At 40.1% G+C, this 144,179-nt stretch overlaps 1 protein-coding gene across 1 annotated transcript; it reads right to left on the bottom strand.

Annotated features, from left to right (window-relative positions):
- Positions 1-16,486: 16,486 nt before the first annotated feature.
- On the bottom strand, positions 16,487-17,856 carry LOC127129799 (formin-like protein 14). The gene is made up of 2 exons (XM_051058924.1): positions 17,677-17,856; positions 16,487-17,416 (listed from the first exon to the last, which is right to left on the bottom strand). The coding sequence occupies exons 1-2, from the start codon at positions 17,854-17,856 to the stop codon at positions 16,487-16,489; spliced, it is 1,110 nt and encodes a 369-aa protein (XP_050914881.1).
- Positions 17,857-144,179: the final 126,323 nt, after the last annotated feature.

The raw sequence follows: 144,179 nt of genomic DNA, 5'->3' as shown, positions 1-144,179 counted from the left end.
AGATACTTGTAACAGAGGTGGAGGGCAACGGAACCTCCTTCCCATCTTCTAATGCAACCGCATTATATCGATAGGGAACAACCTTGTCTGAAGAGTATGGGACATGGCCAGCTAGCTTGATAATGAGAGTAGGAGAGGCCTTCTGCTTGCTGCCATCATATCTGACAACAACAGGCTCAGGTATTCTGAATACAGGTGATATAACATTAACTTCATCCTCATCACGATTTTGAAGTATCTCGATCACACCCTGATCCAGCATTTCTTGGATGTCTTTCCTGACTTGACGATATCCCATCTCATTGACAGTGCACACACGGCAGCTGTCATGGTCATGCTCATAATGACTGTATCCACATAATAGTCTATGCATCTCGACCAATGATTGTCTGATATGGTTGACATATCTGACCTTGTATTTACCAGGGCAACCCTGAACCATATTAACAACAGATTTCCCATGCTCGGGCAATGGGTTCTTCTTCACATTAGGACCTACGTCCTCGAAAAACAAGATACCGCTTCTAACAAGGTCTTGAACCTTGGTCTTGAGAGGGTAACAGTTCTACACATCATTTCCGGGAGCATCGGAATGATAAACACAATGAAGCTTGGGCTTGTACCACCACTGAGGATTGGTTGGTACAGCAGGTGGGTCACGAGAAGTAATCAATTTCCTTTCAATCAATGAAGGATATAGCTTTGCATAAGTCATTGGAATCAGATCAAAAGTGACCCTCTTCCTATCATAGCTAGTGTTGGTTTGATTGGTGTTTCGAGGTCGGTAGGCCTGCTGTTGCGGACGGTGTTGTTGCTGTTGATATTGTTGATGTTGTTGTTGCTGGTTCTGATGCTGATAATGTTGATTTTCCCTGAAAGCAGGTGCTATATGAGCCACCTGGTGTTGGTTACTGGCGGGACGCACAATCTTCCTCTTCATAGAGGGTCTTCTTTGTTTGACATGGGAGGACACAGCATGTGCCTCTCCATCTTTCTTCTTGGCAAACTCCCCATAACGTTTGGCAGAAGAGCCTTCTTCTCTGGTCAGGCGCCCTTCCCTGACCCCTTCTTCTAGTCGCATCCCCATGTTCACCGTCTCGGTGAAGTCAGAAGGAGCGCTAGCGATCATCCGCTCGTAGTAGAAAGAGCTTAAAGTCTTGAGAAAGATCTTCGTCATTTCCTTCTCTTCGAGCGGGGACACAATCTGTGCAGCCAATTCACGCCACCTCTGGGCGTACTCCTTAAATTTTTCTTTCTCCTTCTGGGACATGGCCCTCAGTTGGTCCCTATTGGGAGCCATATCAACGTTGTACTTGTACTGCTTGACGAAGGCTTCGCCAAGGTCGTTGAAGGAGCGAATACTCACACTATCCAAGCCCATGTACCATCTCAATGCGACACCGGACAAGCTGTCCTGGAAGTAGTGGATCAGGAGTTGATCCTTGTCGGTCTGAGTTGACATCTTGCGTGCGTACATCACAAGATGGTTGAGCGGGTAAGTGTTTCCTTTGTACTTTTCAAAGTCAGGCACTTTGAATTTGATATGAATCTTGACATTTGGCACGAGGCACAGCTCAGCAGCAGATTTGCCGAAGAGGTCCTTCCCTCTAAGAGTTTTAAGTTCCTTGCGCAGCTCAAGGAATTGATCATTCATAGCGTCCATTTTCTCGTACACATTTGGGCCCTCAGATGGCTCAGAGTGATAAATGGTGTCATCAACTCTCGGCAAAGTATACACGACTGGAGGTGGCACAGCGAGGACTTGGCTAGATGCCGGCAGAGAAGCAAATGTAGGGGCGAGACCCTCTAGAACAAAATTAGCGGGCATCCCCCAGGGAAACCCGGATGGCATAGCAGACGGAGCAAAGTGGGCACTGGAAGCAGGCATGGTAGAGGAAGCAACCTCTGAAATGACCATCCTCTAGGGAGGAGTTGAAGGCGTTGGAGAAGACTGGCTTTGGGAGGCAAAGAATGACTCCATCAGGGCAGTCAATCTTTCCACTTCCTCCTTGAGTTCTTTGTTTTCTTGCTCTAGGTGATCCATTAGCTTTGATGAGTTGGCTCTGGTGTAGTACCGGTGCGTCAGATTATCTTCAAAATAAATGAAGAGCACAGAGTTAGACCACTGATCAAGAAGCCCTGGACAAAACCTGCTTATGCACATGATGCATGCAATGCTTTGTGCATATGATTTTATTTTTAATCAGAGGAACTTTAGAGTTCTATTTGCAAATATTTGGAAAATATTAATCATTTAGACATATATGGAATAATCATATCAATAATATCTGGAAAAAAAATTACACCAAAGAAGTACAGTCTTGGTAACCAAATACAATATAAGAGAGAAGGAAAATGAACATCCTATGGAACCCTAGAAACAATCGTCCAAAGCTCTCGAGACTGGAAGATAAGTTGCACTAAGCCGCTTCATCTCTCTGTCATAGGCTGCCTCCATATCTGCCTTCTCCTTGGCGAGCCGATCATATTTCCTCTTCCAAAATCTGGATGGCTGAGGAAGAAGAGAAGTCATCACATCATCAGGCTCGTCGATAACCTGATGCTCCAGAAACTCTATCAACGCATCCTTATCTCTAAGCTGCTGAAGTAGCTCCTCTCGCTCACGGACCCAAGCACGCGAACGTTCTTCATCTCTTAACTCCTTTACTCCTTGGTTAGGGAGGGTTGAAAGCCCAACCATAACCATAGGTGTAGGTCTCGGGTAGTCATAGGGCATACGGTACTTAGAAGCTCTCTTCCTAACCCACAAGGTATAGGGTTCCAAAGCAATACAATTCTTCAGACCAAGCTCTTTCCTTCCATTCCTATGAATCTTGCGCCAAGCACAGACCATCCTGCCCTTCAATTTTTGGGGATCTTTACCCTCTTAAAAGAATACACCCTCTAACAAAATGTTATTAGGTTTATCCTTTAAGGGGAACCCAAGCTGGCGGCGTGCCAAAATAGGGTTGAAGTTAATCCCACCACATGTACCAAGAAGAGGTATATTGGAGAATTCACCACAAGAGTCAATAATATACACACCATCATATACACGATTATACCAAAAGATATCATCATTAGTGAGAGACATAAGTCTCGTAGACCACCATACACATCCTTTGTTCTCCTTGAAGGCGAGCGTCTGTGATAAGTGTGAAATAAACCACTTGTACAACAGAGGCAAACAACACACAATGGTACCACCATCCTTTGCATTCCTCATATGCAAAGAGAAATAAGTGTCACCCAACAAAGTAGGAACGGGATTAAGAGTAGAGAAAATCCTAATGGCGTTCACATCCACAAAATTGTCGATGTTGGGGAATCACACTAGCCCATAGATGAGAAGTACAAATATGGCCTCAAAGGCGTCCTCACTCATTGCCTTCCCAAACATAATAGCTTTAGCAATGAGGAAATCAGATGGGAGACCTTGAATTCCACCTTTGGTAGTCATATGAGCACCAATAATAGATTCATCTATGTGCAACAGATCAGCAATCTCTTGGGAAGAAGGAACTCTCTCCAAGCCACTGAACAACAATTGATCTAGGATAGGTATACCCACAAGATAGGCATACTCCTCAAGCGTAGACAAAAGTTGGAAATCCGGAAAAGTGAAGCAACGATACAAGGGATCATAGAACTGCACAAACACACTCATCAGACCTTCATCCACCTGAGTAGCAAGAATAGATAGAAGCTTCCCATGGCGAGCTTTGAACTCCTAGGGGTCTAATACATAGGATGTCAAACTCCTTAACTCTTTCAAGTCGGGTTGTCTGAAATTGTACTTCTTCGTATTCCTTCTTTGATTATCCATGTCTAAAAATTTGCAAATAGACCTCTTAAGTTCCTTGAAAATTTTCTCATTGTTGATGATATGGATGTGTATGAATGCATGAATGCATGGATGCAACAATCACACTCAAGGATCAAGCAAATCACACCACACAAATGTCACGGGATGGATCAAGTCATCCTTAATATCAATCATCCATTTTGGTGGATTATGGTTTACACCTTATCAACACCCAAGTTCCATTTATATTAAGGATATACGAGAACAGATCAATCGCGAATCAAGGGTTTGTTGCAAGTCACGAGCATGGAGTCTCAGTTAAGAACCATCCAAAGGGAGTGTACTATGGTTAAATCTGACAATCATGTTCTACAAGAGGTTCCCATAGTCATCATCCCATCTTTCGGATATTATCGGATAAACGACTACTCGTATTCCAAAAATATTCTCAAGAGAGACTCTTATGAGTGTAGTATCGCGTAACAATCGTATCAAATCTTACACCTGAACGACCTTTGCACTACGTCCTAAAAATAGGCCAAGATGGGCTAGGTAATCTAAGGTCCTTGGCTTCTAAGGCATATATTGGAAAGAGTAATACCTAACAACGACTACTCGTGTGACATTATTGATCCCAACATAACCTCCACCAAGTGAATGGGCTTGCAAGTCCACTTGCTAAGGAATAACTCCACACAAGTCAACAAGACTATGCCATTCTCCTATCATAAGTGCACTCGAATTCGGGTATAGAACTCATCTCACAAGAGACCACCAAGCACACAAGCAATTGATATATCAAGCAATTCATACATTACAAACAATACAGTCATCCCAAATTTTCACAAAAATATGTCACAAATAATATAACCATACAATACAAAAAAAAGTAAAAAGTAGGCTAAACCCTACTAGGCAAATTTTTCCCCAACAGAGTCGCCACTTTTCTGTAACGGGGTATTCGTTACCTTTAGATTTATTGACTAAACCAAAAGTAAATCATACAATTCGAGTCGCCACCGCACTTCTATTTATCCAAAGGAATGGTTAGAAAGCGAACAAAAACTGAGAAGTTTTATCAAATCAAAAACTAATAAAAATGTCAGAGATCTGGGTAAGGGGGTTGGTTATGCAATGGGAAGGTTTTAAGCACCCAAAACATCCTTAGTACTCTAAGGGAGCCCTTTTTACAAATGTTGAATGGTAGGTTGGTATTTGTGAAAATATTTGTGCAAACATGATTGGGGAGATGAAAAAGAATATACAAGTTATTTACAATTTTTGTGTTTGAATGGATAAACCCATTGCCTACGTACCATCTTAAAAAGGTAGGATCAAAACCTCGTAATTCGGGGTAAAAAATCTCAAGAGAAGTTGGTGAATTGATTGGTCAAAATCATTAAGGTCTTTTGTTATCAAAGGGAGAAAACTCAACCTAAACCACAAATCCACCATGTGAGGAGAGCTTCAACATGCTAGCGAGGGGTTAACCCTATAATAAGCATGGAAGACTTATAATCCAACACTAAGGATAAAGGTGCGTATTATATCAGCCTCTATGATAACTCAAATCTACTAGCTAATGTTTATGAAAAGCTTTAACACAAATGGTCATTGGAACCATAAAACAATTTGTGTGAGTTGTATTTACAAATGAAAAGTATTCACAAAATAAAGTCAAAGTTGACTTAAGATTCAATTCAAAATAAGTGTTATGAAAAGAGTTTGAAAAATCAAAGGCATAATGCCTAGGTTTCTAATTTTTGAAAACAATGTCAATGTTTGCACAAAACGTTTGGCTTGGGTTAGAGTGTAGAGAAGAAGAGAAGGGCTAGATCCTAAACATGCAAAGATGAGGGAAGAGAAATAAAACCACTTGGAGTTCTCTTCTTGAGATCATAAAGATGATCCAAGTTGCTCTTTTCCTTTGGACTTAGCAAGCAATAAGCAAATGACTCAAGCAATCAAGCAAATATTCAATCAAGCTCCTAGGAATCTTCCAATTGGCTTTTGTCTCTCTTATCTTGGATGCTCATGACAATGGTCCTTCTAATTGGCTCAAGTTTAGGATCCCTATCACACAAGAACACACAAATCAAAAAGTTCCACAATGCAATAAAAAGAATGAACAAGAGTGAGTTTAGAATTAGGAGTCCTTTCAATTCATCTTCAAGATTAAGCATTCTAAAGGCATGAGGCATAGTTTCTCTTCAACATATTTAGCATTCTAAAGGCATGAGGTTTAGTTTCTCTTGAAACTCCATTTAGCATAGGTAAGGTCCTAAATCTAAGTCCTTTCTCCATTTGCATTGGGTTCACACAAACAAAACAAAACAAGCACAAGGCAATAGTATATACACAATAATGTGCTCAAGTGAGCAAAAGGAAAATGGCATAAACATAAACATGAGCTCAAGTGAACAAAAGGCAAAGGCAAATGAATTAATGAGCAAGAAATTAAATTGCATTAAAGTAAATTACAAGAATTAAATGCTTGAATTAAAAGTTAGTGATTAGTAGTTAGTGTTAGTGTGCCATAAGACAATTTAGCGCTATGTTAAGCAATCGTAAGTGGACTAATGTAGTAGTCACACCTATCTGAGGCCGGTCAATAAAACTATAGGCAAATAAACACAAGTTAGAGATCATGACTAGTAAACCAAGCTCCTACAACTTGCCATGCCAAAAGAAAATAAGAATGACCTTGTACGGATTTAGGTTTTTTGCTTGACCAAGAAGCAACCTATCTTTAATGCAAAGCAATTCACTTGATCTTTGATCAAGATGAATTTGATTTAGATCAAAGAAGGTTAAGCCTCTCATATGTCAAGGCTAACCACCAATCATTAACTCATTGGTCAAAAGAAAAAGAAGAAGAAGAAGATGGAAATGGAATGTACATAATTGAAATTCAAATAACATAACCAACACACATTGGTCAAACATGAATGGAATCAACATCAATCAATGGTAAACAGAAGTGAGATGAAGCTTAAAAGTCAAGAAATAAAAAAATATTTTTGGTATTTTTTGGAATTAAAATAATACTTGAAATAAAATAAACAAATAAAGGTCAAACTTCAAATCCAATTCTAATCAACTTGGAAAAGTCCAATTGGATCATCATAAGTCAAACATGGTCAAACAAGGTTTGACAAAAAATTTCATCATTTTTTTAAAACAAAAACTAATTTTAAACAATTAAAAATGAAGAAAAATAACATAATTGGACTAACATATCAAATAAATCACAAACCAATTAAGAAATTGATGAGAATATTTTTTATAGATTCATCATCATCCAAAGATGTTAAGAAAATATTTTTGGCATTTTTGAATATCAAAAAGTATTTTAAATGAATTAAAAATAACCAAAAAATAAATAATTCACAAAAAATATTAAATAGAATCACAAAAATAATTAAAAAAACATTTTTAGAAACTAGAATTCAAGAGAAAAAATTTGCAAAAATCCTGAGGCGTCAGATCCACTTCATTAATTGACGTGGCTGATCTGGTGGATGAGAAGCGCACGCTCATGGAACACCCTAGTCAACAGCGTGACATATGGATTAAAAGAAAGTCATAACAATGAAGCGATGAGATTAGATCTGGAAACATATATCCAATGGTTGAGGCTAGGACGCGCGGGGACGGTGGTGGAAACCACCGTCTTCTCCGGTGAGAAACCTTTTTCCGGCCACGAATTGCAGGTTTTTAAACCTCAACCATAACACGCGATCCATACACCATTCGAAAGCTGGGGTGATGTACATCACCCCTGTGACCTTAGTTTTTGCTCAAGATTCTCATAGAAGGAGAAATCTGAGATGGGAAAACAAGGTACTCAATTTGAACTTGTTCAATTCACAAAATTAAAAGCACAAATCAATTGCCTCTCACATGAGGACTTCAGAGGTACCAACCAAACCAAGTAATGCACAATAAAAAGGGAGATTCAAAGGAAAACAGTTGGAGAATCAACCTTTAAAGTTCAGCTTTTCAGTGCTTGATCCAATCTAAATCTTCAGTGCAACTTGATCTTGAAGTAACAAGGAAGCAAGGCTAAGGAATTATAAGTCAAAGATCAACCAATGAAGTTGAAATTTGAGCTTGAAAAAATGAAGAGAAAAATCAGAATTCCTTTAATGGAGGGTTGGGGATTCAGTTGTGCAGAGCTTCAGGCGCCTTTAGGTTAGTTTTCAAATGAAGCAAGCATGTGTATTTATAGCTAGAGCTGATGCAATGCATGATCAAACTCGTGTGCATGTGAAGTTGGGTCCTCCATGCATGGGCCTGTACAGGCACATGTGAGGCCTAAAATCCATTGCAAATGCAAGCTGAGATTATTGTGAGATGGTTTAGACGTGCAGATTGCAATGCATAAGCTTGTGCACAAAGGTTTAACATGGTTTCCATAAATGATCACAAACTTCACCTCTTCGAAAATGCCATTTGCAAAATTGAAACATAGACATGTGGGTAATGGTTGGAAAGGTCTTGACATAAGGAAAAAATGTTATGTTGAACAAAAATCCATTTGGAGTTGGTAAAATATTGAAAATTGGCCATGAAGTTCAATGTACAAAACATGTATTTGAGAAATTTGCCAAAATGGACCAACTTCAAGCCCTTCTGTTTCAATTATGCAAGTCTTAAATGACAAAACCTTAAACATAAAAGTTGTATATATTTTCAAGTCAATAAATTTGGACTTAAATTTTGCATCATTTGGATTTTTGATGAGAAAGTTATGGGCACTTGAACTTGGACTTTTTCACATTTCAATGGCTTTGGTCCAAAGTGACCTATAATGTTTTGTATTATCACATGTGTTTATTTTAGGATTATGAAATTTTTTCAAACATAAAAATTTAAGTAGACATTTCAAACTTTCCAATTCACTTGGTCCAACCTCAAAATAATAAAAAATGAAGGAGTTAGGTCCTTGGAAAGTTGACCCAAAATTAGGGTTTCAGTCACAATGACCTATAATGTTTTGAAATGAATGATGACCTTACAAGTTTCAAATGGATATTTTATGAACATAAACGTTGTTTATATAGTTCTTAAGAACATTGTTTCTCTTTGGGTCATCATCATTTGACAATCACATCAAAAGTTAGGTCTCAGTGGATTTCGAAATAGTTAGATGAATTGACTGATCAACTTCTCAAGTCCAAACTTCAAATCTTGATGAATTGATGATTGAGCACACTCACGTAAGCTCATATATGCATAAAATGATGAATTAAATAACTTACTTTGATTGTATTTGATCATAGGTTGAGGTTGCTTCATGAGCAAGGCACAATCAATCCACAGTTGAATTAGGGTTTCCTTGGGAAACAATCCTCAAGCCCTTTGGTTTATTTTGATAAAATTGATAAATTAAGATACTTCGAAGGCATATATGATGATTGAGAGCTTTTGGAACCATTGTCATGCTTGCTTTCACTTTCATCTGGCCACTTCAATGGGCATAGGGGCCTCCTAGGAGCCTTGGATCACATGACTGCTTGAGCTTCAAAACAAACAAAGTTAGTGACATATTTTTGTGCTTTTGGCTAGTAAACAAAATAAGAAAAATAATAATATACAATTTAAGCATGCTTGGTGGTCTCAAACCAACTCACACAAGTCCTAACCCAAGGGTTAAGGAGCCAATATGCTATGATCCTTGAGGCAAATGCAATGAGCAATGATATGATGCCATGGGGGATCTTAGGGTCAAAATTAAGGTCTTATAGTTGGACCTCACAATGAGAAAGATGATGATTCATCTAGGTCTGAGAAAGATATTGCTGCAGAAGGACTGTGTTCTTTAGGGCAAAACTTGCCTTATAAGAAATCTGTAGATGCTTCTCAATCTAAGAAGCATGACTCTGCTAAGAAGGTGGTCGACTTGGAAGATGAGAGCTCGGATGATGAAGATGATAGTTTGCTTCATCACTTGAAGCCAAGTGTTTCTAAGAGAATGAAGACCAAGAAGGGTAGGTCTGTGGCTGAGATGATGACAGCCAAAACTGGTAAGAAGGCTACTGTTGTAGGGCCTTCAAAGTCTTGGAGTAAGGTGGAGGTAAAGAAGAGGAAAGTAAGAGAAAGTTCTGATTTAGAGGAAGATGTTGAAGACGATGTCCCTGACATCTCTCCTATCAAAAGGTCAAATGTTAGAAAATCTCCTGCAAAGGTTGTTGTTGTACACCTGGATAACATTTCCTTCCATCTTGAAGATGGTGCAGCAAAGTGGAAATTTGTAATTCAAAGGAGAGTGGTTGTGGAAAGAGAACTGGGAAAGGATGTTGTGGAAGTTAAGGAGGTCATGGACCTGATTAAGTCTGTTGGTTTAATGAAAACAGTTAGTGGGTTATCTCAATGTTTTGAAGGTCTTGTTAAAGAGTTTATGGTGAACATCCATGAGGACATTGCTGAAAAGAACAACAAAGTGTTTTGTAAGGTGTTTGTTAGAGGAAAGTGTGTGAAGTTTTCTCCAACTGTGATCAATAAGTTCCTAGGAAGAGGAACAGAAGGTGTTGTTGAACTAGAAGCCACAGACAATGAGGTCTGTAGGAAAATAATTGTTGGGCAGGTCAAGGAGTGGCCAAGCAAGAAGTATCTCTCTGCTGGAAAATTAACTGTGAAATATGTTATCTTGCATAAGATAGGGTCAGCAAACTGGGTACCAACAAACCACATCTCTACAATCTCTAATGCTCTTGGAAGGATCATATTTGCTAATTGAACCAAGCTTAATTTTGATTATGGAAGATTCATGTTTGAACAAATTGTCAAACATGCTTCCACAAATGGAGTGAAGCTGCCCATAGCTTTTCCCTCAATAATTTATGGGATAATCATAAGCCAGCAACCTGGAATACTGAGCACAAGTGATATCCCTAGTATAAGAAAACCTCCATTGTCAGTTCATTACAAATTATTTGAAGGCAGTCATGTCAATGACATTGTCATGACATCTACTGTAAAGAAGCCAGCCTCTCAAGGTGGTCTGATTGCTGAACTGAAATAGACCTGTAAGGAATTGGAGACTGGGATAAGGGTGGCTAAGGCTAGGAAAGAAGCTTTAGAGGTTCTGATTAATAGCTTGGAGCAAGGAGATATGGATAATGTTGGTCAAGCCAAGGAAATAGAACCCACAACTCTAGTGAGAGGTCTGAATCTTAAGATAAATCAAGTGGCAGTTCTGGATTTGAAGTTGATGAAGATGCTAGCTCCTTTGACTGAGTTGTGGTGAAGATGGTTCCCCTGTTATAATGATATGTTGTTCTGGATGCTTTGATGCTTGACCTTTGATGTTTTTTTTTGCAGTCTTGTTTTGATGCCTTGATGTAATTTTTGGGTTCTCTTTGTGATTTCTCTGGATTTCTTTTATCTCAGCTTTTATAGCTGTGTATATTTGTGGTTCTGTAACACCTGACAATATGTTTTAACATTCTATGTGACATTCTCTGTTGGACTAATAGACATTCATTTTGTCTCATTGGTCTCTTTGGTCTATTTTAACTAAAAAGGGGGAGAAGTAGCTAAAGGAAAGCTGTAGTTAATATGTGGAGAGTTGCAGTTAATATGTGCTATGAAGTAGCTAGGCTATAAATAGATGACAACTGATGTTGAACATGATGATGTTTTATGGAGTACATGTGATATTGAAGGAGATGTCAGATGGGGTGATGGATGTTACAAGTGTTGTTGAAGGAGATGTCTGTGTTGAACAGACGTAGGGGGAGAATAAGCACATATGTGTTTAATATGTGTTTAATGTGTGTTTACTAGTTGCTATTATAGCTAGTAAATGTGGGGTTTATTACTTTTGTTGCTGCTTAACTGCTGATATGTTTTGTACTCTTGTAAACAAATGGACTGATATATGTTTTAGCCAAAAAATTCCAAAGGGGGAGTTTCTTGGTTCTATGTGTTGGCAGCAATTTTGGTAAAACCTAGAGTGTTCAAAAGTTGTTACAAGTGTTATCTTGACATAAGATAACATGTACCTGCAGGATGTTTAAAATGTGACTATGCAGGATTTTACTAAGATGTCAGACCCGATGTCATGACATCTGTATACAGAACATTCAGTGTGAATGTTATGTATTATGTGATTACGTTTTTAATTCTAATCTATGTATGATTGATGAGATTATTGAAAGCACTATCAATCAGTAATTACAACCAGATTGACTTATTTTCTAAAGAGATATAATCAGATGTCATGAGAAGATATGAATGGAAAATAGTTTTAGGGTTTTATAATGACCAAGCCCAGCCAAATGCTTCTATATAAAGGACATGGAAAATCTGGTTTGATACACAAGAAATAACGAACGAAATATTGAGAGAGAATAAGGGTTTGAGTCTTGTGTGGTCGTGTGGATTGTAAGCATTCATTCATCCATAGATGATTGAATTGGACTGATTTTTGAGTTGTAATTTGTCCATTCTAAGCTTTGAAGCATGAGTGTGTGTTTACTTGATTGAAGCTTTTAAGCAAGATCAAGTATGTGTCTATTGAGAGTTCTTAGGTAGAAGTCACACGGGTAGAGATTAGGTGAAAATACTGTAACTTGAAGTTGTTTATTGAGAGTCTTTGAACTGATTCTGTTTAGTGGATTTCCTTCCTGGCTTGGTAGCCCCCAGACGTAGGTGAGTTTGCACGGAATTGGGTTAACAATTGCTTGTGTCTCTTGCATTACTGTTCTTTATCTTTTATCTTGTTTGTATTGTTCAGATATTAGTGTCGTGACATTACCTTCGACATCTCATATCTGATACCAGAAATTCAATCCGTAAGATTGAAGAGATTCAAGCCCCTATCGCCAGGATAGGAGCACAATTGCTAAAGAGTGGTCTAATCCCAGAGCAGCTAGTTGTTTAAGAGAACAATAAAAAGTTGAGGAATTTTATACAACAAATGTTGGATCAAGGCGAGTTACAGATAAATCTCCGTGTCAAGAGCAAGCGCCAGGAAGAGATAGTCGTGGTGGACATCCCTTATGATGAGGTTAATGTGGAAATACCTATAAGCCCATTAGTGATAGAGTTTCCAGCACCGTTCGCGTATGAAGATGAAAAGGCAGTCCCGTGGATATATCAGCCCAAAGCTTTTAAGCAAGGGCAGGAAGACTAACCTTTGATGATCAACGAACCAAACGTCACCTCGATTGTGGGGCCGGCAGGAATGACACGTAGTGGCCGAGTGTTCGCACCAAGAATTGCTGATACTTCTGCAAAGGCTAAAGGGAAGGAAGTTGTTGTCCAGATCCCCGTCCCTAATCAAGAAATGCAAGACATGCACCTGTCTCCTAGAGCGGCAGTCACTCATGAAGAGGCTGAGGAATTTTTTAGGATAATCAAGAAGAGTGACTATAAAGTGTTGGACCGACTAAATCAAACACCTTCAAAAATCTCCATGTTATCTTTATTGCTCAACTCAGAAGCACACAAGAATTCGTTATTGAAAGTATTGAGCGCAGCACATATCACGAAAGACATAACGATAGAACAATTTGACGATGTGATAGCTTGTGTGACCACTGGGAATTTCTTGGGTTTTAACGATGATGAACTGTCAATCGAGGGAAAGAACCATAACAAGGCCCTACATATCTCCTTGAAATGCATAGACATTATACTATCAAGGGTATTAGTGGACACAGGTTCCTCGCTGAACGGCATGCCGAAGACAACTTTGATAAAACGGCCAACGGAATGGATAAGTATGAAGCCCAACACCCTAATCGTAAAGGCATTTGATGGCTCAAGGCGAGCAGTGATATGAGAGGTTGACTTACCAACCAAGATAGGTCCAACTATTTTTAATATCACGTTCCAGATTATGGATATACATCCCGATTATAGTTGCCTACTTGGGAGACCCTGGATTCACTCTGCAGGCGCCATCACCTACACCCTACATCAAAAGCTAAAATTCATTACAAATGACAAGATGATTGTGATTGGAGGAGAGGAGGATATCTTGGTTAGCCACTTGACATCTTTCTGGTATATCGAGGTGGATGGCGAGATAACTGACACACCATTCCAATCCTTGGAAGTGGTAAATATGATGGCCATCCAACATACATTGGAGACCCCGAAATCAGGACCATCCATGGCCTCGTGGCAAGGAGCTAAGGCTGTTATGGAAAGTGAAAATGCTCAAGACTGGGGAAAAGTGGTGGAAGTGAAACAGAAATGAGACAAGTTTGGCCTGGGGTATGACCCGTCATCAAATAAAGTCGGTAACCAACATGACAAAGAGCAGATTCCTTATGTAGAGGAAACGTTCACCAGCGCTGGCCACATTTTTGGCAAACAGGTGGCGATGATCAGTGATGAAGATCGCGAAGAGGGGGTGTCTAGCTAGATGCGACAAGCCGCACCTAATGAAGAGCTGACAAACTGGAAGGCTGTGGAAGTCCCCTAAATTTTTCAAAAGTAATTTTATTATTTTAGACAAAAACCTGTGCTCTGCCCAAGGCACAGTCGCGTGTTGTAGGGCATCCTTTATCTTTTTCAAGAGTTTTTATATCATTAATGAAATGGCAATTTGCATCCAAATTTTTGTTCCTTTCCTTTCGTTTTTTTATTATTACAAAAAATGGCATCACTTTTTATGCACACACTTTCTAAATAAATTGCATAATGAAGGTGAGAAAAACAAGAAAGGGGGGGTTTGAATTGTTTTAGAAAATAAAAGCTTTTTCAAAAATAAGAACACAGAATTTTACACTGGTTCGCTTAGAAAACAAAGTTACTCCAGTCCACTCGGCCAAGGTGATTTCACTTTCAAAAAGGACTTAATCCACTAATCTTGAAAGATTACACAACCAGTCGTCTAAGAGAATAATCTCTTAGCCCTCTCAAGTATACAGACTGCGCAGAGTCACTTGAGGAATAAAAACAATTCAGCAAAATAGATTAGTAATGTAAAGTGCTTCTAAGAGTAAGCAAGTATTACAACAAAGTATTTGAGCAAGAGTTTTTCACGTAAAAGCAGCAGCTCGTGAAAATGAGAGAGAATATGAATGACTTTTCTGTGCATTGTTGTTGTTTTTCTCAATGAGGTAGACTGTCCTTTATATAGTAGTGAGAAGGATCGTTGGAGTGATGACAGAATCTTGGTCTTTGATGAGCATTCAATGTCATTACTTTTGTGTTTCTTGCTATAACCATTTTGTCTCCCTGATTAACTTCTTTCTTAAAATAATTCCTTTCCATACTGAGAATTATTTCCGTTACTCTTTCTGGACTTGGTGAATCTTCATCAGAGTCTTGTTGTATCGGAGTTATTCTTCAGAGGGAGATTACGTCTGAGTACATCAGAGCCTCTCAAAGTACTAGTCTTCTTGATCATCAGATTCTAAGACCAGTAGTTGTTAGAGCTTCTGTTCTTTTTACTGCCTTTCTTTGATCAGAGTTAGAACTTCTTGGACGTACTTCTTCCTTAGCGGTGTCTGATCTTCTAGTACTTTGCATCTAACAGGAGTTTGTATCTGATAGGAGATCAGGATGCTTTGTTACTGTTCAGAGTCCAGCATACTTGTTCAGAGTCCTGCATACTTAGAGAAAATCTCGTTAGAGTGCCATTTTTGGTTTCATCCTTTGTTATCATCAAAATCTTAGAATTCTATTGTAGAACCAATTTTGTTCTTACAATCTCCCCCTTTTTGATGATGACAAAACAATTTAATTTAGATATTAAACATTATTAGATAAAAGTCTTAGATCAGATTGAAGTGTGCTCCCCCTGAGTTAGATTTGGGAGTTCAAAAGTTCTTACCGGACCTTCCATGATTTGGTGTTTTTAGCTACTTTCCTGCAATTCTTTAAATCAATATTTAGAAATAATGTTTGCAGAGTTTTGAAAGGAGTTAGATGTGTTTTCATCAGAGTTGTTTTTAGTTCTCCCCCTTTTTGTCAGAATCAAAAAGACTTAGTAAAACATGTGAGCAAAAGGAGATATATTAACAGATAACAAGTATAGAGAAAAAAACAAAGAAGCAGAAAACAACAAGCAAATCAGAGAAAAGCAACAAGAAAATGATAAGAACACAGAAACAAATCCTAGGTGCCTAAGGGTTTGGAGGTGGAGGCATCCTCTGGAGCAGCTAGGTCAGTAGATTCTGAATGTTGACATTGACGGAATCCTCTTGGTCCAATCTGGCTCAGTCTTCCTACTGTTCTTTCTGTAGTTCTTTAAGAGTCTTTAGGACCAGAGGGACAAAGGTGGAGGACTCCCCCTGAGTCAGAGCATCATTTTCTACCCTGGCGGTAGACTCTTCAGCCAGACGAGTTGCTTCTTCAGCGGTAGCTTTGGCTCAGCTTCAGCAGCAGCAACAACATCAGCTAGAGCTTTGGCCTCAACTTCCTTGATCTGTTGCAGTTCTTCTTGCCTTGCTTTCTCTTCAGCTTCTTTACGTGCCCGCTCCTCAGCTTCTCTGGCCAGACGCTCCTGGAGTCTGATCTCAGCGTCTCTAATGAAGTCGTTGCGAACTTGCTCAGAGAGGCCTTTCAACTTGAAGGCTTCAGAGGTCATCTAACTTATCAGTCTGTTCCAGTGAGTCCTTACAACGGAGGGATCATCACTGATGCCAGAGTTGATGGTCAGAGACTTGACCTTATCAACTGAAGCTTCTGCAAACACCTTTATTGCTTCCTCAAGGGTTAGAAGGGTGTTTCAGGTTCAGATGCGTGGGGTGGAGAAGTGGGAGGGCTTAAGTTAAGTGTGGGAGTTTGTGGTTCAGCGGATGTAGTTGGTGGGGGTATTTCAGAGTTGTGTTGTTGTGATTCAGAGTGAATTGGTTCGGATGGTGGAGGGTCAGATGTGGTTGTGTTTGGGTTTTCTGTGGGTGGAGGGGTAACTTCTGGTTCAGGGATAGATTGTGTTGGCTGTTGAGAGGCTAGAGCACGTTGTTGGAGCTGAGCCAGAGTTGGGGAGTGGGGGTCAGATGGCTCAGTGTTTGATGAAAGTGTGTAATAGGGTGGTGATTCTGGAGATGAAGATGAGGAGGGTGAGGTTGTTTCCTTTAGCATTTCTGCTTCCGAAATAGGTAGAGATGTGGTGGCCAGGTTGAATTTTTGCGAGGGTTGGTTAGATGGTCTAGTGGTTGAGGGAGGAGTTTCTGACTTAGTGTATATGAGCGAAGGTTGAGGGATTGAGGAAGCAATAGGTTTAACTTTTACAGAAGGAGGGAGAGGTACAAACTTACCAGAGGATCCAGCCAGAGGTATTGGAGGTCTTGATCCGGAAGATTCTCCCAGCTTCGCTCTCTTCGCCTGCTTTGCCTTCTCAGATGGTTCTCGTGGCCTCTTCATGAAATCTGGAGGAAAATCTGGCAGCCAGTCTAGGGAGAAGTCTGAGAACTCTACGCCTTGTTTGTGTAGATCATCTAAGTAGTACATGACTACCTCTGGAGGGTCGATCTCTGAGAACAGATAGAGTCCATTTGGGATCTTTCTCTGATCTTTAAGAGCTTCCCAAGAGGTGTCCAAAGTTGGTTTGACCCTAACTTGATTCAAAATTCCCATGCTCTTCAGATTGCGAGCGTTCAGAGCTCTTCCAGTATCTATCATCACGTCTTCCATGAGTCTGAACTGAATCAGATGGTCCACGAGACCGCTTTCAATTAGTACATCAGAAATGAGCCTCCCCAGAGGAATGTAATTTCTAGTCTTCATGTTGTTTCTGGTATCTCTCACGGAGTCTCTGAGATACTTGACGAGTAGTGCAGGAAGGCAGAGCTTCAAACCCTTGCGAATGCAGTACGAATACACTTTTGGTCTGTGTTAATGTAATCTGAGGAGTTGGAGGCTGGGCGATGATGGATGGTGCCCAAGATGATCTTCAGCCATACCTGGAGGTTCTGATGCAGTTCCTTATTCTTGGAATGTTTGCCTTCAGCGTTCTGTTGGAAGATTGTTGGGTTAATCTCATGGGACAAATACTTTGCCCTAGGATTAATGTTGTAGATGCGTCTTCCTCCAGCCTTCTCCATGACCAGAAGAGCAACAATAGACTTTTCAATGATCACCATCTTGACTCCCAGAACATAGGAGACGATTTAGTGATCGTCAGCGTCAGCAAATCTCCAGAATTCTTTAACCAAATTAGTGTAGACTGGGCCATAGAGACGTTGGAAGTAGTTTTCCCATCCTTGCTTCTTTAGTTCATCAGTGAGGTCGACATCGTTCCTTCGCATGTTGTCAAAATCAACCAGTGATTCACACAACACTTCCAACTTTTCAAAAGGTGTTGCAAGGTGGATATGAGGCTCACGATCAAGGATGTGAGGTTCTTTGTAAATGGGAGTGGAGACGACACCGGTAACTGCTGAATTTTGATTGCTTAAACTTGGAGCTTGCTCATTTGAGTTCATCTGTTAAGAGAAGTTATACACTGACTGTTGTTGAGAATCCATAAATATTGTTGAAGAACTGGAGTGCACACTGCATAAATGCCTTGAGAGAAGAAGAACTTGCAAGAGGGTTAAGAGTGTTTGTGAGAGTGAAAAGTGTGCAATTTGTGAAGAGAAGAGTTTAAATACCCAAATTAGGGGGCATGCAAAACGACACACATAAATGATTTTAGCACAAAAACCAAGTACGCACGTTAGAGGGAGAATGATTACAGCTCATAAATGATGTCTAATCCTAACATCAGCACACTGCTCGAGGAGATCTCAAGAGATTGTTTCTTGATTACTGCTAGATAGCTGTCTAGAAGTTCCAAGGTCAGACGCATGATGCTCCACGTGTTTACTTTATCTGATCTTCAGGAATACCAAAGGATTGGTTCTTGGAGATTTCTAACTCAGATGACTTCTAACTGGTAGTAGCATCAGAGCCAGATACAGAATCCAATTGTTTACATCAGAATCTTATTTTGCTATCTCAGAGGCACATTTTATTCAGGACAAATTTGAATGTTCAGATTCTTTAAGATAAAGGAGAATCTATCTTCAGCAAGGGGTTTTATAAATATGTCAGCCCATTGATGGTTTGTATCAATAAATTTCAACATTACTACCCCTTTCTGAACATAGTCTCTAATGAAATGATGTTTTATTTCTATGTGCTTAGCTCTGGAGTGCAAGATAGGATTCTTACTTAAACGGATGCAGCAGTATTGTCACAAAAGATAGGAATGTTACTCTCAAAGATTTGAAGATCCTCTAGTTGATTCTTCATCCAGAGCATCTGGGTAGTGCATAATGATGCTGAAATGTATTCTGCTTCTGCAGTGGACAAGGCTATGGTTGATTGTCTTTTGTTGGCCCAGGATATCAGGTTCTTTCCTAAGAGCTGAAAATTTCCAAATGTACTTTTTCATTCCATTCTGTCCCCTGCGTAATCTGCATCACAAAAACCAGATAGTCTATACTCTGATATTTTCTCATACATCAGGCCCAGGTTAGGAGTTCCTTTCAGATATCTGAGTATTCTCTTAACAATTGTTAAATGAGATTCTCTAGGATCTGATTGGAATCTGGCGCAGAGACAAACACTAAATAGAATATCAGGACGTGTAGCAGTCAGATAGAGAAGAGAGCCTATCATACCACGATAGAGCTTCTAACAAACCTTTTGACTAACTTCTTCTTTTTCCAGAATGCAAGTTGGATGCATGGGTGTCTTGGCAGGTTTGCATTCCGCCATTTCAAATTTTTTCAGAATGTCTTTTATGTATTTACTTTGATGAACGTAGGTGGCTTCTGAAGCTTGATTGATTTGAATTCCTAGAAAGAACTTTAGTTCTTGCATTAAGCTCATTTCGAATTCTGCCTGCATTAGCTCAGAGAATTCTTGACATACAGAGGAGTTAGGTGAACCAAAAATGATATCATCAACATATATCTGGCATATCATGAAATCATTATTAATGTTTTTACAGAAGAGTGTAGAGTCAACTTTCCCTCTGATAAAATCATGTTCCAGAAGAAAATTACTTAATCTTTCATACCAAGCTCTAGGAGCTTGTTTTAGTCCATATAGAGATTTCTTAAGTTTAAAAACATGTTCTGGACAATTTGAATTTTCAAAACCTGGAGGTTGATTGACATACACTTCTTCTGATATATAGCCATTAAGAAATGCACTCTTGACATCCATATTATACAGCTTAATAGATTGATTTACAGCAAATGAAATAAGTAAGTGAATAGATTCTAACCTGGCGACTGGGCAAAGGTTTCATTGTAGTCAATGCCTTCTTGTTGATTGTACCCTTGAGCCACCAATCGAGCTTTGTTTCTAACAACTTCGCCTTTCTCATTCAGCTTGTTTCTGAACACTCATCTGGTTCCGATAATGTGCGTGCCTTTAGGTTTAGGAACAAGATCCCATACGTCATTCTTTGTGAATTGATCTAGCTCTTCTTGCATGGCTAGAACCCAGTCGTCATCTTGAAGTGCCTCATCACAGGAAGTAGGCTCAATCAGAGATACTAGTCCCAGAGGAGTTTCTTCAGGTACTTTGAAGGTTGACCTAGTTCGAATAGGTTCATCCTTGCTTCCCAGAATCAACTCTTCAGATATGTTGAGGAGACTTTTAGCTTTCTTTGGAATCGTTGGGGGTTTAGTTCCTACTGAACTTTGTGTAGCAGATGCTTCTGGTGGGTTGATCTTCTCATCAGAACCTGCAAGAGTAATCTCTAAATCTGCAAGTTTCTCAACTAGCTTTGACATTTCAGGGTCAAGCTTATCATCAAATCTGACATGAATTGATTCTTCCACAATTTTGGTTTCTGTATTGTATACTATGTAGCCTTTAGAGCGTTCTGAGTATCCTAGCATAATACCTTTTTGTACTTTTGAATCAAACTTGTTCAGATGTTTTTTCGTATTCAGAATAAAGCAAGAGCATCCAAAAGGATGAAAATAAGAAATGTTGGGTTTTCTTCCTTTACACAGTTCATAGGGAGTCTTCTCCAGAATAGGTCTTATGGAGATTCTATTATGAATATAACACGTTGTATTTACTGCTTCAGCCCAAAAGTGTTTAGCCACATTTGTTTCATTAATCGTGGTTCTGGCCATCTCTTGGAATGTCCTATTCTTCCTCTCTACAACTCCATTTTGTTGTGGAGTTCTAGGGCAGGAGAAATCATGGAATATTCCATTAGAGTCAAATAATTCTTCAAAAAAATTATTTTCAAATTCTCCACCATGATCACTTCTGACTCTGATGATTTTAGAGTCAAATTCGTTTTGAACTTTGGAACATAAGCTAGTGAATACATAGTGAGACTCACTCTTGTGCTTTAAGAATTTTACCCATGTCCAGCGACTAAAATCATCAACAATAACTAGTCCATATTTCTTTCCATTGACTGATGCTGTTTTCACAGGACCAAACAAATCAATGTGAAGAAGTTCCAGAAGCTTAGAGGTAGAAACAATATTTTTCTTTTTAAAAGATGATTTTGAAAATTTTCCTTTTTGACATGCTTCACATAGAACATCTGAAGAAAACTTCAGCTTAGGTAGACCTTTGACTAACTCGAGTTTATTTAGCTGAGATAACTTTCTCATGCTAATGTGGCCCAAGCGTCTATGCCATACCCATTGCTCTTCATGAACAGACATTAAACATTTTACATTTTGTTCTTTTAAATCCGAAAGATTTATTTTATAAATGTTGTTTTTCCTCTTGCCAGTAAATAGGACTGTGTAACACCTCAAAATTTGCCCTCCTCTTCTTGAGACTAGTTTGACACATTGCATTTCATATTTTAGAGCATTAGGAATTGAATTTTGCATCTCATGTAAAATAAGGAGGTCATCCTCCAAAGACTTTTCAAAAGATAGAGAAGGTACATGATTCCAGCCTGAGGGTTTCTATGAATTGATGATCAACCATCTGAGGGTTTGCATTTTCATTAGGGTTTTTTGATTCTTCAAAGGTCTTGAGCCTTATCTTGTTTGCAAGGATATATTACCATCATCATGGTTCTATCATCATCAAGGGTTTCATTGTTCATTCTCAAGTTCCTTTGGATTAGGGTTGTGACCTATGGTCAACCCTAATCAATGTCATTCTTCCAATCAGGGCTTCTCAAAGAGATGAGGTATTTTCTTGGGATGAGGATCACATGATTGTTATGAAGAGCTTACATGATCTAGGGTTTCATTTTTGAGCAATTTCCCCAAGTGATAGAGGCTCAAGTGGATCAAGGCATTTCAAGGTCATCTGAGGACCAAAAAGTCAACTATACAGTCAACTGAAGGCTATGAGGTGGGGAAATGAGTTGAGACACCTCAGTCATGTTCAAAAGAGGTCCATTTGTCATTCTAAACATCTATCTTGAAGATTTTGAAGTCATGGCAAAAGTTTCCCAAAATGGACAATGACCTGTAATTTCAAGTTTCCAAAAATGACAAGTTTTGGTCCACATTCAACCTGACTTTTCAACATCAAAGATGTTTCAAATGGATTTTTGGTGAACATGAAAGTTGTATATATTTGTCTTCCCTTTCTAAAAAGTTCTATTTCATGTTCATATGATGATTGGTTGAGAAGTTATGGCCAAATGATCACAAGGTGTGCATGGAAATTCAAAATGACCTAACTTTTGATGCAAAGCTCCAATTTGATCCATTCTTTTTGCAAAATGCTCTTCATGTCCAAGGCCTCTCAAATTGACAACATTTGGCTCAATTATGCAAAAGAATCATGGCTTGTGTTCTCATTATTCTCTCATGTGCATTTTGGAGGGAATTTCCATAATTTAAAATTGACTTATGATACAAGCAAGATACCATTTCCATCATGATTATTGGTTGATTTTAAGTGAAATCAAACCCTTGCATGAGAAAGAGCATGTGCTACATGGCCATGCAAGTTCCATTTGCAAATTTGCAAGACACTTGAATTTTCCCTAATCTTGATTAACCAAGCCTTAATTGGATTAGCAGCATCATTAGTGAACCATATAAATACCAAACCCTAATCTCAATTGCTCATAACATAATTTTCAGATCCAAATTTTCATGTTTCCCTCCATTTTTCTCTCTCTTCGAATCCTTGATTTCTCCACACAAACACCAAAAATTCTTCAAGATTCTTGATCATCATCCTTCATTGATCAAGAATCAACCTTTGTTTTGGACAATTGAGCTGGATTTCGAGCAGACCAAGTGCACTTTCATGGAAATGGAAGCTTGAATTTGAAGCAGATCCAAGCATTTTCAGTTGATTCTTTTTGCTCAAAGCTTCAAGGCAAGGAAAGTAGAGTAGATATGGAGATTTTAAGAGCCTGAGGACACGAATTTAGTGAACTGCATTTCAAGTAAGTTGAAAATCGATCCTCTCCTTTTGCTGATTTCTTGCTATGGTTGTGTAAATCTCACTTAGTTGAGCATGCTGATATGTTTAGATTCGAAAATGGATGAATAATGAGCATGTATGATGAACTTAAAGTTTTGATGTCAAAAGTGTTTTGCTTCGATCCAGAAATTATAGCATGAATTAGGATTAATGAACATGATATTTGAGATATATGTTGCAAGAGCTTTCGATTGATGTATAGTTTGTAGATTTCTGGAAATTTTTGTTGGAGCTCCGCCGTGGAATTGGTCGGAGAAGACGATCAGAGAATAGCTCCGCCGTCTGGTTCACTTCATAGGGTTTGTGCCATCTGGATCCACGTGTGTGCTTGCTTGGAAAATCCATTGGCTGATATTTGTTTGACTAGGCCACGCGAGCTTTGACTCGCTGATGTGTGTTGCCAACACATTAATGAAACGCGTCGTTTCCTTTAGCTTGCGTGGATGCTGATATGTGTGCTAGCGTAGCAGTTCCATTGGACCTTGTTTGTTTGACCATACTTGCGTGCGCGTTTGACTGCTTGAGTGGCACGCTGTCGCATTACACAAAAAACCGGCGGGAAGAAGACACAGAGCCGCCACCGTGCGTTATTTATCCCAAAGGAGAGAAAGGAAACGCTCGAAGTAAACCTGGAAAGGAATGGTCTCGCGACCGAGATTGATGGGATCGGGAGTCGGTTATGCGAAGGGAAGGTATTAGCACCCCTACGCATCCGTCGTACTCGACGGGATCCACGCTCAGAGAATAGAAGAAAGGTTGCTAAAAGACTGCTCACACACTGCACAAAACTGGAATAAAGCACAGAAAGGACGGAAGAAACGGACTCGGCAGGATATCGCATCCTGGGCCTACGTAGTTTGTCAGGCACAAACATCAGAGTTGACGTAGTTCGGGGACATGGGAACGTGCTCGCTAGGATGTCACATCCTATGTATACGTATCTTCTCTAACCAGAGAAGAATCAGAGCACTCGTAGCTCGGCTAACGCACGCCAAACAAAACGCAAACACAAACAGGAAACCAACTACCAATCGTTGGACTTACATCAGACTCCGAACTAAAAACACACACAGGAAACCGACTGCCAATCGCTGGACTTATGTCAGACTCCACACAAACAAACACACGCACAAACTGGAAACCGAATGCCAGTCGCTAGACTTACATCAGACTCCAACCAGAAAAGGATAACAAACACGCACAAAAGGAAAAGAAAGTGCCCGGAGACATCAGCTCATCTCCTGCCTACGTACCTCATCTGGTATGAGGATCAAGGCGATGTAGTTCCCCTAAACAGGGAAAGAACTTCTAACTTAGCCAGAGACAAGGGAGATAACAATCTACTAGGGAGACTACGACTCGAGCCTAGAAGTTGTCATGCATACGATCCCTATGTTAAGGTCTCTATCCTAACTTGCACAGGAAGCAAGCTAGCCTAAGCAGCACATCATCAAACACAAGCACAAAAGAGCAAGCACACACACTATATGCAAACAAGTGGCTCACACAAGGCTAGGCTTTAGTCAAGGGGTCAAATCAACCTCGACAAACAAGCCAACTGGAATAGGGTGTTGTTAGCTCTTAACCCTAACATTGAGAGTTAGGGTGAAGCAGATGAAATGGAGATGAGGGTTATGCCTCATAACTCTTATCCCTGGCCTGGGAGAGCTTGAATCAAATAGAAAGTGTGGGAGTTCAGAATGAAGGAACTTTTCTCCACATGACTGACACAACATGATCTTGGGTTCTTATTCACAATGCATCAACACATGGTGTGAGTAAAGTTAATGACACAACTGAATAGCAGGGGATGGATTGCACATCCCTTTTATCTGCCAATTGCCTCTTAAGAGGACTTTACCTGCTTGGCACAAAATTAAACAACCACAAACATTGCCTCTTAAGAAGGGCTCCAGACAGGTGCCTGCCAAAGTAACATGACAGGTCTTCCAGACTACATGAAGATCAAGGGATTATACCTCAGTGGCATGCCAACCACAAGCAAGCAAAGCAAAGTTCAAATGAACTTAAAGCAACTTAGGTACCTGTGGAAACAGCTAAACCAATCAGCACACAATCCAGACAAACAGTCAACAGTCAATATCAAACAGACAACCCAATATGCAACACATGAGCCATAAACACAAGTGAACCATCATCAAGGCCTACAAAACAAACAAATGTTAGCCAACAACAACAAATGATCAAGCTCAAATGAAGGAGCAACATCAACCATGGAGATGTATACTTGACCCTGAAATTCACAACTCAAATGTGAGTAACAAACCACTAGGTCAACGCCTAGGGTCAAAGGTGAAGAAAAAAATCCAAAACAGAACTTGATATTCAACATGGATCATATTTAATCAATCAAGAACAAGTCCTAAAAAGAACTAAATCATAATCATCAAGCAAGTTCATTTTATGTGCAAGAGAAATCAAAGACCAATTCAAGGCATCCAAATGATCATCATGAATGATAATTCCCAATCAAAACAGAAATGATTCAACTAATTCTGGAAACAATCATGAGTAATCAACACATCCAAAACATCCATCATACAAAAAATCAGAAGCATTAGAGGTCATTTGGCATGGAAATCAAATTGCACAAGTTAGACAACCAAATTGTGTGACACAAATTGTCACACCATGCAAACACATGCATAAAACAGAAATGTTGCATGATAAAAATCCCAAACCAAGCCTCAAAGGTCCATCAATATGTCTAGAATCAGCATGTAAAATTTCATGTCCATTGGATTAAAAACAAGCATTTCATGATAGAAAGAGTAAGGCAAGGTCACAAATGCACATGTGTTCAATCAACCTAGAGCCAATAAAATTCCAGCCATGCACAACTTTCAAATTCACCATCATTAAAAACTAGACATCTCAAGGATCACTTTGCAAAAAATTGGGAGTGATTTGATGCATTTTTCAATTTAATATGATTTTTCTAAGTTGATAGAAAAAAATGGAATGAAATGAAGCTTGGCATGGCAAAGTGAAGGGAAAGGCATTAAAATGTTGAACAATTGGGAAACTGCCTTCGCTGGGAATCGATCCCTGGTCAAATTCAAATGAAACGCGCGCGCCAACTACCAAACAACGTCGTTTGGTCTGAAAACCCTAAGCTGCGTACCAAATTCCAGAATCCGTCGCTAATGTCCAGAAAGCCGTCGCTAATGATGATCTTCATCTTCTTCATGAGGAAGAAGATGAACATTCATACTCAAATTCCAGAAATTCCAGAAACTTTCCAGAAATCCACAAAAACTATATCATTAGCAAGATCTTGCCATGGTGAACACGAATCAAGCAGCAATTAAGCCTAAAACATCAAGATCAAAGAGGATCGAGCATGAACATTTTTGCATCTCAAAATTTAAACGCGCATAACTCAAGGAATAACGCACCATTTCACACGATTTTTAGCTCAGAATTCTCAGGAAACAAAGATTTACACAAATATACTCATGGATTTCAAAATTAAGAGGTTCGAAACTTGACCTCTTGAAGAACAGCAAGTTGAAAACGCGGGCTACAAGGCTCAGCAATGGTCCAAATCCACTCTATGATGCTTGTGGAGATGATTGATGAAGAATTGGAAGCTCAAACACGTGTGAATCCAGCTTAATTTGAAAACTCCATTAACACCTTCAAGCTTCAAGCATGATTGAATCTGGCGCGAATTCCTCAGAGTGCACGTTGAATCTTACGCAAAACTTCACCAAGATCAAGAATTATGCAAGGAAATGAGTGTTTGTGTGAAGAATTTGGAAGTTCTTTGTGAGAGAAAAATCTGAGCAAAATTCCAAATCTAGATACGAAAATGTGTGTTATCATCAATGCAGTTATGATTAACCTTATATATGTCCTCTTAATCAACCTGAAATCATGATTAGGCCAAAGCTAAATGAGATTAGAAGGATATAAGGTGCATGCACAAATTTGCATTTTCACCTCATGCATGAGATGCACACGTGAACAGTACACTAAGCTGGCCCAAATCCACTCAAAATTACTCCATGCACACATTGGAATTGGAATTACATGCATGTGATCAACCAATTTTGATTTTGGCAAATTTCCTTCAAAAACTTCATGAACAAGCAAGTGATCATATGATAACATTTCATGCAATGTGATGGTTGATTTGGAAACCTCATGTCATGAGGAACATTTTGCAAAAAGAACCACCAAATTTGGAGTTTTGGTTCAAAAGATATGGCCATTTGAAGTTTCAAGCACACTTTGCCATGATTTGATCATAACTCCTTAACCATTCATCAGATGCTCTTGATCTTGGACTTTTTGGAAATTGGAGAAAAAGAACTTCAACTCTCATGTTTGATAAAACTTAATTTGAAGCTTCTTTGATGTTGGAAAGTTGAGTTGAAGTTGGTTCAAAAACTTGCCATTTTTGGAAACTTGAAATTACAGGTCACTTTCCATTTTTGGAAACTTTTGATCTGGCTTCAAATCCTTCAAGGCATGAGTTTGACATGTTGAATAAACCTCTTTTGGAGATGAATGAGATGTTGAAACTCATTTCTCCACCTCCTAGCCCTCGGTTGACTTGCAGTTGACTTTTATGGGCCTTAGATGACTTGGTCATGCACTGTGGACTTTGAGCCTTCAACATTTGGCCAAATTGCTTCAAAATGATCCTTGATTCATACAAACCCTCTAGAACAACCATAGGGCCTCTATCTCATGGAAAAACCCTTGCTCTTCTGCACAGTTGACTCCTCCTAACCAGTTTTGACTGATGAAATGCAATGTGATATGCAATGTTAATAACCTAAAAATGAAATGAATGTACAAATGGGAGGTGAAAATTTGAGGTGCTATAGCTGCCCCTATTCAATCAACTGGGAACCTGAATGGATGAGAGCAACGGCTGTCAGACCTTCAAGGTAAACAGGGATTGAATACCAAAGAACCGTAGAAATTTGCACTCTGCGGGGATTCAAGAAAAGACTGTTCACCAATGGCAACTTCTACTGGGATCTGATATTTATCACTGGACCAGACAAGACGTTTACCAACGACTCCCCAGGGATTTTGAAAAGATACATGACCCAACATTGACCGATGACTGGGGAAACAAGATATACAACCAGACATCAACAGACGAATGGGAAAACTCGACGTTTACCGATACCAACGGAGAGGTGACCAGACATCAACGGATGAATGGAAAAGGATACAGCCAGACGTCAACGGACGCACGGGAAAAACTCGACGTTTACCGATACCAACGAAGAGGTGACCAGACATCAACGAATGAATGGGAGAAAGAGATACAACCAGACGTCAACAAACGAATGGCAAAAACTCGACGTTTACCGATACCAACGGAGAGGTGACCAGACATCAACGGATGACTGGGAAAGAGATACAACCAGACGTCAACGGACGAATGGGAAAAACTCGACGTTTATCGACACCAACGGAGAGGTGACCAGACATCAACGGATGACTGGGAAGACTCGACCAGACGTCAACGGACGAACGGGAGAAGCTCGACGTTTATCGACACCAACGGAGAGGTGACCAGACATCAACGGATGAATGGGAGAAAGAGATACAACCAGACGTCAACGGACGAATGGGAAAAACTCGACGTTTACCGATACCAACGGAGAGGTGACCATACATCAACGGATGAACGGGAAGACTCGACCAGACGTCAACGGACGAACGGGAGAAGCTCGACGTTTATCGACACCAACGGAGAGGTGACCAGACATCAACGGATGAATGGGAGAAAGAGATACAACCAGACGTCAACGGACGAATGGGAAAAACTCGACGTTTACCGATACCAACGGAGAGGTGACCAGACATCAACGGATGAATGGGAAGACTCGACCAGACGTCAACGGACGAACGGGAGAAGCTCGATGTTTATCGACACCAACGGAGAGGTGACCAGACATCAACGGATGAATGGGAGAAAGAGATACAACCAGACATCAATGGACGAATGGGAAAAACTCGACGTTTATCGACACCAACGGAGAGGTGACCGGACATCAACGGATGAATGGGAAGACTCGACCAGACGTCAACGGACGAACGGGAGAAGCTCGACGTTTATCGACACCAACGGAGAGGTGACCAGACATCAACGGATGAATGAGAAGACTCGACCAGACGTCAACGGCCGAACGGGATAACGGAAGGAGGATGTTACGAACATCGAAAGATGATGTCTACGGACACTAAAAAGAAAGGATCCACGTGGGGATAACCACGACACTCACGGGTATCGTAAGGATGACATCTACATATATCAGGACAAGGTCACACACTTTCCAGGGATCTCATTGGGGAGAATCAAACTTTCCTTCCACGGGTAGGTGAGGAAATAAACCTCTCTGGGGGATTATCAGTCCTGAATGCTGTCTGTCAAGAGCAACTGTAGCAAATGTGTCGTACAGATGTTGAACAATGATATGCCTCTGCTGGGGATATGGCCCAATCAGGTTTAACACATGAATGCATATGTTTGAATTTTTCTATGGCGTAATGCTCCATATTAAATGGAAATGCTACGCACTAATGATGCAATATCCTATGCTTATCTAAATGATGAATGCATAAAAATACATCTCCTCCAGAGATGACACCGGGGAGCTCAAGGAACTCTGCTGAGGATTTCAATACCACGTCAATTTCCACCCTGCTGGGGAAAGATAACCCTTGCTGGGGATGATCTCCACCGAACCCGATCTGCTTGGGGACTACCCTGCTAAGGGAAGCAAACAATGCTTATCTCTACTGTGGATAACGGCCAACCCCCGGGCAGGATTAACTCTACTGGGGATAATTTTCACCAAACCTGATCCGCTTGGGGACTTCGCTGGGGAAAACCTATCAACACGAACCTCCGCTAGGAAGACTACCCACCTCAGCCTTGGAAAACAAACACAACTCTGCTGGGGAAAGGCGCTTAGAACCTGCTGGGGATCACGGTACTTCAGACCCGACTGCTGAGAAACAAACCACCCACAGACAACTCCGCTGGGGACATAGCAAACTTTCAAGCTCAGTGGGGAACTAACAGTTTTCAGACTCGCTGGGAAAAAAAAAGCCACCTGCCGACCTGGCTGAAAAACATCTTTAACCCTGCTGGGGAAAAACATCTCTCCACCCTTAGGAACGATTTACCCACCGACACCTCCACTGGGGATATGGCAACCTTCAGGCTCGTTGGGAAGACACCGATCTCAAATTTGATGTGGAGATAACACTCCCAAATCCACTGGGGAGATACGGCTTATTTGACACGGAACACCTTTCGATTCGACGAACACTGGCCTTCATCATCCGACCGTAATGTCAACTTTCCACTTTTGAGGACTCCCAGATGGTCTCTCCTAATTCATCACCTAGTATTATCGTCTTTCCTTTGCTTCGAGGCAATTGATCTTCTCAGATCCGGGCTAACTCTCTAATCTTCAGACTTTGAAGAGTCTTCTTGATTACCTCTAGGATCGTAGTCGCAATTCTTTCACCGTCTTTTCACCGTTCTTCTATCCCTTGCCCCTGATTTGACTCTGCAGAGATCTTTCGTCAAAAGGTTACTCATCACAAACTGCAAGTGAATGAAGATATCTAACAGCACCTGCACAAGAGATCGTTAGATAAAAGCGTGCCCCAGGCGTGCCAACATTTCAACACCTAGGTCACTCAAACTTCCGAATAAGATTTCCAGATTTTAATCTTATAAGCATGCATCGGAAGGGACCTCTATGTTTCAAAATGCAAATACTCTTATCAAAAATAAACAGATGTTTTCGCAATCAAAGCGGTAATGAAGACAAAAACAAAATTATTTGACTGAACATGCATTTATTGACTGAAAAAAGGTGGCTCAGAACCGAACAACACACAGGAAGCAATCCCTGGAAAGAGGTGATTGTGCACAAAAGGAAAAATCTATCCTAATGGCAATGTGAAACCGTGATCTCATCGGGTTTCATCTCGGTTACACCCCATATGTCCTCAAGACTTTCCGCACTTTCTGTCTTCTGAACAAGACACTTCCGATCGATCTCTGTCGGAGATTATCCATGATGTGTTAACCAAAATATCAACGATTATGCTGGACGCAGTTGTTCGTTTCAATCCCTCTTTTGCCTGGACCGCCCTTTCGGGTTTTCAGTCCACCGGGATACCCTTTTTTGCCCAAGCCGCCCTTGTGGGGTTTTCGACTTGCCGGGTGTACAGTTTTTTCTCTTTTTTTATCCCTAATTTTTGCCCGAACCTTTTTATCATTTTTTCGGTTCGCCGGGATGCCCATTTTTTGCCTGGACTATTTTATTCTTTTCGTCCAGCGGGTCTCTCTTTTACGAAGTATCTTTTAACTGCGTCCGCATTCACAAGGGATGGAAAATCTTCACCATCCATGGTCATCAACAACAAGGCTCTACCAGAGAACGCCTTCTTGACCATGAATGGGATCCATAATTGTATGTCCACTTGCCCCTACGATCGTTGAGGAGGAAGGACCCTTTTCAACACCACCTCTCCTACGTGGGATGCACGAGGTCGCACCTTTAGGTTAAGAGCACGTTTCGTTCGCTGGGTGCAACTGCCCACGACAAATAACTGTCAGCCTCTTTTCTTCAATCGGGCTCCCTTCATACCGAGTCCTTATCCACTCGGCCTTTTCTAATTTCTCATCCATCAGGACTCTCCACAATGGGATCTAGACCTCAGCAGGTAATACCGCTTCTATCCCATACACGAGCGAGAACGGCGTTGCCCCAGTAGACGTACGCACCGAAGATCGATACCCAGGATACAAGCTTCGTACTCAGCCACCATTGTTGGTGCATTCAAATGTTATCCGGGAAACAAAAGGAATGTGGGATCTTTTCGGCGTAACCAAAACGGCACTAACTCATCCACATTAACCTCCCCCATCAGACATCAGAATCTGTTAGGATTCAGGGTCAGGCCCCTCCTCCGGGATCGGTTCCTCACAATCTTTCGATTTGAGCACCTCGAGATGTCCTCATCAGGGAACTCAAACTTCCTTGGTTGATAATCCTCAATGGGTTGCGGGGCGATGTAATCGGACAATACACTCCCCTTGATTGCCTTCTGAGAGGTATACTGAATATCGTATTCAGTCAACATCATTTGCCCTCTCGCCACCCGTCCGGTCAATACTGACTTCTCAAACGCATACTTGATCGGATCCATCTTGGACATCCACAAAGTGGTATGAACCAGCATATACTGTCTCAGTCGGCGAGCAGCCTATGCCAAAGTACAACAAGTTTTCTCGAGCAGTGAATGTATTGTTTCACAGTCGGTAAACTCTTTGCTAAGGTAAATTGCATGCTCTTTTCGACCAGACTCGTCATGCGGTCCCAGTACACACCTCATAGACCCCTCGAGGGCTGTCAAGTACCAGATTAACAGTTGTTCCTTCCACAGGAAGCATCAGAATCAGAGGTTCCTGCAACTTATTCTTTTATCTTTCAATGCCCCTTGGCAATCATTATCCACCTGACCGTTTGATCTCTTTTATTCAACAGTTTGAATGGGTTCCCACGTGGCTATCAGATGAGATATGAACCGTGAAATGCAGTTCAATCTATCTAAGAAACCACAAACCTTCTTTTCTGTTCTCGGTTCAGGCGTTTCTTGTATCGCTTTTTTCCCTTTTTTTTTAGCAGGATCGACCTCGATTCCTCTTTCGTTCACAATAAGCCTCGGCAACTTACCGGACAGCACTCCACAAGTGCACTGATTCGGACTCAACCTCAGTCTGAGTTGTCTCAACCGGTCAAACAACTTAGCCAGGTCTACCAAATGCCCTTCTTCTGTTTGGGACTTTGCTACCATGTCATCAACATAGCATTTGATTCCACGATGAATCATATCATGAAACAAAGTCACCATGGCTCTTTGATACATGGCCCCGACGCTCTTGAGACTGAACGGCATCACCTTATAACGCAAAGTGCCCCCATGGTATAATGAACGTTGTTTCCTCCATATCATCTGGCGACATTTTGATCTGACTACAGCCAACAAAGCCATCCATGAAGGAAGACACAGAGAACTGAGTTGTATTATCTACCACACATCGATGTGATGGGAAGTCACCTTTCAGACAGACTCTGTTCAATCTCGATAATCCACACACATTCTCACCTTCTCATCCTTTTTCAGCATCGGCTTCCACTTCACTGGAGGACAGTCTTCTCTCAATGGTAGCTTGTGCGCCACGACATCGGTATTCCACCCTGGCATATTTTAATAAGACCGGGTGAAGATATTGACATACTCTTTCAACAGTGCTACCATTCTGCTCTTTATATTAGCCCCTGAAGCGGCCCCAACTTTCACTTCCTTTCTGACCTCGGCGGTGCCTGGAATAACAATCTTGAATCGTTCCTCGTGCGGTTGAATCACCTTTTCCTCTTGTTTCAACAACCTGGTGTAAGACCCCAATTTTGGGCCCTAAGATCCCTCATGGCCCATATCATTCATACCATAACCTCAAGGATCATTGCATGCCTTTGCTTCCCTCCTAGTGGGTAGATTGCCTTGTGGTTTGTTCCTTGATCACCAAGCATACTTTGCATTTGTATATCTTTGCTTTCATATGTTTATCATTTAAAAAAAAAGTACAAAAATATTGTCAGTCTAACCTTGTTGCTTGCAGTGGAAGCAATCATCAGCAATTAGGTCAAAGTCAGTCATTGATCAGTCAAAGCAATGGATGGTGACCATTCTTGCAGAATTTGGGCACCATGATCAATAATCACAAGTTCATACATCTTGTGACATCATTTGAAATCAATATCTCAAGGAATTAGGGTTTGGAATTCATCAGAGGTGCATCAGTCACTCAAAACCCTAGAAAAGTCAACAGACAGTCAAACTTGGTCCACTGTTGATTTAATCAAGGATTTGATGGATAGAATTGATTTGAAGGAGTTCATTCATGCTTGTATAAGCCTCATCTATCATGTCAAACCTCATCATGGAAGAAAATCAAGCCAATCAGAAAATTTTCCAGAAATAGAAAGTGGACCTGTAATTTCAACTGCCAAAAATGGAAACTTCTTGATCTTAAACTTACATCATGATACAAGCTTCAAATGAATTTTTGCCCAACATGAAAGTTGAAGATCTTGTTCTCCCATTTTCAAAAAGTCCAAGAACATCAAAATCCCATGTGTGGTTGTCAAGATATGATCAAATCATTTTCATCAATTTTTGAACTTCAACTGAGCATATCTCCCAAACCATAAGGCCAAATTTGGTGGGGTTTTTTCCTACAAACCACATTTTTCATCCTCTTTCCAAAAATATAAATTTCATGACCTAAAACCTTACCATTCAAAATGGCATTTTTGGACCTTTTTCATTTAAATTCAAAGTTTGACCAAACTTTGACTTTTTGAGTTTTTGACTTTTTCTTGATTTGGTCATTTGGGAAGTGTTTCATATCACATTTGTGACTTGTCTCAAGCCTTAAACCATCATCATACCACCATTTTCCCATCATTTTGAATTAAAATGCAAATTTGGCAATTTGGCAAAAGAAGCTTCACAAAAGTAAAAATCAGTACAGCATTTCACTTGTACAACCAAAGCAGCAGAAATGCAGTCTGTTTCCAACCTGTAGCAGGCCCAAATTTGTGCCAATTCACACCTCCACTTCATTTGTACAAGTTTGGCCAAATATGCAAATGGTTTTCATGAGTGGGAGGCAAGTTAGCAATTCATGAACAAGTAAAAGATAGCAGAGTATTTGGTCTTTGGCAGCCTGTCCAGGCCCAGCTCGTGGCAAACATACACCTCCACTTACTCACTTATGCAGAAATTAGCAAAAGGCAAATGATTCATTAAAAACCAAACTAACTTAGCCCTTGATTAAGAAACCTTAAACAGATGAATATAAGGACATTTTCTGACATTGAAAAACCCTAGACACTGCAGCCACAGACCAAAAACCTCACTCTCTCCTTGTGCATTTTGACCAAATTGGTTTTCTGCACAAAACCTTGAAAGCCTTCGAGTAATTCTTCATGGTTTCTTCACTAGGACAACTTTAGGAAGCTTTTTGAACCCCCATTCCCTTGCTGTAACAACTTTTTCTCGCTCTGCTTTTCACCGAGTTCAACATTGGCAAAGGTTGGTTCAAGCTCACATGTGTGGTTTTGAGCTGGTTTACCTCGAGGATTCATCAACATAAAGTATAAGCACCATCTGTTGGCACTCATAATCACCAAAACAACACTGCATCATAATTTCTTCAAAACCAAGTAAGTTCTCGAATCACTTTCCTCTCCATGCCATGATATGCTTAGGGTAGATGGATGTATGCTGAACATGTTGCTACTTAAATCATGCTAAGTGATCAATTATATTGAGAGAAATCTGGTTTTTTTTTTTATGTCCAATAGCATTTTCCATCGATTTGGTGTGGTCATGATGAATTAGAAGAAAAGGATACCATATCTATATTATGTGATGTTTGATGTTGCTATTTGTATGCTTGACTGTTGTTTCTGAGATTTTTTTGTTCATGGTCGATTCTTGAAGATGATGATGAATCCTGCTGTGGTTTAAACCTTACTCTCACCAGAAATTCCACTTGATCTATTTGGGTTGGTTGCTTAAAAGTTGCATGAACCTTGTTGCTTACCATGTTAAGTGATTTTGTGTTGATGTTGGTGATACCATGTTGAGCATCATGCTGTTTGCTTGTTGTTTGCTTATGATGATTACATGATAATGATAAACATGCTCTGCTGTTGCTTTGAATATGCCTAGCAATCCATGTGTTAGTTATGTTTGGTTTAGGGTTTGCTTTGGACATTACATGAATTTTGTCATTGCCTTGCTGACTGCCATGTCTCTTGAATGTTGGTTGAGAATGTATGTTGATGATGAACTTGTTTTGATTACATGATGGACATGAGTTGCCATGCTGCTATTGCTGAACCCTGCTACATTTTCGAAATCCCATGAGCATTGTCCTGAAATCCATGAAAACATGTTGTTGCTTTTGTTTGTTTTGTTGGATATGATGATGATGCTATGCCCTGCTGCTGTTATGCTTAAACCCTAGGGCTGCCTAGAAATCTCATGTTTGTCTTGGTTTTATTGTGTATAACATGTTTGCATTGAAGAACATTACCACTGCCATGTTGTTTGCTTGAGTTTGTTTGTGATGTTTATACAATGCTAAAACCATGATGCTGCTAAACCTTGCTGCTGCTTCTAAAACTTTAAGCTGCCCAAAACCTGCTTGGTCTTACTGTTGCCTGGTGGCTATGTGAACATTAATAGGTGTATGCTGTTGCGTGTTTTTGGTTTGAATTCGTTTGGATGTTGATTGAACTTGTATGAAGTTCCAAAATGCTGTTGAAACCTTAACCATTTCCCCAGATTCCATGTTGAATGCTGTTGTTTGTGTGTTGTTGAATATCATCATTGCCATGTTGGTTTGGTTTGTTCGATTTTCAATTGATGATAACATGTGGATAATGATATGCTGCTGTTACATGAACATAACCTTGTCCAGAATTTTTCTCATGTTTTTGCCTGGTTTGTTGTTAGTCAATGTTTCGTGGCCTTGATTATTTGTTAATGCTTTTGTGCATGATGCTGACTGTTTGCAATACCCTGCTGCTGTGTTGCTATCTTGATATGCCCAGATTTTCCATGGTTAATGTTTTGTTGTTGTTGGTTAATACTGCATGAGATTGATGTTGCATGGCCATGTTTGTTTCTTGGTGTTGCATCGTGTTGTTTGAGGTTTGTTAATGACCATGAAGTTGAATTGTTGCCCTGCTGCCAAAACCTTAATGCTGCATGATGAAGTTCTTACCATGTCATTGTGTATTGTTGCTCGAATTTGGTATGATGATGAAGATGCATGACACCTACTGATTGTTGCTGCATAAATCTTACTGCTGCCTTTTACATCCTAAGGCCTGTCCAGGAAGTTCATGAGAATTTGTGTTTGGTTGTCACTAAATGATGCTGTCTGAACTCCATTGCCTTGTTATTGTGTGGCTCGTTTTAAAGTGTGTTCTAGGATGTTGAACTTGCATGAAGTTACCATGTTGATTGCATTTGAGAGCCATGTTGATTATGCCCTGCCATTAAACCTTAGGTTGCCTAGGAAATCCATGAGAATTGTGTAGGCTTGCTGTTGACTTGCTTGCTGAATACCCTGCTATCATGTGTTGCTGCGTTTTAATGCTGGTTTTTGTGTGTTGTTGAATGATGTTGTTGAAACACTAATACCATGTTGTTGTTTGTATGTTGTAAGAACATCATCATTGCCATGTTGGTTGTTGGTTTGTTCGAATTTCACTTGATCATGAGCTTGCTATTGGTGTTTGAATGCCATGCTGTTGAATTTAAGCCCTAGTATTGCATGAAATTCCCAAGATCAGTGAAGCTCGATTGGCTGTTGGTTGTTTGCATGAGCACTGTTCCATTGGTTCCATCCAATGAGAACATTTCATTTTGTTTGCCAATGCTGTGTCGTTTCAATTAGTGAGGAGGATATTACACTTCTGCCATTGGTTGACTTTGCTTTGACCACTTTGCCATGCCATTTGTTCATATTGCATCCAATTATTTCCTCCATTTCTACAATTTATTTCTCATTCAATTTTCACTCAAAAATTATGAAATTTTTTGCATGATGATCACAAAGATGTCTACTATTTTATGGTGAATTTTAATTAATTTTCCATGTTCTGGATTTTAAATGATAAATATTTTCTTGACATGTATGCCAAAATGACACATTGTGCCATTTCAATTGTGAAATTCTCATGTTGTATCCATTGCCTTTGAAATTTTTTGTGGTAAAACTAGACACATTGATCTTCATTTCCATATAAAGTTTGTGCATTTATCATTTGTGGATTGAGAGTTATGATTTTTTGAAGTTATGTGTTGCATTGGGTGTCATACCATGATCATGTATTTTCACAAATTTTGTTCACACACTTCCCCACATCCAAATGACTCCAAGTTTTGCATGAATGATCCCTTGTATGTCTAATTGATGTATGAATTTTCTTGGAATTAATCTTGCTGTTTTCCATTTGATTGAGAATTTTCATCCATATGTGGTCATTTGTTGACTTTTTGTGCTATGCATTGCCAAATCTTTTGTGAAATTCTCAAATCTTATTGTATGGCCATGAAATTTCATATGTGATAACTAGACATCTCAAGCTTTGCATTGGTGTTAATCTCATTCATTTCTCTTCTGTTTTCAAATTGATATGATTTTTTGAAGTTGACCCATGCTTGTTGACTTTCACCATGCTTACTTGAATTTGGTTTGACTTCATGATTTTACTTGAGTGCCTTCCTCTCATCCAAATGCCATGAAATTTGACATGCTTGCTATGTTAGATGTTAGGATTGAGTGTGATTTATTTCATAATTTTTGAGATTGTTTGAGTTGACTTTTGAATGAAGTCTTTGCTGTTGACTTTTGTATGCTTCTCTTGCCATGCTTTGCATCCTTTTGCATATGAAATGACCATGATGCATGATATAATTATGAATCCAATTGAGAATGCTTCTTGAATGTTTAGACTTGGTTTGGGTTGACTTTTCATTGCTGCATTGACTTTTTTCTTTCACCTTTGACCCTAGGCTAGCCCTAGTGGTCTTCTGAGCTTATGTTGAGTTCATCTGTTTCAGGTTGAGCACCAATGCCCCAAAGACCTTTCAATTTTGATTGAGTTGGTTTGTTTTTCATGTGCTAACATTTTGTTTTGTAGGTGACTCATATGCTTGAGTCTTTGTGCCTTGCACAATTGGTCCCTCTGTGGTTGACTTTTGGTTTATTTCCTTTGATTTTGACTGTTGAACTGTCTACTAATTGGTTTGACTTTTTCAGGTACTTTAGTTGCCTAAGTTCTCTGAACTTGCTTGCTTTGCTTTTTTAGCATTTGCTTTGAGGTATAAACCTTTCTTCTTCATGTAGTCTGGAGACCCGGTCTGTTATTTGACCGGGCAAACTGTCTGAAGTCCTCCTTAAGAGGCGATGCCTGTGTGTGTTTAATTTTGTCCTAAGCAGGAAAAGTCCTTCAAGTAAGGCAATTGGTGGAAGGTAGGGATAAGTAATCTATCCCCCACTATTCAGTGTGTCCTCTCTTTGCTCCCATTACATGGTTGAAGCAATGAGATAAATACCCAAGATCTAATCGAGTCAATAATGTGGAGAGAGTTCCTACTTTCTGAACTCCCACACTTTCTTTGATGCTCTCTCTGATTTGAGATAGAAGCAATGAGGCACACCCCTCATTTCCTTTTCATCTGCTTCATCTGAGCCCCTCAATGGCCAGGTTAAGAGCGACCTTTACCCATTACAGTGGACTTTTAAAGTCAAACCCTCTTGTGTGAGCCCCCATTGTTTGGCTATAGAGTGTGCTGTTTGTTATTCATTGATTGATTGATTGCTTCATATGCACATGTTTGCTTATATGCTATGCATTTATCATCATCAATTGCCATTAGTGCATGTTCATCTCATTTATCTTTGTGATGCTATCATTGTTGTTTGCCCATTGAGGACAATTGTAAGTCCATCGCTTTGGCATTTGCTCCTGTGATATGGAAGGATAGAGCGTAAGACCTCATTGGTCACTCATATTTTCTGTTTATCTGTTTGTATGGGAGGATACAGTTATAAGTCCCTGTAAGTTGGCATCTGTTATCCTGTGATCATAATTTGATCTGTTTGGTTTTGTATGTGAGGATACAACTGTAAGTCCCTGCAAGTTGGCATTTGTTATCCTAGGATCATACTGTGGATGTTAGAGTAAGCCCAGACAGATTGGCATCTGACATCCATGTTTTGCTTTCTCCTGTTATGTGAGGTTGCAACTGTAAGTCCCTGCAAGTTGGCATTTGCATACCTGTGATCATGTTGTTGCTTTTATTCTTGTATGTGAGGATCTACTATAAGTCCCTGCAATGTGGCATTGGATTTCCTAGGACCATACTGTGGAGTTAACCTAAGTCCAGACAGATTGGCAGTTGACTTCCATATTTCATCTTTGTTTTCTTTGTTAGGAGATTAGTGTAAGTCCATAGAGTGGCATCTGATATCCGTTTTGTTTTAGGAGATTGGTATAAGCCCATTGATTGGCATCCGATATCCGTCTTTCTTGCTTTGTTTATTATTATTAATTGCATTCCAAAGGACACACTTGAATCATCTCCCATATGATCTCAAGAAGTGAACCTTCTAAGAAGTTTTACTATCCATCTCATCCATTCATCATTCATTATGTCCTAGACTTTTCACACTTTATCTTTTAAACTTGACATAAGTGTTGTGCAAACATCTTCATGTTTTCAAACTAAAAACCTGGACTCAAGTCCTTGACTTTTTCCAAACCCCATTTCATAATACTTCCTTCAAATCAATCTTAATCATACTTTGACTTCATTTTCATAATCACAAACAATTAACTTCACTCATTCACTTGTTTTGGCTTTGTCCATTAATCTTTTCATGCATTAGCCATAGGCTTCAATTATCTTTGTGGTTGATGTAAATCTTGCCTATCCTTAGTGAGTCGACAGTAAGACTTCCGTACTGAAAACAGGGCTAACCCCTCTAGTACGTCGAAGCTATCCTCGCATGGTGGATGTTGTTTTTTGGTCGAGTGTTCTCCCATTGATAATGAAAAGCCTCAGTGCTTGTGTTTAAAATCAAATCCACCACCTTTTGGAAATCTTTTAGCCGAACTACGGCGTTCTGATCCTTACCTTTGATGGAAGGTACGTAGGCAACGGGTTCATCCGTTCGAACCCAATAATAATAAAAATTGTACATTCTTTTCTCACCATCCCAATCATGTTTGCACAATATTTTTGTCATAACAAATAATAATTTAGCATAACAAGTGTGAAAAGGGCTCCCTAGGAGTACCTAGGACGTGATGGGTGCCTAACACCTTCCCATTGCGTAATCTACCCCTTACCCAGACTCTCTGATCTTTTTATTAGTTTTCTACGTGTAAAACTTCTTAGGCTTTTGTTCGCTTTTTAGCCAGTCCTTTGGATAAATAAAAGTGCGGTGGCGACTCGAAATTTCATGTATCTCATAGCTTATGATTTAACCAATAGATCATATAGCGACGAATACACCGCTACAGAAAAGTGGCGACTCCGCTGGGGAGAAACCTCACCAGAATCCTTGGTGGTATTGCCTACTTTTCACCCTTGTTGTGCTATATTGTTATTCTTTATCTGACATATTTTTGTACAATTTGGGATAACTGTATTGATTGTAATGTGTGAATTGCTTGATATACATTTGCTGTTTGCTTTGGTGATCTGTGAGATGAGTTCTATACCCGAACTCGAGTGCTCTCTAGGATAGGAGAATGGCATAGTCTTGTCGACTGGTGTGGAGTAGTCCTTAGCCAGTTGACTTGCGAGACCATTCACTTGGTGGAGGTCATGTTGAACTAATAATGTCACACAAGTTATTTGTGGATAGGCATTATTCTTTCAATCATGTTCCGCAGAAGCCAAGGACCTTAGTTTACCAAACCCATCTTGGCCTATTTTTAGGACCGTAGTGCGGAGGTCGTTCAGATGTCAGTTCTGATACGATTGTTACGCGATACTACACTCATAAGAGTTTCTCTTGAGAATATTCTTGGAATACGAGTATTCGTTCCTCCGAAAATATTCGAAAGATGGAACGATGATTATGGGAACCTCTGATAGAACATGTCTGGCAGGTTTAACCCTAGTACACTCCCTTTGGGTGGTTCTTAACCGAGACTCCATGCTCGTGACTCTCAACAAACCCGTGATTCGTGGTTGAGTCGTTCAAACATTGTTAATATCAATGGATCCCGGATCAGGTGTAAAAACCTAAAATCCACCAAAGCGGCTGGTTGATATTAAGAATGTCTGAACCGGTTCATGTACCGTTAATATCAATGGAACTTGGGTGTCGATAAGGTGAAAACCTAAATCCACCAAAATGGATGATTGATATTAGGGATACATAGAGCTTTCCCACGACCTTTGTTTGGTGTGCTTTGCTTGATCCTTGAGTGTGTTTGTTGCATTCATACATTCACGCATTCATCTACATCCATATCATCAAAAAAAAAGAAAATTTTCAAGGAACTCAAAGGAGTTTATTTGCAAAAAATTTCAAAACATGAAAAAACCGGAAATTTTTTTTTTCACCTGATATATCTGATGAGATATTCTCATGTCCGATCAAAATGCTTAAATATTTCAAAGTTTGCAAATAAAACCCTCGGGTTCCTTTGATATAAAAACAAGCATATGCATAAACACTTCATACATCATTTGCATAAACAGGTGTTTTGTTCCGGTCTCCCGTCCTGTGGTCTGACCCTGCGATCTTCATTTATTTTGAAGACGCACTTTGCCGGTATTATACCAGAGCCAACTCTGCCAGATTGATGGATCATCCTGAGCAAGAGAGTTGTGGACTCCGAGGAGGATATTTTGCCAGACTTAGTGCTTTTAATGGATTTATTCCTGCTGATGGATTTATTCCTGTTGATGGATTTATTCCTGGTTAACTAATCCCGGGCTGGCATCGGCTGATGTTCTGGGGCACTTAATGAGCAAGGTTTGTTCGCAAGTGGAGGATTCATCCATGATAATCATCCAGAAGAAACTGCTGCTATCTTGGAAGTATATGCAGAGGATCTGAACAATTTCATCATTCCTGGTGGTGTCTGCCACAATTGGGTCGCTGTGGATGTTCCTACGGTCATTCATAAGTCAGCGTGATTTGTTCACCTTGTTTAAAACCCTTCTCCCATGCCAAAAGGAGAAGTGATGACATTGTTGGCAGCATTTTAATACAATGATGTTTTCATTCAATTAATGCATTGTCAAACATTTGTTTTTCCTTTGTTTTCACTTTTTGCTTTTCTGCATGAAATCAGTGATCACAAAAAACCATGAAAAACAAATAAAACAACATTTTTCATCTGCATAAATGATTTGCTTGTTTAAATTCAAAAGCTTTTCATTATCCAGAATCATTATGCAGGGACTTCTAAACCCATTGAACATAATGATCCAACGCCATCTCCCAATCTTGAAGTCCTTGTATCTGAGGCAGAGGAAGATGATGTTGAAGGGGATTCCTGACGAGATTACCCGCCTTCTTGAGCACGAAAGAAGCTCATTCAGCTGTATCATGAGAATCAGCAGACCAGTCAAACTGGGGATTACAAAAAAAAAAAAAAAAAAAAAAAAAAAAAAAAAAAAAAGAAAAAAGAAAGAGGGTGAAAAAAATGAAAAAAATCAAAAACCAGGAAAATTTTTTCAAAATTTTTCCAAGGAAAAAAGAAAAAATATACCCTCAAGTCCCTAGTTGACTAACGCTGAATGGATTCAGAGTCGTTATGACCAGTTGAATCTGATTGAAGAGAAGAGATTGACTGCCATGTGCCATGGTCAGTTATATCAGCAGAGAATGAAGAAAGCATTCGATAAGAAGGTCAAGCCTCGTGTGTTCCGAGAAGGTGACCTTGTGCTCAAGAAAGTTTTGTCTTTCGCGCCCGATTCCAGGGGCAAGTGGACTCCAAACTACGAGGGTCCATATGTTGTTAAGAGAGCCTTTTCAGGCGGTGCTTTAATGCTTACAACAATGGATGGGGAGGATTTCACTCGTCCTGTGAATTCAGATGCAGTCAGGAGATACTTTGCCTAAAAAAAGAAAAAAAAGTATATGCAAATGAAAAAAAACAAATGAAAAAAACAGAATAGCTCGCTAAGTTGAAAACCCGAAAGGGCGGCTTAGGCAAAAATGAGCGTCTCGGTGAAGGGCCCGCAAGGGTAATCCAGGCAAAAATTAGAGACTTGAAAAAAGAGAATATATTTGCATCCCGCTAGATTGAGTACCTCACCCTGGGGCAATCTAGGCAAAAATTAGGGATTTGGCAAGTAACTGCATCCTGACAAGACTTTCTGTTCATCAGTCGTCATTTCGTCAGAAGATTCTCGATTCGTCGTCAACTGAAGCTTCGGATACATCGAGATTCAAATTGGTAGAGAAAGGATCATTATGTTCAATGTAGCCCCCTTCCAATATATATCACTGATTTCAAATTTGTACAGATCTATGGAGTCTTGCCATTTGCAGACTACCATTCCATCAAATCAATTTGAGCTTTTTATTCAATTTATTTGCACTCTTATTTGTTTCAATTCAACAAATGTTTTGCATGTTTTAAATTGATAAAATGTCATTGTTTTAAACAAATCAATTTTTCAAAATTTTTGTTTTAAACAAAGTGAACATTCACAAGATTGAAAGGATACTCAAGAATATCTCAGTGCTCTCCCGAGGGTGGCATGATTCCCAACAGGTAAGACATTTGTTCATATTCCTGGTTTGGTGGTATTTTCTTTCTTCAGATCTTTGTTGAGGTTGTTCCTCAAACGAAGTTGTTGTTGGGGCTGTTCCCCGGTATAGTCGCAAGTGATTTGTTGTTGAAGACTTTGTTTTCTCCAGCAGCAGTTTTCCCCTAGCATGGGTGTTTTTCTTGTAGAAGTTTCGGCGGTTGATGGTCTGTCATCTTGGTGCCCCGTCACTTTCTCCAGTGGGTCGTATGCCCCAGACTTTATTTGTCTCCTCAGCGCAGTCATGAGTATAACTGATTGATTGATACTCCCCTCGGAGTCGCGGTTAGAGCTGTTATTAATATCCCCACCAGGGTTGCAAGTGGAGTTGTTACCTCTTCTCCCCATGCAGTGTGCCAGCAGGAACTGTCTGTTTCCTCAGCATGATCGCTTTCTTTTTGAAGATTTGGTAAGTCAGTGGTTTGATACCCGGTACTCTACCTTTTCCCCGGCAAAGTCGTCTGCGGAATTATTGCTATCTCTCCATCAGAGGTTTTTCTCTCCAGCAGAGCAGGATTTATTTTCCTACTCAGTGGTTGTTTTGGGTTGGTATCCCAGTATTTGCAACCATCTTTTCCTCAGCTTAGTCTGCAGAGTGTTTGTTGTGGCAGTTTCGCCCGTTGAATACTCTTTCAATCCCCAGTATGGTTGGATGATGGCTCTAGCCTCCGGTGAACGGATTTATTTCCTGACTATTTGTGATCCCCAGTAGAGTGGCTTTTATTGCAGAATCTACTTGTTGCGATCAGTTTGCTTTGTATATTCTCCCCATGTGGAGTGGTTTGTTGCAGAATCTACTCGTTTGATCTGTTCTCCCTCAGTGGTTTGTCCCCAAGAGAGTAGCCGACATTTTTCCCCAATAGAGTTGCTTATGCAGTTAGATTCTATCTGGATGATATCATTCTCCCTCAGTGGGTTGTTCCCCCAGTGGAGTTGTGTGGAGTTGCTTCTACAGCAGTTCGTGCTTGTGCTTATGCACCTTTTTGTTTCTCAGTTGACACTGGGATCCCCTGCAGATACTTTGGGACTTCTCTTGTTCCCCTACAGATTTGTCTTGGTGGCTGTCTTGCCCGTTGTGACTTTCTGTACCCTGAGTGGGTTGTTTCCTGATATTTTCTGATTCTCTGCTTCTTCAGCAGTACCTGCAGATCTTTGCTTTACAGCACGTAGATCTCTGCAGATTGGCTCTCCAGTTGGTTTTTTTCCCCTGGAAGTATAATACCGGACGTTTGTTCCTGAACCTGTTTGTGTTAGAAATTGTCTGTTTTGTCAGCATTCATCAAACATAAATCACGCATATTCATGCATATTCATAAAACATTCAGATATTCATGTTGCATTTCTTGCCATATATCTTTTGTTTGTCGTGTCTCCTGCTATGGTGATATAGATCTCTTTACAGATCTCCCCAAGCAGATGTCGGGTGTTTAAATCTCTCCATATAGAGTCAGCCCGTAAGCAGAAAATGTTGTCTTTCCTTCTGCAGTTCCCCACTGAGATTATCCTCGTGGATGACGGTTTCTTCCGTTTCCTCCCAGCACATATATTGGGATGGATGTTCCTATTTGAGTTATATCCTCATTAGGACGTGTCTTGATTCAGTCCGTCCTTTCGGATCATTCCCGAATTGGCTATTTGTCAAATGTCTTGTGTTTCCCAGCGGGTTGTTCCCCAGCGGAATGTTTTTGGGCCTCTACCCTCATACCGGTAGCTATAAGTCCTACTTTTCCTGGCTTTCTTAACAGAATTTGTGGTTATACACCTTTTATTCTCCAGCCAGAGTTTTGGTTTTCTACCTACTACCCGGTAGTTGTAAAATCCTTTTTTCCTGCTCTTCAGCAGTTTGTGGTTTGTTATAAACCCTATTTTGGTTTCCCGTGCGGATTTGTGATTTGTTCTATCCCCACGCGGAGTTGTTGGTCTTCTACCCCGTATTCGGTAGATGTAAACCCTAATTTTGTGGTTATCTTCATCTAGTCTTTGATGATGATTTTCCTTTGCTTGTATAAGTTGCTCAGATCAGCACTTATATCCTTAGCAAGTCTTTTGTGGATAATTGCCGTATGCTAGCAATTTTATCCCCAGTGGGTCTTTTTACCGTATGCTAGTGATTTGTTCCCCGGATCATTGGTTGTTTACCAGTGCATCCCCAGCTAGTCTTCTGTCGATAATTGCCGGATGCTTGCAATTTATCCTCAGCAGTTCGCCTTTCATTTACCCTTTTGTTGGTAATGTCTGTTGCTCCTTTTGATTGGTCATCATTATATGCCTAATTTGGTACCCCGATGCCTTTCTTTTCGGTTGATTTATCCTATAAACAACCCAGTAACCGGTTAAGGATAATATTCCATGCAAGGTTATTATTCACGTTTTGACGGCTATGAATAATATATCTCATGCGCTCTTTGGTTGGAATCCTTTGTTGATTTTCCCCAACTGAGCAAGATTCGTATTCTTTGTAGAATCGAATAGCCATCCTTTAACCAATTCGTGTTTTGGATGATGAGTGTTTTGGAACACACACCAATTCACGTCTTCGGATTTTTATCCTATAAACAACCCAGTAACCGGTTCAGGATAATTTTCCTTGCGAGGTTATTATTCACGTTTTGACGGCTATGAATAATATATCTCATGCGCTCTTTGGTTGGAATCCTTTGATGATTTTCCCCAACTGAGCAAGATTCGTATTCTTTGTAGAATCGAATAGCCATCCTTTAACCAATTCGTGTTTTGGATGATGAGTGTTTTGGAACACACACCAATTCACGTCTTCGGATCTTATCCTATAAACAACCCAGTAACCGGTTAAGGATAATCTTCCATGCGAGGTTATTATTCACGTTTTGACGGCTATGAATAATATATCTCATGCGCTCTTTGGTTGGAATCCTTTGTTGATTTTCCCCAACTGAGCAAGATTCGTATTCTTTGTAGAATCGAATAGCCATCCTTTAACCAATTCGTGTTTTGGATGATGAGTGTTTTGGAACACAAACCAATTCACGATTTCGGATCTTATCCTATAAACAACCTACAACCCGGTTCAGGATAACTTTCCATGCGAGTATATTATTCACGTTTTGACGGCTATGAATAATATATCTCATGCACTCTTTTGTCGAACACTTTGTTTGTTTCCCCAATTGAGTAAGATTTACATTCTTTACAGAATCAAATGTCCATCCTATAAACAAGTTTGCTGTTCTAGCTTTCTTTCGGATGATGAGTGTTTTGGAACACACACCAATTCACGTTTTTGCCCATCCTTTAACCAGTTTGCGTTTCGGATGATGAGTGTTTTGGAACACACACCAATTCACGCTTTTTTGTCCATCCTTTAAACAAGACTGCTGTTCTAGCTTTCTTTCGGATGATGAGTGTTTTGGAACACACACCAATTCACGTTTTTTGTCCATCCTTTAACCAGTTTGCGTTTTGGATGATGAGTGTTTTGGAACACAAACCAATTCACGTCTTCGGATTTTATCCTTAAACAACCCAGTAACCGGTTCAGGATAATTTTCCTTTCGAGTATATTATTCACGGTCTGCCGGTAATGAATAATATGTCTTGTTTGTTGCTTTCCCCTCAGAGCAAGATTCATTTTCCTTGTGGAATTGAATATCCATCCTATAAACAAGTTTGCTTTCGCTCTCTTCAGGATGATGAGTGTTTTGGAACACACACCAATTCACGTCTTTGGTCGGTCACCTATTATATACCCAGTAACCGGTATCCTTGGTGTTCCCTCCTTTCTGCTCCCTGTTATGACCTCAGTCCCCCTGTGGAGTCAGATCTTCCTGTTGTTTGTTACCCTTATACCAGTAACACCTCATTTCTTTGTTGCTTCCCTCAGTGGAGTTTTCTTTTGCTTCTCCTCAGGAGTCAGCTTGTGTCTCTCCAATGGATTTATTTTCCTTTGGAATTCCTTTCGCCAGTGTGAGTCCTTCACTCCCCAGTGAGTTCTCCAGTCTGTTTTCTGTTATTTTTCTAATCAGAGTCGTGTCTTGTTCACGTTATGTCAGTTTTATCTTCCCCAGTTTAGAGTCGTGTATTGTCCACACATTTCTTTTTCTTTTATTATCCCCATAGAGTCTTGTCAGAGTCTCTGTTCCTGGTGAGTGTATTACTCCGATGGATTGTCTTTTCTTCTGTGTGAATCATATTCCCCACAGAATTTGTGTCTTTTGCACGCATACATCTGCATCATGAGGTCTCTTAGGGACCAAAATTTGTCTCATTACTATTATTTAAGCCCATTCTACCGCGTCGAGATGAAGATTTCTAAACTTCACTTCTCCGGATAGAATGACCTTAAATAGGGGCATCTGTAAGACCCCAATTTTGGGCCCTAAGATCCCTCATGGCCCATATCATTCATACCATAACCTCAAGGATCATTGCATGCCTTTGCTTCCCTCCTAGTGGGTAGATTGCCTTGTGGTTTGTTCCTTGATCACCAAGCATACTTTGCATTTGTATATCTTTGCTTTCATATGTTTATCATTTAAAAAAAAAGTACAAAAATATTGTCAGTCTAACCTTGTTGCTTGCAGTGGAAGCAATCATCAGCAATTAGGTCAAAGTCAGTCATTGATCAGTCAAAGCAATGGATGGTGACCATTCTTGCAGAATTTGGGCACCATGATCAATAATCACAAGTTCATACATCTTGTGACATCATTTGAAATCAATATCTCAAGGAATTAGGGTTTGGAATTCATCAGAGGTGCATCAGTCACTCAAAACCCTAGAAAAGTCAACAGACAGTCAAACTTGGTCCACTGTTGATTTAATCAAGGATTTGATGGATAGAATTGATTTGAAGGAGTTCATTCATGCTTGTATAAGCCTCATCTATCATGTCAAACCTCATCATGGAAGAAAATCAAGCCAATCAGAAAATTTTCCAGAAATAGAAAGTGGACCTGTAATTTCAACTGCCAAAAATGGAAACTTCTTGATCTTAAACTTACATCATGATACAAGCTTCAAATGAATTTTTGCCCAACATGAAAGTTGAAGATCTTGTTCTCCCATTTTCAAAAAGTCCAAGAACATCAAAATCCCATGTGTGGTTGTCAAGATATGATCAAATCATTTTCATCAATTTTTGAACTTCAACTGAGCATATCTCCCAAACCATAAGGCCAAATTTGGTGGGGTTTTTTCCTACAAACCACATTTTTCATCCTCTTTCCAAAAATATAAATTTCATGACCTAAAACCTTACCATTCAAAATGGCATTTTTGGACCTTTTTCATTTAAATTCAAAGTTTGACCAAACTTTGACTTTTTGAGTTTTTGACTTTTTCTTGATTTGGTCATTTGGGAAGTGTTTCATATCACATTTGTGACTTGTCTCAAGCCTTAAACCATCATCATACCACCATTTTCCCATCATTTTGAATTAAAATGCAAATTTGGCAATTTGGCAAAAGAAGCTTCACAAAAGTAAAAATCAGTACAGCATTTCACTTGTACAACCAAAGCAGCAGAAATGCAGTCTGTTTCCAACCTGTAGCAGGCCCAAATTTGTGCCAATTCACACCTCCACTTCATTTGTACAAGTTTGGCCAAATATGCAAATGGTTTTCATGAGTGGGAGGCAAGTTAGCAATTCATGAACAAGTAAAAGATAGCAGAGTATTTGGTCTTTGGCAGCCTGTCCAGGCCCAGCTCGTGGCAAACATACACCTCCACTTACTCACTTATGCAGAAATTAGCAAAAGGCAAATGATTCATTAAAAACCAAACTAACTTAGCCCTTGATTAAGAAACCTTAAACAGATGAATATAAGGACATTTTCTGACATTGAAAAACCCTAGACACTGCAGCCACAGACCAAAAACCTCACTCTCTCCTTGTGCATTTTGACCAAATTGGTTTTCTGCACAAAACCTTGAAAGCCTTCGAGTAATTCTTCATGGTTTCTTCACTAGGACAACTTTAGGAAGCTTTTTGAACCCCCATTCCCTTGCTGTAACAACTTTTTCTCGCTCTGCTTTTCACCGAGTTCAACATTGGCAAAGGTTGGTTCAAGCTCACATGTGTGGTTTTGAGCTGGTTTACCTCGAGGATTCATCAACATAAAGTATAAGCACCATCTGTTGGCACTCATAATCACCAAAACAACACTGCATCATAATTTCTTCAAAACCAAGTAAGTTCTCGAATCACTTTCCTCTCCATGCCATGATATGCTTAGGGTAGATGGATGTATGCTGAACATGTTGCTACTTAAATCATGCTAAGTGATCAATTATATTGAGAGAAATCTGGTTTTTTTTTTTTTATGTCCAATAGCATTTTCCATCGATTTGGTGTGGTCATGATGAATTAGAAGAAAAGGATACCATATCTATATTATGTGATGTTTGATGTTGCTATTTGTATGCTTGACTGTTGTTTCTGAGATTTTTTTGTTCATGGTCGATTCTTGAAGATGATGATGAATCCTGCTGTGGTTTAAACCTTACTCTCACCAGAAATTCCACTTGATCTATTTGGTGTGGTTGCTTAAAAGTTGCATGAACCTTGTTGCTTACCATGTTAAGTGATTTTGTGTTGATGTTGGTGATACCATGTTGAGCATCATGCTGTTTGCTTGTTGTTTGCTTATGATGATTACATGATAATGATAAACATGCTCTGCTGTTGCTTTGAATATGCCTAGCAATCCATGTGTTAGTTATGTTTGGTTTAGGGTTTGCTTTGGACATTACATGAATTTTGTCATTGCCTTGCTGACTGCCATGTCTCTTGAATGTTGGTTGAGAATGTATGTTGATGATGAACTTGTTTTGATTACATGATGGACATGAGTTGCCATGCTGCTATTGCTGAACCCTGCTACATTTTCGAAATCCCATGAGCATTGTCCTGAAATCCATGAAAACATGTTGTTGCTTTTGTTTGTTTTGTTGGATATGATGATGATGCTATGCCCTGCTGCTGTTATGCTTAAACCCTAGGGCTGCCTAGAAATCTCATGTTTGTCTTGGTTTTATTGTGTATAACATGTTTGCATTGAAGAACATTACCACTGCCATGTTGTTTGCTTGAGTTTGTTTGTGATGTTTATACAATGCTAAAACCATGATGCTGCTAAACCTTGCTGCTGCTTCTAAAACTTTAAGCTGCCCAAAACCTGCTTGGTCTTACTGTTGCCTGGTGGCTATGTGAACATTAATAGGTGTATGCTGTTGCGTGTTTTTGGTTTGAATTCGTTTGGATGTTGATTGAACTTGTATGAAGTTCCAAAATGCTGTTGAAACCTTAACCATTTCCCCAGATTCCATGTTGAATGCTGTTGTTTGTGTGTTGTTGAATATCATCATTGCCATGTTGGTTTGGTTTGTTCGATTTTCAATTGATGATAACATGTGGATAATGATATGCTGCTGTTACATGAACATAACCTTGTCCAGAATTTTTCTCATGTTTTTGCCTGGTTTGTTGTTAGTCAATGTTTCGTGGCCTTGATTATTTGTTAATGCTTTTGTGCATGATGCTGACTGTTTGCAATACCCTGCTGCTGTGTTGCTATCTTGATATGCCCAGATTTTCCATGGTTAATGTTTTGTTGTTGTTGGTTAATACTGCATGAGATTGATGTTGCATGGCCATGTTTGTTTCTTGGTGTTGCATCGTGTTGTTTGAGGTTTGTTAATGACCATGAAGTTGAATTGTTGCCCTGCTGCCAAAACCTTAATGCTGCATGATGAAGTTCTTACCATGTCATTGTGTATTGTTGCTCGAATTTGGTATGATGATGAAGATGCATGACACCTACTGATTGTTGCTGCATAAATCTTACTGCTGCCTTTTACATCCTAAGGCCTGTCCAGGAAGTTCATGAGAATTTGTGTTTGGTTGTCACTAAATGATGCTGTCTGAACTCCATTGCCTTGTTATTGTGTGGCTCGTTTTAAAGTGTGTTCTAGGATGTTGAACTTGCATGAAGTTACCATGTTGATTGCATTTGAGAGCCATGTTGATTATGCCCTGCCATTAAACCTTAGGTTGCCTAGGAAATCCATGAGAATTGTGTAGGCTTGCTGTTGACTTGCTTGCTGAATACCCTGCTATCATGTGTTGCTGCGTTTTAATGCTGGTTTTTGTGTGTTGTTGAATGATGTTGTTGAAACACTAATACCATGTTGTTGTTTGTATGTTGTAAGAACATCATCATTGCCATGTTGGTTGTTGGTTTGTTCGAATTTCACTTGATCATGAGCTTGCTATTGGTGTTTGAATGCCATGCTGTTGAATTTAAGCCCTAGTATTGCATGAAATTCCCAAGATCAGTGAAGCTCGATTGGCTGTTGGTTGTTTGCATGAGCACTGTTCCATTGGTTCCATCCAATGAGAACATTTCATTTTGTTTGCCAATGCTGTGTCGTTTCAATTAGTGAGGAGGATATTACACTTCTGCCATTGGTTGACTTTGCTTTGACCACTTTGCCATGCCATTTGTTCATATTGCATCCAATTATTTCCTCCATTTCTACAATTTATTTCTCATTCAATTTTCACTCAAAAATTATGAAATTTTTTGCATGATGATCACAAAGATGTCTACTATTTTATGGTGAATTTTAATTAATTTTCCATGTTCTGGATTTTAAATGATAAATATTTTCTTGACATGTATGCCAAAATGACACATTGTGCCATTTCAATTGTGAAATTCTCATGTTGTATCCATTGCCTTTGAAATTTTTTGTGGTAAAACTAGACACATTGATCTTCATTTCCATATAAAGTTTGTGCATTTATCATTTGTGGATTGAGAGTTATGATTTTTTGAAGTTATGTGTTGCATTGGGTGTCATACCATGATCATGTATTTTCACAAATTTTGTTCACACACTTCCCCACATCCAAATGACTCCAAGTTTTGCATGAATGATCCCTTGTATGTCTAATTGATGTATGAATTTTCTTGGAATTAATCTTGCTGTTTTCCATTTGATTGAGAATTTTCATCCATATGTGGTCATTTGTTGACTTTTTGTGCTATGCATTGCCAAATCTTTTGTGAAATTCTCAAATCTTATTGTATGGCCATGAAATTTCATATGTGATAACTAGACATCTCAAGCTTTGCATTGGTGTTAATCTCATTCATTTCTCTTCTGTTTTCAAATTGATATGATTTTTTGAAGTTGACCCATGCTTGTTGACTTTCACCATGCTTACTTGAATTTGGTTTGACTTCATGATTTTACTTGAGTGCCTTCCTCTCATCCAAATGCCATGAAATTTGACATGCTTGCTATGTTAGATGTTAGGATTGAGTGTGATTTATTTCATAATTTTTGAGATTGTTTGAGTTGACTTTTGAATGAAGTCTTTGCTGTTGACTTTTGTATGCTTCTCTTGCCATGCTTTGCATCCTTTTGCATATGAAATGACCATGATGCATGATATAATTATGAATCCAATTGAGAATGCTTCTTGAATGTTTAGACTTGGTTTGGGTTGACTTTTCATTGCTGCATTGACTTTTTTCTTTCACCTTTGACCCTAGGCTAGCCCTAGTGGTCTTCTGAGCTTATGTTGAGTTCATCTGTTTCAGGTTGAGCACCAATGCCCCAAAGACCTTTCAATTTTGATTGAGTTGGTTTGTTTTTCATGTGCTAACATTTTGTTTTGTAGGTGACTCATATGCTTGAGTCTTTGTGCCTTGCACAATTGGTCCCTCTGTGGTTGACTTTTGGTTTATTTCCTTTGATTTTGACTGTTGAACTGTCTACTAATTGGTTTGACTTTTTCAGGTACTTTAGTTGCCTAAGTTCTCTGAACTTGCTTGCTTTGCTTTTTTAGCATTTGCTTTGAGGTATAAACCTTTCTTCTTCATGTAGTCTGGAGACCCGGTCTGTTATTTGACCGGGCAAACTGTCTGAAGTCCTCCTTAAGAGGCGATGCCTGTGTGTGTTTAATTTTGTCCTAAGCAGGAAAAGTCCTTCAAGTAAGGCAATTGGTGGAAGGTAGGGATAAGTAATCTATCCCCCACTATTCAGTGTGTCCTCTCTTTGCTCCCATTACATGGTTGAAGCAATGAGATAAATACCCAAGATCTAATCGAGTCAATAATGTGGAGAGAGTTCCTACTTTCTGAACTCCCACACTTTCTTTGATGCTCTCTCTGATTTGAGATAGAAGCAATGAGGCACACCCCTCATTTCCTTTTCATCTGCTTCATCTGAGCCCCTCAATGGCCAGGTTAAGAGCGACCTTTACCCATTACAGTGGACTTTTAAAGTCAAACCCTCTTGTGTGAGCCCCCATTGTTTGGCTATAGAGTGTGCTGTTTGTTATTCATTGATTGATTGATTGCTTCATATGCACATGTTTGCTTATATGCTATGCATTTATCATCATCAATTGCCATTAGTGCATGTTCATCTCATTTATCTTTGTGATGCTATCATTGTTGTTTGCCCATTGAGGACAATTGTAAGTCCATCGCTTTGGCATTTGCTCCTGTGATATGGAAGGATAGAGCGTAAGACCTCATTGGTCACTCATATTTTCTGTTTATCTGTTTGTATGGGAGGATACAGTTATAAGTCCCTGTAAGTTGGCATCTGTTATCCTGTGATCATAATTTGATCTGTTTGGTTTTGTATGTGAGGATACAACTGTAAGTCCCTGCAAGTTGGCATTTGTTATCCTAGGATCATACTGTGGATGTTAGAGTAAGCCCAGACAGATTGGCATCTGACATCCATGTTTTGCTTTCTCCTGTTATGTGAGGTTGCAACTGTAAGTCCCTGCAAGTTGGCATTTGCATACCTGTGATCATGTTGTTGCTTTTATTCTTGTATGTGAGGATCTACTGTAAGTCCCTGCAATGTGGCATTGGATTTCCTAGGACCATACTGTGGAGTTAACCTAAGTCCAGACAGATTGGCAGTTGACTTCCATATTTCATCTTTGTTTTCTTTGTTAGGAGATTAGTGTAAGTCCATAGAGTGGCATCTGATATCCGTTTTGTTTTAGGAGATTGGTATAAGCCCATTGATTGGCATCCGATATCCGTCTTTCTTGCTTTGTTTATTATTATTAATTGCATTCCAAAGGACACACTTGAATCATCTCCCATATGATCTCAAGAAGTGAACCTTCTAAGAAGTTTTACTATCCATCTCATCCATTCATCATTCATTATGTCCTAGACTTTTCACACTTTATCTTTTAAACTTGACATAAGTGTTGTGCAAACATCTTCATGTTTTCAAACTAAAAACCTGGACTCAAGTCCTTGACTTTTTCCAAACCCCATTTCATAATACTTCCTTCAAATCAATCTTAATCATACTTTGACTTCATTTTCATAATCACAAACAATTAACTTCACTCATTCACTTGTTTTGGCTTTGTCCATTAATCTTTTCATGCATTAGCCATAGGCTTCAATTATCTTTGTGGTTGATGTAAATCTTGCCTATCCTTAGTGAGTCGACAGTAAGACTTCCGTACTGAAAACAGGGCTAACCCCTCTAGTACGTCGAAGCTATCCTCGCATGGTGGATGTTGTTTTTTGGTCGAGTGTTCTCCCATTGATAATGAAAAGCCTCAGTGCTTGTGTTTAAAATCAAATCCACCACCTTTTGGAAATCTTTTAGCCGAACTACGGCGTTCTGATCCTTACCTTTGATGGAAGGTACGTAGGCAACGGGTTCATCCGTTCGAACCCAATAATAATAAAAATTGTACATTCTTTTCTCACCATCCCAATCATGTTTGCACAATATTTTTGTCATAACAAATAATAATTTAGCATAACAAGTGTGAAAAGGGCTCCCTAGGAGTACCTAGGACGTGATGGGTGCCTAACACCTTCCCATTGCGTAATCTACCCCTTACCCAGACTCTCTGATCTTTTTATTAGTTTTCTACGTGTAAAACTTCTTAGGCTTTTGTTCGCTTTTTAGCCAGTCCTTTGGATAAATAAAAGTGCGGTGGCGACTCGAAATTTCATGTATCTCATAGCTTATGATTTAACCAATAGATCATATAGCGACGAATACACCGCTACACCTGGCTAATTCCAGCAGATCACAATCTTCTTCGCCTTCTTCTTTGGCATGATAGATCGGATTGTCGAAGCCATACAAAGGTGTAACCGAATTGTTACCAATGAGATCAGGAGGATAGTCACTTTTGAGGTCGAAACAAGACAAATCAAAAGGAAAGAAAATGAAAACATTGCCATTTTTATTTTTTTAAAACTGCAAAAATAAGTGAAAAACAGGGAACACCGCTTTTAATCACAAAAACATCCATTTATTAATGATGCAAAATGTTGCACAATGAAACACATGAGATGGCCCTTACAATGGACCATTACGTTTCGGGTAAAACGTATGGCTTTCATGCAAACAGAATTGAAAAACAGAAATACTACTCTTCATGATGAGTGATAGTGGTGATCTTTGAGGCCTTCCAGTTCCCTGGTACGCACGACTTTATCCACGACTCAAGCTCGCGGTCACAGTCAATCTCTTCACCCACTGTACAGGCGTGACCTGGATCCAGCATTCCGGCACTGACGAATGTGAACGGTTGACGACGTCCTCTGTTTTGTCTAGACGAGTCTTGGTCTGGCTGATAGCCAATCCCGAACATATCCACTTTCACCACAATGTCTATGATCTTTCCCCAGCCTAAGGCTTCTCCGTTCTTCACCACTTCTAGGGCCTGTTTGTAAGAAGAAATGGACAACTTCTTCACTTTCTCAGCTAGAATGGCATCCTCTACCTTGACGATTTCAACTGCCTGACTTGGTGTTTCAAATTTTTCACCGTCCATTTCTACTTCCATCATTCTCTGGATCGTTTCCCCCATCCCTACACACCCATTTGTGGTGACAGCCGCACAACAATTATCAACACTAGGGAAAGCTCCTCTCTTCATCAGATGTTTTGGGACCACAGACACTGAAGTTTTTAACTGATCCCCCTCAGTCACCTCTGTTCCTCTCTTGTCCTTTGACATCACCTTCACCCCCACGGGACCTGGCATGGGGTTAGCGTTAACATTCAGTGTTGGCGCCAAACTGATGGCCTTAGAATCCACCATGTTCTGGACGGCATGCTTAAAAGCTCTACAACCCTCAATGTTATGCCCTGGTGCCCCAGAATGGAACTCGCACCTGGCATTCTCATCGTAGTTTGCAGGCCTCCGATGCAGCTCTACAGGTACCAATATCCTTGGTCGAACTAACCCAAGATCCCTTAACCTCTTGAACATAAGGGTATAAGTCACAGGTGGCTTATCAAACTGACGATCCGTCGTCCCCTTCTTCACTTGGCCCTTAGCTTTCGGTGCCTTCTGTTGAGGTGGTGGTTGTTGCTGTGGTACAGATGGATTACCAGCAGGAGTGGTTACAGTGGCAGCATAAGGGTGGTAACGATCCTTACCGTGTTCCTTTCGGGCAAGCACACCACCTGATTCAACCTCCTTCTTGAGCTGACCATTGCCAGAGGGCTTCTTTACTACGGATGACGGAGCCTTTCCCTGAACTTTCTCCTTTATCATCCAGCTTTCAATCCTCTCCAACCTCTCATCAATTGCTTTCTGCCCCAAGGTGAGCCCTTGCACGACTTTGAACAACTCCCCCATCATCTCTTTCAATTCGAGAATGTCGGCGTTGGGTGGATCCATTAGCTTGGACTTGTCGGGTCTGGCAGGACGTCTGAGCGGGAGAGCTATGTGCCCTGGTTAGATACTGACACCTACAAAACAGAAAACAGGTTAATATGACTCACACATGCAATGTCTATCAGTATGAGGAGAATTCCGTTCTTTGATTCTGGTTTCATTGAGATGGATAATATTTCACCAATAACATTGACATCTGGATGTCTCTCAACCGGAATCTCAATCAAAAATGGACCCTGAGTACGGATAGACATGGGTTAAATGCAGATGGATGCGAAATGGGAATGATGCAAATGCATGCAGGCAGGTCACTGTGCCATCTTCCAAGTCATCTGAGGATCAACTGTACTGGACCGGTCTCTGAACTGATCACAATCATCTGAGGGCCCGAGTAATCATAAATCTAACTTGGGGAGTTCCGAAATAAATGGAACTAGAGGTTATATCACCCTTATCACAGGGAATCCACTGAACGGATGACATCACAATCCTCTGAACAAATACCTTTGGATTCAACCCGGGGATCCGAAATAAACGGAACCCGCTGATAAATACCACGGACAAACCTCCGGCGTCCAGAAATAAAGATCCAAAAATCCATTGTACCAAAGTCACCATCACATCATCACTGGAAGACACTGTATCTGTAAGGATCAAACCCTCCCCTCACAGGTGAATTCTAATAAGGTCATCCTAAGGCGGATAATGGTCTCGACAATCGGGCAAAGATACTCAACGGGTTTGCCCTTTCGGGTGTGCCATTGTAGCTCTCTTTAGATCGTCTAAACCAAAGATCCGGGAAAGAACGGTCACCGAAGTCAATAGCTCAGATGAAGTGACTCAACCAAAGTGGATACTCCACAAAGGAAGAGCTCCCTCAAAAGAACCTCGTCCGGCTTGTGGTGTGCCACGTCGCCCAAAACATGTTGACCTAACATGAAAGGCAACATGAGACCACACTAATCCTAGGTGTATACTCGGGCCTGGGTTTTAGCCCCACTCAGAACACCCACCTCAAATCAGAGGAACCAACCTGTACAGAATCCAACACAATAATAACATGATGCATGCAGACATATATGCAAATATATACAGTCACAGTATAATAATAAATGCAATAAATAAAGCAGCACAAGCAACCTAAACTATCCTAGAGCGCTAGGAGTGACTCGCTTAGGGAAGATGGACCAGCAAGAGATTAAGCAATCTTATCCCCAGCAGAGTCGCCAGCTGTCGCATTACGCGAAAAAACGGCGGGAAAAAGACACAGAGCCGCCACCGTGTGTTATTTATCCCAAAGGAGGGAAAGGAAACGCTCGAAGTAAACCTGGAAAGGAATGGTCTCGCGACCGGAGATTGATGGGATCGGGAGTCGGTTATGCGAAGGGAAGGTATTAGCACCCCTACGCATCCGTCGTACTCGACGGGATCCACGCTCAGAGAATAGAAGAAAGGTTGCTAAAAGACTGCTCACACACTGCACAAAACTGGAATAAAGCACAGAAAGGACGGAAGAAACGGACTCGACAGGATATCGCATCCTGGGCCTACGTAGTTTGTCAGGCACAAACATCAGAGTCGACGTAGTTCGGGGACATGGGAACGTGCTCGCTAGGATGTCGCATCCTATGCATACGTATCTTCTCTAACCAGAGAAGAATCAGAGCACTCGTAGCTCGGCTAACGCACGCCAAACAAAACGCAAACACAAATAGGAAACCGACTGCCAATCGTTGGACTTACATCAGACTCCGAACTAAAAACACACACAGGAAACCGACTGCCAATCGCTGGACTTATGTCAGATTCCAACACACAACCACACACAGGAAACCGACTGCCAATCGCTGGACTTATGTCAGACTCCACACAAACAAACACACGCACAAACTGGAAACCGAATGCCAGTCGCTGGACTTACATCAGACTCCAACCAGAAAAGGATAACAAACACACACAAAAGGAAAAGAAAGTGCCCGGAGACATAAGCTAATCTCCTGCCTACGTACCTCATCTGGTATGAGGATCATGGCGACGTAGTTCCCCTAAACAGGGAAAGAACTTCTAACCTAGCCAGGGACAAGGGAGATAACAATCTACTAGGGAGACTACGACTCGAGCCTAGAAGTTGTCATGCATACGATCCCTATGTTGAGGTCTCTATCCTAACTTGCACAGGAAGCAAGCTAGCCTAAGCAACACATCATCAAACACAAGCACAAAAGAGCAAGCACACACACTATATGCAAACAAGTGGCTCACACAAGGCTAGGCTTTAGTCAAGGGGTCAAATCAACCTCGACAAACAAGCCAACTGGAATAGGGTGTTGTTAGCTCTTAACCCTAACATTGAGAGTTAGGGTGAAGCAGATGAAATGGAGATGAGGGTTATGCCTCATAGCTCTTATCCCTGGCCTGGGAGAGCTTGAATCAAATAGAAAGTCTGGATGTTCAGAATGAAGGAAATTTTCTCCACATGACTGACACAACAAGATCTTGGGTTCTTATTCACAATGCATAAACACATGGTGTGAGTAAAGTTAATGACACAACTGAATAGCAGGGGATGGATTGCACATCCCTTTTATCTTCCAATTGCCTCTTAAGAGGACTTTACCTGCTTGGCACAAAATTAAACAACCACAAGCATTGCCTCTTAAGGAGGGCTTCAGACAGGTGCCTGCCAAAGTAACATGACAGGTCTTCCAGACTACATGAAGATCAAGGGATTATACCTCAGTGGTATGCCAACCACAAGCAAGCAAAGCAAAGTTCAAATGAACTTAAAGCAACTTAGGTACCTGTGGAAACAGCTAAACCAATCAGCACACAATCCAGACAAACAGTCAACAGTCAATATCAAACAAACAACCCAATATGCAACACATGAGCCATAAACACAAGTGAACCATCATCAAGGCCTACAAAACAAACAAATGTTAGCCAACAACAACAAATGATCAAGCTCAAATGAATGCGCAACATCAACCATGGAGATGTATACTTGACCCTGAAATTCACAACTCAAATGTGAGTAACAAACCACTAGGTCAACGCCTAGGGTCAAAGGTGAAGAAAAAATCCAAAACAGAACTTGATATTCAACATGGATCATATTTAATCAATCAAGAACAAGTCCTAAAAAGAACTAAATCATAATCATCAAGCAAGTTCATTTTATGTGCAAGAGAAATCAAAGACCAATTCAAGGCATCCAAATGATCATCATGAATGATAATTCCCAATCAAAACAGAAATGATTCAAATAATTCTTGAAACAATCATGAGTAATCAACACATCCAAAACATCCATCATACAAAAAATCAGAAGCATTAGAGGTCATTTGGCATGGAAATCAAATTGCACAAGTTAGACAACCAAATTGTGTGACACAAATTGTCACACCATGCAAACACATGCATAAAACGGAAATGATGCATGAGAAAAATCCCAAACTAAGCCTTAAAGGTCCATAAATATGTCTAGAATCAGCATGTAAAATTTCATGTCCATTGGATTAAAAACAAGCATTTCATGATAGAAAGAGTAAGGCAAGGTCACAAATGCACATGTGTTCAATCAACCTAGAGCCAATAAAATTCCAGCCATGCACAACTTTCAAATTCACCATCATTAAAAACTAGACATCTCAAGGATCACTTTGCAAAAAATTGGGAGTGATTTGATGCATTTTTCAATTTAATATGATTTTTCTAAGTTGATAGAAAAAAAATGAAATGAAATGAAGCTTGGCATGGCAAAGTGAAGGGAAAGGCATTAAAATGCTAAACAATTGGGAAACTGCCTTCGCTGGGAATCGATCCCTGGTCAAATTCAAATGAAACGCGCGCGCCAACTACCAAACGACGTCGTTTGGTCTGAAAACCCTAAGCTGCGTACCAAATTCCAGAATCCGTCGCTAATGTCCAGAAAACCGTCGCTAATGATGATCTTCATCTTCTTCATGAGGAAGAAGATGAACATTCATACTCAAATTCCAGAAATTCCAGAAACTTTCCAAAAATCCACAAAAACTATATCATTAGCAAGATCTTGCCATGGTGAACACAAATCAAGCAGCAATTAAGCCTAAAACATCAAGATCAAAGAGGATCGAGCATGAACATTTTTGCATCTCAAACTTCAAACGCGCATAACTCAAGGAATAACGCACCATTTCACACGATTTTTAGCTCAGAATTCTCAGGAAACAAAGATCTACACAAATATACTCATGGATTTCAAAATTAAGAGGTTCGAAACTTGACCTCTTGAAGAACAGCAAGTTGAAAACGCGGGCTACAAAGCTCAGCAATGGTCCAAATCCACTCTATGATGCTTGTAGAGATGATTGATGAAGAATTGGAAGCTCAAACACGTGTGAATCCAGCTTAATTTGAAAACTCCATTAACACCTTCAAGCTTCAAGCATGATTGAATCTGGCACGAATTCCTCAGAGTGCACGTTGAATCTTACTCAAAACTTCACCAAGATCAAGAATTATGCAAGGAAATGAGTGTTTGTGTGAAGAATTTGGAAGTTCTTTGTGAGAGAAAAATTTGAGCAAAATTCCAAATCTAGATCTGAAAATGTGTGTTATCATCAATACAGTTATGATTAACCTTATATATGTCCTCTTAATCAACCTGAAATCATGATTAGGCCAAAGCTAAATGAGATTAGAAGGATATAAGGTGCATGCACAAATTTGCATTTTCACCTCATGCATGAGATGCACACGTGAACAGTACACCAAGCTGGCCCAAATCCACTCAAAATTACTCCATGCACACATTGGAATTGGAATTACATGCATGTGATCAACCAATTTTGATTTTGGCAAATTTCCTTCAAAAACTTCATGAACAAGCAAGTGATCATATGATAACATTTCATGAAATGTGATGGTTGATTTGGAAACCTCATGTCATGAGGAACATTTTGCAAAAAGAACCACCAAATTTGGAGTTTTGGTTCAAAAGATATGGCCATTTGAAGTTTCAAGCACACTTTGCCATGATTTAATCATAACTCCTTAACCATTCATCAGATGCTCTTGATCTTGGACTTTTTGGAAATGGGAGAAAAAGATCTTCAACTTTCATGTTGGACAAAAATTCATTTGAAGCTTCTTTGATGTTGGAAAGTTGAGTTGAAGTTGGTCCAAAAACTTGCCATTTTTGGAAACTTGAAATTATAGGTCACTTTCCATTTTTGGAAACTTTTGATCTGGCTTCAAATCCTTCAAGGCATGAGTTTGACATGTTGAATAAACCTCTTTTGGAGATGAATGAGATGTTGAAACTCATTTCTCCACCTCCTAGCCCTCAGTTGACTTGCAGTTGACTTTTATGGGCCTTAGATGACTTGGTCATGCACTGTGGACTTTGAGCCTTCAACATTTGGCCAAATTGCTTCAAAATGATCCTTGATTCATACAAACCCTCTAGAACAACCATAGGGCCTCTATCTCATGGAAAAACCCTTGCTCTTTTGCACAGTTGACTCCTCCTAACCAGTTTTGACTAATGAAATGCAATGTGATATGCAATGTTAATGACCTAAAAATGAAATGAATGTACAAATGGGAGGTGCAAATTTAAGGTGCTACACACGCTGAGTAGATTAAGTGATGTTGTGCGTTTTAACCTTTGAATCTGAGTCGTTGATGTGATTCTCGCGCCTGATCGTGTGGATGTGAATATTCTGAGTTTATTCAAATATTATTTTCCCTCCATATTTCTTTTATTATTTCATATTATTCTGTTCATCTTTAAAAAATCATAAGAAATAAAAAAATGATCCAAATTAACTCCAATTTTTTTTCATAGCTTTGTTTTAATGTCTAGTTTTTTTTATATTATTTTCATGAATTTTTGTCTACTAGATTTTTAATTGTGGATTTTTTATTGAACCTTGTGCTAATTTGATATGTTGTGTTCAATGCTTTGTGAAATGCTATGTGTTGATCCAATTGATCTAAATTTTTGCATACTTGATCTTCACTCATGATATGATTTTTTGAACACTGGTTTGAATTTTTTCTCATTTGCTATCATTGTTTTTGACACATGAAGATGTAGTGTGACAACTTGTGTCACATTTTTGGCATTGCATTTGTGCATTTTTGTTCATCTATCATTTGAACTCTTCTGGATCTGATTTTTTGCATATTGTTTGTTCATGACATGAGTAACTTGAATAAAAAATTTCAAGGCCATTGCATGCTTTTCTGTTTTGATTTGGATTTTCTAATATGGATGTCCATTTTGTGCTCATTTGCTTACCTTTGCTTTACATTAGCCATTTGATGCCTTTGCTTTTTGAATTGATGTTGGTCCTTTTGAGGACATTGAATGAAGTGTTTGATTGAGTGATATGCAAAAGATTGACTTCTGTTTTGATCATTTGGTTTGGTTTTGGACCTAGTCTTTGTACTAGTGTTTTGTACATGAACTAACCTTGTCTTGTGTTTCAGGTTTGGACACTTAGCATTAATGGTTGAGTTGCTCACCTTTTGAGATGAAAATTGAATTGTGTTCTGACCTATTTGTGTTTTGTAGGGATTTAAGTTGATGTGTTGAGCTCATTGCCTCATTTGATTGCTTGACCATTGTACATTGAGTTGTGTAACAGTTGGATGGTTTCACTGTTTGTTTTCTGATTGTTTGTCTGAGATACTAACTGGTTAGCTTTTGTACAGGTACATTAGTTGCTTGCTTTTAGCTCTTGCTTGAGCTTTGGATTATGGTTGATACACCACTTAGGTAGTTATCTTCTTACTCCATGTAGTCTGGAAGTCCTGTCACCTTTTTGGCAGGCATTTTGCTGAAAGTCCTCCTTAAGAGGCTATGTTTGTGTTTGTTTATAATTGTGCCAAAGACCTCCAAGATGAGGCATGTTACTTGATAAGACCTCCATGAAGAGGAAATTGACGGATAAAAGGGATTAGTAGCCAATCCTCCATTATGCAGTGAGTCGTTCTTTATGCTCGCACTACGTGCTGACGCTTTTGAACATGTACCCAAGATCCTTGTCCAGTGTCTGTCAAGTGGAATAGGATCCCTCTTTCTGGATCCCCATGCTTTCTTTTTCATGAGCTCACCCTGGCCAGGGTTAAGAGCTATGAGGTCTCATCCTCATTACCATTTTGATCTGCTCACCCTGACGTTCGATGTCAGTGGTTAAGAGCCCAGTTGATCACCCTTACAGTTTGGCTTGTTTGTCGAGGTTGATATGACCCCTCTTGACTAAAGCCTACCCATTGTTTGGGCCTCTTGTATGGATATGGTGTGTGACGCTTGTTCACTTGTGTTGGTGTGGTTATTTGCTTTCCTCTGAATTGACTTGCTTCCTATGTGAGTTAGGATTCTGATTAGAGACCTCAACTTAGGGATTGTTGATTGCATGACAACTATTAGGCTCGAGTCTTAGTCTCCCTATTAGTTTGTCGTTTCCCTGGTCTCTGGTTAGGAGAGTGTTGTACCCCTGTTAAGGGGAACTACGTCGCCCTGATTCTCATACCAGATGAGATACGTAGGCAGGAGGTTGCGAGCAATCTCTCCGGGCACCCTTTTTCCTTTTTGTTGTGTTGTCTTGTGTGTGTTCACCCTCTTCTTTATTTTGGTGTGAGTACTTGGTTGTCCAACTTGGGCATGTGTGGTATGTTTATACCTTTTGAGGTTCATCCTTGAGATTCATTGGGGTTCATTTGTGATGGTTATCACTCACTTGGGGTTCATCTTTGGGGTTCATATGTGATGATGGTTATCATCTTTAGGGTTCATTTGTGACGGTTGTCACTCACTTGGGGTTCATCTGTGACGTTTGTGGTGATTATTCACCTGGGGTTCATCTTTGGGGTTCATCTTTGGATATCTGTTTACTTTGTTGAGGTTCGTTCTGAGAACCTTTTTCTTTGGTGTACGCTGGTTAGCGTTTGTTGTTGTTAGGAGTCGGATATAAGTCCATGTATTGGCATTCTGTTTCCTGTTTGTTTGTTGTCGTTTGGAGTTGGATGTAACTCCATGTATTGGCATTCTGTTTCCTTTTTGTTGTCAGGAGTCGGATATAAGTCCATGTATTGGCATTCTGTTTCCTTTTGAGTGTTTCTTTTGACGTCTCAGCGTCTCTTTTGGTGTCTTGTTTCGGCGTGCATTAGCCGAGCTACGAGTGCTCTGATTCTCCTATGGATAGAGAAGATACGTAGGCATAGGATGCGATATCCTAGCGAGCATGTCTCCTTTTCCCCGAACTACGTTGACTCTGATGTTTCTTTCTGACAAACTACGTAGGCCCAAGATGCGACATCCTGCCGAGTCCACTTCCTCCGTTTTCTTTATTCATCCACCTGTTTATTATTCCAGTTTGTGCAATTTCTTTGAGCAGTTTTATTAGCAACCTTTTCCTATTCTTTGAACTATCTTTTTAGCGTGGATCCCGTCGAGTACGGTGGACGTGAGGGGTGCTAATACCTTCCCCTTGCGTAACTGACTCCCGTGCCTTGCAATCTCTAGTCATAAGACCGTTCCTTTCCGTTTCTTAGGTTAGTCCTGCGCTCCCTTTCCCTCATAGGATGAATAGCGTCGGTGGCGGCTCTGTATTTTCCCGCCGGTTGTTTTTCGCGTTGCGACAGACTGTTCCATTGTTCTGATTTATTGCTTTACATGTTTTTTTATTGAAGATTACATCATACCCGTTATCACTTAATTGACTTATTGATAACAGATTATGCATTAATCCTTCTACATAGAGAACATCAGATATAGAGAGAAGAGTACCATTACCAATAGTTCTGGAGCCTCTGATCCTTCCTTTCTGATTTCCTCTGAAGCCTACGAATCCAACATCTTTAAGTTCCAGGTTTTGGAACATAAACTTTCTTCCCGTCATATGTCGCGAGCATCTAGAGTCCAGGTACCATGACTGGTGTTTTAACTCTGCTGCATAAGATATCTGCAACATAAACAATCGTATCCTTTGGTACCCAAAATCTTTTGGGTCCTTTGTGATTAGTTTTCCTAGAGTTTCTTAACACTTTGGGTTTTCTAGCATTATCAAAGCGTTGTGCTTGTGTATGTGTATAGTGGTAGGAAAATGGAGATTTAGGTTGGTCATTAGTAGAAGTTTTATCTTCACTAGGATCATACCCAATTCCTCTTCTATTGTTCTGACTGACCCCATAAATCATTGATGCCATTCTGCTCCTTTCTATCCCATTCTTCAAAAACTTTTGAAAAGATTTTTCATATTCATAAATTACTGTATTTGAAGTTTGTGGAGCTTGAGATAACGCTTCTTCAAGTTTTGAGCATTTTTTATTTGTGGAATCTCTTTCTAATATCAAGGTTCGTTTTTCATCTTTTAGTTCTAAAACTGTTATCTCAAGTTTACCACATTCTTCCAGAGTTTCTTCAAGCACCTCTTTTACAGCTTTAAATTTTTGTTTAAGTTTCTAATATGAGTTTAGAGTTTCAGATAGGCATGATTCTAAGTCAGATCGAGAAAGATCAGAAAATACCTCTTCGGATTCAGATTCTTCATCTGAATTATTCTTGGAGGTGGTAGCCATGAGTGCCACATTTCCCTGTTCATCAGAGTCTGATTCTGATGAGTCAGATCCACTATCGTCCCAGGTGGCCATCAGTCCCTTTTTGGTTCTGAAGGAATTTTTCTTGAAGTTCTCTTTTTTGGAGCTTTCTTTCTTCAGCTTGGGACATTCATTTCTGTAATGACCTGTTTCTTTACATTTATAACAAGTTACATCTTTGTTAGATTTACCTTTGGAAGCTGGTTCTGATCGATCTCCTTTGGATCTTGGTTTTCTGAAGTTATTATTCCTTTTTCTCCAGAGTTGTTTCACTCTTCTGGTCAGAAGGGATAATTCTTCCTCATCGTCAGAGTCTTCCTTTTCAGAGTCATCAATGTCTTCTTCTTCAGCCTGGAAGGCTTTGTTTCTGTCAGACTTGCGCCTTTCTGATCTGGACTTTAGTGCTACAGACTTGATCTTCTTCTGAGGCTCATCTTCCTCCAATTCTATCTCGTGACTTCTGAGTGAACTGACGAGTTTTTCAAGGCTGATGTTGTTCGGATCCTTTGATAGTTTTAAGGTTGTGACCATGGGTCTCCATTTTTTTGGCAAGCTTCTGACTATCTTCTTGACATGGTCTGCAGTTGTGTATCCTTTATCTAGCACTTTGAGACCTGCAATTAAAGTTTGGAATCTAGAAAACATTACCTCTACAGCTTCATCGTCCTCCATTTTGAAGGCTTCATATTTCTGGATTAGAGCCAGAGCCTTTGTTTCTTTGACTTGAGAGTTTCCTTCATGAGTCATCCTCAGGGAGTCAAGTATTTCTTTAGTTGTTTCCCTGTTGGTGATTTTTTCATACTCATTGTAGGAAATGGCATTGAGAAGTATCGTTTTGGCTTTGTGATGATTCTTGAATTCACGCTTCTGATCATTTGTCATTTTGCTTCTGGGAATGGCAACTCCAGCATCTGTTACAGGTGGTATGTAACCAATTGTGACAATGTCCCAGAGATCAGTCTCGTAGCCCGTAAAGAAACTTTCAATTTTGTCTTTCCAATAATCGAATTTCTCTCCATCAAAGACTGGAGGTTTAGTGTTGTAACTGTCTCTTTCATTTGTGTTGGCCATAGTTTTTCTCGTTTTGGATCTCTCTACACTGTTAAGTGTTTGATTAGAAAATCAATAATAGAGCCGAAGCTCTGATACCAACTGAAGGTGAGAAAAACAAGAAAGGGGGGTTTGAATTGTTTTAAAAAATAAAAGCTTTTTCAGAAATAAGAACACAGAATTTTATACTGGTTCGCTTAGAAAACAAAGCTACTCCAGTCCACCCGACCAAGGTGATTTCGCCTTCAAAAAGGACTTAATCCACTAATCTTGAATGATTACACAACCAGTCGTCTAAGAGAATAATCTATTAGCCCTCTCAAGTATACACACTACGCATAGTCACTTAAGGAACAAAAACAATTCAGCAAAATAGATTAGTAATGTAAAGTGCTTCTAAGAGTAGGCAAGTATTACAGCAAAGTATTTGAGCAAGAGTTTTTCACGTAAGAGCAGCAACTCGTGAAAATGAGAGAGAATATGAATGACTTTTCTGTGGGTTGTGTAGCGGTGTATTCGTCGCTATATGATTTATTGATTAAACCATAAGCAAAGCATACAATGAATTCGAGTCGCCACCGCACTTTTATTTATCCAAAGGACTGGCTAAAAAGCGAACAAAAGCCTAAGAAGTTTTACGCGTAGAAAACTAATTAAAAGATCAGGGAGTCTGGGTAAGGTGTAAATTACGCAATGGGAAGGTGTTAGGAACCCACTACGTCCTAGGTACTCCTAGGGAGCCCTTTTCACACTTGTTGTATAAAATTGTTATTTGTTATGAAATATTATTGTGCAAACATGATTGGGATGATGAGAAAAGAATATACAATTTTATTGTTTTTGTGTTCTAACGGATGAACCCGTTGCCTACGTACCTTCCATCAAAGGTAAGGATCAAAACGCCGTAGTTCGGCTAAAAGATTTCCAAAAGTTAGTGGATTCAATTTTAAACAATAGCACTTGAGGCTTTTCATTATCAATGGGAGAAAACTCGACCAAGACCAACATCCACCATGCGAGGATAGCTTCGACGTACTAGAGGGGTTAACCCTATTTTCAGTACGGAAGTCTTATAGTCGACTCACTAAGGATAGGGTGAGATTTACATCAACCACAATGATAATTGAAACCTATGGCTAATGTGTGAAAACTTAACAAGAACGGGCAAAGCCACAAAACAATTGAATGGGTGAAGTTAATGGATTATGAGTATTCATGAAAGTAGGGTCAAAGTAGGATTAAGATTGATTCAAAAGAAGTATTATGAAATGGAGTTTGAAAAAGTCAAGGACTTGGGGTCCAGGTTTTTAATTTGAAAGCATGAAGATGTTTGCACAATATCTATCTCAAGTTTGAAAGTAATGTGTGAAAAGGTTTAGGACATAATGGGGATGAATGGATGAAAATGGAGTGTAAAACTTCCTAGAAGGTTCACCTCTTGAAATCATATAGAAGATGACTCAAGTGTGTCCTTTGGAATAGGCAATGAGCAACAACAAAATAAGCAAACAAGTGATACCGGATGCCACTCAATGGTCTTACTCCAATCTCACAAACAAAAGCGGATACCGGATACCAATAGGTGGATTTACACCAATCTCCTAAACAAAGAAACAAGGATGTCGGAAGCCAATAGCTGGACTTATTCCAATCTCCCTAAACAAAACGAAACTTGGATACCGGATGCCAATTTGTCTAGGCTTATACCAATATCCAACATATGATCATAGGAAAGCAAATGCCAACTTGCAGGGACTTACAATTGCACCCTCACATACAACAAATGCAAATGCATCAAGCAAAGAGAAGATGAGTGGCCAATGAGATGGTCTTATACTCACTTCCATATCATAGGAACAATGGCCAAAGGATGGTCTTACAATTGTCCTCAATGGGCAATCAACAAGGATATGTCACAAAGACAAATGAGATGATCATGCACTAATGAGCAATTAATGATGATAAATGCACAAAGCATACAAGCAAACATGTGTATATGAAGTGAGCAATCAATCACTTGAAGTCATTCAGCACACACTATAGCCAAACAATCAGGCTCATACAAAAGGGTTAGGCATTGAAGCCAACTGGAATAGGGTTAATGGTGCTCTTAACCTTGCCATTGAGGGGCTAAGGTGAAGCAGATGAAAGGATATGAGGGGTGTGCCTCATTGCTCTTATCCCTGGTCAGGGAGAGCTTTGAATATCAGAAGGTGTGGGAGTTCAGAAAGATGGAACTCTCTCCACAGATTATTGACTCGATAGATCTTGGGTTTTTTACTCACTATGCATCAACACATGTGGTGTGAGCAAGGTGAGTGACACACAGAATAGTAGGAGATAGGTTACATATCTCTTGGATTTTACCAATTGCCTTATTTAAAGGACTTTTCCTGCTTGGGACAAATGTAAACACACACAAGCATTGCATCTTAAGGAGGACTTCAGACAGTTGCCTGGCCAAGTAACAGGCCAGGTCTTCCAGACTACATGAAGATAAGAAGTTATACCTCAATGCAAATTGCTATTAAGCAAAGCAAAGCAAGTTCTTAAAGAACTATAAGCAACTAAAGGTACCTGAAACCAGTCAGACAACATTAGTATACAATTCAAAGTTAAATCAAAATGAGATAGAGATCAATAGTCAACACAATCAGTTAAATGTGCAATGCACAAAGCTCAAAGCATGTGAGCCAAGCAACCTACAAAACAAACAAGTTAGTTCATGATAATCAATCAAGCTCATTCAATTTGTAATGATCTCTTTGAAACATTTGTTGCTTAACCTGAAACAACAAACTTAAACATGAGCAACATGACCACTAGGACAAGCCTAGGGTCAAAAAGAGATAAGAAAATCAAAACAGCAAGTGACAAGTGTCCAAAATCAAGTTCAAACAATCAAGAAACAAACTCAATTGGTTTCATGTTCATATCATTCATCATTATCATTTTATAAGCAAATTAGGTCAAAGCATGTCATATAGAAGCTCGAAGAAGTCAACAGAATGATTCAAGTCAAATCCAATCACAAACATTTCAATAAATCCTCAAATAATTCATGATCAAACATCATCCATAACATGATAAGCATATCAAATTTCAGCTCATTTGGATTAAAGGAAGTAGGTCAATGAAAATCAGAAAGTCAAAGCAAGTTCAAGCATGCTCAAAGAAGTCAACCAAACATACACCAACTTCAATAAATCATAAAACAGTGACAACATATGAGAAATGAATGGGATCAAAACCAAGACAAACTTTAAAATGTCTACTAATCACATGTCAAATTTAAAGTTCATCCAATAATGCATGAGAATTTCACAAATCATATGAGAACATGTGTCACAAAAAGTCAACATATGACCAAACAGGGGATAAAATCCTAAACAAATAGGAAATGCCATCAATAATTCCAGAAAAAATCACATGTAAACTAGACATCCATAAGTACATTTATGCAAAAATCGAGACCAATTTGAGTTCAAGAAGCATGGTAATTAAAATCATGAAGTTGGACATGAATGGTGTGACACAAATTGTCGCACCCCTATTCAAAATATCACAACTCACAAACCAGCAATGATAAATTCACAAACTCTACACCAAAATCACCATGAACATGTCTAGTTTAAGCACAAAAAATTTGGGAAGCATTGGATAAAGTATCATCATTTCACAATCAATTTGGTAAGACATACATAAAATGGACACATATGACAAACCCTAGCACATTTTAAAATCCATACATGCAAAAATCTGGAAAAATCATGATAAAATACTAGAGATCAAGAGGAGTATTTTGCAAAAAATCCCATCAAAATTGGATAAATATTGATTGACTTATGATTTTTGAAAGATTAGTATACAAAGTGAAATAAAAATTGAAATAATGAAAATGATTTAATTAATTTAAACACGGAATGGCAAAATGGTAATAACTGGACTCACTAAGTGAAACGCTGCGTTTCACTTAGTGAGGTGGCGCGTGATTACAGGCTCATGGCAATGCAACAGTGAGTTCACGCAACAAAAGAGCCAAAACACGAGTAAACGAAATCTGGGTTTGGTTTTAGGGTTTATGAGCACTGTTCATCATCATCAACAAATCGAAATGAAATTTTTGCCCAGAAATGGAAAACAAACATAGCATTCGAACCAGCACACAATGCACATCATCATTCCAACAACCATTTTCATTAATTCAAACTATTATGAAAGAACCAAGCACAAACATATTTGAGTATCAAGCTTTAAATCAATGTATCTCTTTCAATACGCAACCATTTGCCACGATTTAAAGTTCAACAAAATCAGCATGAAAGGATCTTTCTAAAGCATGTCATGATTTTGAAAATGGTGTGATTCGAAATCTTACTTGATTTGGAGCACAGTGATGATACAGCGGTTGTTTGGTTGTGTGGAGCTGAAACAGATGCGCCTGGTGGTTCCAAATGATGAATGGACAAAGAATTTTGGCTCAGCAATGTTGGGTTTCGCTCAAATCGAAAACTGCCATGGATGGAGAGCTTAATGGAACAGTGATGCTTCCTTGCTTACAGTGGTGATCTCAGGCTTGCAAAAGGTCCCAAAATGGTGGCATGTGATGAAACAAACAAACCAAGCTCGAGGTCTTTGAAGATTTTCAGCAAAAGTTCAAAATGAAGAAAAAAGGTTTTGAGAGCAAATGAGTTTTTGTTCTGTTTAGTGAAGTGTGGCTGCTAGGGTTTGTTCAGCAGAAAAATGACATATATACTGTGATTAACATGGCTTAAGTTTGGTTAATTGTGTTAATTGCATTTAGCTCCAAATGAGGTGTTTTGGCCAATTTGTGGATTTCACTCAAATGGCAAGGGCATGGTACTACAGCTGCGAAAATGGGCCTTTAGCACATCCAAAATGTCATTTTTAGTCAAGTTCAATTGGTAGAAAACAATGGAAATGGTTATTTTGAAAGTCAACTTTTTTACCTTTCCTTGTTAATTCAAGTCAACTAAAAAATTCCATTTTGATTGGTTGAGTTTTGGTGAATTGTGATGAAAGATTTGGAAAGAGCACATCAAATATGACTTGTAGCAAAAAACCTCACTCAATTTGGCCAAATGGTTTGAAAGATATGCCACTTTGAAGTTCAAAAATGTTTGAGAAAGATTTGATCATAACTTACCAACCATACATGAGAAATGAGTGTTCTTGGACTTTTTGGAAATGGGAGAACAAGATATTCAACTTTCATGTTGGACAAAAATTCATTTGAAGCATGTATGATGATGTAATTTGGAGGAGAAGAACTTTCTATTTTTGGCAAAATCCAATTATAGGTCAACTTTCTATTTTTGGAAATTTCTTGTCTGACTTCAAATTCTTCACTGTGGATGTTTGACATGTTATATGAGGCTTATATGGACATGAATGAGGCCTCTCAAACCAATTCCCACCATCAAATCACTGATTAAATGCACAGTTGACCACAGTTGACTTCAGTTGACTTTGCTAGGGTTTTGCTTGACTGAACCATGTTCTGATGAATTCCAAGCCCCTACCACTTGATATCTTGATCCAAAATGATGTCACAACTCATATGAACTCTTGATGAATGATCATGGTGCCCAAATTCTTCAAGAATGGCCACCATCTATCTGAATGACTGACTTTGACTGATTTGACCTAATTGGCTTCATCTGCAAGTAACATGGTTAGATGACAATATTTTTGTACTTTTGGTTAATAGACAGATGAAAAGCAATGATATACAAATGCAATACATGCTTGGTGATCAAGAGCCACACTCACAGGATAACCCACCCACTAGGAGGGAAGCAAAGGTGCACAAAGATCCTTGAGGCAATGATATGATATGATATGGACCATGAGGAATCTTAGGGACAAAATTGGGGTCTTACAGATGCCCCTATTTAAGGTCATTCTAGCCGGAGAAGTGAAGTTTAGAAATCTTCATCTCGACGCGGTAGAATGGGCTTAAATAACAGTAATGAGACAAATTTTGGTCCCTAAGAGACCTCATGATGCAGATGTATGTATGCAAAAGATACCAACTCTGTGGGGAATATGATTCACACAGGAGAAAAGACGATCCATCGGAGTAATACACTCACCAGGAACAGAGACTCTAACAAGACTCTTGTTGGGGATAAACAAAATTGACACAGCGTGAACAAGACACGACTCTGATTAGGGAAACAGAAATCAGACTAGAGGCCTCACTGGGGAGTGAAGGACTCACACTGGGGAAAAGAAAATTCCAATAGGAGAATAAATCCATTGGAGAGACACAAGCTGACTCCTGGGAAGAAGCAAAAGGAAATTCCACTGAGGAAGCACCAAAGAATGAGGTGTTACCGGTATAAGGGTAACAAACTCAGGAAGAATGAATATCTAAGACCGGTATAAGGGTGAGAGATATCAATCAACCAAACATCTGAGAAAGACCTGAAAAAGGTACATAAACTCAGGAAAATCTGACTCCACAAGGGACCGAGGTCATAATAGGGAGCAGAAAGGAAGGAACACCAAGGATACCGGGTTGTAGGTATGTAACAGGTGACCGACCAAAGACGTGAATTGGTGTGTGTTCCAAAACACTCATCATCCTGAAGAGAGCGGAAGCAAACTTGTTTATAGGATGGATATTTGATTCTCAAAAGAATGCAAATCTTACTCAGTTGGGGAAACAAACAAAGTGTTCGACAAGAGAGTGCATGAGATATATTATCTATAGCCGTCAAAACGTAGATAATGTACTCGCATGGAAAATTATCCTGAACCGGGTTGTAGGTTGTTTATAGGATAAGATCCGAAAACATGAATTGGTTTGTGTTCCAAAACACTCATCATCCTGAAGAAAGCTAGAACAGCAGACTTGTTTATAGGACGAATGTTCGATTCCACAAGGAATACGAAACTTACTCTGCGGAGAAAACAATCAAAAGATTGACCCAAGAGTGAACGAGATATAATATCCATTGCCGTCAGAACGTGGATAGAATACTCACATGGAAGATTATCCTGAACCGGGTTGTAGGTTGTTTATAGGATAAAATCCGAAGACGTGAATTGGTTTGTGTTCCAAAACACTCATCATCCTGAAGAAAGCTAGAACAGCAGACTTGTTTATAGGACGGATATTCGATTCCACAAGGAATACGAATCTTACTCGACTGGGGAAGATCAACAAAGGACTCCAACCAAAGAGCGCATGAGACATATTGTTCATTACCGGCAAACCGTGAATAATATACTCGAAAGGAAGAGACACCAGAGATACCGAAGTATATAATAGGTGACTAACCAAAAAGAGAGACAATCGATACCAAGCATACGGGTAAACGAAAGACAATCTCAAAGGATAAATTGCAAGCATCCGGCAATTATCCGACAACAAAGAAATGTTCGATTCCGCAAAGGGAAAAAACGAATCTTACTCGACCAGGGAAACACGAAAGGCTTCGACTGAAGAGTACATGAGATATATTATTCATAGCCGTCAAAACGTGAATAATAACCTCGCATGGAAGATTATCCTTAACCGGGTTGTAGGTTGTTTATAGGATAAAATCCGAAAAGAAAGGCATCGGGATACCAAACTAGGTATATAATGATGAACAATCAAAGGGAGCAACAGACATTACCAACAAGAGGGTAAATGAAAGAAGGCTCGTTGGGAATGCATTGATGAAAATCAATGATCCGGGGAACACAATCACTGACAAAAGGTGAAAGGACCCGCTGGGGATAAAATTGCTAGCATACGGCAATTATCCACAAAAGACTTGCTAGGGATATAAGTGCTTATCTGAGCGACTTATCCAAGCGAAAGGAAGATCAACATCAAGTATTGAATGAAGATAACCACAAAGAGGGGATTGTCATCGGTTGGGATGAACAACAAAATTAACTCTGCAAGTGGAGAAAACAGGGTTTATGACTACCGGTTCGTAGGTAGAAAAACCGCAAAGATAGGACTTACGACTGCTGGTTTGTAGGCAGAGGGCCAAACTCTGGTGGGGATAACCACAAAATTAGGGTTTACATCTACCGAATACGGGGTAGAAAACCAACAACTCCGCGTGGGGATAGAACAAATCACAAATCCGCACGGGAAACCAAAATAGGGCTTATAACAAACCACAAACTGCCGGAGAGCAGGAAAATAGGATTTACAACTACCGACTGTTAGGTAGAAAACCAAAACTACTCCGCTGGGGAACAACCCACTGGGAAGCACAAGACTTTTGACAAATAGCCAGTTCGGGAATAATCCGAAAAGACAGGCTGAATCAAGACATGTCCTAATGAGGGTGTAACTCAAATAGGAAAATCCGTCCCAATATATGTGTTGGGAGGAAACGGAAGAAACCGTCATCCACGAGGATATATCTCAGTGGGGAGCTGCAGAAGGACAGACAACAGACACTTTCTGCTTACGGGGCTGACTCTATATGGAGAGATTTAGACACCCGACATCTGCTAGGGGAGATCTATTAGGGATCTGCATCACCCGTTGCAGGAGACACAACAATCAAAAGATATATGGCAAACAATGCAACATGAATATCTGAATGTTTATGAATATGCATGAATATGCGTGATTTATGTTTGATGAATGCTGACAAAACAGACAATTCTAACACAAACAGGTCCAGGAATCAAACGCTCGGTATTATACTTCCAGGGGAAAACCAACTGGAAAGCCAATCTGCTGGAGATCTACATGCCGAGAAACAAAGATCTGCGGGTACTGCTGAGGAAGCAGAGAATCAAAGTGTCGCAACCTGAAAAATACAGTGTGCGAAAAAAACAACCGGCGAAAGAGAATGACAGAAGAGTCGCCACCGTGCGTTATTCATCCCAAGGGAGGGAAAGGAAACGCTCGAAGTAAACCTGAAAAAAGGAAAGGACAAGACGGGGTCTCGCAACCAAATCTTGGGTTCGGGAGTCGGTTATGCGAAGGGAAGGTATTAGCACCCCTACGCATCCATAGTACTCTACGGGATCCACTTTTGTAGTTTTTGTCTAAAGGGTGTGGGTTTACCTAACGTGTTTATTTACTAAAAAGGTTAAGAGAAATGACTCGCGCGGATGTCGCATCCACTGCATACGTATCTCATCTGAATATGAGAATCAGAGTCTTCGTAGCTCGGCTGACCTATGAGTTGGGGGGATGTGTGCTCGCTAAGACATCACGTCTTATGCCTACGTATCTCATCTGGAATGAGAATCAGAGCAAGCCGTAGTTCGGCTAACTACGGGGTTATGGATTGGGTTTTGGACGAACAACGTTACTACGCAATCTACCGGATGCTCGACCTTTGGAGACTTACTCGCCTGTAGTAGAAGGAGTAAACGTGTTGCTTTGGGTTTTAGGGTTTGGGATGCTCGAGGGCAAAAAGGCAGTCCTTGACAAAGGAACCGCGCTACCTGCAGGGATATGAATACAAAACACAAAACATGTATCTCAAAGTAAAATGCCACCAAGGGGCTCAAACATTGCCTCCTATCGAGGTCTTCCAGCTAAGAAAGCGATAAAGTATGAGAAAGGGAAAAAATTACCACACGGATAAAGATCCGAAGCTATAGCAGTTAAAGGGGCAAGAAACCCTGAAATGTCTCCAGCTGGACCGTCAAAGGAAATCAGTCAACACGAGTAATCAGAATAAAACTCCAGGGGGTATCCCACAAATAAAGTGGGAAACCACGCGAGTGTCTCTGCGAAAGCCATGTGAGCCCTCACAAAACTCGACAAAGGGTTAGAGCAGCAGGATGAAATCAAGAGAAAACAATGCCATGGAAACACAAGACAGGTTAGAATAAACAAAATAGGGTAACCCAGAGTTGCCCCTAAATCAAAATGTAACCACATGAATAATTCCATCAAAATTCACAAAAGGCTCACAAAAAGGGTATCAAATTCACCCATAATACCTCATACATTTAGAGCATTCAAATAAAAGGCATAAAGATGATGGATATAGGGCAAACCTGATTGGAGAGCTTGATTGAAATTGAGTTGCACCCGTGAGGTTTACAAGTTGAGTTCCCTTCAGGGTTTGGAGGTTGCTCTGAACTCTGTTGGCTTTTCTCTCACTATCTTTTTCCTCAGGGTTTTGTTCCAAGGAAACCTCAGAGTGTTTTGCTTCTCTTCCTTCTTTCTCCAGTGAATCTCCCAGTGTAACTCCAAGTGTGTTTTCCTCTACTGAAACTTCACTATTTATAGACTGATTTTCGTGGGTAATGGGCTCAAATGAGGGAGACCCAAGTCCAAAATAATTTGTTATATTTTATTTATTTATTTTATTTATTTATTTAATTAATTAATTAATTAATTAATTAAATTTTTTCTTTTTTGCGTTTTTTTTTTCGTTTTTTTTTTTTTTCGTTTTTTTTTTTCCGTTTTTCTTTTTCGTTTGTTTTTGTTTTTTGTTTTTTTTTTTTTTTTTTTTTTTTCGTTTTTTTTTTTTTTTTCAGAAAAAATGAAGGGTAAATTTTGGGGTATTACAGCTGCCCCTATTTAATCAACTGGAGACCCGGAAAGAAGATGGCAGTTGCTTTCGTACTTTCGAGGTATCAAGGGATTAAATACAATAAAAGCCCAAAAATTTGCACTGAAGTGAAGTGAAGTAACAATGTCTGTCAGAATCAGCAAAGAGGTGGTCTTGAAAGAAGAATTCGTCTGGTACGGTGAGAGTCAGTTTGAATATCGAAAAAGAATGTTAAACTGGATACCAAAATAAATGGTAACACAGAAATAACCATGGCTTGAATGCCGCTCATCAGTCTGAATACTGGAAAGGATTTCGATCTGAACATCGGAAAATGGGCCTGAATGCCACAAGTCGCATCGACCTGAACGTCGGAACCTTCTTCGATCTGAACATCGGAAAATTGGCCTGAATGCCACTTCGATCTGAATATCGGAAAATTGGCCTGAATGCCACTTCGATCTGAATACCGGAAAACTGGCCTGAATGCCACAAGTTGCATCGACCTGAACGTCGGAAACTTCTTCGATCTGAACATCGGAACACTGGCCTGAATGCCACTTCGGTCTGGATACCGGAAAACTGGCCTGAATGCCACTTCGGTCTGGATACCGGAAAACTGGTCTGAATGCCATAAGTTGCATCGACCTGAACGTCGGAAACTTCTTCGATCTGAACATCGGAAAACTTCATGCCTGTCAGCATTGGCAGAAATAGGGAATGATAATAGAGGCGGCGCATGGGCCAATGACACTTGCTAGGGATAACAAAGGTAAGTCATGAACAATCTTCAGTCTGAGTACTGGAAACAACTTCTAGCTTATCACTTGGGATACCGAGAATGTTTTATGCTTACATGCGTATGTTTGAATTTTTCAATGGCGTAATGCTCCATGAAAATGGAAATGCTACGCGATTTGGAAGGATGCAATGCAATATGATTCTACATGTAGGGATGCGAAATGCTGGGTAGAATGCCAAGCTGAGGCAAGGGATCTGCTGGAGAAATGATCACCATCTTCTGGACCCTGGCAAGGCTGTTGGAGATGCACAGCGCAAAGAACTCTGTGGGGAGATGACTAGCCATGCGGTGTTCTGGCCATACCGAGACTCTGATCGGGGAAAGAATGGCATTGGAAGCCTGCTGCTGAGGAAAGCTACAATGGTTCTGGCAACCACGATTTGCGAGAGATGACTCAGCAGGGGGAGCAAACACTGATACGGTACCGAGGTTCTGCTTCAAGGAAAGAAACCATGGATCTGGCATTGGGATTATCGATCTGGCATCGAACTCTAAGGAGCAGCCACTTCTGTTGGGAAGATACAGTCTGGCACTGTCAACTCCGCTGGGGATATATAGTCTGACACTGTCAACTCTACTGGGGAGTGTATGTCTTGAAACAACCGCTTGGGGAAGTACGGTGGTGAGAAACTGCTGGGGATTGAAGAATCCAACACTCTGATCAGCTCTGCAGGGTCAAGACACTGAATTCGTCTGTTGGCGACTTCACTGGGGAAGATATTCACGATCATCTGCAGGAGATTTTAAGGAAATGCCCCGAGGGTATCTGTTCTGAATAGACGATCCAAAGCACTTAAAATTTACAGCAATTTTAAATGTTTATTAAGCCTGTACCTGTAAAGCCCTTATGTGTCATGATGCAATGTTTATCAAAAGTTCGGACGTCATTTTTGCAAACAAAATAGTAAAATGAAAATGAAAACAGAGATATACTGAATAACATGATTTTATTGATTGAATGGCCTCTGAATAGGCATTTACATTAGGAAGCAATCCCTGGAAAGAGGTAATCGCACAATAGATAAAAACAGAAATTAATCTAATGGCAATGTGAAATGGATTTCTATTGGGTTCCAATTCTGCTATGACTTGCCCGTCTTCAAGATCCTCCAGATGATCAGCTTTCTGAAAGAGTGATTGGACTGTTTCCTATCCTTCAAAAATTTCCAGTCATTGGCACGAGATGAGATTCAGAACTACTCAGAACGCAGTCATTCGCTTAATCCCTAACTTTTGCCTGGATCGCCCTTTTCGGGTTTTCAATCCACCGGGATACCCATTTTTGCCTAAGTTGCCTTTTCAGGTTTTCAACTTACCGGGTGTACGATCTTTTCATTTTTATTTTTGTCCCTAATTTTTGCCCGAACCTTTTCATTTTCTTGGTTCGCCGGGATGCCCATTTTTTGCCTGGGCTATTCTTTTTTACTGTCCAGCGGGTCTATTTTATGCGAAGTATTTTTTAACTGCGTCTGAGTTCACAGGGGAAGTGAAGTTTTCACCATCCATAGTTGCAAGCATTAAAGCCCCACCATCAAAAACCTTGGTGACAATATACGGTCCATCATAGTTAGGAGTCCACTTGCCCCTGTGATCTGTCTGAGGAGGAAGGATCCTTTTCAACACTAAATCTCCGACTTGGAAACAACGAGGATGCACTTTCTGATCAAAGGCTCTCTTCATCCGACTCTGATACAACTGCCCATGAAAAATGGCTGCCATTCGCTTCTCTTCGATAAGACTCAACTCATTGAACCTTGTCCGAATCCATTCAGCTTCGTCTAGCTTGATATCCAACAAGACTCTTAGAGAAGGGATCTCCACTTCAACAGGTAGGACTGCTTCCATACCATACACAAGGGAGTAGGGGGTTGCCCCGGTCGATGTACGTACTGAAGTACGGTACCCATGCAAGGCGAAAGGTAGCATCTCATGCCAATCTCTGTACGTGACGACCATCTTCTGCACAATCTTCTTTATGTTCTTATTTGCCGCCTCAACAGCGCCGTTCATCTTAGGGCGGTAAGGGGAAGAGTTGTGATGCTGAATGTTGAAGTTCTGACACAACTCCTTCATCATTTTGTCGTTGAGATTAGAACCATTATCAGTAATGATTCTTTCGGGAATCCCATAGCGACAAATGATTTCTTTCTTGATGAAACGGGCAACCACATGTCTGGTGACATTCGCGAACGACGCTGCCTCGACCCACTTGGTGAAATAGTCGATGGCAACAAGGATGAAGCGATGCCCATTGGAAGCAGTCGGCTCAATCTTTCCAATCATGTCAATGCCCCACATGGCAAACGGCCACGGCGAAGACATCACATTCAGAGGATTCGGCGGTACATGCACCTTATCAGCATAAATCTGGCACTTATGACACTTCCGAGCATACTTGAAACAATCTGATTCCATGGTCATCCAATAATAACCCGCTCTCAACAATTTCTTAGCCATTGCATGTCCGCCGGCATGAGTACCGAAGGAACCTTCATGAACTTCCTGCATTAACATGTCCGCCTCGTGTCTGTCCACGCATCTGAGCAAAACCATGTCGAAGTTCCTCTTATACAGCACATCATCTTTGTTCAAGAAGAAACTGCCTGCCAATCTTCTCAAAGTCTTTCTGTCATTGTTGGGTGCCCCTGCAGGGTACTCTTGATTCTTCAGAAAGCACTTGATATCGTGATACCAGGGCTTGTCATCGACTACCAGTTCAGCAGCAAACACATACGCGGCCCTGTCAAGGCGCATCACATCGATCCTGGGAGCATGGTTCCAACGAATTACCTTGATCATGGAGGATAGAGTAGCAAGTGCGTCTGCCATCTGGTTCTCATCACGAGGTATATGATACAATTTTACCGTTGTGAAGAAAGTCAAAAGTCTTCTCGTGTAATCTTTGTAGGGGACCAGAGTGGGCTGGAGAGTATTCCAATCACCATTCACTTGATTGATCACCAGAGCTGAATCTCCGAAGATGTCCAGAGTCTTGATTCTCAGATCAATGGCTTGCTCAATACCCAAGATACAGGCCTCGTACTCAGCTTCATTATTTGTGCACTCAAAAGTCAAACGAGCGGTGAAAGGCATGTGGGCACCCTTCGGAGTAGTACTGACAGCGCCAATTCCACTACCTCTAGCATTGACAGCCCCATCAAACAACAAAGTCCATTTTTCGTTTGGATCAGGTCCCTCCTCAACAACTGGCTCTTCACAGTCTTTCATCTTGAGGAACATGATGTCTTCATCAGGGAATTCAAACTTCATTGGCTCATAATCATCAATCGGTTGCTCGGCAAGGTAGTCTGACAGAATACTCCCTTTGATGGCCTTCTGTGACGTGTACTGAATATCATACTCTGTTAAAATCATTTGCCAACGAGCGACCCTTCCGGTGAGAGCTGGCTTCTCGAATATGTATTTCACTAGATCCATCTTAGAAATCAACAAGGTAGTATGGTTCAACATATACTGTCTCAGTCGGCGAGCAGCCCAGGCCAAAGCACAACAAGTTTTCTCAGGCTGCGGATATTTGATTTCACAGTCGGTAAACTTTTTGCTAAGGTAGTATATGGCATGCTCTTTTCGACCAGACTCGTCATGCTGTCCCAATACACACCCCATCGAGTTCTCGGTCACTGATAGGTACATTATCAGAGGTCTCCCAGGAACTGGAGGTATAAGGATCGGAGGTTTCTGTAGATACTCTTTTATCTTCTCGAAAGCCCTTTGACAATCTTCATTCCACCTGATAGCCTGATCCTTCCTCAGCAATTTGAAAATTGGCTCACACGTGGTTGTTAGGTGAGAGATGAACCTTGCAATGTAGTTCAACCTCCCTAAGAAACTACGGACTTGCTTCTCTGTTCTTGGCTCAGGCATTTCCTGTATCGCTTTTACTTTGTCGGGATCCACCTCAATCCCTTTTCCGCTAACAATAAAACCCAGCAATTTTCCCGATCTCACCCCGAAAGTGCACTTATTCGGATTAAGTCTCAGTTTGAATTTCCTCAAACGCTCAAACAGTTTCTGCAAATTCAACAAATGTTCTTCTTCTGTCTGAGATTTGGCAATCATATCGTCCACATAAACCTCGATTTCATGATGAATCATATCATGGAACAGAGTCACCATTGCTCGCTGATATGTTGCTCCGGCATTTTTCAGACCAAACGGCATCACCTTGTAGCAGAAGGTGCCCCATGGGGTTATGAAAGTTGTCTTTTCCATGTCTTCTGGTGCCATCTTGATTTGGTTATAGCCAGAAAAGCCATCCATGAAGGAGAATACCGAGAACTGAGCTGTATTATCCACCAAAACGTCGATGTGAGGTAATGGGAAATCATCTTTAGGGCTAGCTCTGTTCAGATCCCGGTAGTCGACACACATCCGTACCTTTCCGTCCTTCTTAGGTACTGGGACGATGTTTGCAACCCATGGCGGATAATTGGGGACTGCTAGAAACCCTGCATCCAACTGCTTTTGCACTTCTTCCTTTATCTTGACAGCCATCTCTGGTCTTGTTCTTCTGAGCTTCTGCTTGATCGGAGGACAACCTTCTTTGAGAGGCAAGCGGTGTACCACGATGTCTGTGTTCAGCCCAGGCATGTCCTGATAAGACCAGGCGAAGATGTCAACGTATTCTTGCAGCAATTCAATCAGCCCTTTCTTCACATTGTCTTCTAAAGCAGCCCCTATCTTGATTTCTCTCTTGGTGTCCTCGGTGCCAAGATTAATCACTTCAACAGACTCTTGATGCGGTTGAATAACCCTTTCCTCTTGTTTTAATAACCTGGTAAGCTCTTCAGGGAGTTCACAGTCTTCATCACCCTCTTCTTCAGCTTGAAAGATTGGATTTTCAAAGTCGAAACGAGCCATAGCAGAACCGTTATCAATAGGATCCGGTGATGTGCATCTGCATGAGTGATGGTATGTGCTTATGAGTCTGAACAAGAAGTGAAAACTAAACGAAACATTGCCATTTTTTTATTTTGAAAAACTGCAAAAATAGAAAGACAGGGAACGAAATATTTGAATGCAAAAATACGTCCTTTATTTATGATAAAAAATGCAAGTGTCACATAGGTGGGCCCTACAATGAGTCATTACGCCCTGGGCGGAACGTAAGACTTGGATATGCATGAATAAACAAAGAAAATTACTCTTCAAGAAGAGTGACTTGGATAATCTCTTCAGAAGACCAATTGTTGAGAACTTCACCCGGGATCCTCGGACGCACCCAGTTGTCAATGTCACAATCACTATCCCCCTCTTCTTCGTTGACTGCAGAGACTTGACCATACTGAATGATGCCAGCACTGGAGAAAGTGATCGGCCCCTGAAGTGTTGTAGAAGTCAAAGCTGGCTGATATCCAATCCCGAACTTATCTTCTTTCACTGGTAATTCCAACAGACGCCCCCAACCGGGAGCAACACCTGAATCCACCACGGCCCGTGCCTGTTTAAAGGATGAGATAGAGACACCCGCTTTAACCTCTTCCACAGACTCTTGGACAGACAAATCTTCAACCTGGAGGATACCTTTGTCGAGCAAGGCCTGGATACCCTGCTGTAGCTTCAAACAACCTCCGCCCTGAGTAGCACAATCCAAACAACCCTTCCCACAACCGGGGAAGACATCGGCCTTCAGCAAGCATCCTTTGATATCCAACAATGGAGTCTTCAACTTCAACACATCCTTAATGGGCTTGGCTTCTCCCTCTACTAAATTAACGTTCGCACCACCATGCTGGGGCATGGGATTGTTAACGACATTCGGAGCTGGTGCAAGGTCGATGGCCTTTGAATCTATGAGATCCTGAACTACGTGCTTAAAAGCTTTGCAGTTCTCAATATTATGGCCAGGTGCCCCAGAGTGGAAGCTACACCTAGCGTTGGCGTCGTAACCCACCGGAAGTCTACCAACAGGAGGAGCCAGAGTGCGCAGTTGCACAAGCTGTAGTTGTTGAAGACTAGAAAGCATCTGAGCGTACGACATTGGAAGGGTGTCAAAACGCCGGTCCATCATCCTTTGCCTCTGTTGATAAGCGGGTCTGTTACCCGGTTGTTGCTGCTGTTGATACTGAGCTGGTTGACGTTGTGATTGTTGTTGTTGTAGTGGTGCTGCAGCTGGAATGGTCACCCCTGCGGCAGTACCTGTTATGCAAGACATGCTAATGAATATGCAAATGCAATGACATGTTTATCAATTCCAAAAGTATTCTACCCCCTTGTTTCCAGTCTCACATTTGATAAACAGTGTAAGAAAAGACTAAGCCGTTGATGAGAACCAAGAAAATTCCAACTAGAATCAAGTGGAAGATATAAACCCCACAGAAATGGATAAACATGTGTGAATGATTATGAATGCAAATGATGTGATGCAAAATGATGTGAATGCAGTGCAGTGGCATGTCAATCAGGATTGCTGTATCTGCTTGAACATCTGTCAGGTTGCACTGTCTGGAGAGAAATTAAGAGCACACCAAACAAAGGTCATGGGATGGATCATGTTATCCTTAATATCAACCACCCATTTTGGTGGATTATGGTTTACACCTTATCAACACCCGAGTTTCATTGATATTAAGGATACCTGATCGGATCAACCATGAATCAAGGGTTTGTCGCAAGTCACGAGCATGGAGTTTAGGTTAAGAACCACCCAAAAGGAGTGTACTAAGGTTTAAACCTGCCAAACATGTTCTACAAAAAGGTTCCCATAGTCATAATCCCATCTTTCGGATATTATTAGAGGAACGACTACTCGTATTCCAACAATATTCTCAAGAGAGACTCTTATGAGTGTAGTATCGCGTAACAATCGTATCAAATCTTACATTTGAACGACTTTCGCACTACGTCCTACGAATAGGCCAAGATGGGTTAGGTAAACTAAGGTCCTTGGCTTCTTAGGTCTATATTGGAACAAGTAATGTCTAACCACAACTTACTTATGTGACATTATTGATCTCAACATGACCTCCACCAAGTGAATGGGCTTGCAAGTCAACTCGCTAAGGAATACTCCACACAAGTTGACAGGACTATGCCATTCTCCTATCTTAAGTGCACTCGAGTTCGGGTATAGAACTCATCTCACAAAGATCACCAAGCAGCCAGCCAACAGAAACAGATACAACAATGATATGTACACAATGTAATAAGGTAAAGCAGGTAAATAAATAACTGTACAAAAGCATGAACACCCAATAAACAAACAAACTACAAAAGCTAGGAGGGACTCGCTTAGGGAAGATGGACCAGCAAGAGGTCAACTTCTTAAAATTCCCCAGCAGAGTCGCCAGCTGTCGCAACCTGAAAAATACAGTGTGCGAAAAAAACAACCGGCGAAAGAGAATGACAGAAGAGTCGCCACCGTGCGTTATTCATCCCAAGGGAGGGAAAGGAAACGCTCGAAGTAAACCTGAAAAAAGGAAAGGACAAGACGGGGTCTCGCAACCAAATCTTGGGTTCGGGAGTCGGTTATGCGAAGGGAAGGTATTAGCACCCCTACGCATCCATAGTACTCTACGGGATCCACTTTTGTAGTTTTTGTCTAAAGGGTGTGGGTTTACCTAACGTGTTTATTTACTAAAAAGGTTAAGAGAAATGACTCGCGCGGATGTCGCATCCACTGCATACGTATCTCATCTGAATATGAGAATCAGAGTCTTCGTAGCTCGGCTGACCTATGAGTTGGGGGGATGTGTGCTCGCTAAGACATCGCGTCTTATGCCTACGTATCTCATCTGGAATGAGAATCAGAGCAAGCCGTAGTTCGGCTAACTACGGGGTTATGGATTGGGTTTTGGACGAACAACGTTACTACGCAATCTACCGGATGCTCGACCTTTGGAGACTTACTCGCCTGTAGTAGAAGGAGTAAACGTGTTGCTTTGGGTTTTAGGGTTTGGGATGCTCGAGGGCAAAAAGGCAGTCCTTGACGAAGGAACCGCGCTACCTGCAGGGATATGAATACAAAACACAAAACATGTATCTCAAAGTAAAATGCCACCAAGGGGCTCAAACATTGCCTCCTATCGAGGTCTTCCAGCTAAGAAAGCGATAAAGTATGAGAAAGGGAAAAAATTACCACACGGATAAAGATCCGAAGCTATAGCAGTTAAAGGGGCAAGAAACCCTGAAATGTCTCCAGCTGGACCGTCAAAGGAAATCAGTCAACACGAATAATCAGAATAAAACTCCAGGGGGTATCCCACAAATAAAGTGGGAAACCACGCGAGTGTCTCTGCGAAAGCCATGTGAGCCCTCACAAAACTCGACAAAGGGTTAGAGCAGCAGGATGAAATCAAGAGAAAACAATGCCATGGAAACACAAGACAGGTTAGAATAAACAAAATAGGGTAACCCAGAGTTGCCCCTAAATCAAAATGTAACCACATGAATAATTCCATCAAAATTCACAAAAGACTCACAAAAAGGGTATCAAATTCACCCATAATACCTCATACATTTAGAGCATTCAAATAAAAGGCATAAAGATGATGGATATAGGGCAAACCTGATTGGAGAGCTTGATTGAAATTGAGTTGCACCCGTGAGGTTTACAAGTTGAGTTCCCTTCAGGGTTTGGAGGTTGCTCTGAACTCTGTTGGCTTTTCTCTCACTATCTTTTTCCTCAGGGTTTTGTTCCAAGGAAACCTCAGAGTGTTTTGCTTCTCTTCCTTCTTTCTCCAGTGAATCTCCCAGTGTAACTCCAAGTGTGTTTTCCTCTACTGAAACTTCAGTATATATAGACTGATTTTCGTGGGTAATGGGCTCAAATGAGGGAGACCCAAGTCCAAAATAATTTGTTATATTTTATTTATTTATTTTATTTATTTATTTAATTAATTAATTAATTAATTAATTTTTATTTTTTTTTCGTTTTTTTTTTTTTTCGTTTTTTTTTTCTCTTTCGCCGGTTGTTTTTTTCGCACACTGTATTTTTCAGGTTGCGACACAAAGATATCAGGAAACCAAAATCTCCGAGTGACGGATCAGCAAACAAACCGATCAGGGCACAGAAAGTCACAACAGGCAAAACAGCCACCAAGACGAATCTGTTGGAGAACAAGAGAAAACCCAAGATATCTGCAGGGGATCCTAGTGTCAACTGAGAAACAAATGGGTGCATTGCACAAGCACGAACTGCTGTAGAAGCAACTCCACATAACTCCGTTGGGGAACAACCCACTGAGGGAGAATGTACCACACAAGTAGATTCTGCAACAAGCCACTCTACTTGGGGAGAAAACACAAAGCAAACTGATCGCAACAAGTAGATTCTGCAATATAAGCCACTCTACTGGGGATCACAAGCAGTCAGGAAATCAATTCGTTCTCTGGATGCTAGAGCCATCATCCGACCATACTGGGGATTGAAGGAGTATTCAACAGGCGAAACTGCCACAACAAACGTTCTGCAGACTATGCTGAGGAAAAGATGGTTGAAATACTGGGATGTCAACCCAATCAACCACTGAATAAGAAAATAAATCCTGCTCTGCTGAGGAGAACAAACACTCTGATAGAGAGACAGCAACAACTCTTCAGACGACTTTGTCGGGGAAAAGGTAAAGTACCGGGTATCAAACCGCCGACTTACCGAGTCTTTTAAAAGGAAAACGACCGTGCTGAGGAAACAGACAACTCTGCTGGCACCTGCACTGGGGAGAGTGACAACAACTCTGCTTGTGAATGTGCTGAGGAGACAAATAAAGTCTGGGGATGTCGACCCACTGGAGAAAGTGACGGGGCGCCAGGATGACAAACCAATCAACCGCTGAAACTCACAAGGGAACATCCATGCTAGGGAAGATTGCTGCTGGAGAAAACGAAGTCTTCAACAACACTCTGCTTGCGACTATACTGGGGAACAACCCCAACAACAACTCTGTTTGAGGAACAACCCCAACAAAGATCTGAAGAAAGAAGATACAACCAAACCAGGAATATGGACAAATGTCTTACCTGTTGGAAATCATGCCACCCTCGGGAGAGTACTGAGATATTCTTGAGTATCCTTTCAATATTGTGAATGTTCACTTCGTTTAAAACAATATTTTTGAAAAATTTATTTGTTTAAAACAATGACATTTTATCAATTTAAAACATGCAAAACATTTGTTGAATTGAAACAAATAAGAGTGCAAATAATTGGATAAAAAGCTCAAATTGATTTGATGGAATGGTAGCCTGCAAATGGCAAGACTCCATAGATCTGTACAAAACTGAAATCAGTGATATATATTGGAAGAGGGCTACATTGAACATAATGATCCTTTCTCTACCAATTTGAATCTCGATGTACTTCGAAGCTTCAGTTTGACGACGAATCAAGAATCCTCTGACGAAAAGACAGCTGGTAAAACAGAAAGTCTTGTCAGGATGCAGTTACTTGCCAAATCCCTAATTTTTGCCTAGATTGCCCCAGAGTGAGGTACTCAATCTAGCGGGATGCAAATATTCTTTTTTTTCAAGTCTCTAATTTTTGCCTGGATTACCCTTGCGGGTTCTCCACCGAGACGCTCATTTTTGCCTAAGCCGCCCTTTCGGGTTTTCAACTTAGCGAGCTATTCTGTTTTTTCTTTTGCATATACTTTTTTTTCTAGGCAAAGTATCTCTTGACTGCATCTGAATTCACAGGACGAGTGAAATCCTCCCCATCCATTGTTGTAAGCATCAATGCACCGCCTGAAAAGGCTCTCTTAACAACATATGGACCCTCGTAGTTCGGAGTCCACTTGCCCCTGGAATCGGGCGCGAAAGACAAAACTTTCTTGAGCACGAGGTCACCTTCTCGGAACACACGAGGCTTGACCTTCTTATCGAATGCTTTCTTCATTCTCTGCTGATATAACTGACCATGACACATGGCAGTTAATCGCTTCTCTTCAATCAAATTCAATTGGTCATAACGACTCTGAATCCATTCAGCATCAGTCAACTTGGGACTTGAGGGTATACTTTTTCTTTTTTCTTTTGAAAAGATTTGAAAAAAAAAATCCTGATTTTTGATTTTTTCATCTTTTTCACCCTCTTTCTCTTTTTTTCATTTTTTATATTACATTTGTAATGCCCCAGTTTAACTGTCTTGCTGATTCTTATGATACAGCTGAATGAGCTCCTTTGGTGCTCAAGAAGGATAGGAAATCTCATCAGGAATCCCCTTTAACATCATCTTCTTCTGCCTCAAATACAAGGAATTCAAGATTGGGAGATGGCGTTGGATCATTATGTTCAATGGGTTTAGAAATCCCTGCATAATGATTCTGGATAATGAAAAGCTTTTGATATTTAAACAAGCAAATCATTTATGCAGATGAAAAATGTTGTTTTATTGTTTTTCAGGGTTTTTTGTGATCACTGATTTCATGCAAAAGCAAAAAGTGAAAACAAATGGAAAAACAAATGTTTAACAATGCATTAATTGAATGAAAACATCATTGCATTAAAATGTTACCAACAATGTCATCACTTCTCCTTTTGGCATGGGAGAAGGGTTTTGAACAAAGTGAACAAATCACGCTGACTCATGAATGACTATGGGAACATCTACAGCGACCCAATTGTGGTAGACACCACCAGGAATGATGAAATTGTTCAGGTCCTCTGCATCCTCTTCCAAGATAGCAGCAGCCTCTTCTTCAGGTTGATCATCATGGATAAATCCTCCACTTGTGAACAAACCTTGCTCATTACATGCCCCAGAACAGTAGCCAATGCCAGCCCGGGATCTATTGTCTTCAAGCTCAAGCACCTTCCCTAATCCAGCAACTGCACCACATTCAATGGCCAGCTTTGCATCACGGTAGGAAGTGAATGAAGGAGACTTCTTCTCGATTGGTTCATCAATAGATAAAGCTTGGAACGGAGTTCCAACTTCATCCTCAGCGTCAATGTACGAGAAAGAAGACAGATGGCTAACCAGGAGAGCCTTTTCTCCCCCTACTACAACCAATTTCTTATTTTTCACAAATTTCAACTTCTGGTGTAGGGTGGATGTCACGGCGCCAGCCTCGTGAATCCATGGTCTGCCTAAGAGACAGCTATAAGATGGGTGGATATCCATTACCTGGAAGGTAACCTGGAAATCACTTGGTCCAATTTTGATTGGGAGATCAACTTCCCCAATCACTGTCTTACACGACCCATCGAATGCTTTCACAACAACCCCACTCTGCCTCATAGGAGGACCTTGATATGACAATCTGGAGAGTGTGGTCTTTGGCAATACATTTAGAGAAGATCCAGTGTCCACTAGCACATTGGACATTGCATCAGATTTGCAATTCATGGAGATATGTAAAGCCATGTTGTGGTCTCTTCCCTCCTCAGGGAGATCAGCGTCACAAAAGCTCAAAGTGTTGCAAGCGGTAATGTTTGCAACAATACTATCAAATTGCTCAATAGTGACGTCGTGATCAACATATGCCAGATCCAAGACTTTCTGCAGAGCCTCCCTATGGGGTTCTGAATTCAGCAACAGAGAAAGAATGGAAATCTTGGATGGCGTTTGTAGAAGCTGGTCTACAACGTTGTACTCACTCTTTCTGATGAGCTTCAGCATCTCATCAGATTCTTCATCTACAATGCCACTCGGGCCAACTGAAGAAACGGGAGTCTTTTGTACAGAGGAGGATGGTTTGGCAACATCACGTGCCTGATTCTGAACATTCACAACGGTCCCAACCGGACGCTCAACCGTATCAGAAGCAACAGCCTTAGGAGGCGCAGAAAACACACGACCACTTCGGGTCAAGCCACTTACGTCAGCGATGTTGGTCACAGAAGTTGAAGGCAAAGGCACTTCTACCCCATCTTGCACATCAACAGGGTTATATCTGAATGGAACGGCCTTATCAGATGAATAGGGCACAGGGCCGGCAGGTTTAATGACCAAAGAAGGAGAAACCTTCGGCTTGCTGCTATTGTAACGAATAACAACAGGCTCAGGCAACTTGAACACTGGAGATATAACATTAATCTCAGGCCGCCTCCATATCTGCTTTCTCCTTTGCAAGTCGATCATACCTCCTCTTCCAGAATTTGGAAGACTGAGGAAGTAGAGAGGTCCAAGTGTCGTTCAGGTCATCGATCACTCGATGCTCGAGGAACTCAATCATAGCGTCCTTTTCCTTAAGCTGCTGAAGCAATTCTTCTCTTTCACGGATCCAAGCACGTGAAAGGTCTTCTTCTCTCAACTCCTCTACACGTTGGGTAGGGAGGTTTGAAGGCCCAGCCACATCCAACGGTGTAGGTCTCGGATGATCGTACAGCATTAAGTAAGTGGCAGCTCTCTGTCTGACCCAAGAGGTGTATGGCTCCAAAGCAATGCAGTTCTTTGGACCCAACTCATTCCTACTCTTCTTGTGAATACTGCGCCAAGCACGGACAAATCTGGCTTTCAGGCCTTGGGGATCTTTACCCTCCTGGAAGAACACACCTTCTAACAGAATGTTATGAGGTTTATCCTTCAGGGGGAACCCAGGCTGACGTCGTGCGAGAATAGGATTGTAGCTGATCCCACCACATGTGCTAAGAAGAGGCACATTAGGGAATTCACCACAATAGTCAATGATCTGGATGGTATCATACACGCGATCATACCAAGTGATATCATTATTGGTGAGAGACATGAGTCTCTGAGACCACCGTAGACATCCCTTGTTCTCCTTGAAAGCAACTGTCTGCGGCAAGTGCGAAATAAACCACTTGTATAGCAGAGGTAGACAGCAGACAATAACTCCTCCACCTTTTGCATTCCTCAGATGCAAAGAGACATAGGCATCGCCCAACAAAGTCGGAACGGGATTAAGAACTGAGAAGATCCTAATAGCGTTCATGTCCACGAACTTGTCGAAGTTGGGAAACAACACCAATCCATAGATGAGCAGCACAAACAAAGCCTCAAAGGCATCCTCACTCATGGCCTTCCCATAAAAGGTAGCTTGAGCAATGAGGAACTCGGAAGGAAAACCCTGAATTCCGCCTTTGGTAGTCAGATTAGCTCTAATCAGATCTTCATCTATGTGCAACAAGCTGGCAATCTCTCGAGCAGTCGGAATACTCTCTAGGCCACTGAACGGCACATGATCCAGAATCGGAATCCCAATGAGATGAGAATACTCCTTCAAGGTTGGCAACAGCTGGAAGTCCGGAAAAGAGAAGCAGTGATACAGCGGATCATAAAACTGAGCTAGAGTACTCATCAGCCCTTCGTCAACCTGAGTAGTCAGCAGAGGTAGAAGCTTCCCATATCGAGCTTTGAAACCCAAGGGATCTAATACATAAGATGTCAGATTCCTTAACTCTTTTACATCAGGCTGTTTAAAGCTGTACTTCTTTGTATGCCTTTTAGGTCTTTCCATGTCTGAAAATTTTGCAAATAAACCCTTTTAAGTTCCTTGAAAATTTTCTTTTTCTGATGACATGAAGTGCAGATGAATGCATGAATGCATGAATGCAACAATCACACTCAAGGATCAAACAAGTCACACCAAACAAAGGTCGTGGGAAAGCTCATTGTATCCCTAATATCAATCATCCATTTTGGTGGATTTAGGTTTTCACCTTATCGACACCCAAGTTCCATTGATATTAACGGTACATGAACCAGCTCAAACATCCTTAATATCAACCATCCGTTTTGGGGGATCTAGGTTTTATACCTGATCAACACCCAGGTTCCATTGATATTAAGGTTGTCTAAACGACTCAACCACGAATCACGGGTTTGTTGAGAGTCACGAGCATGGAGTCTCGGTTAAGAACCACCCAAAGGGAGTGTACTAGGGTTTAAACCTGCCAGACATGTTCTATCAGAGGTTCCCATAATCATCGTTCCATCTTTCGAATATTATCGGAGGAACGAATACTCGTATTCCAAGAATATTCTCAAGAGAAACTCTTATGAGTGTAGTATCGCGTAACAATCGCATCAGAACTTACATCTGAACGACCTCCGCACTACGTTCCTAAAAATAGGCCAAGATGGGTTTGGTAAACTACGGTCCTTGGCTTCTGCGGCACATGATTGAAAGAATAATGCCTAACCACAAATAACTTGTGTGACATTATTAATCCAACATGACCTTTCCACCAAGTGAATGGGCTCGCAAGTCAACTGGCTAAGGAATACTCCACACCAGTCGACACGACTATGCCATTCTCCTATCCTAGAGTGCACTCGAGTTCGGGTATAGAACTCATCTCACAGATCACCAAAGCAAATAGCATTTGTATATCAAGCAATTCAAACATTACAATCAATACAGTCATCCCAAATGGTACAAAAATATGTCATATAACAAATAACAATATAGCACAACAAGGGTGAAAAGTAGGCATTACCACCAAGGATCATCTCCCCAGCAGAGTCGCCACTTTTCTGTAGCGGTGTATTCGTCGCTATATGATTTATTGATTAAACCATAAGCAAAGCATACAATGAATTCGAGTCACCACCGCACTTTTATTTATCCAAAGGACTGGCTAAAAAGCGAACAAAAGCCTAAGAAGTTTTACGCGTAGAAAACTAATTAAAAGATCAGGGAGTCTGGGTAAGGTGTAAATTACGCAATGGGAAGGTGTTAGGCACCCACTACGTCCTAGGTACTCCTAGGGAGCCCTTTTCACACTTGTTGTATAAAATTGTTATTTGTTATGAAATATTATTGTGCAAACATGATTGGGATGATGAGAAAAGAATATACAATTTTATTGTTTTTGTGTTCGAACGGATGAACCCGTTGCCTACGTACCTTCCATCAAAGGTAAGGATCAAAACGCCGTAGTTCGGCTAAAAGATTTCCAAAAGTTAGTGGATTCAATTTTAAACAATAGCACTTGAGGCTTTTCATTATCAATGGGAGAAAACTCGACCAAGACCAACATCCACCATGCGAGGATAGCTTCGACGTACTAGAGGGGTTAACCCTATTTTCAGTACGGAAGTCTTATAGTCGACTCACTAAGGATAGGGTGAGATTTACATCAACCACAATGATAATTGAAACCTATGGCTAATATGTGAAAACTTAACAAGAACGGGCAAAGCCACAAAACAATTGAATGGGTGAAGTTAATGGATTATGAGTATTCATGAAAGTAGGGTCAAAGTAGGATTAAGATTGATTCAAAAGAAGTATTATGAAATGGAGTTTGAAAAAGTCAAGGACTTGGGGTCTAGGTTTTTAATTTGAAAGCATGAAGATGTTTGCACAATATCTATCTCAAGTTTGAAAGTAATGTGTGAAAAGGTTTAGGACATAATGGGGATGAATGGATGAAAATGGAGTGTAAAACTTCCTAGAAGGTTCACCTCTTGAAATCATATAGAAGATGACTCAAGTGTGTCCTTTGGAATAGGCAATGAGCAACAACAAAATAAGCAAACAAGTGATACCGGATGCCACTCAATGGTCTTACTCCAATCTCACAAACAAAAGCGGATACCGGATACCAATAGGTGGATTTACACCAATCTCCTAAACAAAGAAACAAGGATGTCGGAAGCCAATAGCTGGACTTATTCCAATCTCCCTAAACAAAACGAAACTTGGATACCGGATGCCAATCTGTCTGGGCTTATACCAATATCCAACATATGATCATAGGAAAGCAAATGCCAACTTGCAGGGACTTACAATTGCACCCTCACATACAACAAATGCAAATGCATTAAGCAAAGAGAAGATGAGTGGCCAATGAGATGGTCTTATACTCACTTCCATATCATAGGAACAATGGCCAAAGGATGGTCTTACAATTGTCCTCAATGGGCAATCAACAAGGATATGTCACAAAGACAAATGAGATGATCATGCACTAATGAGCAGTTAATGATGATAAATGCACAAAGCATACAAGCAAACATGTGTATATGAAGTGAGCAATCAATCACTTGAAGTCATTCAGCACACACTATAGCCAAACAATCAGGCTCATACAAAAGGGTTAGGCATTGAAGCCAACTGGAATAGGGTTAATGGTGCTCTTAACCTTGCCATTGAGGGGCTAAGGTGAAGCAGATGAAAGGATATGAGGGGTGTGCCTCATTGCTCTTATCCCTGGTCAGGGAGAGCTTTGAATATCATAAGGTGTGGGAGTTCAGAAAGATGGAACTCTCTCCACAGATTATTGACTCGATAGATCTTGGGTTTTTTACTCACTATGCATCAACACATGTGGTGTGAGCAAGGTGAGTGACACACAGAATAGTAGGAGATAGGTTACATATCTCTTGGATTCTACCAATTGCCTTATTTAAAGGACTTTTCCTGCTTGGGACAAATGTAAACACACACAAGCATTGCCTCTTAAGGAGGACTTCAGACAGTTGCCTGGCCAAGTAACAGGCCAGGTCTTCCAGACTACATGAAGATAAGAAGTTATACCTCAATGCAAATTGCTATTAAGCAAAGCAAAGCAAGTTCTTAAAGAACTATAAGCAACTAAAGGTACCTGAAACCAGTCAGACAACATTAGTATACAATTCAAAGTTAAATCAAAATGAGATAGAGATCAATAGTCAACACAATCAGTTAAATGTGCAATGCACAAAGCTCAAAGCATGTGAGCCAAGCAACCTACAAAACAAACAAGTTAGTTCATGATAATCAATCAAGCTCATTCAATTTGTAATGATCTCTTTGAAACATTTGTTGCTTAACCTGAAACAACAAACTTAAACATGAGCAACATGACCACTAGGACAAGCCTAGGGTCAAAAAGAGATAAGAAAATCAAAACAGCAAGTGACAAGTGTCCAAAATCAAGTTCAAACAATCAAGAAACAAACTCAATTGGTTTCATGTTCATATCATTCATCATTATCATTTTATAAGCAAATTAGGTCAAAGCATGTCATATAGAAGCTCGAAGAAGTCAACAGAATGATTCAAGTCAAATCCAATCACAAACATTTCAATAAATCCTCAAATAATTCATGATCAAACATCATCCATAACATGATAAGCATATCAAATTTCAACTCATTTGGATCAAAGGAAGTAGGTCAATGAAAATCAGAAAGTCAAAGCAAGTTTAAGCATGCTCAAAGAAGTCAACCAAACATACACCAACTTCAATAAATCATAAAACAGTGACAGCATATGAGAAATGAATGGGATCAAAACCAAGACAAACTTTAAGATGTCTACTAATCACATGTCAAATTTCAAGTTCATCCAATAATGCATGAGAATTTCACAAATCATATGAGAACATGTGTCACAAAAAGTCAACATATGACCAAACAGGGGAGAAAATCCCAAACAAATAGGAAATGCCATCAATAATTCCAGAAAAAATCACATGTAAACTAGACATCCATAAGTACATTCATGCAAAAATCGAGACCAATTTGAGTTCAAGAAGCATGGTAATTAAAATCATGAAGTTGGACATGAATGGTGTGACACAAATTGTCACACCCCTATTCAAAAACTCACAACTCACAAACCAGCAATGATAAATTCACAAACTCTACACCAAAATCACCATGAACATGTCTAGTTTAAGCACAAAAAATTTGGGAAGCATTGGATAAAGTATCATCATTTCACAATCAATTTGGTAAGACATACATAAAATGGACACATATGACAAACCCTAGCACATTTTAAAATCCATACATGTAAAAATCTGGAAAAATCATGATAAAAAACTAGTGATCAAGAGGAGTATTTTGCAAAAAAAACCCATCAAAATTGGATAAATATTGATTGACTTATGATTTTTGAAAGATTAGTATACAAAGTGAAATAAAAATTGAAATAATGAAAATGATTTAATTAATTTAAACACGGAATGGCAAAATGGTAATAACTGGACTCACTAAGTGAAACGCTGCATTTCACTTAGTGAGGTGGCGCGTGATTACAGGCTCATGGCAATGCAACAGTGAGTTCACGCAACAAAAGAGCCAAAGCACGAGTAAACGAAATCTGGGTTTGGTTTTAGGGTTTATGAGCACTGTTCATCATCATCAACAAATCGAAATGAAATTTTTGCCCAGAAATGGAAAACAAACATAGCATTCGAACCAGCACACAATGCACATCATCATTCCAACAACCATTTTCATTAATTCAAACTATTATGAAAGAACCAAGCACAAACATATTTGAGTATCAAGCTTTAAATCAATGTATCTCTTTCAATACGCAACCATTTGCCACGATTTAAAGTTCAACAAAATCAGCATGAAAGGATCTTTCTAAAGCATGTCATGATTTTGAAAATGGTGTGATTCAAAATCTTACTTGATTTGGAGCACAGTGATGATACAGCGGTTGTTTGGTTGTGTGGAGCTGAAACAGATGCGCCTGGTGGTTCCAAATGATGAATGGACAAAGAATTTTGGCTCAGCAATGTTGGGTTTCGCTCAAATCGAAAACTGCCATGGATGGAGAGCTTAATGGAACAGTGATGCTTCCTTGCTTACAGTGGTGATCTCAGGCTTGCAAAAGGTCCCAAAATTGTGGCATGTGATGAAACAAACAAACCAAGCTCGAGGTCTTTGAAGATTTTCAGCAAAAGTTCAAAATGAAGAAAAAAGGTTTTGAGAGCAAATGAGTTTTTGTTCTGTTTAGTGAAGTGTGGCTGCTAGGGTTTGTTCAGCAGAAAAATGACATATATACTGTGATTAACATGGCTTAAGTTTGGTTAATTGTGTTAATTGCATTTAGCTCCAAATGAGGTGTTTTGGCCAATTTGTGGATTTCACTCAAATGGCAAGGGCATGGTACTACAGCTGCGAAAATGGGCCTTTAGCACATCCAAAATGTCATTTTTAGTCAAGTTCAATTGGTAGAAAACAATGGAAATGGTTATTTTGAAAGTCAACTTTTTTACCTTTCCTTTTTAATTCAAGTCAACTAAAAAATTCCATTTTGATTGGTTGAGTTTTGGTGAATTGTGATGAAAGATTTGGATAGAGCACTTCAAATATGACTTGTAGCAAAAAACCTCACTCAATTTGGCCAAATGGTTTGAAAGATATGCCACTTTGAAGTTCAAAAATTTTTGAGAAAGATTTGATCATAACTTGCCAACCATACATGAGAAATGAGTGTTCTTGGACTTTTTGGAAATGGGAGAACAAGATATTCAACTTTCATGTTGGACAAAAATTCATTTGAAGCTTGTATGATGATGTAATTTGGAGGAGAAGAACTTTCTATTTTTGGCAAAATCCAATTACAGGTCAACTTTCTATTTTTAGAAATTTCTTGTCTGACTTCAAATTCTTCACTGTGGATGTTTGACATGTTATATGAGGCTTATATGGACATGAATGAGGCCTCTCAAACCAATTCCCACCATCAAATCACTATTTAAATGCACAGTTGACCACAGTTGACTTCAGTTGACTTTGCTAGGGTTTTGCTTGACTGAACCATGTTCTGATGAATTCCAAGCCCCTACCACTTGATATCTTGATCCAAAATGATGTCACAACTCATATGAACTCTTGATGAATGATCATGGTGCCCAAATTCTTCAAGAATGGCCACCATCTATCTCAATGACTGACTTTGACTGATTTGAACTAATTGGCTTCATCTGCAAGTAACATGGTTAGATGACAATATTTTTGTACTTTTGGTTAATAGACAGATGAAAAGCAATGATATACAAATTCAATACATGCTTGGTGATCAAGAGCCACACTCACAGGATAACCCACCCACTAGGAGGGAAGCAAAGGTGCACAAAGATCCTTGAGGCAATGATATGATATGATATGGACCATGAGGGATCTTAGGGACAAAATTGGGGTCTTACAGGTTGTTGTTGTTTTTCTCAATGAGGTAGACTGTCCTTTATATAGTAGTGAGAAGGATTGTTGGAGTGATGACAGAATCTTGGTCTTTGATGAGCATTCAATGTCATTACTTCTGTGTTTCTTGCTATAACCATTTTGTCTCCCTGATTAACTTCTTTCTTAAAATACTTCCTTTCCATACTGAGAATTCTTTCCGTTACTCTTTCTGGACTTGGTGAATCTTCATCAGAGTCTTGTTGTATCGGAGTTATTCTTCAGAGGGAGATTACGTCTGAGTACATCATAGCCTCTCAGAGTACTAGTCTTCATGATCAACAGATTCTAAGACCAGTAGTTGTTAGAGCTTCTGTTCTTTTTACTGTCTTTCTTTGATCAGAGTCAGAACTTCTTGGACGTACTTCTTCCTTAGCGGTGTCTGATCTTCTAGTACTTTGCATCTGACAAGAGTTTGTATCTGATAGGAGATCAGGATGCTTCGTTATTGTTTAGAGTCCAACATACTTGTTCAGAGTCTTGCATACTTAGAGAAAATCTCGTTAGAGTGCCATTTTTGGTTTCATCCTTTGTTATCATCAAAATCTTAGAATTCTATTGTAGAACCAATTTTGTTCTTACGCATAAGTCATAACATGCAGAAACACCACCGAGACCATTGATAACGACACTGCTAGGGTTCAATATGACTTTTATTGTCCAATCTACCAAGCTGAAGACGAAATGGGGGAAGATTGCGAACTCCCTGAAGAGTTGCCCAGATTACTCAGACAAGAGGAGAAGGTCATTCAACCAAATTAGAAGAACGTTGAAGTTATCAATCTGGGAACAGAAGAAGACAAGAGAGAAGTAAGGGTAGGCGTCGCACTTCAAGATGCAGTAAAGACAAGATTGATAGAGCTCTTCCACGAATATGACGACATGTTTGCATGGTCATACCATGACATGCCTGAATTAGATACTGATATCGTGACCCACAAGCTTCCCCTTAAAGAAGAATGCTTTGCTGTCAAACAAAAGCTAAGAAGAACTCGACCAGATATGGCTTTCAAGATCAGAGAAGAGGTGAAAAAGCAATTTGACGTCGGTTTCCTGGAAGTCGCTAAGTACCCACAATGGGTTGCCAACATTGTACCAGTACCGAAGAAAGACGGGAAAGTCTGCATGTGTGTAGACTACCGAGACTTAAACAGAGCCAATCCCAAAGATGATTTCCCATTACCTCACATTGATGTATTGGTAGATAACACAGCTCAGTTCTCCATATTTTCCTTTATGGATGGCTTCTCTGGATACAACTAAATTAAAATAGATCCCGAAGACATGGAGAAAACCACGTTCATTACCACTTGGGGCACTTTTTGTTACAAAGTAATGTCGTTTGGATTAAAGAATGTTGGGGCAACATATCAACGTGCCATGGTGACTCTCTTTCATGACATGATTCATGAAGAGATTGAGGTGTATGTTGACGACATGATTTTCAAATCCCAGACAGAAGAAGAACATATCACTAACCTAGGGAAATTGTTTGCTCGTTTGAGGAAGTTTAGATTGAGACTTAATCCTAACAAATGCACATTTGGGATTCGATCTAGGAAGCTTTTATGCTTTATCGTAAGCCAAAAAGTAATTGAAGTAGATCCCGACAAGGTTCGAGCAATTCAGAACATCCCTACACGAAGGACTGAGAAGGAGGTTTGTGGTTTCTTAGGGAGACTAAATTACATCGCCAGGTTTATCTCTCACCTTACTGCCACGTGTAAACCAATATTCAAGCTTCTGAGGAAGAATTAAGGCGTGGAGTGGAATGATGACTGCCAAATAGCCTTCGATAAAATCAAAGAATACTTGCAAGAGACACCGATTATGATGCCCCCTGCAGAAGGGAGGCCTCTCATCATGTATTTAACCGTGCTCGACGAGTCCATGGGTTGTGTATTGGGACAGCAAGATGAGACTGGTAGAAAAGAGCATGCCATATATTATCTGAGCAAAAATTTTAATGAATGTGAGACCAGATATTCATTACTCGAGAAGACTTGTTGTGTGCTTGCATGGGCCGTTAAGCGTCTCAGGCAGTACATGCTAACCCACACTACTTGGTTGGTATCTAAAATAGATCCCATCAAATACATATTCGAGAAACCAGTTCTTACCGGTAGGATTGCTCGATGGCATATGTTGTTATCAGAATACGATATTCAATATGTTGCACAAAAGGCAATCAAAGGAAGCATATTAGCAGACCATCTTGCTCACCAACCGTTAGAGGATTACCAACCTTTGAAGTTTGACTTCCCAAATGAGGACATCATGGTTGTCAAGGATGCTGAAGACTCCGAACAAGAGGAGAGTCTTGAGCCAAAAGCAGGTTGGACTCTCATGTTCGACGGCGCCTCAAATGCAATAGGCCATGGAATTGGGGCAGTGCTGATGTCTCCCAAGATTTTCCATCTACCGTTTACCGCAAAGCTCTATTTTACTTGCACAAATAACATGGTCGAGTATGAAGCTTGCATACTAGGGTTGGAAGAAGCTATTGAGTTGAAGATCAAGATACTAGAAGTATTCGGTGATTCCGCTCTAGTGATACATCAAATCAAAGGTGATTGGGAAACAAGACATGCTAACCTAATTCCATACCGGGATTATATGTTGAAGCTACTCCCAAAGTTCGACAAAATCACTTTCTCTCATATTCCTCGAGAAGAGAATCGGATGGCAGACGCCTTAGCAACTTTGGCTTCCATGTACAAATTAGTATGGCCCAACCATCCGCCTCACATTGAAATTAGGCGTTTTGACGAACCTGCACATTGCCTGACAACAGCAGAAGAGCCAGATGGTAAACCTTGGTTCCTTGATATCAAACAGTATCTGGAGAAGCGGGAATATCCGGCAGAGGCTTCCAGCCTTGACAAAAGGACCCTCCGGAGGTTGGCATCAAAGTTCCTCTTGAATGGGGAGGTATTGTACAAATAAAACTATGACATAGTTTTGTTGAGGTGTGTGGACAAACACGAAGCTGATCAGCTTATGAAGGACATACACGAGGGGTCCTTAGGTACGCATGCAAATAGGCATGCCATGGCAAAGAAAATCCTAAGGGCAGGTTACTACTGGTTAACGATGGAAGTCGCATCTTATGTGAATGTCACGAAGCACGTAGTCGGCCATTTCTTAAAAAACAACATCATATGTCGATATGGGATTCCCATCAAAATCATCATTGATAATGGGTCCAATCTCAACAACAAGACCATGGAGGAGTTATGCACAACGTTCAAGATCGAGCATCACAACTCATCACCCTATCGACCTAAGATGAATGGGGCTGTGGAAGCTGCAAACAAAAATATCAAGAAAATCATCCAAAAGATGGTTGTCACATACAAGGATTGGCATGAGATGTTACCTTTTATGTTACATGGCTATCGCACGTCGCTACGAACTTCAACAGGGGAAACCCCTTATTCCTTGGTATACGGCATGGAACCAGTTCTCCCTATAGAAGTGGAGATCCCCTCGATGAGAGTCTTGATGGAGGCTAAGCTAGACAAGGCAGAATGGGTTCAATCAAGGTACGACGAGCTCAACCTTATTGAGGAGAAACACTTGAAAGTGTTAGGTCACGGTCAACTCTATCAGAGGCGTCTTAAGAAGGCATTTGACAAGAAAGTTTGTCCCAGGGTATTTCAAGAAGGGGACTTGGTGCTGAATAAAATCTTGCCCATTCACAAGGACTCCAGAGGGAAATGGACACCAAATTATGAAGGTCCATTTGTGGTGGTTAGAGCCTTTTCCGGAAGCGCTCTAATCCTAGCAACTATGTATGGTGATGAGTTGTCACTTCCCACTAATACTGATGCTGTTAAAAAGTACTTTGCCTAAAAAAGTGGAATAATAAAAGTCGCTAAATTGAAAACCTGAAAGGGCGATTTAGGCAAAAATGGCTATCCCGGTGGATCGAAAACCCGAAAGGGCGATCCAGGCAAAAGTTAGGGATGAAAATAAAAAAATTGACCCGCTGAGTTGAAAACCCGAAAGGGCGACTCAGACAAAAATGGGTATCCCGGTGGATCGAAAACCCGAAAGGGCGGTCCAGGCAAAAGTTAAGGATTAATTCCAAGGCAAAGAGTTGTACTTTCAGGTGTCTAACATATTCCTCGAAGGAAAAGAATCAATCTACCTCACTTTTCAAAAGCAAGATGCTCGGACTATCAAAGACATAAGGATCATAGCAGTGCGGAAACTCAATAAGAACTCAAATTTTTATTGCCATTTTGTTTCTATGCACGACAATTACCTCATTAAGGAATTGCATCTTTATGTACAGTCGCCCATTTAAGGGTCAAATCAATAAAAGAGAAATTTTCTCAACAAAAGTTGTGCCCAAATCATTTTTGTATTTTATCTGTTTATTTGCAAAGTACCTTTATTTTTGATAAACATCACTCTTAAAATCTTGGAGAAAATAAAACACATGTTTGAACAAAGTGATAAAATTGCTTTTGAAACAGTAAACGGACAAATCCCTTAGTCTCCAAGTTCGATCTTGTTTTTCATAGAGGTGTAGGACTGTTTGCAGACACCTATGTTCCTTTCAACCACTAATTCACGCCTCTCATAAATGTACTCATGGTATAGCCAAACCAGGGCAAGGCTCCATTGCATTTCCAGCAGAAATGTTAATAAATCATGGTTGGAGTATCGCGTGTTGAGAAATCTGAACATTTTCAATGGCTTGATGCAACCCAAATATATTCCCAAAATCACTTAGTGGGGCATCAAAGCTTGATCTTCATTGGTCACCCCAATAACAAAAGTCCACACTATTGGCATCATTTCCCAAAGCAAAAACATCTTAATTGGGGCATATCCCAATTACCCATTTGCATAACCGCATACATCATATGCGCCATGTACATCAATTACATACATAATCTTCCTACCAAATAGGAAAATTCACCAAGAAATAATCATAACAATCATTGGCATACATATGCATAGACTTATACGATTCGCATTCCTACATACACATCCTAAATATCCCCAGCAATTACATACTTGCATACGTCTCATGCATCATCCCATGCATGGTATTCCCACCTAAAATGGAACATCACACGAAAATCAAATATAAAATATCAGAATCCAAGGTCATTCATGAATATCTTAGACATTCCTCATTTCCAAATAAAGTTATTACCCTGCATGAGCTCGTGGAATCATTCTCCATTAAGCCTTTCTTTTCAACTATATGATTAATAATGATGTTCCCAGCATATATTTTGCTATCATTTCTCCCCAAGCAGAGGTTACCCTAAAAAGTCTCTTATGAGCTTTCCCCCTGCAGAGCATTTCTAGTATATTTCCTCCAAAGGGAGTTTTTTCCAAAAAAAAACCCCCAACAGACAAATATTCGAGATACTGCTTCATTTATCTGAAGAATCTCATTTCTCTGTTTGAGATAATGCTTCATCAATATGAAGAGTCTCATTTCAGATTTTTTTTTCAGAGATACTGCTCTAATATCCTCGGACAGTCTTAGATTCAATTAAGGTATCTTTCCCTTGTTGGAACATCTTAATTCTCTCATATAAGATATTGTTTCGACTCGATACAGAGAATCTCATTTTTTTTACTATTGAGATGCTGCTTCATCAATATGAAGAGTCTCATACTAGATTTTCTTTATACTGCTCTAGCATCTTGGAAAATTCTTGAGATTTAGCTAGGGATGTCATTCCATTACTAACATATCTCGACTATGACGTCTAAGATACTGTTCTGACGACTCCCAGAAAGTCTTGGCTATTCCGTTTTACTTTAGGATAATGTCTTTTACTATTTCTCACTGCATTTTCTTCCTGTATTTTCTTCCTTGCATTTCCTAGGACAAAATTTGGGTCTTTTTTGTATTTAATTATCTCCCACCGTGAATGCATGAAGACTGTTGTCATTCTTACTTTCCGGTTCGAGGTAATTAAATAGGGGAAGCTGTCATACCCCAATTTTGTCCGGGTAAGAAAAATCTTTCACCAGCACTCACCACCAGAAGTTATAAGGCATAAACTCTATCTTAGGGTTTCTCATCCCTAAACTACTCCAAACTCCCCATCATTGCTAAAGACACATTCAATACTCACATGATTATTCTAAATAAAACCCTCACTGACATCAATTTTTCAACAAATCTTTCAGTGACATTTCATCTGTTAAGTTCTTGTACTTGACTCAAAAAAAACATTTGTTGCGTTTGTCTCTTATTGCTATTACTAAAGCATGGGATGGTATGTGCATTTTTTGGACTTATTAGTTAAAAGGCCCATTTTTTGGTTTATCCATAAAGACTTGTTGGTTTAAAAAGCCCACGCCTGTCAACATATTGCAAGTCCAAAGTGTGTTTCAAATTTATTTATTTTCATATACTAATCCAAGTCCACTTTCTTATTAGCAAGTATTAAAAGCCATGTTATCAGCCCATGTTTGCAAACCCATTTTCACATCCCTAATGTTTGTGCCAAGTTTTAAATCCTTCATAGGTCCCTAATTCCTAAATTAAAATTGCGTTTTGAAGCATATTTGTGTTGGGTTTAAGCTAAGTCACCATATTTAGACTCATGCGCCATGATCTTTTGTTGGCTTCGTGGTTGGAGTTGAGTTTTCAATGCTTATAATGTGCATTTCATTTTGTTCCATTAGTTATCTGCTTATTTAGCCAATAACAAGTTTACTAAAAGCAACCATTTGTGAACGTCCATTTTTATTCCATTATGGGCCAAACCGTTTTCAAATGAGATAATTACTCTAAAGATTTGAGCATTTTAATTGTTGCATAAACAAAGTCTTAAGCAAAAACCGTACATATATTACAAGCAATCCAAAAGGCACTATACATAATTATCCAAAATACAAAATATTATATCTTAATGTTTAAACTTGAATAATTAAATTTGTTGCAAACCCAACTGTTGGGAACAGAGCTTTCAGAAACCAGCGCCCCAAAACCATCCTTTGGCCAAAACACCCTAAAAGTCCAACTTCCTCATAGAGCCAACGGGCATCAGTTCCCTCTTCCTCAATTGGGTTTTTGACCTGCGAAGAAAGTGACTACTTAAGTTAAAAGTCTTATCAATAAGCACTTAAAAAACAGAAAAATAATTAATGCATTCAATAGGTTAACACTTTTCCCAAAAGACTATAATGAACACCGAAAAATGTGTTTCGCTACAAGTCCAAACAACAATGAATCCACAAAATAATAATCCCATGAAATCTGAGACGAAGAAGATATCCTGACAAATCTTAAGATTTAGTAGCCCCTTGTAGCGGGGTATTCGTTACCATTAGAGATATTGACTAAATCCAAGGTAAATCATACAAAGTCGAGTCGCCACCGCACTTTTATTTATCCAAAGGAATGGTTAGAAAGCGAACAAAAACCTAATAGTTTTAACATAAACTAGTAAAAGAAACAGAGATCTGGGTAAGGGGGTTGGTTATGCAATGGGAAGGTGTTAGGCACCCAAAACATCCTAGGTACTCCTAGGGAGCCCTTTTCATATTTGTTGTAAAGGTTGTTGTCTTGTGAAAAAATTTATTTGTGCAAACATGATTGAAGAGATGAGAAGAGAATGTACAAGTTATTTACATTTTGTGTTTGGATGGATAAACCCATTGCCTACGTACCATCTTATAAAAAGATTAGGATCAAAACCTCGTAGTTCGGGGTAAAAAATCTCAAAACAAGTTGGTGAATTGATTGGTCCAAAAGCCTTAAGTTCTTTTGTTATCAAAGGGAGAAAACTCAACCAAACCACAAATCCACCATGTGAAGATAGCTTCAACATGCTAGTGAGGGGTTAACCCTATAATAAGCATGGAAGACTCATTGTACATCACTAAGGATATAGGTGAGTATTACATCTACCACAAGGATAACTCAAACCTAATAGCTAAAGGTTATGAAAGATTTTGATTAAGAAGGTGGCCATTGGAACCACAAAAAACATTTGAATGGGTTATATTTAACAATTAGAAGTATATACAAAAAATGGTCAAAGTTGACTTAAAGATTCAATTCAAAATGAGTGTTATGAAAAGAAAGTTTGAAAATCAAAAGCATAAGGCTTAGGTTTCTAATGTTTGGAAACAAAGGTTAAATGTTTGCACAAAGAGTTTTGGCTTGGGTTAGAGTGGAGAGAAGAAGAAGAAGGGCTAAGTCCTAAGTAAAGCAAAAAGGAAAGGGGAGAAAAAACAAAACCACAATGAGTCCCTCTCTTGAGATCATATTGATGATCCAAGTAGCTCCCATCCTTTGGAATAAGCAACCACAAAGCATAAGCAATCAAACAAGTCTCTTAAAAGATCCTCGATGTATCTTATATCTTCCACTTGTATGAACATGGCAATGGTCCTCCAATGAAGCTCAAATGGAAACTCCTAGCGTAAAAGCACACACATCAAATATTCCATGAAGTAAAACAAGAATGGACAAGAGTGAGTGTAGAGATTTGGTCCTTCTAATCCATATTCTTCATTAAGATCCTTTTACTCCAATTTTGCATAAGGAAGGTCCTAGAATCTAAGTCCAATTCTCCATTTCTTTGCATAGGGAAAGTCCTAGAAATTAAGTCCATTTCTTTGCATTTGGTCCACAACAATCAAAACAAAAACACAAGCACAATAATATATACACAATTATGTGCTCAAGTGAGCAAAAGGCAAATGGAATTAACATAAACATGTGCTCAAGTGAGCAAAGAGAAAAGCAAATGGATAATATGTGCAAGAATAGTAAATTGCATAAAAGTAAATTGCATAAAGTAAATGTTAATTGTCAATAGTTAGTATTAGTAGTTAGTGTGCCATAAGGCGAATTTAGTGCTATGTTAAGCAATCGTAATTGCACTTATGTAGAAGTCACAACTATCTGAGGCCGGTCAATAATAATATAGGCAACAAACACAAGTTAGGAGTCTTGATTAGTGAACCAAGTCCCAACAACTTGCCATGCCAAAAAGAAAATTAGAATTGATCTTGTATTGGTTTAAGCCTTTTGCATGATTTAGAAGACAACCTATCCTTAATGCAAAGCCATTCATTTGATCAATTGATCAAGATAAATTAGATTTGAATCAAGGAAGATTAAACCTCCCTAACCAATGCTAACTTATCAACCTTCAACTCATTGATCAAAAAGGAAATAAGAAGGAGAAGAAGGAGATGGAGAAGAGAAATGGAAATGGCAAAATTAAAATGCATTAAATGAAATGACATGTACCAATCCTCATATGTTGACCAATAACATTGAAAGTCAAGGTCAAACAATCAAAAATAGAAGTGAGATGAAGATTGGAAATCAAGAAATGAATAAAATATTTTTGGCATTTTTTAATATTTAAAATTAAACTTGAATTAAAAATAATGGAAAGGTCAAACTTCAAAATCACTTCAAATCAACCTTGAAAGTTCCAAGTAATTTATCCCAAGTTCAACAAGGTTAAACAAAGTTTGACAAAAAATTTCAGCATTTTTAAAAGTCGGAAACTATTTTTAATCAATAAAAAATGAATAAAAATAACCTAATTGAACTAAAATCTCAAATAAATCTCAAATTAATTCAAAAATTGATGAGAATGTTTTTCATTGATTCATCATCATTCAAATAGGTTAGGAAAATATTTTTGTATTTTTTGAATATCAAAAACTATTTAAAATGAATTAAAAATATCCAGAAAAGAGAAAATTCACAAAAAATATCAAATGACAAAATAAAAAATATTAAAAATCAGAAATAGAAACTAGAAATTATTTGGAGACTAATTCAATTGGTCCCATAATTTTTGGATTAAAAATGAAGAAGATGTTGATTTTTGAAAATAATTGGAATTAAGAAAATAAAATGGATTAAATCAGAAAATAGAAAAAAGCACACGCGTTGGATTCATTTCATTAAATGACTTGGCAGATCCAAGGGCTCTCAGCACGCGTGTATCCTATGCCTTAGTCAACTGAGACACACGAGGCAATATAAAAAGTCATAACAATGGAAGGTCCATATTAGATCTGGAAAAGAGATCACACGGCCAGGAATTGATCTGGAAATGATGAAGCCACCGGAGCCACCGTCTTCTCCGGTGAGCTTGGATTTTCCGGCCAAAATTGCAGAGATCCAAACCTTAATGAAAATGCGCGATCTATACATCTTTAGAAAGCTGGGATGATGTACATCATCCCTGTACCATCCATTTTCACTCTAGATCTCCATGGTGTGAGAAATCAGAGGTTGAAAAATCTGGTGTTCATCATGAACTCAATGGATTTCAAAAATTGAATGCATAATTATGATGCCTCTATTGAGAGGACTTCAGCCAACAGAAGATCCAAGCAAATAGGTCAATGGATGATGAGATTCGAAGAAAATACCAGTTGAAGTGTAAGCTTGAATTCTGGTAACTTGAGCTCGATTCCTTGCTTGCTTTGCTAAAACAGAAGATCATGGAGCTAAATGAGGAAGGTTTAGAAGCTCTAGATCCAAAGATTCAACCAGATGTAGTTGAATTTTGGATCTGAAAAATTTTGAGAAAAATGAAATTGCTTCTTTGGTGAGAGGTTGGGTTTTGATTTCTGCAGCACTTCAGGTTGAATCAGGTGTGTCATTTGAAGGGCCTAGGGTCTCTATTTATAGAGGGAAAGGCAAGGGAATGATGAAATGATCCGTGTGCATGAATTTGAATACCACTTGCATAGGCTTGCATGATCATGCACAAGGCCCAAAAACAATGCCAAATGCAAGCTGAGTTCAGTCTGGAATGAAATGGTCGTGCAATTTGCTTTGATTTTGCTTGTGCATGAAGTTTCAACATGAATTCCACAATTGTGCCTAAAACTTCATCTCTTCGAAAATGCCCATCAGAAAATCCAAACATGATCATGTGGGTAATGGTTGGAAAGGTCTTTGTATAAGGAACAAATGTTATTTTGGACAAAAACTCATTTGAAGTGTGGAAATTTATGAAATTTGAGTTTAAAGTGTGATGTGCAAAAAATGTCAATGCAAGGTTTCCAAATTTGGCCAATGTTCAAGCCCTTCTGTTTTGATGATGAAAGCTTCAAATGAAAAACCCTCCAACATCAAAGTTGTAGATCTTTTCAATAAAATCAAAATGGACTTAAATTTTGCATCATTTGGATTTTTGATGGAGAAGTTATGGGCACTTGAAGTTGGACTTTTTTGCCTTTTAATGCATTTGGTCAAAAAGGACCTAAAATGTCTTGTATTATCACATGTATTTCCCTTGAGATTTTGAAATTTTGCTCAACATAACATTTTAAGAAGACATCTTAAGCTTTCCAATTCATTTGATCCCACCTCAAAATCATAAAAAATGAATGAGTTATGTCCTTGGGAAGTTGACCTACAATTAGGGTTTCAGTCAAAATGACCTATAATGTATTGGAATGGGAGATGGCATTCCAATCTTCAAATCAATTTTTGATGAACATGAAAGTTGTTCATATTGCCCTTAATAACATTTTTTCTTTTGGAACCATCTACATTTGACCAACACATAGAAAGTTAGGTCTCAGTGTATTTCAAAATAGTTAGATGATTTGACTGATCAACTTCTCAAGTCCATGACTCATACCTTGATGAATTGATGATTTAGGATACTCAAATAATTTCAAATATGCATGAAATTATGAATTAAATAACTTCCTTTGATTGTATTTGATCATGGGTTGAGGTTGCTTCAAGAGCAAGGCATTGTGGTGCACGGATGAATTAGGGTTCCCTTGAAGAACAAGACCTCAAACCTCTTGACTTGTTATGACCAAAATGATGAATTGAGATGCTAGGGAGGCATATTTGATGGATGAGAGCTTTGGGAACCATTACCATGCTTGCTATCATCTCCTCTTGACCATGTCATTGCACAGATGATCTCCTAGAAGCTTTTGACCTTATGATTGCTCAAGCTACAAAACAAAAGATGTTAGTGACATATTTTTGTGCTTTTGGTTAGTAAATAAAATGAGAAAAGCAATGATATACAATTCAAGCATGCTTGGTGATCTCAAACCACTCACAAGGAGTCCCACCCAAAGGCAAAGGGAACCAAGATGCTTATGATCCTTGAGGCAATGCAAATGCAATGTTATGATGCCATGAGGGATCTTAGGGACAAAATTGGGGTCTTACAGATGCCCCTATTTAAGGTCATTCTAGCTGGAGAAGTGAAGGTTAAAATCTTCGTCTCGACGGGGTAGAATGAGCTTAAATATTAACAAAGAGACGAATTTTGATCCCTAAGAGACCTCATGATGCAGATGTATGCATGCAAATAGTACAAACTCTGTGGGGATATGCGTCCACAAAGAAGAAAAGAAATCCGGAGAAATCGACAATCCATAGGAATAATACTCTCACTAGGGAGATAGAGACTCTGGGGAAGTAAAGGGTGAAAACGCGTGAGCAGGTCACGACTCAAAACTTGGGGAACAGAATTCCAAAGGGAGTAAATTCAATGAAAAGACTCGAGCTGACTCGAAGATGCATGTATTGGGGAATATGCCAATACAGCCAAAATTATCCACAATGGATACTTCGGATAAAAATCCGGACTCAGGTGAGGATGTCCACTAAGGACCTCACTGGGGATATCCAAAAGGACTCTCCTGGAGAAGCAACGGGATGAGGTATTACCGGTTACTGGGTAATAAGCTCAAAGAAACGTGTGATCTGAACACCGGTATAAGGGTGAGAGAACAACACGCTCGGGAAGAATGAATATCTAAGACCGGTATAAGGGTGAGAGATATCAATCAACCAAATCATCTGAGGAAGACCTAGAAAGGTATATCTCAACTCAGGAAAATCTGAATCCACAGGGGACAAAAAGTCATAATAGGAAGCAGATGGAAGGAACACCAGGGATGCCGGTTACTGAGCATATAATAGGTGACCAACCAAAGCGTGAATTGGGGAATATTCCCAAAACACTCATCATCCGAAAAGAGGGCAAAAAGCAAACTCGATTAAGGGATGGACATTCGATTCCAAAACAAGGATACGAATCTTACTCAACTGGGGAAGAACAACAAGCTTCGACCAAAGAGTGCATGAGATATATTATCTATTACCGTCAAAACGTAGATAATATACTCGCTTGGAAGATTATCCACAACCGGTTACTGGGTTAATAAAGGATAAATCGACCGAGAAAGAAAGGCATCGGGATACCGAAACTAGGTATATAATGATGACCAATCAAAGGGGAGCAACAAACATTACCGGCAACCGGTAAGAAGGATGACTTGCTGGGGGGATAAACTGCCTACTTAGAGCAATTATCCAACAGAATGAGGGAATATCAATACCGAATATTGGATAATGATAACCGTCAAGGAGGGGATTACATCTACCGGATACTGGGTAGAAAGCCACAGAAAAGTAACCGTCATCAACCAGGATGAACAAAAAGGTTAACTCTGCAAAGGGAGAAAATAGGGTTTACAACTACCGGTATCAGGGTAGAAAACCACAGATTCCGCCGAGGATAAGATGAATGATTATCGATTACTGAGCAATTATTCATTTATACCACGGGGAAGCACAGGAAACATTCGCAAGAGGCCAATTTAGGATCAAACCAAAGAGGCGAACTGAATCAAGACTCGTCCTAGTGAGGATATAACTTAATAGGGACACCCATCCCAATATATGTGTTGGGAGGAAGCGAAAACAAACGTCGTCCACGAGGATATAACTCAGTGGGGAATGCGGAAGGAAAGGTAAACACTTTCTGCTTAATGGGTTGACTCTACATTGAGGGATCAGACATCGACATCTGCTTGGGAAATGTATTACCAACTAGCAGAGGATAACAAACAAAAGATATATGGCAAAAAATGCAATATGATCATCTGAATGTTGAAGAATTACAAGCAAGCAATGCGTGGTTTATGTATGATGAATGCTGACAAACAGACATTTCTAACACAAACAGCTCCAAAGGAAATAAGCATACAAACACCCGGTACTACATCTCAAGAGAGAAAACCAGGTTCCACCAGAGAGTATCCAATCTGTCGGGGGCCAGAGATACCAGGAAACAACCAAATCTCTGCAGGGGATGAGTCATCAGTCATTCCAGCTGGGGGCAGGAGTTTATTGCACGGGCAGAATCTGCCGCATAAGCAACTCCTCTGGGGACTCTATCCGAGGGATAAAGGGATTCTGGGGGATCAACCACCAAGTATCGTACCCACCAAGGAGATCACATCTGCTGAGGAGGAAAGATCGTCACTCCGCTGAAGGGGAGGGGTGAACATCTCATCAAGCATCCCACAAAAGTAGGATAAGCCACAAAAAGGGCTCCGGAGGAAGAAGATACAGTCATGCCAGGAATATGAACAAATGTCTTACCCTGTTGGAGATCATACCATCCTTGGGAGAGCACTGAGGATCTCCTAAGTATCCTTTCGTCATTGTGAATGTTCACTTTGTTTAAAAACAAGTTATGAAAACTTCGTTTATTTAAAACAATGATATTTTCTCAATTAAAACATGCAAAACATTTGTTGAATAGAAACAAATAAGAGTGCAAATAATTGGATAAAAGGCTCGAATTTATTTGATGGAATGGTAGTCTGCAAATGGCAAGACTCCATAGATCTTTATAAATCTGAAATTGGTGATATATATTGGAAAAGGGCTACATTGAACATAATGACCATTTCTCCACCAATTCTGAATTCGATGTATTCGAAGCTTCGGTTGATGACGAATGAGCAATAATTTTCGACGGATGACAGATTGTAGAACAAAGTCTTGTCAGGATGCAGTTACTTGCCAAATCCCTATTTTTTGCCTAGATTGCCCCAGGATGAGGTACTCAATCTAGCGGGATACATATATTTATCTTTTATGTCTCTAACTTTTGCCTGGACCGCCCTTTCGGGTTTTCAATCCACCGAGACGCTCAATTTTTGCCTAAGCCGCCCTTTCGGGTTTTCAACTTAGCGAGCCATTCTGTTTTTACTTTTAGGCGAAGTATTTCTTGACTGCATCTGAATTCACAGGACGAGTGAAATCCTCCCCATCCATAGTTGTAAGTATCAAAGCACCGCCTGAAAAGGCTCTCTTAACAACATATGAACCTTCGTAGTTTGGAGTCCACTTGCCCCTGGAATCGGGTGCGAAGGACAAGACTTTCTTGAACACAAGGTCACCTTCTCGGAACACACGAGGCTTGACCTTCTTATCAAAAGCTTTCTTCATTCTCTGCTGATACAACTGACCATGGCACATGGCAGTCAATCTCTTCTCTTCTATCATATTCAACTGGTCATAACGACTCTGAACCCATTCAGCATCAGTCAACTTGGCCTCCATCAAGACTCTCATTGATGGGATCTCCACCTCTACTGGGAGTACAGCCTCCATGCCATAAACAAGAGAGAAAGGGGTTGCCCCTGTTGAAGTGCGGACAGACGTACGATATCCATGTAAAGCAAATGGCAGCATCTCATGCCAATCCTTATACGTGACAACCATCTTCTGGATAATCTTCTTGATATTCTTATTAGCAACTTCAACAGCCCCATTCATCTTGGGTCTATAAGGAGAAGAATTATGATGCGCATTCTTGAACTCACTACACAGCTCTTCCATCATTTTGTTGTTCAAGTTAGATCCATTATCAGTAATGATCTTATCTGGCACACCATAACGGCACATAAGCTGATTCTTGATAAACTTCACGACCACCTGCCTGGTCACATTTGCATATGACGTCGCTTCAACCCACTTGGTGAAGTAATCAATTGCTACGAGAATAAATCTGTATCCATTGGACGGTTTCGGTTCTATCATGCCAATCATGTCAATTCCCCACATGGAGAAAGGCCATGGTGACGAAATCACATTCAGAAGTGTCGGGGGAATATGAATCTTATCCGCATAAATCTGACACTTGTGGCATTTCTTTACATATTTGCAGCAGTCAGACTCCATTGTCAGCCAATAGTAGCCTGCTCTCAACATCTTTCTAGCCATGGCATGTCCATTGGAATGAGTACCAAATGAACCCTCATGGACCTCAGTCATCAACAGGTCTGTTTTGTGTCTATCCACGGATATGAGCAGGACCATGTCAAAATTTCTCTTCTAAAGCACATCGCCATTGAGGTAGAAACTGCCTGACAATCTCCTCAAAGTCTTCCTATCTTTCACAGATGCCCTAGGCGGGTAAACCTGGTTCTGAAGGAAACACTTGATGTCATAATACCATGGCTTATCATCTTTCACTTCTTCTACTGCAAATACATGAGCTGGTCTGTCCAAGTGCATCACAGTGATATTGGGAACTTCATTCCCCAGTTTAACCACAATCATCGAAGCAAGCGTAGCAAGAGCATCTGCCATCCGATTCTCATCTCGAGGAATATGATGGAAGTCAACCTCAGTAAAGAACGTTGAAATCCTCCTCGCATAATCTCTATATGGAATGAGACCTGGCTGATTCGTTTCCCATTCACCCTTAATCTGATTAACAACGAGGGCCGAATCACCATATACATCAAGATGCTTGATCCTTAGATCAATGCATTCCTCCAATCCCGTAATACAGGCCTCATACTCAGCCATATTATTCGTGCATTTGAAAGTTAACCTTGCTGTAAAAGGAATATGTGTGCCCTGAGGAGTAATAATCACTGCCCCAATACCATTTCCATATTGATTTACAGCACCATCAAACACCATACTCCATCTAGAACCAGGCTCTGGCCCTTCATCGAGTGTAGGCTCATCGCATTCTTTCATTTTCAAATAAAGAATCTCCTCATCTGGGAAGTCATACTGAATTGACGGATAATCCTCGATCGGTTGATGTGCCAAGTGGTCAGCCAAGATACTACCTTTAATAGCCTTCTGAGCTCGATACTCAATATCATACTCAGATAACAGCATCTGCCAACGGGCAATCCTCCCTGTTAAAGCAGGCTTCTCGAAGATATACTTGATTGGATCCATTCTGGATATCAACCAGGTCGTATGATTTATCATATACTGGCGTAAGCGCTTAGCAGCCTAAGCCAAAGCACATCATGTCTTCTCAAGCATCGAGTATCGAGACTCACAATCGGTGAACTTCTTACTTAGATAGTAAATAGCATACTCCTTCTTCCCTGATTCGTCTTGCTGACCCAGGACACAACCCATCGAGTCTTCAAGAACAGTCAGATACATGATCAAAGGTCTTCCTTCCACGGGCGGAGACAGGATCGGAGGTTCAGACAGATACTCTTTAATACTGTCGAAAGCTTTCTGGCAATCCTCGGTCCAATCATGGGACTGATCTTTCCAGAGGAGCTTGAATATCGGCGCACATGTGGCAGTCATGTGGGATATAAATCTGGAAATATAATTCAAGCGGCCAAGAAAACCTCGGACTTGCTTCTCAGTTTTGGGCGCAGGCATCTCTTGTATTACTTTGACCTTTGCAGGATCAACCTCAATACCTCTTTCACTAACAATAAAGCCCAATAACTTGCCGGAACGGACTCCAAATGTACACTTGTTGGGATTCAGACGAAGCTTGTACTTCCTCAAACGCTGAAAAAGCTTCAACAAGTGCTCTACATGTTCGACTTCCGTTCTTGACTTAGCAATCATATCGTCAACATATACCTCAATCTTCTTGTGCATCATATCATGAAACAAGGTGGTCATAGCCCTTTGATACGTGGCTCCGGCATTCTTCAAACCAAAGGGCATCACTCGATAACAGAATGTTCCCCAAGGTGTGATAAATGTTGTCTTCTCCATATCCTCGGGTGCCATCTTGATCTGGTTATATCCGGAAAATCCATCCATAAATGAGAAGACATTGAATTTAGTTGTATTATCTACCAACATATTAATATGTGGTAGAGGGAAATCATCTTGCTTTATTCAAGTCTCTATAGTCCACACACATCCGGACTTTTCCGTCTTTCTTAGGCACGGGCACAATATTGGCCACCCATTGAGGATATGTAGAAGTCACCAGAAACCCCGCATCAATTTGCTTCTGAACTTCCTCTTTGATTTTCACTGCCATATCAGGATGAGTTCTTCTGAGCTTCTGCTTTACAGGCACATACTCAGGCTTCAAGGGTAAGAAATGTTGCACAATATCTGTATCTAAACCAGGCATGTCTTCATATGACCAAGCAAAGACATCAACGTATTCTCGTAGAAATTCAATCAACCCCTTCTTAACAGATTCTTCCAGGAGTTCCCCAATCTTCACTTCACGAACACAATCCTCAGACCCCAAGTTGACCGTTTCCAGATTCTCGAGATGCGGCTGAATGATCTTCTCTTCATGCTCAAGTAGACGGGTAATCTCGCCAGGAATCTCTTCAACATCATCTTCTTCCGCCTCAAATACAGGGAATTCAAAATTGGGAGATGGTGTTGGATCATTATGTTCAATGGGTTTGATCAACCTGCATAATGATTTTGGATATGAAAAGCTTTAGAATTCAAACAAGGCAATCATTATGCAGATGAAAAGATTGATTTTATTCTATTTTTAGGGTTTTATGTGATCACCAATTTCATGCAAAAAGCAAAAAGGGAAAATAATTGGAAAAACAAACATTTAACATGAGTTTATTGAATGAAAACATCATTGTATTTATGCGCCAACAATGTATCACTCCTCCTTTTGGCATGGGAGGAGGGTTTTTAAACACAATGAACATTACTTCGACTTATGGATAACTGTTGGAATATCCACAGCGACCCAATTATTGCAGATTCCTCCAGGGATGACGAAGTTGCCAGAATCCTCTGTATCTTCTTCCAAAATGGCAGCAGCTTCTTCATCTTGACTGGTGTGGATGAATCCTCCACTCTTGAAGAGCCCTTTAGTGTTGAACACCCCAGAAGAAAAGCCTATGCCAGCCCGAGACTTGTTGTCTTCTAGCTCAATCATTTTTCCTAAACCAGCAGTTGCACCACACTCAATGGCCAACTTTGCATCTTTATAGGAAGCGAATGAAGGAGCTCTCTTCTCAATAGGCTCAGCAATAGATAAATCTTGGAAAGGAGTTCCAACTTCATCCTCAGCATCTATATATGAGAAGGAAGACAAGTGGCTAACCAGGAGAGGCTTTTCTCCCCCCACCACCACCAGCTTCTTATTCTTCACGAATTTCAGTTTCTGGTGTAGGGTGGATGTCACGGAAATCACTTGGTCCAATTTTGACTGGGAGATCAACTTCCCCAATCACAGTTTTACGCGACCCATCGAAGGCCTTCACAACTATTTCACTCTGCCTCATGGGAGACCCTTGATATGACAGTTTCGAAAGAGTGGTTTTCGGTAATACATTCAGTGATGACCCAGTGTCCACCAGCATATTGGACATGGCGTCGTCTCGGCAATTCATAGATATGTGCAATGCCAAGTTATGGTCTTTTCCCTCCTCAGGGAGACCAGAGTCACAGAAACTCAAATTGTTACAAGCAGTAATGTTTGCAACAATGCTATCGAATTGTTCTATCGTGACATCATGATCTACATATGCCACATCCAAAACTTTCTGCAGAGCCTCTCGGTGTGGTTCTGAATTCAAAAGCAATGATAACACCGATATTTTGGATGGCGTTTGTAGAAGCTGGTCTACAACATTGTACTCACTTCTCTTGATGAGCCTCAACATCTCATCGCAGTCTTCTTTCACATTGCCGCTCAGGCCAACAGAAGTAGGAGTTATCAATGTAGAGGAGGGCTTAACAATAGGTGTCGGATTCAGGGTGCTCACAGCATTCCCAATCGGGCGTTCAACAAAATCAGCACTAGCTTGGTGCCTGGAAGGTGCTGAAAACACACGACCGCTGCGGGTCAAACCACTAACATCCGCAATGCTAACAACAGAGGAGGATGGTAAGGACACTTCTTTCCCATCTTCTACAGCAACAGCGTTGTAACGAAAGGGAATTGCTTTTTCAGAAGAGTACGGTACTGGACCGGCAGGCTTAATAATAAGAACAGGAGAAGCCTTCTGCTTGCTACCATCATACTTGATGATAACAGGCTCGGGCATCCGGAATACTAGGGAAATTACGTTGACCTCAGGCTCATCTTCGTCAACGTTCCTATTCTGAAGAATCTCAATGACTCCTTCATCCAGCATTTCCTGAATATCCTTACGCACCTGGCGACAACCCAATCGGTTAACAGAGCATACTCGACATCTATCATGGTCGTGCTCATAGTGACTGTAATCACATAGCAAACGATGCATTTCGACAAGAGACTGTCGAATATGACTGACATATTTGACTTTGTACTTGCCAGGGCAGCCTTGGACCATGTTGACAGATTTCCCATGCTCGGGCAATGGGTTCTTCTTCACATTAGGACCTACATCCTCAAAACACAGAATGCCACACCTCACAAGGTCTCGAACCTTGGTCTTCAAAGGGTAACAATTCTCCACGTCGTGGCCGGGAGCACCAGAATGGTAGACACAGTGTAATTCAGGCTTATACCACCATTGGGGGTTAGCAGGTATAGCCGGTGGGGCTCTCGGAGTAATCAACTTCCTCTCTATCAAAGAGGGATATAATTCTGCATACGTCATTGGAATAGGATCGAAAGTGACCCTTTTCCTCTCGTAACTCGTGCTGGTTTGATTACTGTTTCGAGGCTGGTAGGCCTGCTGCTGCGGTCGGTGTTGTTGTTGCTGATATTGCAGATGTGGTTGCTGATTGTTGCTATGCTGCTGGTACTGCTGATTATCTCTGAAAACAGGTGTTATATGAGCCACCTGGTCCTGGTTATCGGCGGGACGCACGGCCTTCCTCCTCACTGAGGGTCTTCTTGGTTTCACATGGGAGGTCACAGTATGTGCCTCTCCATCTTTCTTCTTTGCAAACGCCCCATAACGTTTGGCAGAAGAGCCTTCTTCTCTGGTTAGACGCCCTTCTCTAACCCCTTCTTCTAAATGCATCCCCATATTCACCATCTCGGTGAAGTCATAAGGAGCGCTAGCAATCATCCGCTCATAATAGAATGAACTCAAGGTCTTCAGAAAGATCTTGGTCATTTCTTTCTCTTCTAGTGGAGACACGATCTGTGCTGCTAACTCTCGCCACCTCTAGGCGTATTCTTTGAATGTTTCCTTGTCCTTCTGGGACATGGCCCTCAGTTGATCCCTATCGGGAGCCATATCCACATTGTACTTGTACTGCTTGACGAAGGCCTCGCCAAGATCATTGAAGGATCGGATGTTCGCACTGTCTAAACCCATGTACCAACGCAGAGCGGCACCGGACAGACTGTCCTGAAAGTAGTGGATGAGTAACTGATCGTTGTCGGCTTGAGTTGACATCTTCCTGGCATACATGACCAGGTGGCTGAGAGGACAAGTATTTCCCTTGTATTTTTCAAAGTCAGGGATCTTGAATTTCACAGGGATCTTCACATTGGGGACCAAGCACAGTTCGGCAGCAGACTTGCCGAAAAGATCCTTTCCACTGAGAGTTTTCAATTCTTTGTGAAGCCCAAGAAATTGATCATTCATAACGTCCATCTTCTCATAGACATCTGGGCCTTCAGACGGCTCAGAATGATAGATGGTATCGTCTACTCTAGGTAGAGTATGCACGACAGGAGGAGGAACAGCAAGGACCGGGCTATATGCCGGCATAGAAGCAAAAGTTGGAGCAGGACCCTCAGGCATAAAATTAGGAGGCATCCCCCATGGGAATCCGGCTGGCATGGCCGTTGGAGCAAAGTGTGCACTGGCTGCAGGCACAGTTGAGGAGACAATCTCAGAGATGACTGTCCTCTGGGGAGGAGTTGAAGGCGTTGGAGAATACTGGCTCTGAGCAGCCAAGAATGATTCCATCAAGGCACTCAATCTGGCCACTTCCTCTTTCAGCTCGCGGTTCTCTTATTCTAGGTGATCCATCAGTCTCGAAATGTTGGCTCTGGTGTATTACCGGTGAGTCAGCTTGTCTTCAAAATAAATGAAGAACACAGAGTTAAACCACAGGACAAGAAGCCGGGAACAAAACCTGCTTATGCACATGATGCATGTAATGCTTGTGCATATGATTTGTTTTTTATTTCAAAGGAACTCTAGGGTTTTATTCGCAAAAAAAAAATTGGAAATATTAAACATTTATCACATATGGAAATATCTCATCAGATAATATCAGGAAAGAAGTACAGCATTGTCAATCATATACAAGAGAAAAGGAAAATAATCATCCTATGGATCCCTAGAAGCAATCATCTAAAGCTCAGAACACAGGAAGATAGGATGCGCGAAGTCTCTCCACCTCCCTCTCGTAGGCTGCCTCCATATCCGCCTTCTCCTTGGCGAGTCGATCGTACTTCCTTTTCCAAAACTTGGAAGACTGAGGAAGTAGAGAAGTCCATGCATCATTAGGATCATCAATAACCTGATGCTCGAGGAACTCAATCAAAGCATCCTTCTCTCTGATCTGCTGAAGCAACTCCTCCCTTTCACGGATCCAGGCACGTGATCGGTCTTCGTCTCTCAACTCCTCTACTCCTTGGTTAGGGAGGGCTGAAGGCCCAGCCATAACCAAAGGTGTAGGTCTCGGATACTCGTAAGGCGTGAGATACTCAGACGCTCTCTTCCTAACCCAAACAGTGTACGGCTCCATAGCAACACAATTCTTAGGACCCAACTCCTTCCTTCCTTTCCTATGAATCTTGCGCCAAGCGCGGACCATTCTGCCCTTCAAGCCTTGGGGATCTTTACCCTCCTGAAAGAACACACCCTCTAACAGAATGTTATTAGGTTTATCCTTTAGGGGGAACCCAAGCTGACGACATGCTAAAACAGGGTTGTAGTTAATCCCACCACATGTACCAAGAAGAGGTACATTGGAGAATTCACCACAAGAGTCGATAATCTGCACACCATCATATACACGGTTATACCAAAAGATATCATCATTAATGAGAGACATAAGTCTCATGGACCACCGTAGACATCCCTTGTTCTCCTTGAAGGCGACCGTCTGCGGTAAGTGAGAAATAAACCACTTATACAACAGAGGCAAACAACACACAATGGCGCCACCACCCTTTGCATTCCTCATATGCAAAGAGAGATAGGTATCACCCAACAGAGTCGGAATGAGATTAAGAGTAGAAAAGATCCTAATAGCGTTCACATCCACAAACTTGTCGATGTTGGGGAACAATACCAACCCATAGATGAGAAGTACAAATATGGCTTCAAAGGCATCCTCACTCATGGCCTTCCCATAGATAGTAGCTTGAGCAATGAGGAACTCAGAAGGGAGACCTTGAATTCCACCTTTGGTAGTCATATGAGCACCAACCAGAGATTCATCTATATGCAACATGTCTGCTATCTCTTGAGAAGTAGGAATACTCTCCAAGCCACTGAACGGCAACTGGTCTAGAATAGGTATACCCATAAGGTAGGCATATTCCTCAAGGGTAGGCAAAAGCTGGAAATCCGAAAACGTGAAGCAACGGTACAAGGGATCATAAAACTGCACCAATACACTCATCAACCCTTCATCTACCTGAGTAGTCAGAAGAGGAAGAAGCTTCCCAAAACGAGCCTTGAAACCCAAAGGATCTAATACATAGGATGTCAGATTCCTTAACTCTTTCAAATCTGGTTGTCTGAAGTTGTACTTCTTTGTATTCCTTCTTTGTCTTTCCATGTCTGAAAATTTTGCAAATAAACCCCTTAAGTTCCTTGAAAATTTTCTTCATTATTGATGACATGGATGCAAATGAGTGCATGAATGCATGAATGCAACAATCACACTCAAGGATCAAGCAAAGCACACCAAACAAAGGTCATGGGATGGATCATGTTATCCTTAATATCAATCATCCATTTTGGTGGATTATGGTTTACACCTTATCAACACCCAAGTTCCATTGATATTAAGAACCCATGAACGGATCAACCATGAATCAAGGGTTTGTTGCAAGTCACGAGCATGGAGTTTAGGTTAAGAACCACCCAAAGGGAGTGTACTAGGGTTTAAACCTGCCAAACATGTTCTACAAGAGGTTCCCATAGTCATCATCCCATCTTTCGGATATTATCGGAGAAACGACTACTCGTATTCCAAAAATATTCTCAAGAGAGACTCTTATGAGTGTAGCATCGCGTAACAATCGTATCAAATCTTACATTTGAACGACTTTCGCACTACATCCTAAGAATAGGCCAAAATGGGCTTGGTAAACTAAGGTTCTTGGCTTCTAAGGTCTATATTAGAAAGAGTAATGTCTAACCACAACTTACTCGTGTGACATTATTGATCCCAACATGACCTCCACCAAGTGAATAGACTTGCAAGTCAACTTTCTAAGGAATAACTCCACACAAGTCAACAAGACTACGCCATTCTCCTATCCTAAGTGCACTCGAGTCCGGGTATAGAACTCATCTCACAAAGATCACCAAGCATACAAGGAATTAATATCAAGCAAATCAATCATTACATACAATACAGTAATCCCAAATTGCACAAAAATATGTCACAAGACAAATACAATACAACAAGCATGAAAAGTTGGCAAAACCCACTAGGCAAACTATCCTCAGCAGAGTCGCCACTTTTCTGTAGCGGGGTATTCGTTACCATTAGAGATATTGACTAAATCCAAGGTAAATCATACAAAGTCGAGTCGCCACCGCACTTCTATTTATCCAAAGGAATGGTTAGAAAGCGAACAAAAACCTAATAGTTTTAACATAAACTAGTAAAAGAAACAGAGATCTGGTTAAGGGGGTTAGTTATGCAATGGGAAGGTGTTAGGCACCCAAAACATCCTAGGTACTCCTAGGTTTCCCTTTTCATATTTGTTGTAAAGGTTGTTGTCTTGTGAAAAAATTTGTTTGTGCAAACATGATTGAAGAGATGAGAAGAGAATGTACAAGTTATTTACATTTTGTGTTTGGATGGATAAACCCATTGCCTACGTACCATCTTATAAAAAGATTAGGATCAAAACCTCGTAGTTCGGGGTAAAAAATCTCAAAACAAGTTGGTGAATTGATTGGTCCAAAAGCCTTAAGGTCTTTTGTTATCAAAGGGAGAAAACTCAACCAAACCACAAATCTACCATGTGAAGATAGCTTCAACATGCTAGTGAGGGGTTAACCCTATAATAAGCATGGAAGAATCATTGTCCATCACTAAGGATATAGGTGAGTATTACATCTACCACAAGGATAACTCAAACCTAATAGCTAAAGGTTATGAAAGATTTTGATTAATAAGGTGGCCAATGGAACCACAAAAAACATTTGAATGGGTTATATTTACCAATTAAAAGTATATACAAAAAATGGTCAAAGTTGACTTAAAGATTCAATTCAAAATGAATGTTATGAAAAGAAAGTTTGAAAATCAAAAGCATAAGGCTTAGGTTTCTAATGTTTGGAAACAAAGGTTAAATGTTTGCACAAAGAGTTTTGGCTTGGGTTAGAGTGGAGAGAAGAAGAAGAAGGGCTAAGTCCTAAGTAAAGCAAAACGGAAAGGGGAGAAGAAACAAAACCACAATGAAGTCCCTCTCTTGAGATCATATTGATGATCCAAGTAGCTCCCATCCTATGGAATAATCAACCACAAAGCATAAGTGTCATACCCCAAAATTTGCCCGTTAATCTTGCAAGACATTTTTCAAGGCACTCCAACTCATTTTTCAAGACATTGATCTTAAAGGAACAAAGTCCCAGCACACAGGTGGCCAAATCCAGAAAATGACTTAAATTGGCTTGCTCGCTAGGCGAGCAAAATCCTTCGCCTAGTGAACTCTTCGCTGCACCACTCGCCTAGCGAAGCTTGCGAATACCAGAAATTTTGGGCTTCATTCTGAGCCCATTAGGTCACAAAAACTATTATAAATACCAAGACCTCATTCAGAAAAAGGAGGACGGAGAGGGAACAAGCAAACCCTAACAGAGGCAACCGGAAAAACCCTGGAGGCTAACCAAGAGAATTCAGAACAACCCTAAAGGAAACCCTGAAGGAAACTCATTTGCACAAAGGTTACCTCCGCCCAACTCAATCCGACACCAACCCTAAGAGTGATCTGCCAATTCAACATTGCAATTCAACTGCAAACAGGTTTGCACTACCACTACCGCTTTATGCTCCCAATTTACATGTGGCATTATGATTGAATTTATAAATGTATCTTAGGTTTTGCATGTGGATTTAAGTATGCATGGATGTCTTGAATGTTTAACGATGTAATTTCTGTAATGGATGCCATAGGGTTTGGAGCTTGCTGAAATCGTATTGTTATTAAACTCAAAACCTGCAGCCGTTCGCTAGCACATCGCTAAGCGAACATGTAGCGAGTGTTCGCCAAGCCTTCGCTAGGCGAGGCAGTAGCGAACATGACAGTCGCTGATTTTTTTCGTTCTGTTCTATGCTTATCTGACATGTTCTATCATAGCTATGAATTATTGGCCTGACATTATTACTGCTGCGATTCCTTTGTTCGGTGCAACTATTGCTCGCACCCCATTTGGTATTCTGACCTGTTTGCTGAATTTTGTGAGGGCTCACATACTCCCGAAGAAGGTAGCTTGCTAGGTATTCCACTTTATTTGTGGGATACCCTTGTGGAGATTCATCCTAATTACCTAACTGATTACAAATGTTGCCTTTGAATATATGATCTTGGCCCTCTCTTTGTTGCCTTACGGTATTACGGTCATGTCCCGTGAATGTGGGGATACACTTAGCAAAGACCCTTCGATTAAATCATCACGTCACTATAAGATAAATCATAGTCCCTCGGATGTTGCCTGCGAATATATGATTTTGTCCCTCGATGGCCCATCGTTGTAGCCTACGGTTAAATGATGATCGTCCCTTAGAATGCTAAGGTATCCTTACAAATGTTGCCTTCAATGACCAATCGATGACCCTACGATGTCCCTTACATCCAAAGGACAAGACTACTTACTTCTCAATAGTAAGGACAGTTTTACCTTCATAAGGATAGGAAATACCCATAAAGACCTTGGGTAGGTATAACTCTTAAATGCTGACTCACAACTTAAAATACTTTTCACACCTCACAAAACATCTATTAGAAAATCACCACTTGGTATACATTCGTATTAGAATCATTGCCAAGTTATATTTTTCTAAACAGCTTTCAAAATTAAACGAGATAAATAGTTTGTATACATTCGTACAAGAATCATTACAAAGTTAAACTCTCTTTTCAAAACATTTTCTAAACAATTCTCAAACACTTTTTCGGACAAGAAAAACATAAGTGATTAAGCAATTAAGAGCCCATGGATAACCATGGATACAAAGGGTGCTAACACCTTCCCTTTGTATAATGTACCTCCCGAACCCAAAATCTAATCAAGGTCTTTCCTGTTCTTTTCCGCCTTTTCTTATCGGATAAAAGAAAAGTCGGTGGCGACTCTTGCTATCCGCGACATTTGCTTTCCAAAGCAAAAACACACCAAGTCAGTTCACCGTATGACAGAACTGGCGACTCTGCTGGGGACTCTTAAAAAGAGAGGTTACCTTAAAGACAAGATCACAATATTTTTCGAATTGTTTCCTTGCCTGATTTACTTTTAAGGGATTGTTTGGGTATTCTATGCTTGAGTGAAAGATCCTACACCCGGATCTAGTGTACCTTAGGTAAGTAGCAAGAGATCATCGCGACTGTCCGGCGTATACTGGAATGGTTAAAATGATGGCTACGGTTAATGTGACACTTTGGATGTCCTGATGTTCCTCATGTTTACTTGAGGAAAATTTTGGCGTCTGGTGGTGTCATCAAAGCATTAACCAGACCTTTAGAACCCTAATTGAATCATCCTAGCCATTAGAAAGTAGTGAGATAACTGACTTCGGTTCCGACTAGGGTTGGTTGATACTCGATACTACACTCTTTGAGATTGGACTTTAGGGAAATTTTGGTCAACCGCTTGGTGTTGCACTGAAGTGGACTTAAGGAAAGGTCGATGATTTGAGATCCTTCTAGAACCCGATTACTATTCTAGGACAGGTGGAACCAACCAAACTTCAGTGGGGAGGGTACTTACCTATGGAACTCATGCAAGCCTTAAAAACCTAGGAATGATTGCGATGTGACTTGTTTGTGTTTGTTACTTACATAACAACATAACATCATAACATCATAACATCGTAACATCGTAACATCATAACATCATAACATCATAACATCATGACATTGTACTAACCACTTCAAGGACTTAGGGGTTTAACTTTGATCTGTTAAACAGGCTATGGCTTCCAGGAAGACCATCCGGATCAATCTTATAGCGATCTCTCCTCAACTCAAGAATTTAGTGTCAGAGCTGCCCGATCATGCTCGGTTCATCAAGAAGCATGGTTCTCTCCTCAATTTAGTTACCACCGGTTTCAAAGAAGATATGATGAGAGTTCTATTCCAGTTCTTCGATCCTAAACATCATTGCTTCACCTTCCCAGATTATCAGTTGGTACCCATATTGGAAGAATTTTCCAAGTTGCTGGGGATACCTATCCTTGATCAAACACCTTTCAGGGGTTTAGAAAATATTCCGAGGTCTGAAGAGGTTGTCGCGGCTTTACACATGACAAAGTCCGACATTGAAACTAATTGGGTAACAAGAAGTGGAGTTAAGGGTCTACTTGCCAAATTTCTGATAAATAAGGCCCGAGAATTCCTAAAAGCTAGGAATGTCCATGCTTTCGAAGATGTTCTAGCCTTACTAATCTATGGTTTGGTGCTATTTCCTAATCCGAATCAATTCATAGACATGAATGTTGTTAAGATATTTCTCACTCATAACCCTGTGCCCACCTTGCTTGGAGACATTTTACATTCCCTTCACACCCGTACTATGAAAAGGCAAGGGACTCTCATGTGCTGCGTACCTTTATTATCTAGGTGGTTTATTTCGCACCTTCCTCAATCAGTCTTAAAGAATGAGCAAAATTTGAAATGGTCTCAAAGGATAATGTCGCTCTCCCATTCGGACATCCATTGGTGTCCCCAACCCAAAGAAAATGTTATCATCATTGACCGTTGCGGAGAATTCTCTAACGTACCACTCTTGGGGATAAGAGGAGGTATTACTTATAACCCAGCTTTAGCCCTACGTCAGTTTGGTTATGCTCGAAGAGATGGTCCACATGAAATAATTATTCAGGGCACTGTGTTTGACTATGACAACGACTCTCAAGGTCTCCATCAAAGGTTTGTAAGAGCTTGGGGCATGGTGAAAAGAAGTACTTTAGGACAGAAAAACTCTATTCCTATGGAACCTTATCTCAGATGGGTACGCGCCAGAGCTTGTGAGCTTACCATGCCATATCTTGCAATCAGACCTCTGATTGTCGAACCAAAAGTTGAAGGAGGTGTCTCTCAGATCATTCCTTATCCAGATATGCCTACCAACGTTGAAGAATTAAAGAAATCCTGGATCCAGTTGAGAGAGGAAAGGGATACTTTTGAAACTCAGTTCGGTGCAGAAAGGAAGAAAGTATTGGAACTCACCAACCAGCTTAATGAGGAACGAAGACTCAACGCGTATCTCCGCCCAAAAAGAAGCCGCCCCTGGGAGACTTGAGCTTTCATTGTATTTTTATTATTTTTGTAATGAACATTGATTAAAGAAATTATTAAAAATTCCCCTTTTTGATGGTTTACGCAAAGTTAAACTCCAAAAGTCCTTGAAAACATTTCATACATTGCATAGCATAACATATCATTGCATAACAGGTATTCTAAAGGATCAATGTTCTCACGGTCTTCCTTCTAAACAGAAAGATGGCTCTCGAACAAACTGTCAAAGATCTCCAGGCTCAGAATGCCCAATTCCTGGAGATGATCTTGAACTTATCCAAGGGGCAGGATGAGCTGAAGGCTCTCTTGCTCGAGAAGAAGAAAGACAAGAAAGCTGTGAGTTACATTAACCCTGGGAGAAGGCTTAAAGGACAGGCCGCAGGAGTCAAGATTGGAATTTCGAAGGATAAAGAAGATGAGACAGAGAATGATTCGGAAGAGGAAAATGTTGATCCCTTCAACCCTGAGGACGACGACGAGGATTATGAAAGTGAACAGTACTCTCCAAAAGATGATAAGTATAAGTTGCTGGAAGAACGCATGCTAGCTATGGAGGGTCAGAAGGCGCCCGGTCTGGATTTCGAAGGCTTAGGTCTGGTCTCTGATGTGGTCATTCCCCACAAATTCAAGGTCCCCGCTTTAACTAAGTACGATGGTGCGTCTTGTCCTCAGATGCATCTGATAGCTTATGTGAGAAAGATTCAGTCGTATACCACTGATAGGAAGCTATGGATCCATTTCTTCCAAGAGAGTCTGTCTGGCACACAGTTAGAGTGGTATTATCAGCTCGAGAGCTCTAACATCCGCACCTGGACTGATTTAGCGACAGCTTTCTACAAGCACTACCAGTATAATTCTGAATTGGCGCCTACTCGGCTACAGTTGCAGAATATGACTATGGGATCTAAAGAAAGCTTCAAAGAATATGCTCAAAAATGGAGAGATTTGGCTGGCAGAGTCAAACCCCCTATGACTGATCGAGAATTAGTGGACATGTTCATGGGTACACTGACTGGCCCCTTCTACAGCCATCTATTGGGAAGTTCCTCATCGGGTTTCACTGAACTTATATTAACAGGTGAACATGTTGAAAGTGGCATTCGAAATGGAAAGATACAGGTGGCTACCTCTGCAAGCATCAAAAAGCCCTATCAGGGGAGGAGCGAATCAAATGTTGTGTACGGTCAAAAGGGTCATAACAAGAAAAATCGTGACCATGTTGTTGGAGCAGTTACGATTACAGCACCGCCATCTCAAAACTTCCAACACAGACAAGACAGGCCAAGAAGGCAGTTTACCAAGATCAATATGACTTTAGCACAAGCACTGCAGGGTATGCTAAAAGCAAAGTTAATTACCCTCAGAGATCCTCCTGCAAATCCCAACACTACTTCTCCTCGTTATAATCCCAATGCCAGGTGTGCATATCACTCTGATAGCCCCGGGCATGATACGAACGATTGTTGGTTGTTAAAGAATAAGATTCAGGATATGATCGACGCTGGAGAAATTGAATTTGATCCTCCGGAGACTCCTAACGTCATCACTGCTCCTATGCCTAATCATGACAAGACTGTTAATGTTGTGGATGACGATTCTCACACTTCTAATGTAGCTGACTTAGCATCTCCTCTCCTGATCGTCAAGAAGAATTTATTGCAAGCGGGTTTATTTCCAGGTTGCGCTGAAAATTGCGATCTTTGTATACTCCGCCCCAATGACTGCTTAAAGTTGAGGAATGGTATTCAACAGCTGATGGATGATCGTACAATTCTCTTTGAAAAGATTCCTAAGGTGGAAAACCCTATTGAAGAAATATCTGTGATTGCTAGGTCCAAAGTTCCAGTGAAGATTACCGCTACTAGAGTGCCTGTGAAGATTACTGCTGAGCCCAAGGTAGCTCCCCTAATTATTATTGCACCTGGCCCAGTACCATATTCCTCAAGCAAAGCCATTCCGTGGAATTATGGAGGTGATGTTTACATCCACGGCATAAAGCAAGATGATAATTCTGCTAATCCTAATGACGTTGACATTGTTGGGACTAGTAAAATTACTCGAAGCGGAAGGATCTTTTCTCCAGAGATCTCACCTCCCGTCCCTGAAACTCGAGGAAAAGAACCAGTAATCCATCCTTCTTAGTCAAAGACACCAGTCGAAGTTACTACCGAAGATGTTGCCCAGCAGGAAAGAATCACAATAAAGCTCTGCATATCTCCGTTGAGTGTAAGGGGATCACCTTGTCTCATGTGTTGATCGATAATGGCTCTTCTTTGAATGTGCTACCGAAAGCTGTGCTCGATAAACTTGACTGTAAAAGCATTGAACTGAAACCTAGTGACATTGTGGTACGTGCTTACGATGGTGCGAAGAGTGTTGTCCATGGTGAAGTAGTTTTCCCTATCAAGATAGGACCTCAAGTCTTCAACACTACCTTTCACGTAATGAACATTCGTCCTGCCTATTCCTGCTTGCTGGGACGCCCTTGGATTCATGGGGCAAGTGTTGTAGCTTCGTCTCTCCATCAAAAGCTGAGGTATCCAATAGAGGGTAAGATTGTCACTGTGTGTGGAGAAGAAGAGTATATTGTCAGTAGTGTGCATACCTTCAGATACGTCGAGATGGATGGTGAATTCTTTGAGACTCCTTCTCAGTCATTTGAAGTAGTTCCTTCGACTGGTCCTGTCCGTAAGCCAACTTCCCGTGTGCCCAAGGTTTTTCGTGCTCCTCCTGCTATGACTTCTCTGAAAGACGCTCAAGCTGTGGTCGAAGATGGTGGTCGTACTGGCTGGGGTCAACTGATCGACGTACCGTATAAGTCTGATAGATTTGGCCTGGGATTTAACTCTGAAAAGATAGTCAAAGATCAAATTAATGCTGTAGAAGATGCCGATAGCGATTGCGACTTGGATAGCTGGATTTTCCCAACGATTGGTGACGGACTCAATAATTGGAAGGCTGAAGACACTATCCCGATTTCCTTTAGTCAGGAGTGATTGTTATTGTCTATTTTAGTGTTGCAAATTTTTAATTTTTTACAATTGAACTTCTTAAAGCATTGTGTCTATGCCCGGGGCACAAATAGCTAATTTGTTAAGGGTTTTGTCATTTTCATAAGCATATCCACATTCAATAAATCAATGGACTTTTTGCATTCAAATATTGCGCTCTTTATCTTTCCTGTCGTCTTTTAAACAAGCTATGCTTTCTTACACACACTCACGTAACAAATTGCAGATCCATATCCACCCTGGATCCTGTTGATAATAATTCTGCTACTGTTCATTATGACTTTGAAAATTCGATCTACCAAGCCGAGGATGGAAGCGAGGAAGATTGTGAAGTACCTGGAGAGCTTGCCAGACTGTTACTGCAAGAGGAAAAGACTATACAGCCGCATGAGGAATCAACTGAAACTGTAAATCTAGGTACTGAAGTAGACAAGAAAGAAGTCAAAATAGGAGCAGGCTTGGGAAATAGTGTCAAAGAAAGATTGATTCAGATGTTACATGACTATATAGAAATTTTTGCTTGGTCTTATGAAGACATGCCAGGACTGGATACTGATATAGTAGTGCATCGTTTGCCAATGAAGGAAGATTGTCGTCCTGTTAAGCAAAAGGTTCGTCGCATGCGTCCTGAAATGTCTGAGAAAATCAAAGCCGAGGTTATGAAACATTTCGATGCAGGTTTTCTGGCTGTTACTTCTTATCCTCAATGGGTTGATAATGTGGTACCAGTGCCAAAGAAGGATGGTAAGGTGTGAATGTGTGTAGATTACAGAGATTTGAATAAGGCGAGTCCCAAAGATGACTTTCCACTTTCGCACATTGATGTTCTGGTAGATAACACCGCTCAACACAAGGTATTCTCATTCATGGATGGATTCTCAGGTTATAACCAGATTAAGATGGCACCTGAGGACATGGAGAAAACTACATTTGTGACGCAATGGGGCACTTTCTGTTACAAAGTAATGCCATTCGGTTTAAAAAATGCAGGGGCAATATACCAGCGTGCTATGGTGGTTTTGTTCCATGATATGATCCATCATGAAATAAAGGTATATGTGGATGACATGATAGCCAGATCTCATACTGAAGAGGAACATCTCGATCATTTATACAAACTGTTTGAGAGGTTGAAGAAATACAAGTTGAGATTGAACCCGAACAAATGCACCTTTGGAGTAAGATCCGGTAAACTCTTGGGCTTTATTGTCAGTAGTAAAGGAATTGAGGTTGACCCGGCTAAGGTGAGAGCTATTCAAGAAATACCAGTTCCCCGTACAGATAAAGAAGTCAGAGGTTTCTTGGGACGCTTGAATTACATTGCCCGATTTATCTCCCATTTGACTGCTACCTGCAAACCCATCTTCAAGTTACTAAGGAAAAATCAAGAGATGATATGGAATGATGAATGTCAAGAAGCTTTTGACAAAATCAAGAAGTACCTCCAAGAACCTCCAATTCTGATGCCACCAGTTGAAGGAAGACCTCTAATCATGTATTTGACCGTGTTAGAAAATTCGATGGGGTGTGTGTTGGGGCAACATGACGAGTCTGGTCGAAAAGAGCATGCCATATACTACCTTAGCAAAAAGTTTACCGACTGTGAAACAAAATACTCATTGCTCGAGAAAACTTGTTGTGCTTTGGCTTGGGTTGCTCGTCGACTAAGACAGTATATGTTGAATCATACCACTTTATTGATTTCTAAGATGGATCCTATCAAATATATATTTGAGAAACCTGCCCTCTCCGGAAGAATAGCAAGATGGCAGATGATTTTAATAGAGTATGATATCCAGTATACTACCCAGAAAGCAATCAAAGGAAGCGTGCTAGCTGATCATTTGGCTCATCAAGCAGTGGATGATTACCAATCTATGAATTTTGAGTTCCCAGATGAGGATGTCATGCTTGTTACTGATTATGAAGAACTTGGACCGGATGAAGGACCCGAACGGGGATCCCGATGGACTATGGTTTTTGATGGATCTTCTAATGCATTGGGCAATGGTGTTGGTGTTGTAATTATTTCTCCCAAGGGTTGCCATACGCCTTTCACTGCTAGACTATGTTTTGATTGTACCAATAATATGGCTGAGTATGAAGCATGTATTTTGGGACTCAAGGCTACTATAGACCTGAGAATCAAGTTTTTAAGTGTGTATGGAGACTCAGCCTTAGTAATCAGTCAGATCAAAGAATCATGAGACACTAAACATCCGAATTTCATCCCTTATCGAGAGCGGGTGTTAACATTAATCCCATACTTTAAAGAGATTGCATTCGAACATATTCCACGAGAAGAGAATCAGTTGGCAGACGCATTGGCTACCATGTCATCTATGTTCAGAGTCAGATGGGACAATGAAGCTCTCATGATCACCATTGAACGATTAGATGAACCGGCATATTGTTATGAACTTAACGCTGATGAAGTAGAAGAGAAACCTTGGTTCCACGAAGTAAAAAGGTATTTAGAAGCTCAGGAATACCCTGAAGGGACATCCATCAATGACAGAAAATTTCTGAGGAAGTTCTCCGCTAAATTCTTTCTGAGTAATGGAGTATTATACAAACGTAATCATGATTCGACTTTGCTGCGTTGTGTGGATAAAAGGGAAGCAGAAAAGATTATGGAAGACATGCATGATGGTACTTTTAGGACTCATTCTAGTGGACATACGATGGCCAAAAAGATTCTGAGATCGGGGTATTATTGGTCTACCATGGAAGCTGATTGCCACCATCACTCCAGAACTTGTCACAAGTGCCAGATCTATGCGGATAAAGTACATGTGCCTCCTGCTCCATTAAACGTGTTGACAGCCCCTTGGCCCTTTGCAATGTGGGGCATTGATATGATTGGAGAGATTAAACCTACTGCTTCTAATGGACATCGTTTCATTCTTGTTGCTATTGATTACTTTACAAAGTGGGTAGAGGCAGCCTCATTTGCTTCTGTCACCAAGAATGTGGTGGCACGGTTCATCAAGAATAGCCTTATTTGTCGGTATGGCATCCCTGAAAGAGTTATCATTGACAATGGTACTAATTTGAACAACAAGATGATTACTGAACTCTGCACGCAATTCAAAATAAAACACCATAACTCTTCTCCGTACCTGCCAAAGATGAACGGTGTCGTGGAGGCTGCTAATAAGAATATTAAGAAGATTATACAAAAGATGACAGTAACATACAAAGACTGGCATGAGATGTTACCATTTGCTCTTCATGGTTATCGCACTTCAGTACGAACTTCGACAGGGGCAACTCCTTTCTCTTTAGTCTACGGAATGGAAGCCGTCTTACCGGTGGAAGTTCAGATTCCCTCTCTAAGAATCATGAAAGAGGCAGGTTTAGACGAGGATGAATGGATTCAGACTCGACTCGATCAGATAAATTTGATTGATGAAAAGAGACTTGCGGCTGTTTGTCATGGGCAGATATATCAGAAGCGCATGACCCAGGCATTTAACAAAAAGGTCAAGAGACAGGTGTATCAAATTGGCGACTTGGTGATCAAGCGTATCATTCTACCACAAGGTGATTCTAGAGGCAAATGGACTCCCACATACGAAGGGCCATTTGTAGTTAAGAAGGTATTCTCTGGTGGAGCAATGATGCTTGCTACAATGGATGGCGAAGACTTCCCACATCCCGTTAACGCAGACATAGTTAAAAAATACTATGCATAAAAGAGACCCGCTAGGTCGACGTATCTAGGCAAAAATAAGGGTATCCCGGCGAACCAAAAGGGTTCGGGCAAAAATTAGGGATAAACATATAAAAATGTACACCCGGCAAGTCGAAAACCTGAAAAGGCGGCTTGGGCAAAAAAGGGTATCCTGGTGGACTGAAAACCTGAAAAGGCGGTCCAGGCAAAAATTAGGGATTAAAGCGTATGACTATGTCCCGTTCTCAGGCAGCTTCATCCAAGTTCAAGGGACTGAACAAGCCAATCACTGCTATCCGACAGTAAAAGATGAGATGCTTGAAGATATAATGACAGTAGTAGAATTAAAATCAACAGGGCTTTTCCTTCATAGTTTTTTCTTTACGTTCTCGACAATTTCCTCTTACTAGGATCTCTGTCTCCTTGTATTCAAATTGCCTGTTTATAGGCCCTCTTTCAAAATCAATACAATTTTATTTCCAAAAAGATGCTTTTGTTTTACTTTCTCTGTTTTGTTTGCGTAAACGTCCATTGATTTAATTTGAATTAATATATGCATTTGAATATGATCGATGTTTACCAAAAATACATGCATAAAACGGAAATAGCAATTACTAAAAGACTTCAGGATCGAGAAGAAGGCCTAACCATGCTTTCCAATGAATCTGGTTGCTAATTCTATTCCCCAACAAAAACCAGTTATTCCCCAGAAGAAATTGGCATCACTAGACAGACTGGTCATCTCTTCCATCCCCAGCCAGGCTCTGTTGAATGTTTCTACCATTAGACAGAAATCAAGTATCCCCAGCTAAGAAAGGGTCATCAATACAAATATCTCCAACCAGAATATTGGGATTTATTTTCCCCTGGCAAAAATTTTCAGACGCATAATTCATTCATGCATCATTTCGCATCATATACATGCATGCAATGTTCGCATTTATTTTCGAAAGCATAAAACATCTCATGCATCATGACATGGCATGAAGCTAACTTTATTTTTCAGGTTAATTATCCTCCTGATACAGTCAAAATAAAGATCCATTCAGACGTATATCTTTATCGATTACATTCAAGATTCAAATACATCTTTCAGATATAATCCATATAAACATCCATTCTGACAAGCACTCTGATATCCTCCTAATGGTGGCATCTTTAAGCCCATCCCAGACATTTATTGCAAATACAACATATACCAATATTATCAGATATAGCCTAACGTACGGTTCATTCTGATTCAGCCCAACATATGATTCCTTCAACTATTCCAATACGGTCTAGCGTACGACCCATTTGGATGTTCATCACCTCAGATACGATCTAACGTACGATCCATTCTGATCCTCATTCCTCAGATACTACCTAGCGTACGGTACATTCCGAGATACTACCTAGCGTACGGTACATTCCGAGGTGTAGTCTAGCGTACGACTACTTTTTGTCAGATATAGCCTAACGTACGGCTCATTCTGCAACTCAGATACGATCTAGCGTACGATCCATTCTGATTCTTACTTCGTTAGATACAGCCTAAAGTACGGCTCATTCTGCAACCCGGATACGATCTAGCGCACGATCCATTCTGATTCTTATTTCGACAGATACAGCCTAACGTACGGCTCATTCTGCAACTCAGATATGATCTAGCGTATGATCCATGCTGATCCTTTATCCCCAGCGAAGTCGACAGCCTAATGGATGACTCACTATACGGTCTAGCGTACGACCCGGTGTGGCACCCATGTCTTCAAATTGGTCTGATGTACGACGCACTCTGAAGCTCTCATCATCAAACTTCCTGGATGGCATCTTTAAGCCCATATCCATCAAGACTAACTTTTAATTAACAAGTGCAAATTTTTGGGGCATTCTAAGTGTTCAATAATCTTCCACCTCCAGACCACGAATGGCGTACATACCATTCTAACTCTCTCGGTTTAAGAATATTGAACAGGGGCAGCTGTCATACCCCAAAATTTGCCTGTTAATCTTGCAAGACATTTTTCAAGGCACTCCAACTCATTTTTCAAGACATTGATCTTAAAGGAACAAAGTCCTAGCACACAGGTGGCCAAATCCAGAAAATGACTTAAACTGGCTTGCTCGCTAGGCGAGCAAAATCCTTCGCCTAGCGAACTCTTTGCTGCACCACTCGCCTAGCGAAGCTTGCGAATACCAGAAATTTTGGGCTTCATTCTGAGCCCATTAGGTCACAAAAACTATTATAAATACCAAGACCTCATTCAGAAAAAGGAGGACGGAGAGGGAACAAGCAAACCCTAACAGAGGCAACCGGAAAAACCCTAGAGGCTAACCAAGAGAATTCAGAACAACCCTAAAGGAAACCCTGAAGGAAACTCATCTGCACAAAGGTTACCTCCGCCCAACTCAATCCGACACCAACCCTAAGAGTGATCTGCCAATTCAACATTGCAATTCAATTGCAAACAGGTTTGCACTACCACTACCGCTTTATGCTCCCAATTTACATGTGGCATTATGATTGAATTTATAAATGTATCTTAGGTTTTGCATGTGGATTTAAGTATGCATGGATGTCTTGAATGTTTAACGATGTAATTTCTGTAATGGATGCCATAGGGTTTGGAGCTTGCTGAAATCGTACTGTTATTAAACTTAAAACCCGCAGCCGTTCGCTAGCACATCGCTAAGCGAACATGTAGCGAGTGTTCGCCAAGCCTTCGTTAGGCGAGGCAGTAGTGAACATGACAGTCGCTGATTTTTTTTTGTTCTGTTCTGTGCTTATCTGACATGTTCTATCATAGCTATGAATTATTGGCCTGACATTATTACTGCTGCGATTCCTTTGTTCGGTGCAACTATTGATCGCACCCCATTTGGTATTCTGACCTGTTTGCTGAATTTTATGAGGGCTCACATACTCCCGAAGAAGGTAGCTTGCTAGGTATTCCACTTTATTTGTGGGATACCCTTGTGGAGATTCATCCTAATTACCTAACTGATTACAAATGTTGCCTTTGAATATATGATCTTGGCCCTCTCTTTGTTGCCTTACGGTATTACGGTCATGTCCCGTGAATGTGGGGACACACTTAGCAAAGACCCTTCGATTAAATCATCACGTCACTATAAGATAAATCATAGTCCCTCGGATGTTGCCTGCGAATATATGATTTTGTCCCTCGATGGCCCGTCGTTGTAGCCTACGGTTAAATGATGATCGTCCCTTAGAATGCTAAGGTATCCTTACAAATGTTGCCTTCAATGACCAATCGATGACCCTACGATGTCCCTTACATCCAAAGGACAAGACTACTTACTTCTCAATAGTAAGGACAGTTTTACCTTCATAAGGATAGGAAATACCCATAAAGACCTTGGGTAGGTATAACTCTTAAATGTTGACTCACAACTTAAAATACTTTTCACACCTCACAAAACGTCTATTAGAAAATCACCACTTGGTATACATTCGTACTAGAATCATTGCCAAGTTATATTTTTCTAAACAGCTTTCAAAATTAAACGAGATAAATAGTTTGTATACATTCGTACAAGAATCATTACAAAGTTAAACTCTCTTTTCAAAACATTTTCTAAACAATTCTCAAACACTTTTTCGGACAAGAAAAACATAAGTGATTAAGCAATTAAGAGCCCATGGATAACCATGGATACAAAGGGTGCTAACACCTTCCCTTTGTATAATGTACCTCCCGAACCCAAAATCTAATCAAGGTCTTTCCTGTTCTTTTCCGCCTTTCCTTATTGGATAAAAGAAAAGTCGGTGGCGACTCTTGCTATCCGCGACATTCGCTTTCCAAAGCAAAAACACACCAAGTCAGTTCACCGTATGACAATAAGCAATCAAACAAGTCTCTTAAAATATCCTCAATGTATCTGGTATCTTCCACTTGGATGAACATGGCAATGGTCCTCCAATGAAGCTCAAATGGAAACTCCTAGCACAAAAGCACACACATCAAAAGTTCCATGAAGTTAAACAAGAATGGACAAGAGTGAGTGTAGAGATTTGGTCCTTCTAATCCATCTTCTTCATTAAGATCCTTTTACTCCAATTTTGCATAAGGAAGGTCCTAGAATCTAAGTCCAATTCTCCATTTCTTTGCATAGGGAAAGTCCTAGAAACTAAGTCCATTTCTTTGCATTTTGGTCCACAACAATCAAAACAAAAACACAAGCACAATAATATATACACAATTATGTGCTCAAGTGAGCAAAAGGCAAATGGCATTAACATAAACATGTGCTCAAGTGAGCAAAGAGAAAAGCAAATGGATAATATGTGCAAGAATAGTAAATTGCATAAAAGTAAATTGCATAAAGTAAATGTTAATTGTCAATAGTTAGTGTTAGTAGTTAGTGTGCCATAAGGCAAATTTAGCGCTATGTTAAGCAATCGTAAGTGGACTTATGTAGAAGTCATAACTATCTGAGGCCGGTCAATAATAATGTAGGCAACAAACACAAGTTAGGAGTCTTGATTAGTGAACCAAGTCCCAACAACTTGCCATGCCAAAAAGAAAATGAGAATTGATCTTGTATTGGTTTAAGCCTTTTGCATGATTTAGAAGATAACCTATCCTTAATGCAAAGCCATTCATTTGATCAATTGATCAAGATGAATTAGATTTGAATCAAGGAAGATTAAACCTCCCTAACCAATGCTAACTTATCAACCTTCAACTCATTGATCAAAAAGGAAATCAGAAAGAGAAGAAGGAGATGGAGAAGAGAAATGGAAATGGCAAAATTAAAATGCATTAAATGAAATGACATGTACCAATCCTCATATGTTGACCAATAACATTGAAAGTCAAGGTCAAGCAATCAAAAATAGAAGTGAGATGAAGATTGAAAATCAAGAAATGAATAAAATATTTTTGGCATTTTTTAATATTTAAAATTAAACTTGAATTAAAAATAATGGAAAGGTCAAACTTCAAAATCACTTCAAATCAACCTTGATAGGTCCAAGTAATTTATCCCAAGTTCAACAAGGTCAAACAAAGTTTGACAAAAAATTTCAGCATTTTTAAAAGTCAGAAACTATTTTTAATCAATAAAAAATGAATAAAAATAACCTAATTGAACTAAAATCTCAAATAAATCTCAAATAAATTCAAAAATTGATGAGAATATTTTTCATTGATTCATCATCATTCAAATAGGTTAGGAAAATATTTTTATATTTTTTGAATATCAAAAACTATTTAAAAAGAATTAAAAATAACCAGAAAAGAGAAAATTCACAAAAAATATCAAATGACAAAATAAAAAATATTAAAAATCAGAAATAGAAACTAGAAATTATTTGGAGACTAATGCAATTGGTCCCATAATTTTTGGATTAAAAATGAAGAAGATATTGATTTTTGAAAATAATTGGAATTAAGAAAATAAAATGGATTAAATCAGACAATAGAAAAAAGCACACGCGTTGGATTCACTTCATTAAATGACTTGGCAGATCCAAGGGCTCTCAGCGCGCGTGTATCCTATGCCTTAGTCAACTGAGACACACGAGGCAATATAAAAAGTCATAACAATGGAAGGTCCAGATTAGATCTGGAAAAGAGATCACACGGCCAGGAATTGATCTGGAAATGATGAAGCCACCGGAGCCACCGTCTTCTCCGGTGAGCTTGGATTTTCCGGCCAAAATTGCAGAGATCCAAACCTTAATGAAAATGCGTGATCTATACATCTTTAGAAAGCTGGGATGATGTACATCATCCCTGTACCATCCATTTTCACTCTAGATCTCCATGGTGTGAGAAATCAGAGGTTGAAAAATCTGGTGTTCATCATGAACTCAATGGATTTCAAAAATTGAATGCATAATTATGATGCCTCTATTGAGAGGACTTCAGCCAACACAAGATCCAAGCAAATAGGTCAATGGATTATGAGATTCGAAGAAAATACCAGTTGAAGTGTAAGCTTGAATTCTGGTAACTTGAGCTCGATTCCTTGCTTGCTTTGCTAAAACAGAAGATCAGTGAACTAAATGAGGAAGGTTTAGAAGCTCTAGATCCAAAGATTCAACCAGATGTAGTTGAATTTTGGATCTGAAAATTTTTGAGAAAAATGAAATTGCTTCTTTGGTGAGAGGTTGGGTTTTGATTTCTGCAGCACTTCAGGTTGAATCAGGTGTGTCATTTGAAGGGCCTAGGGTCTCTATTTATAGAGGGAAAGGCACGGGAATGATGAAATGATCCGTGTGCATGAATTTGAATACCACTTGCATGGGCTTGCATGATCATGCACAAGGCCCAAAAACAATGCCAAATGTAAGCTGAGTTCAGTCTGGAATGAAATGGTCGTGCAATTTGCTTTGATTTTGCTTGTGCATGAAGTTTCAACATGAATTCCACAATTGTGCCTAAAACTTCATCTCTTTGAAAATGCCCATCAGAAAATTCAAACATGATCATGTGGGTAATGGTTGGAAAGGTCTTTGTATAAGGAACAAATGTTATGTTGGACAAAAACTCATTTAAAGTGTGGAAATTTATGAAATTTGAGTTTAAAGTGTGATGTGCAAAAAATGTCAATGCAAGGTTTCCAAATTTGGCCAATGTTCAAGCCCTTCTGTTTTGATGATGCAAGCTTCAAATGAAAAAACCTCCAACATCAAAGTTGTAGATCTTTTCATGATAATAAAAATGGAACTAAATGTTGCATCATTTAGATTTTTGATGAAGAAGTTATGGGCACTTGAAGTTGGACTTTTTTGCCTTTTAGTGCATTTGGTCAAAAAGGACCTATAATGTCTTGCATTATCACATGTATTTCCCTTAAGATTTTGA

Source organism: Lathyrus oleraceus, chromosome 3 (genome assembly GCF_024323335.1).
Source record: "Lathyrus oleraceus cultivar Zhongwan6 chromosome 3, CAAS_Psat_ZW6_1.0, whole genome shotgun sequence".
Taxonomy (NCBI): Eukaryota; Viridiplantae; Streptophyta; class Magnoliopsida; order Fabales; family Fabaceae; genus Lathyrus; species Lathyrus oleraceus.
Note: the sequence above shows the minus strand (reverse complement) of the source record. Positions and strands in the feature narration are given on the sequence as shown.

Coding starts and splice junctions, on each gene's coding strand:
- LOC127129799 (XM_051058924.1), bottom strand. CDS start 17,856: ATGGTGATCATTGAAAAGTCTATTGTTGCTCTTCTGGTCATGGAGAAG. Junction 17,417..17,676: donor AACTGCATCAGAACCTCCAG/GTATGGCTGAAG, acceptor CATCTGATTCAG/TTCAGACTCATGGAAGACGT.